Raw genomic sequence first — 144,179 nt, forward strand, 5'->3', positions numbered from 1 at the left:
AATCATTTCTATGTGTAAAACACTTCACTTAAGGACATTCATTTGGACATTGATTTCTGATATTTGTGCCTCCAAATCTTTTACTGTGGTGAAACTGCTTTTTGTTTATTTGTTTGTTTTTCCAATATCTTCTGCTCTCTCGTGGTCCTTCAACAATTTTCAGGTTGTTTCTAGTGAGATTTTTCAGTTGGAAAGCCACCACAATAAAGTAAGTCTGGGGAAACTGGGGACAGACAGTTTCACTTTTTTTCCCCATGCTTCCTAATGAGTATTATTTAATAAATAAGTACTGGCAATCTTTGACTGCCATTAAAATTACTCTGGTGCTCCTTGTCTGTGTTAGCAGTTATCAGAACCTACTTTTAGCTTCCCCCCCCCCTTCAGCACGTGGAAGAAAAGAAGGAAAACAGCCTTGGAAGTTCTCAACTGTCAACCTCCGGCGAGGACGTTTGCCTCCTGCCCTAGGAGAAACGTTCGCTCTGGAGGCTTGGGCTGCGGGAGCCCGTTGTGGCCACTGAGTCCTTCGACGCCCTCGCCGGGCTGGCCTTTGGGTTGGCCCAGACAGGACGGGCTGCCGAGAGCACTCGGGCCGCGTCGCCAGGGGGCGCCCAGAGTGAGCCATGTCCGAAGGCGTCGCCCGGCGCTCTGGGGACCAGTATGAAGCCCCAGGAGGAGTAGAGCCGCGGGAGGCCGCGCGGGCCCGGCCTGCTAAGGACTCGAGGGCCAGGGAAACCCCGAAGTCCTCGAAGTCCGGGAAAAAATACCGGTATCTGAGACTACTTCCAGAGGCCTTGGTAAGGTTCGGCGGTTTCCGAAAAAGGAAAAAAGCCAAGTCCTCAGTTTCCAAGAAGCCGGGAGAACTGGATGACAGTTTGGATCAGCCCTGTGGTTTGGGCTGTCTAGTCAGCCCCTGCTGTGAGTGTTGCAATAACATTCGCTGCTTCATGGTTTTCTACTGCATCCTGGTCTTATGTCAAGGTGAGCCTGAAGGACGCCGGGTGTTGTGGCGAGGGCAGCAGGGAGCCGCACCGGAGGAGGTGGGAGAGGGAGGATGGCAGAGGACGCCCTGGGGTGGCCCAGCCTGAGGCTGCTGTCTGACTTCTCAAGGCGTTGTCGGATCAAACTTTAGCCACCAATGGGTTTACCTTGCCGGCTGCCTAGACAGAGCAGATTTATCAAGAAAGGGAAATTGCCATGGAGAAAGAGTAAGGCACGCAGAACCGGCTGTGCGGGAGACCAGAGTTTTATTATTGCTCAAATCAGTCTCTCCAGCATTCTGGGATGGGATCAGAGTTTTTAAAGATAATTTGTCAGGCAGCTGCTCGAGAACTGGGGAGTGCCGATTGGTCAGGTTGGTCAGGAACCTGTCTAAGGTTCCTGGGGATGTCCTAGTGGGGTCGAAGTCAGGTTTTCTTGCCATCTTCTGTTCCTGGGTGGAATGGCAGAAGTAGCTGACCCGGATTGCCAGTCTGGGTGGTGTCAGTTCATCCATCCAGTGCAGGGTCTGCAAAATATCTCAAGCACCAATCTCAGGTCTTACAATAGTGATGTTTTCCCTGGGAGCAATTTGGGGAGGTTCCTACTCTTGGCGCCAGAGGCTACATGTCCCCTAACCTTAATTTCTAATCTTGTAGCTGATTTGTTAGTCCTGCAAAGGCAGATTAGTCCCCAAGCAAGAAGGGGATCTTTTCAGAAAAGGGTTATTATCAATTTTGTTTCAGAGTCAAACCATGAAATGAATTCCTTCCCAAAGTTAGTTCGACCTAAGCCCAGGAATGAACAAGGAGTTTAAATCCCAGGAATGAACAAGGAGTTTAAAGGATAGAAGCAAGGAGTGGATTAGGTCCAATCTCTTTCACTGTCATAATTTCTTCAGTTACAATTTTTGCAAAGGTGGTTTCAAAAACAGGTTAACCAGCTGGCAGGAGCTTTAGTGCCTCACCTCCTCCAGTACCTGATTTGGCACAGTCCATCCTGCACATTGTGGGTGATGAGGGCCAGGCTTCCAGATAGCCAGCTGCAGAGAGGTGTTGTTGAGTCATTTATCGTTTTTTGTCACCAACTCTGAGAAGTTCTCAGTTGAATCACCTGGAGTTTAAAATAAAGTTGAAAACGGTGTCTATGATCGTTAAATGGTTTCTGCTCCTGCTCATAAATTTGAGACATTCTGACTCAGCCACTGTCTATTGGATCATGTTTCCTCATCTACGAATTTATACCAGAGAACCTAAACTTGAGGGTGTTATTTTTGCTCACATATTTTGAAGAAGGTGCATTTGAACACCTTTAGACCTGGCATGCTTCTCTACTTGGCCACAGCTCCCACCTCCCCTATTACATCAAGATTCTTTACTAGCCTCTTTTCAATGATGGCATTGGAATTTGACAAACCTGTTCTCTTTTTTGCTCTAAGATGCTAGGTCTAAGTAAGTGAAATCAGAAGGCTGTACGTGGTAAGACCCATATTAGAAAACAAACACATAGTCATCGAGTGTGTCTTGAGATTATCAAAGAAGTTTCTTAGAAGAACAAGCATTTGAACTATGCCTTTATAGTTAGGTACAGTTTTGAAAGCCAGAATGAAGTTAAAGAGTATCTGTTGAACAGGGAAGCGAGTTAATGAATCAGTGTTTTGTTTTAGAAAGGCTTGTTTCACAATGGTGAATGACAAGTTTGGCCAGATAATGGTTTCATCTAGGCACCATAAGGGGGTAATTATATTTATATTATCCATCATGTCTCCTTAGTGACTGAGGTATAGAAGACACTCAATAAATACGTATTCAGTGCATAAATGAATTTTAAAAGGAAGGAAAAGATAGATTATGCCTAGATTATGAAGGCCTTTAAATATCAGACAGAATTCTGAAAGGATATAAAAGGTATTTACTTCCCACTATGTTGGGTCATGAGTAAGGTGCTTTGCAAGTATTATCTAATTTAGTATAATCCCCTTATTAGATGGGTAATGAGAAGCCATTGAAGGTTTCTGAACAAGTGATTGACAGTATATGGTTTTAGCTCTGTAACTTAACTGACTTCATATAGGTAGTTAGCTCAGTCTGGTATAATATTGAGTCTTCCATTCATAAAAATGGTATATCTCTTCGTTTTTCTATTTGTCAATTGATCTATTTTTAGTTACATTGTAAACAATTTTAAAGTCATTTCAAACATAAAAAAAGGGATGCAAAGGCAGTACAAACAATACCTGCTTCCCTGTGAGTGAACCAGATTTTTCATCTGTTAACATTTTACCACATTTGTTCCTTTACCTTCTCTTTCCCTATACATGCCCACTTTTTCAGACATGGTGCACCATTACTGCTAACTACTCCAGTGTGCAACTTCCCAAAGTGAAACACTCTCTTACATAACCATCATACAAGCCTCACAGGTAGGAATATCAGTACAATACTACCATTCAATTATGAACTGGTGGTCCCATCCAGATGTTGCCAGCTGTCTCAATATTGTCTTCATTTTGGGGCCAAAATTCTATACAGGGACATACGTTGCATTAAGTTGTCATATTTTAGAAGTCTTCTTTAATCTGTAACACTTCCTCATATTTTCTTCTTGTGTCTTATGTCCTTGGAAGTCTTACAGAGTATGGCTTTTTTTGTAGTGCAGGATGAACTTCAATCTGGGTCTATTTGATGTTTCCTTATGACCAGACTCAGACCTTTCTTCCCTCCTTTCCTCTCTTCTTCTCCCTCTCCCTCCATCCTTCCTTCTCCTTTATCTAGATATACTTTACATATAATAAAATTCACACTTTTCGAAGTATGTCATTCAATGAGTTTTAGTAAATATGTACAGACATGCAACCACCAATGCAATCAATTTTATTATTTATTTATTTAATTAATTTTGAGACTGAGTCTACTGAGTCTTGCTCTTATTGCCCAGGCTGTAGTGCAATGATGTGATCTTGGCTCACTGCAACCTCCGCCTCCCTGTAGTTGGGATTACAGGTGCCTGCCACAATGCCCGGCTAGTTTTTTTGTATTTTTAGTAGTGATGGGATTTCACTATGTTGGCCACGCTGGTCTCAAACTCCTGACTTCAGATGATCCACCCACCTTTGCCTCCCAAAGTGCTGAGATTACAGGCATAAGCCACCGTGCCTGGCCAATGCAATCAATTTTAGAACTTTTTCATCACACTAAAAGTTTTTTCATGCTCCTTTGCAGTCACTTCCTGCTCCTACCTCCTACCTTAGGTGACCTTAACCTGCTTTCTGTCATTAGAGTCTTGCATTTCCTAAAATTTAATATACATGGAATCATACAGTTTCTAGTTTTTTTTTTTTGTTTGTTTCTGGCTTCTTTTAATAGCTTGATGGTTTTGAGATTCATTCATGTTGTGTGTATTAACAGTTTGTTCTTTTTTATTGTGAATAGTATCATTGAATGGAATTTTATCCACTATATCCACTCAGTAGTTGATGGACATTTGGGTTGTTTCTGTATTTTTTTGACTACTATAAATAATGCTGTTAAGAGGAATTGCATATACATATTTGTGTGGACATATGTTTTTGTTTCTGTTGGATAGATAACTAGGAATAGAATTGCTGAGCTATATAAGTATTTAAGTGTACCTGCTAGAAACTGCCAAATTACAAAGTGGCTGTACCATTTGTGATCCTGCCAGTCAGCAATATATGAGTTCCAGTTCCACCTTCTTATTAATAGTTAGTATTGTCAGTTCTTAAAATTTTAGCTGTTCCAGTGATTGTATAATGGGATTTCACTGTGATTTTAATTTCATTTCCCCAATGACCAATTGTCTCAAACATCTGTTTATATGCTTTTTATCCATTTGCATGTCTTTGTTTGTGAAGTGCCCTTTAATAAATTGGGTTGTTTCTCTTATTACTGAGTGAAGTGTTCTTTATACAATCTGGATGCAAGCCTTTTGTTGAATAAATATTTACGAATATTTTCTCCCAATCCGTGGCTTGCTTTTGAATATTTTTCTGTGTCTTTTTGATGAAAAAAGGATTCAACTTTCAACTTTGATGAAGTATAATTTATTAATCTTTTAAATTATTCATTCTTTTTGACTTTTATCATGGAAACTATTGCCTAACTCAATGTCATGAAGGTTTTCTGCTTTGCTTTTTTCTAGAAGTTTTATGGTTTAGCTCTCATGTTTAGGTCTCTGATCCATTCTGAATGAATTGTGTTAGTGTATGAAAGGATCAAGTTTAAAATTTTTTTCACATAGAAAAAAAATGCTTTATTCCAGAGTAGTTTACTGAAAACAGTGCCCTTTAATCCATTAAATTATCTTGGTAGTTTTGTGGAAGCTCTGATCTCTTTCTGAGTCTATTTAGAGCCTTTCTATTCAGTTCTATTTTCCTAATACATCTATACTTATGCAAATATTATATTGCATTGGTTACTGTAGCTTTATTATATGCATTAAAATCAGGTATCCTTTTGACTTCATTCTTTTTAAAAGTTGTTTTGGCTATTCTAGATCTTTGCTTTTCCATGTAAATTTTAGAATAAACTTGTCAGTTTCTATAAAAAAGTTACTAAGATTTTGTTGAGTCTATAAATTTGGAGAAAATTGACCTCTTAACGATAGTAAGAGTTCTCATGACTGAACATGCTGGATAGATACTTCATTTACATCTTCTATCCTGCATCTTTGTTCAATTAGCCTATTAAGTTACAGAAGCCATTTTTTTGCAGACTCCTTAGGATTTTTTAATATACATGAATTCTGTGAATAAGGACAGTTTTACTTCTTCCTAATCTGGATACTTTTTGTTACAGTTAGTTATTTTATTCCATGGGCTAGGCTCCCTGGTACAATGGTCAATAGAAATTAGGAAAAGCAATGTTCATTGATATTTTTCTGATTTTTAGATAGAAAATATTCAGCCTTTCACAGTTAAATGTGTTAACTGTATGTTTTATTTTTTAAGATGCCTTTTGTCAATTTAAGGATATCTCTTCTTTTATTAGTTTGCTGAGAATTTTTTGTCATTAATTGGTGTTGAATTTTATCACATGCTTGTTCCTCCCTCTATTGAGATATTCATAGGAAAAATTTGTTCTATTAATATGATATATTGCATTTTTTGATATTTGTATATTTGACAACCCTTGCATTCCTAGGATAAGTCCTTTTTATTGGATTGTTGTCTTTTTCTGCATATTGCTGGATTTAATTTGCCAAAATTTTGTTAAAATTTTTTGTTTCTGTGAAAGTATTGTTCTGCAGTTTTCTTAGAGTATTTTTGTCTGTCTTCAGTAGCAGGTAATAGTAGCTTCACTAAATTAATTGGGATGTTTATCCCCTTCTTATCTTCCCTCCTCATTTTTTCTGAAAGAGTTTGTGCAGCATATGTACCCTTTGTGTAGTATTTTTTTTAAAATACACTTTAAGTTCTAGCATACATGTGCACAATGTGCAGGTTTGTTACATAGGTATACATATGCCACGTTGGTTTGCTGCACCCATCAACTCATCATTAACATTAAATATTTCTCTTAATGCTATCCCTCCCCCAGCCCCCCACCTCCCAACAGGCCCAGGTGTGTGATGTTCCCCACCCTGTGTCCAAGTGTTCTCATTGCTCAGTTCCCATCTATGAGTGCTTGGTTTTCTGTCCTTGTGATAGTTTGCTGAGAATGATGGTTTCCAGCTTCATCCTTGTCCTTGCAAAGGACATGAACTCATCCTTTTTTATGGCTGCATAGTATTCCATGGTGTATATGTACCACATTTTCTTAATCCAGTCTAGCACTGATGGACATTTGGGTTGGTTCCAAGTCTTTGCTATTGTAAATAGTGCCACAATAAACATACGTGTGCATGTGTCTTTATAGAAGTATGATTTATAATCCTTTGGGTATATACCCAGTAATGGGATGGCTGGGTCAAATGGTGTTTCTAGTTCTAGATCCTTGAGGAATCTTCCACAATGGTTGAACTAATTTACACTCCCACCAAAAATGGAATGCATTCCTATTTGTGCACATCCTCTCCAGCACCTGTTGTTTACCGACTTTTTAATGATTGCCATTCTAACTGGTGTGAGATGGTATTTCATTGTGGTTTTGATTTGCATTTCTCTGATTACCAGTGATAATGAGCATTTTTTCATGTGTCTGTTGGCTGCATAAATGTCTTCTTTTGAAAAGTGTCTGTTCATATATCCTTTGCCCACTTTTTGATGGGGTTGTTTGTGTTTTTTCTTATAAATTTGTTTAAGTTTCTTGTAGATTCTGAATATTAGCCCTTTGTCAGATAGGTAGATTGCAAAAATTTTCTCCCATTCTGTAGGTTGCCTGTTCACTCTGGTGGTAGTTTCTTTTGCTGTGCAGAAGCTTTTTAGTTTAATTAGATCCCATTTGTCAATATTGGCTTCTGTTGCCGTTGCTTTTGGTGTTTTAGTCATGAAGTCCTTGTCCATTGCCTATGTCCTGAATGGTATTACCTAGGTTTTCTTCTAGGGTTTTTATGGTTTTAGTTCTAACATTTAAGTCTTTGATCCATCTTGAATTAATTTTTGTATAAGGTGTAAGCAAGGGATCCAGTTTCAGCTTTCTACATATAGCTAGCCAGTTTTCCCAGCACCATTTATTAAATAGGGAATCCTTTCTTGTTTTTGTCAGGTTTGTCAAAGATCAGATGGTTGTAGATGTGTGGTGTTATTTCCGAGGGCTCTGTTCTGTTCCATTGGTCTTACATCTCAGAGATAGAGCTGACTTGACCATGGTGGATAAAGTTTTTGATGTCCTGGTGGATTTGCTTTGCCAGTATTTTATTGAGGATTTTCGCATCAATGTTCATCAGGGATAATGGTCTAAAATTATCTTTTTTGTTGTGCCTTTGCCAGGCTTTGGTATCAGGATGATGCTGGCATTATAAAATGAGTTGGGGAGGATTCCCTCTTTTTCTATTGATTGGAATACTTTCAGAAGGACTGGTACCGGCTCTTCTTTGTACCTCTAGTAGAATTCAGCTGTGACTCTGTCTGGTCTTGGACTTGTTTGTGTTGGTAGGCTATTAATTATTGCCTCAATTTAAGAGCCTGTTATTTGTCTAATCAGATATTCAAATTCTTCCTGGTTTAGTCTTGGGAGAATGTATGTGTCCAGGAATTTATCCATTTCTTCTAGATTTTCTAGTTTATTTGCACAGAGGTGTTTATAGTATTCTCTGATGGTAATTTGTATTTCTGTGGGATCAGTGGTAATAACCCCTTTATCATTTTTTATTGCATCTATTTGATTCTTCCTTCTTTTCTTCTTTATTAGTCTTGCTAGCAGTCTATCTATTTGGTTAATCTTTTTAAAAACCCTGCTCCTGGATTCACTGATTTTTTGAAGGTTTTTTTGTCTCTATCTCCTTCAGTTCTGCTCTGATCTTAGTTATTTCCTGTTTTTTTGCTAGCTTTTGAATTTGTTTGCTCTTGCTTCTCTAGTTCTTTTAATTGTGATGTTAGGGTGTCGATTTTAGATCTTTCTGGTTTCTCTTGTGGGTATTTAGTGCTATAAATTTCCCTCTACACACTGCTTTAAATGTGTCCCAGAGATTCTGGTACATTGTGTCTTTGTTCTCATTGGTTTCAAAAACATCTTTATTTCTGCCTTCATTTAGTTATTTACCCAGTAGTCATTCAGGAGCAGGTTGTTCAGTTTCCATGTAGTTATGCAGTTTTGAGTGAGTTTCTTAATCCTGAGTTTTAATTTGAGTGCACTGTGGTCTGAGAGACAGTTTTTTTGTGATTTCTGTTATTTTACATTTGTGGAGGAGTGCTTTACTTCCAATTATGTGTTCAATTTTAGAATAAGTGAAATGTGGTGCTGAGAATAATGTAAATTCTGTTGATTTGTTGGGGGGAGTTCTCTAGATGTCTATTAGGTCCGCTTGGTGCAGAGCTGAATTCAAGTCCTGGATCTCTTTCTTAACCTTCTGTCTCGTTGGTCTGTCTAATATTGACAGTGGGGTGTTAAAGTCTTTCATTATCATTGTGTGGGAGTCTAAGTTTCCTTGTAGGTATCTAGGGACTTCCTTTATGAATCTGGCTGTTCCTGTTTGGGCACATATATGTTTAGGATAGTTAGCTCTTCTTATTGAATTGATCCCTTTACCATTATATAATGGCCTTCTTTGTCTCTTTTGATCTTTGTTGGTTTAAAGCCTGTTTTATGAGAGACCAGGATTGCAACCCCTGCTTTTTTTTTTTTTTTTCTTTCCATTTGCTTGGTAGATCTTCCTCTATCCCTTTATTTTGAGCCTATGTGTGTCACTGCATGTGAGATGGGTCTCCTGAATACAGCACACTGATGGGTCTTGACTCTTTATCCAATTTGCCACTCTGTGTTTTTTAATTGGGACATTTAGCTCATTTACATTTAAGGTTAATATTGTTATGTGTGAATTTGATCCTGTCATTATGATGTTAGCTGGTTATTTTGCCCATTAATTGATGCAGTTTCTTCATAGCATCAATGGTCTTTACAACTTGGCATGTTTTTGCAGTGGCTGGTACTGGTTTTCCTTTTCATGTTTAGTGCTTCCTTCAGGAGTTCTTTCAAGGCAGGCCTGGTGGTGACACAAAATCTCTTAGCATTTACTTGTCTGTAAAGGATTTTATTTCTCCTTCACTTAGTTTAGCTAAGCTTAGTTTGGCTGGATATGAAATTCTGGGTTGAAAATTCTTTTCTTAAAGAATGCTAAATATTGGCCCCCACTCTCTTTTGACTTGTAGGGTTTCTGTCGAGAGATCTGCTGTTAGTCAGATGGGCTTCCCTTTGTGGGTAATCCGACCTTTCTCTCTGGCTGCCCTTAACATTATTTCCCTCATTTCAACCTTGGTGAATCTGACAATTATGTGTCTTGGGGTTGCTCTTCTCATGGAATATCTTTATGATGTTCTCTATATTTCCTGAATTTGAATGTTGGCCTGTCTCAATAAAATACTGGCAAACTGAATCCAGCAGCACATCAAAAAGCTTATCCACCACGATCAAGTTGGCTTCATCCCTGGGATGTAAGGCTGGTTCAACATATGCAAATCAATAAGTATAATCCATCATATAAACAGAATCAAAGACAAAAACCACATGATTATCTCAATAGTTGCAGAAAAGGCCTTTGACAAAATTCAACAGCCCTTCATGCTAAAAACTCTCAATAACTAGGTATTGATGCAACATATCTCAAAATAATAAGAGCAATTTATGACAAACCCACAGCCAATATCATACTGAATATGCAAAAATTGGAAGCATTCCCTTTGAAAACTGGCACAAGACAAGGATGCCCTCTCTCACCACTCCTATTCAATATAGTATTAGAAGTTCTGGCCAGGGCAATCAGGCAAGAGAAAGAATTAAAGGGTATTCAATTAGGAAAAGGGGAAGTCTAAGTGTCCCTGTTTGCAGATGACATGATTGTATATTTAGGAAACCCCATCATCTCAGCCCAAAATCTCCTTAAGCTGATAGGCAACTGCAGCAAAGTCTCAGGATACAAAATCAATGTGCAAAAATCACAAGCATTCCTATACACCAAGAACAGACAAACGGAGAGTCAAATTATGAGTGAAATCCCATTCACAATTGCTTCAAAGAGAAAAAAATACCTAGGAATCCAACTTACAAAGGAAGTGAAGGACCTCTTCAAGGAGAACTACAAACCACTGCTAAATGAAATAAAAGAGGACTCAAACAAATGGAAGAACATTCCATGCTCATGGATAGGAAGAATCAATATTGTGAAAATAGCCCTACTGCCCAAGGTAATTTATAGATTCAATGCCATCCCCATCAAGCTACCAGTGACTTTCTTCATGGAATTGGAAAAAACTACTTTAAAGCTCATATGAAACCGGAAAAGAGCCTGCATTGCCAAGACAATCCTAAGCCAAAAAAACAAAGCTGGAGCTATCACACTACCTGACTTCAAGCTATACTACAAGGATACGGTAACCAAGACAGCATTATACTGGTACCAAAACAGAGATATAGACCAACGGAACAGAATGGAGCTCTCAAAAATAATACTACACATCTATGACCATATGATCTTTGACAAACTTGACAAGAACAAGAAATGGGGAAAGGATTCCCTATTTAATAAATGGTGCTGGGAAAACTGGCTAGCCATATGTAGAAAACTGAAACTGGTTCCCTTGCTTACACCTTATACAAAAATTAATTCAAGATGGATCAAAGACTTAAATGTTAGAACTAAAACCATAAAAACCCTAGAAGAAAAGCTAGGATAATACCTATTCAGGGCATAGGCATGGAAAAGGACTTCACAACTAAAACACCAAAAGCAATGGCAACAGAAGCCAATATTGACAATTGGGATCTAATTAAACTAAACAGCTTCTGCACAGCAAAAGAAACTAGCATCAGAATGAACAGGCAACCTACAGAATGGAAGAAAATTTTTACAATCTACCATCTGACAAAGGGCTGATATCCAGAACCTACAAGAAACTTAAACAAATTTACAAGAAAAAACACAAACAACCCCATTAAAAAGTGGGGGAAGGATATGAACAGACGCTTCTCAAAAGAAGACATTTATGCAGCCAACAGACACATGAAAAAATGCTCATCATCACTCGCCATCAGAGAAATGCAAATCAAAACCACAATGAGATACTATCTCACACCAGTTAGAATGGCAATCATTAAAAAGTCGGTAAAGAACAGGTGCTGGAGAGGATGTGGAGAAACTGGAATGCTTTTACACTGTTGGTGGGACTGTAAACTACTTCAACCATTGTAGAAGACAGCGTGGTGATTCCTCAAGGATCTAGAACTGGAAACACCATTTGGCCCAGCCATCCCATTACTGGGCATATACCCAAAGGATTATAAATCACTGCTGCTATAAAGACACATGCATGTGTATGTTTATTGTGGCACTATTTACAATAGCAAAGACTTGGAACCAACCCAAATGTCCGTCAATGCTAGATTGGATTAAGAAAATGTGGCACATATACACCATGGAATACTATGCAGCCATATAAAAGGATGAGTTCATGTCCTTTATAGGGATATGGATGAAGCTGGAAACCGTCATTCTGAGCCAACTATTGCAAGGACAGAAAACCAAACACCGCATGTTCTCACTCATAGGTGGGAACTGAACAATGAGAACACTTGAACGCAGAGTGGGGAACATCACACACTGGGGCCTGTCATGGAATTGGGGGAGTGGGGAGGGAGAGCATTAGGAGATATACTTAATGTAAATGATGAGTTAATGGGTGCAGCACACCAACATGGTACATGTATACATATGTAACAAACCTGCACGCTGTGCACATGTACCCTAGGACTTCAAGTAAAATAATAAAAATAAATAAATACGTAAATAAAACAAACAAGAAAAAACAAAGTACCTCCTCCCAAAACACTTTTTAATTACAAGTGCATATGGGGAGAGTACAGTGGAGAAGCTTGGATGATACCATCTTAATTAAATGATCAAAGTTAACATTACCAGTAGTGGGCCAAATAAATAATGGGTACCACCTGATAGGATATAATGCAAACACAACATTAATTTTGTGATATTCTTGCCAAAGATGTACAATCTGAATCTAAGTATGAGGAAATATCAGAAAACCCCCAAATTGAGGGACTTTGTATAAAATAACTGGTATATAATCTTTAGGAGCATCAGTCATGACAGTTAAGGAAAGATTGAGATAATCTTCCAACCTGAAGGAGACTAGAGGGCATGACAACTAAAATGTAGTGCTTTATTCTGAACCAGTTCCTTTTGCTATAAGGGATGTTGCTGGGATATGTGATAAAATATGAATAGAATCTAAGCATTAGATGTTAGTAATGTATGAATGTTAATTTCCTGTTTTCTATAGCTATATTGTGGTTATGTAGAATAATGCCTTTAATTTTAGGAAATACACAATAAAGAATTTGGGAGGAAAAAATTACCAATTCAGTTACATGTATAGATATGCAGAAACTCAGATTTTAAAAGTTCCTCCTTGAGTCATTTTAGTAATTGTATCTTTCAAGAATCTATTTATTTCATCTAAGCTGTTAAATTTTTGGTATATAGTTGTTCATAATGGTCTTTATTATTATTTTAATGTCTGTAGGAGCTGTTGTGATGTCCACTCTATCATTCATTCTTGGTCTTCTCTTTTTTATTCTTGATCAATTTGGCTTAACCAATGATATGCTGTGGCTGTGTCCACACCCAAATCTCATCTTGAATGGTAGCTCCCATCATTCCTATGTGTTGTAGGAGGGACCCAGTGAGAGGTAATTGAATCATGGGGGTGGGTCTTTCCTGTGCTGTTCTCATGACAGTGAATATGTCTCACAAGATCTGTTGGTTTTATAATAGGGAGTTCCCCTGCTCACTCTCTCTTGCCTGATGCCATGTAAGATGTGATTTTGCTCCTCATTCACCTTTCACCATGATTGTGAGACATCCCCAGCCATGTGGAACTGTGAGTCAATTAAACCTGTTGCCTTTATAAATTACCCAGTATCGGGTATGTCTTTATTAGCAGTGTGAGAACAGACTAATACAATATATCCATGTCCCTGCAAAAGACATAAATTCGTCCTATTTTATGACTGTATAGTATTCCATGGTGTGTATGTGCCACATTTTTATGATTTTCTAAAGAACCAGTGTGCACAACAGTGTTAACATAGCAGACCTGAGAGAGGTCTATCTGCATGGTTGGCTCTTGACTACCATCTTGGCTGTTGGATTTTTGCAGTGTCCCCACAGTTCCCTAACTGGTTAGAATACACTTCACATAGGTTGTCACAGTTTAAAATTAAAAGAATTAAATGTGTACTGTTTGACTCCAGCGGCAGAGATTCTTGACTTGCACCTGGTTTCTTTCTGACCTTGCCCCATGTGCCTTTTCCCTTTACTGCTGTTGTTTTGTAAGTCATAGCTATGAATGAAACTATATCCTGAGACTTTTGAATCCTTCTAGTGAACTATTGAACCAGTGATGTCTTTGAGACCTCCTACAGAAAAAGAGTTGTTTTGTTTTTGTCATTGTGGGGTTAAAGTTGGCCTCTTTACATGCAACTTTTCTTTTATAAAATAAAACCAATATAATTTACATACCATAAAATTTTCCTTTTGCAGTGAACAATTTAGTGTACTTTTAATATATCCACCAAGTTGTGCAACTGCTATTACTGATTCCAAAACATTTTCCTCATGCAAATTAGAAAATCCACTCTAATTGACTCTATATGTATGAATTTAATTATGGACTCTCAGTTACACTCCATTGACTTATACATCTATCCTTATTCCAGTACCACACATAGCTTTGTAGTATATTTTAAATTTAGAAAGGAAGTATGAGTCTTTCATCTTTGTTTTTTTTTTCAAGATTGTTTGGGCTATTGTGGGTTCCTTGTATTTTCATCTGAATTTTAGAATAAGCTTGTCAGTTTCTGCACAATGCCAGCTGGGATTTTGTAGAGATTTTGAGGAATCTGTAGGTCAATTAGGAGATTATTGCCACTTAAGCAATGTTAAATCTCCCAATCCATGACATGCAATGTTTTACCATTTATTTTGGCCTTTGGTTGCTTTCAGTGATGTTTTGCCATTTCCATATTCAAGTCTTACAATTTCTTTTGCTTACTTCTGTTGGATTTTCTTTTATCTTAAGCATGTTTATGGCTAGTATATAGAAATACTTTAAATATTTGTATATCAATCTTGTATGCTGAATCTTGCTGAATTGTTTTATTAGCTCTAGTGTGTTGTTTTGTATGTGTGTGGATTCTTTACACTTTTATGTGTACCAGATCATGTCATTTGTGAATAGTTTTACTTCTTCATTTCCAATATGGATAACTTTTATTTCCTTTACTTGCCTGACTTCCCTGGCAAGCACTTCCAATACAATGTCGAATAGAAGTAGTACAACTGGACAACCTTGTCTAGTTCCTTATCTTGGGAAAGCTTTCAGTCTCTCAACATTAAGTATACTGAGGGTTTTTCATGTATAAAGTTATCAGTGTGAGGAAGTTGCTTTCTATTCCTAGTTCTCGGAGTGTTTTTATAATGAAAGTGTGCTGGATTTTGTCAAATGCTTGGCATTTTGATGATACTGTGGTTTTTATCCTTTATTAATATAGTGATTTACACTAATTTCATATATTGAACTAACTTTGCATTAATGGGATAAATCCCACTTTATCAGGTTTACCATCATTTTTCTAATATGCTGGATTCAGTTTGCTAGTGTTTTGTCAAAAACCTTTACATCTATAGTCAAAGTGATATTGTTTTGTAGTTTATGTTTTTTGGTCAGGATTTGTTGTCAAGGTGATACTGGTCTAATAGTATAAATAGGGAATTGGGGTAGGGTAGTTAAACAAAAAAAGAAAGAAAAAGAATGAGTAGGAAAGTATTCTGTCCTTCTATTTTCTGAGAAAATTTGGGAAATAACATTTGGTAAAATGTACCAGTGAAGCCATCTGGCCCTGAATTTTCTTCTGGGAAGTTTTATGATCAAGCTGTATATTTGTTGTAGATATATTCAATTTTTCTGTTTTTTTTTCCTGAGCCAGTTTCTACGGCTTGTGTCTTGCTAGGTAGGGATATTTCCTTTGCATCTAGATTTCTAACTGTTGCTCTACAATTGTTTAATAGTATAATCTTTCCAATTTCTGTAAAATCAGTAGTAATGTTCCTTATTTCATGCCTGTGTTTGTGAAGCTGGAGTCTTCTCTCTTTTCTCTTGACCAGTGTAGCTAAAGGTTTGTCAACTTTGTTGATCTTTACCAAGAATCAACCTTTTATTTCATTGATTTTTCTCTGTTGTTTCTATTTTATATTCTATTTATTCACGTTCTAATAATTCTTCTTCTTCTTCTTGATTTGGGTTTAGGTTTTGTTTTTTCTGTTTTTTGTTTGTTTGTTTGTTTGTTTGTTTGTTTTTCGTGTGGTGGAAGATTATGTTACTGATTTGAACTCTTCATTCTATTTTTCTTTAGTCAGGATCTTGCTCTGTCACCCAGGTTGGAGTGCAGTGGTGCAGTCATAGCTCACTGCAGCCTCGAAATCCTGGGCTTAAGTGATCCTCTTGCATCAGCCTCCCAAGTAGCAAGGACTACAGGTGTGTGCCACCATACTGGGTTTTTTCTTCTCTTTATATAGGCTTTCATTGCTATGCATTTTCTCTAAGTATTAACTTTGACTGCATCCCATTATATTTTGACATATTGCGTTTTTATTTTTGCTCATCTCAACATATTTTCTGATTTCACTTTTTCTTTTTCTTGTTGTTGTTGTTGTTTTTTTTTTTTTTTTTTCAGACAGAGTTTCGCTCCCATTGCCTGGAGTGGAGTACAATGGCGAGACCTCAACTCACTGCACCCTCTACCTCCTGCGCTCAAGTGATTCTCCTATCTCAGCTTCCTAAGTAGCTGGGACTACAAACACATACCACTGCACTCAGCTAGTTTTTGTATCTTTTGTAGATGGGGTTTCACCATGTTACCTGGGCTGGTCTTGAACTCCTGAGCTCAAGTGATCAGCCTGTCTCAGCCTCCCAAAGTTCTGGGATTACAGGCGTGAGCCACCGCACCCATCCCTAATTCATTTTTGATTTCTTGTTTGACCCATTGATTATGAATGTATTGTTTAATTTTCAAATATTTGTGGACTTTTCTAATTTGTGTTTGTTATTTTTGGTTTTATTTTGTTTTGGTCAGAGATGATACTTTTATGATTCCAATCTTTTTACATTTATTGAGACTGGCCAGGTGTGGTGGCTCACACCTGTAATCCTAGCACTTTGGGAGATTGAGACAATAAAAAAAGGCCCATTTTAGAATTAAGGACCTTGGCTTTTAAAAGGATTATTCTAGATCTCCACCTTCTTCCAAAATGAAAACCTAAAACAAAGCATTAACAGGACCAAGGAAAGTTACAAGTAAATTAACTGTCTTCAGAACACCATTCAGCACTTTTTAAAGGAAGAAAACATAAGGCAAACTCCTTTCAATATACTGTACACATGTCCGGCATACAATATCCAGCACGCAAGGAATAAATACAATTGTGACCCATAATTTAGAAATAATTTAACGTTTGTGGCAGCAAACATTACACACTGTCTAGAGGCAAGAGGATTGCTTGAGTCCAGGAGATTGAGACCAGTCTTCTCAACATAGTGAGACCCAGTCTCTACAAAAAATTTGTAAAAATTGGCTGCTTGTGGTGTGTGCCTGTAGTCCCTGGGAGGCTGAGGTGGAAAGATTCCTTGGGCCCAATAGTTTGAAGCTGCAGTGAGCTATGATCATGCTACTGTACTCCAGCCTGGGTGATAGAGTAAGAACACGTTTCAAAAAGAAAAAAATTATTAAGCCTTATTTTGTGGTCTAACATATGGTCTATCCTGCAGCAAGTGCCAAGTGTGCTTGAGAAAAATGTTTATTCTACTTTTGTTCGGTAGAATTGATGTCTGTTAGGTCTTGTTGATTTGTGGCATCTAAAAAGTCTTTTTGGCTGGGCGCGGTGGCTCACGCCTGTAACCCCAGCACTTTGGGAGGCCAAGGCAGGTGAATCACAAGGTCAGGAGATCGAGACCATCCTGGCTAACATGGTGAAACCCTATTTCTACTAAAAATACAAAAAAATTAGCTGGGCGTGGTGGCGGGCGCCTGTAGTCCCAGCTACTCGGGAGGCTGAGGCAGAAGAATGGTGTGAACCTGGGAGGTGGAGTTTGCAGTGAGCCGAGATCACGCCACTGCACTCCAGCCTGGGTGACCGAGCAAGACTCCGTCCAGAAAAATACATACATACATACATACATATATACATACATACATAAAAAGTCTTTTATTTTCTTACTAATCTTCTGTCTAGTTTTTCTATTCACTATAAAAAGCAGGATATTGAAGTCTCTAAATATTATTGTTGGCTTGTCTATTTGTTCTTAAAATTCTGTGTTTGTTTTACATCTTTTGGAGTGATTTTACATTTATAATTGCTATATCTTCTTGATGGATTGACCCTTTTTATTGACCTTTTTCTGTAGTAATAATCACATACTTTGAGTTCACTTTTTTCTTAAACTTCTAGCTTCTTCAGATGGCAGCTTAGATCACTGATTACATAATTTTCTGATATTCTATTTTTGACTCTTAACATTATAATTTTCTGTATAAGCACAGTTCAGCTGCATTATAAACTTTTAAAGATGTTGTGTTTTTATTTTTATTTAGTCATTCGTTTAACTTATCCATGAGCTATAATCACAATATATTGTTGCATTATTAGTGTGAACCAGCAGTTATATATTACATCAATTACGAATAAGAAAAATAAAGGATTTCATTATTTATTTATTATTCTTTATATAGAACTAATTTTGTAACATACAATTTTCTTTTTTTCTGAAGAAATCCTTTAAATATTTCTTGTGAGGCAGGTCTACTACTGACAAGATCCTCAATTTTTGCTTGTCTGAGAACATCTTTCTTCTCCGATTTGAAGAATAATGTCACTGGATAAAGAATACTAGATTAGTGGGTTTTTTTTTCCTCTTCTTTCAACACTTTAAATATTTCTTTCCACTTTTTTCTTGCTTGCATAGTTTGTGAAGAGAAGTCTAGTGTAATTCTTATTTTTGATTCTTCATAGGTAAGGTATTATTTTTTCCTCTGACTTTTTTCAATATTTTCTTTGTCTGATTTTCCACAGTTTGAATATGATATGTCTAGGTGTAGATTTTGTGGTGTTTGTCCTTCTTGGTCTTTTATGAGCTTCCTGAATTTTTGGTTTGTTATCTGTCTGTCATTAATTTTGGAAAATCATCAGCCATTTTACTTCAAATTATTTATTCTCTTTCTTTTTCTCCTTCCCATTCTGATATTCCCTTTTTGTATGTTACAGCTGTTGTAATTGTTGCACAGTTCTTAGATACTCTGTTCTTTTTCTTTCATTTTTCTCTTTGCTTCTAGTTTGGTAAGTTTCTACTAACACATTTTCAAGCTTGTGGATTATTTTCTTGACCCTATCCAGTCTACTGAGGAGGTCATCAAAGACATTTTTTTTTTTTTTCATTTCTGCTGCAGTGTTTCTGATTTCTCACATTTTATTTTGATTCTTTCTTAGAGTTTCCGTCTCTCTCCTTACATTACTTACCTGCTGTTGCATATTGTCCATTCTTTCCAATAGAGTTCTGATATGGTTTGGATTTGCGTCCCTGCCCAAATCTTATGTTGAATTGTCATCCCCAATGTTGGAGGACGGTCCTGGTGGGAAGTGATTGGATCATGGGGGCAGACTTCCCTTTTGCTGTTCTTGTGATAGTGAGTTCTCATGAGATCTGGTTGTTTAAAAGTGTATAGCATTTCACCCTTCACTCTATTCCTCCTTCTCTGGCCATGTAAGATGTGACTGCTTTCACTTCACTTTCCACAATGATTGCAAGCTTCCTGAGGCCTTCCCAGCCATGCTTTCTGTAGAGCCTGCAGAACTGTGAGTCAATTAAACCTCCTTTTCTTATAAATTATCCAGTTTCAGCTAGTTCTTTATAGCAATGTGAAAATGGACTAATACAAGTCCTTTGCATATTGATCATGGTTATTTTATTTTTTAATTGACACATAATAATTGTACCTACATATGGGATAAAATGTGGCATTTCAATATATGTTTATACTGTGTAATGATCAAATCAGTATAATTAGCAAATCCATCGCCTCACATATTTATCATTTCTTTGTGTTGAGAACATTCAAAATGCTCTCTTATAGCTATTTTGAAGTATACAATATATTATTGTTAATAGGGTGACTCTAGTTATCCTACTGTGCAACAGAGCACCAGAATTGATATTTTCTATCTAACTGTAACTTAGTATTCATTGACAAACCTCTGTGCATCCCTCCTTCCACCCTCTCCAGCCTCTGGTAACCATTATTCTACTCTTTACTTCTATAAAATCAACTTTTTTAGATTGTACATATGAGTGAGATCATGCAGTACTCATCTTTCCATGTCTGGCTTATTTCACTTAACATGATGTTCTTTATCCATGTTGTAGTAAATAACAGGATTTTATTCTTTTTTATGGATGAACAATATTCCATTATGTATATATACCACATTTTCTTCATCCATTCATCCATCAATGGACACTTAGGTTGGTCCATATTTTAGCTATTATGAATATTGCTTCAATAAACATGGGGGTGCAAATATTTCTTTGACATACTGATTTTATTTCATTTGAATATATATCCAGTAGCAGGATTGCTGGATCATCTGGTAGTTCTATTTTTAAGTTTTTGAGGAACCTCCATACTGTTTTTATAATGGCTATTCTAACATAAATTCCCACCAACATTGTATAAAGGCTTCCTTTTCTATACATCCTTGCTAATACATATCTTCTGTCTTTTTGTTAAAAGCCATTCTAACTGAATATCTTATTATTTTAATTTGCATTTCCCTGATGATTAGTGATGTTGAGCATTAAAAAAATAGATCTGATGATCATTTGTGTGTCTTCTTTTGAGAAATGCCTATTCAGGGCTTTTGCCCATTTCTAAATTGGATTATTATTATTTTTTTTTCTTTTGAATTGTTTGAGTTACTTATGTATTCTGGATAATAATTTAAATTTCTGGAAAGCCACCTTTTCCATATGATTCTCTTTTAGAGTTTTCCACTGAGGGTAACTTATGTGATATTTGGAAGGTTGAAGAGGAGAGGAGAGTCCTCCTTCTCCAGAGATGTTTGCAAGCAGATCCTTGCAGGTCTGAGGTTGCGTGTATCCTGCTGAACACTTAAAAACCACCCACTTTGCTCCTGTAGACTGATGCAGTTCTTGGGAACTATTGCAGAGACTCTTGAGCATTGCATCAGTTTCTTGGCGACTTTTTGAAGAAAATAAAGAGGAGAGATAGCAGTGGGGCATACCCCTAACAAATGGGACTCTAACTTTTATGCTTCTATGCTTCCTATGCTTCTGTCTCCTCAGGCCTACTGGCTGTAACTTTCTGACATTTTAAGTGACTTCCTCAATCTTCTGTCTCTCAATTCTCCCAATATTCAAATGTAAGCCCTAATTCTTAAATCCTTATTTTCTAGCATTTTTGGAGTGGGTCTTCTTTTATATTTAAAAGAAAAATGATCAATTTTTGATAGATGAAATTATTCCTTAAAAAATGGGAAATCTGGAATTTTTTCTCTGATGTGACTAGATTTTAAGACAGTAATGACCTTGTTTCCAGTGAAAATATGGAACACTGATATCTCTAGGATGCAGTAACAACATTATTGCTTAAATTAAATTGACTGAAGTGTCAAGTGTCTGTGTTAGGCAAGGATTACCTGTTTGGGTTTTCTTCTTCTCCTGAATCTTGTTCCCATAATTTCTCATCTCTTAGTTAGCTCTTGTATGTCTTCAGACAGATCTAAAAGTATCTTTTAACTTTCATATTCTCAGCAGAATGAGAGAGCTGAATATTAGTCTACTATTAATGGAAGTGTAATCAATAGGTCAGGGAACTATATCAAAGACAGTTGTTCAAGTGTATCTTAATATGTTACTTTTAAAATAGAATATTGGGAAACTCATGTGAAAAATATAACAAACATTAACATTTGAGAAATCTAGGAGAATTGTATATTTCTATTTTCTGTGATTTTACTGATTTTTGCTCACCTGATATGTAACAGTTTGAAAACATTGAGATTTGTTTTGATTTGTTTCTCTTTATGTTTTCTTTATTTTCTCATTTTATTTATTTAACCTTATGTCAGTTAATACTTAATATAATGATAGTTATTGTATTGAAATTATACTCTTTATCATTATAAAATTTTCCCTTGCTTTGTTTAATGAATTGCCTTATTGTAGGGGAACATATTTACTACTTAACTGGTTGACTGTATGCTTTAATTTACCTGAAACAGTTCCAGTTTATGCCTGCTGTCCCATTTTTCATTGCAGTTTTCTCCCTTTTTTGCTAAGTATTATTATTAATAGTTTATTTAAACAAGCTGGGATGGATTTAGTTGGCCCTAATTTTGTGCTTTTAGATTCTTCCTGGTCTTGTTTTACAGTGGTTAAAAAACTTGTGTGCTGAACACAATTCTTACTTTGACGTAGAGTTAGATCTAAAAGACAACACAGCAATAACCTTTCTTTCTTTCTAGACCTTGTCCACATGTAGTGTTAATGAAAATTCCTTTCAGGGACAGTGTGATGTGCATATCTTGAAAAATGAAGTAATCTTGTATCTAGTCTCCAAAATTAAATCCACTCAATTTTGAGTGGTTGGGCAAGTATCTGATGTGGCTGGTTCTGCCACCCACTTGGTATATTAGCCAGATTTGTGATGGTCCATGCTGCAACTTGCAAGATGCATGAAGTCACCAGCCTACCTGTTAGTAAGGTCAATGGGAAGCATTAGACGTAATAGATTAGCTTTGCTTGAAGTATCTGTAGGAAATAGTGGCCGAGGAGTAAAGTCATAGAGTGCATAATAGTCTAAGCACACTTTGTACATGGTATTTTCATTTATCATATAGTGCGTATCACCATCATTTTATGATTTTATTATTTGGTAAGGCTTTTTTACTTTTTAGTATACCTTTTTTGGCACAATGACACCAAAAATGCCATGTGCTATTCTTAAGCAAATTGATGAAGACTTGTACATTGTTTACATTTACTATTTATCAAAGGCCATAGTGATATTACTGACCACATAAAAACCTGAAGACATAAATCTGCTGAAGTTAATGGTGATTTTAGAAGACTATGGCTGAAAAAGATAACACATGCAGCTGCAAAAGGCTTATTTACAAAACATTTCATGAAAGTATGATTTATTCATCTAGATTTAACTGTTCTAGCTTAATCTTACTCATTTTCAATTCCAAATTTTTATATCCACATATGAAAATTAAAATAATAGCTGTAAATGATTTCACCCCATTAGCAGAAGGACAATTTTTCAAATTGTTAAATAATGCCAGCTTTGTATCAGTGCCATTGGGAACTTCAAATAGAAAATAAATAAATTCAAATAATAATTTGTTTTTTGTGAAATTAAATGAAAATTTTGGAAGTTCATTCTGTTGAAGATAAACACCTGATATTAATGTGAATACTGTATTTTTAAATTTTCATTTTTGAAGATAAAATTATTTATTTCTGTAACAATGATATTTACACAAATTTTTGTGTAGAGTATCATAGTAAAGACAATGTATTTATCGTACTAGGAAAGCAGTGAAGCAGAAATGTGCTTGGAATTGGTACACAAACAATTCGTAATTGTATCCTAACAAAATATAATATTTAACATCAACATTTACAAACATTCACGTTCAAGTTTTTATGTATTAATACTTCATCTTATTGGTGTACATTACCTTTCTTTGCCTCCTGGGAAACAATAGATTTTACAAATGTTGGACTTTTGTTTCATTATTTTGTAAAGTAACCTCAGTTAATTTATGATTTTGAACTGTTTTATAAATAAATTCTCTAATTTGCAGTTGTACTTTTATTTAAAAGTGGCTGAAAATCTTCCATTAAAGTATTCAATGAATGAATCTCCATACATCTAAAATATTAGAAGCTTTTGTTGAATTTTAATTATTGAAAACAAAGCTTAAAAATGGGAAGATACTAAAATGCATCCCTCCAAAACTAAGAGAGGAACTAAGCAAACTATGAGAGCTTGAGTAGCATACAAGATTTATTTTAGAAATCCTTTAATTGTGCTTTGTACAAATATTTATTTTGGGAAAGAATCTTTGGATAGTTCCTTTATCCTAATTAGGCAAATTTATACTTTGTAAATTGAATTGCATGAACTTAAGTAAACCTATAGTTTTACATAGCTAGATTTGGTGAAACAAAGTAATAATAAATAGAGACAACTTATTTGAAGAGTTTTGTCTTGTAAAATATTTTTCAAAGAAATATTCTCTGAATGAAATATTTTGGTTTAAATAGTTTAATATGAAAATATAATTGAAAATATCCTTCATTTAACAGTGCTTGTTTTGAGCTTACTAGACACTTACACACTTGTAGAGAGTTTTTATCAATTAAAATATCATTTTCTACAATGACATATCAATAGAAGTTGTAATAACTTCAAATTTATTAATTATGTATTGGAAGCCCCTAAGACCAGAGAGTCAGGCTAAATGTTTCCCTAGGACTTCACAGGACTTAGAATAAGCTCATGGTTGTGGTTTATTACAGTGAAAGAAAATAGATTAAAATCAGCTGAGGGAAAAGGCACATGGGATGAAGTCTGGAAAAAAACAGGCGCAAGTTTTCATGTATCCTCTCCCAGTGGAATCACATGGACATGCTTATTTCTCCCAACATATGTGATAGCACACCCAAAGTGTTACTAACCAGGGAAGCTTATGTGAGCCTTCATGTTCAGGGTTTTCTGTCAGTCATGTAGGCATGCAGCACCTCTGTGACTAACCTCAGCTACTCAGACTCCACACCCACACCCCATGACAAGAAAGATCTTCACCATAAATCACATCATTAGCATAAACTGTGTGATCAAACTGGTACAATATGGCCCAAGACCTCTGCCATATAAAAACATTGTTAATCGGACAGAATATTCCAAGGGCTTAGAGCTTTTCTCCTGGGAACCACCAGTCAGTCCTGAAGTCAGGCCTTTTATTTTATTTATTTATTTATTTATTTATTTATTTATTTATTTATTTATTTATTTTGAGATGGAGTTTCATTCTTGTTGCCCAGATTGGAATGCAATGGTGCAATCTCAGCTCACCACAACCTCCGCCTCCCGGGTTCAAGCGATTCTCCTGCCTCAGTCTCCCGAATAGCTGGGATTACAGGCAGACGCCACCAAGCCTGGCTAATTTTGTGTTTTTACTAGAGACGGATTTCTGCATGCTGATCAGGCTGGTCTCGAACTCGCAACCTCAGGTGATCCACCCACCTTGACCTCCCAAAGTTCTGGAATTATAAGCATGAGTCACCGCTCCCGGCCAGGTCTTTTTAAAACAACCCAGTCCTGTTCAGTTAACCCTTCACTACAAAACTGTAAAAAGCAACTTTAATATATTGCACCTAACTTTGTAAAAACTATTAAAACATATTTTTCAGAAAAGAAATGAATCACATTTTATTAAGGATAGTTTGGCTAAGAAACTGGTTAAAGTATGTGCGTGTTTATTAATATTCTTATTTTTAAAAAACATTCTGATATATAACATAAAAATGCTTGGAAATGTTTTAAGTGAAACTTTTTCAGCTTCACCAATATAATAAAAGTAATTTGTCTATAATTACAAAAATAATATGACCTTTTTATTTGATGGAGTCTCCTTCTGTCACCCAGGCTGGAGTGCAGTGGTGCAATCTTGGCTCACTGTAAACTTCTGCCTCCTGGATTCAAGCAATTCTCGTGCCTCAGACTCCCTGAGTAGCTGGGATTACAGGTGCCTGCCACCAGGCCTGGCTAATTTTTGTATTTTTAGTAGATATAGGGTTTCACCATGTTGGTCAGGCTGGTTTAGAACTCCTGACCTCAGGTATCCACCCACCTCGGCCTCCCAAAGTGCAGGGATTACAGGTGTGAGCCACTGCACCAGCCAATAATATGACTTTTGATGTAATATTCTGTACCAGTCATTGAACCAGGAGAAACAAAACAAAACAAACTAACAAACCCTCAAAGATGGAAATCTGGAATTGGTTCTCTGACATGATTGGGCTTGAAGCCAATGACAAAAGTGATATTTGTGCCTGTGAATTATGATTCACTAGAAATCCATGGCATGTAGCAACAAAAAGAGTCATTTAAATTATGCCTAGGATAAAGTTCTTATTGAAGGCAAGACATTGAAAGACAAAACAGCTGCTGCAATTGACTCCTGTGGTGGAATCTTTAACTGCATTGAAAAGTTTACAGAAGGAAAATGAAAAGTTTAGGGTATGGTTAGAAAACGTGTGAGCTTCTCTCATAGTTTCATAAGAAACTCTTACTATTTTTAGCCACATATTTTTGGTCAATACTAACTCTTATTCACAGGCGGCAGAATTACAACATAAGTTGAACTCAAACTCACCAGATCACTTCTGTGGGAGTTGGGGTATTGATTTCAGAAAAAAGAAACCCTGCGAATTAGAATAAAGGCATCTGGGTGAAATTTGGTGAACCTGAGAACCATGAAACCCCAAATCCTGTACCTTCTTTGCCAGTAGAAACAATTATTCCTCTTACATCTTAAGAGAAACAATTCCTTGCTTGAAGACATTGAATTGGCCTCACCTGAGTTAAAGGAATGCTAATTCCCCTTGCTGCCAGACTCATAACTCAAATCAGATTCAGCCTTCCCAGAATGATTAACATAAAATCTATCCTATGAGAAAATATTCTATATACTAAAATTTGCTTGCCACTTCAGTAGTGGTTCAAGAGACCAATTAGTTTAGAGTATATGGAACACTCTCTCTTCCGAAATGAAGGAAAATTTGTGCTATTGTACCACTCACTATTAAGAAAGAGGCACAAATTTTGGTGAGCCTCTGTGATTTTTCAATGGTAGAAGTATGCTATGGTAGCATTATATACTTGGTCAGGGGAGGCCTTGAAAAGTAGAGGAAAAAGGAAATCCTCCCTGTGGAAAGAACATTGAGCAGTACATCTGATTGTCCATATTGTCAAACATTGCCCAGTGGTTTGACCATTTGGTAATTAGGAAGGCTGTGTAAGTGGTATGTCTCTCCATATAAGTAGAATTATCCTATCTGAATGAATATTCACCAAAAGAAAGCCATTGCACAAGAGGCTCTCAATAATGAAGTACATAGACAGGTATGAATATTAGCCAACCTCTTTCTCTAGCCATTCTATCTCTTGTTCAATGGGGTCTTATTTATAGTCACAATTACATCAAGGATGGAGGTTATATGAGAGGTGAATACACGGCCTTACCTTCACCAGAGATCGTCTGGTTGTTGCACTGCTGAATGCCTGCCTCAATACCAGGAAGAGTCAATATAATCTAGGTACTGGCCCCATTCCTTAGTGAAACCAACCAGTTACCTGGAGGCAGGTATTATATAGTTCTGGTTCTGTTATGAAGTGGGCAATAATTTCCCTTCACTAAATTAGACATTTATTTTGAATATGGGTTCTTCTTTTGTCATCATGGTCCTGCTAACACTACCATAACTGGACTTAATGAATGCCATATAAAGCATTATAATCATATTTACCAACATGTTGCTTCTAATCAAGGAACTCATTTTACAGTAAAGAAGTATAGTAGAAGGTTCATGTTCATGTAATTCACTGATTTTACTTCATGTCTCAATAACCAGAAACTTTTGGTCTTATAGATAATTATGATGTCTTATTGAAGACTCGGATAAGACTCCTAGTAGTAGACAACATTCAACCACTCCCAGTAGTAGACAACAAGTTTGTAGTGCTGTCCTATGTGCTTTGAGAGAATAATCTATGTATATTATCTGGGATCAAGGGGTAGAAGAGGGAGTGAATAGTAGAAGAAGGAAGTTATAAGTATCAACTATAGTCTCATAACCATTTAGAGAAAATTTGTAGCAGCTCTGCATTTCCTCTTGCTTGTCTTGTGTATTCACACACAAATATGTCATATGTACATTTATGTGTGTATATGTTTATATATGTATGTGTTCTGGTTTTTTTTCTCTCTTCCTCTTCTTTCCTATTTTATTTTTCTATTAATATTTTATGGAAGGTATAGAACCATATAAATTAATCTCTAGGTTATAGAATATGCCTCAATTAGAAGGGGAATTAATAACCCCACCTTAGAGATAAACTCAATTACTGACAGGACTTATTTCCTACATTGGCTATTATCCTCCTTGGCCACATCTAATGTAAAAGTTAAAGAAAATTCTTATCCTGGGTGCAGCAAAGTTTTTATAGGTTGTTTCCTACTGGTATTGGTCTGCTAAAACTAGTTGTGGCTCCAAATCTGGCTCGTGGTTTCTTTGGCAATATATTTCCCCTCAAATATTTAGTTAGTGCTGTGATATATTTGCTTAACTATTGGTGGTAAACTTTGCAATTTGGTTTTCAGGTCAAAGAAAATCCATTCAGGTTTGTGATTAAACTGAAGGATTAGCATTACACTGAGATAGATATGGTGATTGATTAGACTATGTATCTCTCTTTTTGGGGGGAAAGTGTAACAGCATCTCTGTAAAATGATAATTGTGATACATTAGGCAGAAGCATGATGATATTGCTACTTATTTGATATTAAAATTTAAATATGGGAGGAAAGGTGAAAATGTATACCAAATAGTCTAAAAGATAAACTCTGTAAGTTATTTGTCTGTTGGCCATGAACTCCATTACTCACTCCTATTTGCAAGGGAATGGGAAGTCTGAAACTACACTTCCCAGAGTTGCTGGGGCCCAGCTGACTTTGACTTACATGTTGCCAATGAATCTGTGGCAGTAGATTTGAAAAAGGGCAAAGGGAAGACTTTCTTTTCCTTTCTGTTTCTGGTGGCGTTTTTGGCATCAGGAGCAATGCTGGGTGATTAAAGGCTCCTGGAGTTATGCTCAGGAATAAATGTGATGCTATCAGTACTATAGAGTCCATGAGCTCTGGCACCTGCAAGGGTACCAGAATCAGCAGTTGAGCTCCTTGTCATAGGAAGACTGTGGGCTCCCGGCTTCCTGCAAAAAAAAAAGGTAGTGATTACAGTTCTAACAGCAGCAGCAGCAGCAGCAATAGTAGCAGCAACCTATACACCAGTAACTTTGGTTGCATAGATAACATGAATTTTGATTAGTAACCATTTGGACTCTAACTAATGTACTACTTTTGTAATCAATCCCTACATCAATTAATTTTGTTTCAAATTCTTAGTGTGATTATAATTACTTTTTTCCTAGTTGGATGTTGAGTGATAGAAATATACATAATGTGGTACCATTTATTTCACATTCAAGAACACTGAAAAACAATACTTGATATTGTCTAAGGACATATGCATTGCCAAAAATGTTAAAAAGGCTAACAACTGGTAAACTTTAAATACAGGATACTGATTATGGAGGGAAGGGAGACAAATGAGTTTGGGAAGTATGCATTGGGCTTTAACTATTTCGATAATGTTTTATTTTCTATTCTAGATGGTAGATAAATATATTAGTAATAGTTTTTAATTTTTTATAATGTGAAAAGCAATACATTAAAATAAAGATCAGTACTAAGTGCAATGGCACAGCAATCACTATTCTTTAGGAAATTACTCATAGAAGTAGTTAAAAAATAGCTTCAAAAATTCAATTAGCGAGTATTTTGTAGAGGTTAAGGCGTATTTGTGTTTTAGAAAAGGAATTGTTACATGCTTATAGCTTTCAAACATTCAGAATAATGTAAAATAAACTTACATCATGTAATTTAAATTTTGCTTTGTAATAATCATAATAATGCCTTCTTAAAATGCATATCATTGCTTTCTCTTTTTCTTTTTACATTTTAGGTGTGGTGTTTGGTCTTACAGATGTCAGCATTGGCAATGTTCAGAGGGAATATTCTCTGAAAACCATTGAAAAGTTGGCATTGGAATTGAGTTATGATATTTCATCTGGCCTGGTAGCAATGTTTATAGCATTCTATGGAGACAGAAAAAAAGTAATATGGTTTGTAGCTTCCTCCTTTTTCATAGGACTTGGATCACTTTTATGTGCTCTTCCATTCATTAATGAAGAAAATAATAAAAGTAAGGTAGGAATTGAAGGTAAGGTTTTAAAATATACTGTCATATATCAAATCAACATTCATTCAAATCTTGGCTCAAGGAACTTAAAATAGACTGTGATAATTGTTTGTCTGTATATCTATCCAGTCATCCATACTGATTTATGTGACCAAGTTTGCTAATTAACTAACTGTAGCATCCTAGTGGACATACATGTCATCATAGAGGAAGTTAATGATTAGTTTTAGTCTATTGATAGAAAACATTTATTTTCAGATGTTGGTCAGTAGGAAGCTCAGTACTGTGATCCCTAGGAGAAGGGAAATAAACAACTTGAATTTTCTTTGAGAAGGCAAGAGTGAATCGATTAGGGGCATGTTTTATGATTATCAGGAGCATGAAGGACCTCCTTGAGTTTATTAATCATGAAATCGAAGTGGGATTTGCATGGTTGTGCAGCTATATCAAGCTTTAAAAGTACAGGTAGGGAGTGGGAAGCAGAGTTATTTTGAGTAGGGTTGCAGTTTGACCATGGGGTTGCATGATTTGAAAGAAAGCAAGGTAATTAAAAGTATTTAGATGATAGTGAAAGGAGTAAGGACATGAAGGGGACATTGGGATAGTGAAAAGGAGCAGAATCAATGGATTATACGCCCTGACAAATTTTTAAGGATTGTTGGAATTAGGTTGCTAGAAAGAGTGAGTGGAAAGATAGGGGTGGTTAGAATGTAGATGCTTGAAATTATCATTGGGAAAGGTTTGTAGTTATTATTTTTGACATTTTAAATGACTAGCTGTATTTTGTCTGTTCTCAGTGTGCTATAAAGAACTACCTGAGACTGGGTAATTTATAAAGAAAGAACATTTAATTGACTCACACTTCTTCAGCCTTTACAAGAGGGCTGGGGAGGCCTCAAGAAACTTACAATGATAGTGGAAGTTGAAGGGGAAGCAAGCATATTTTCACATTGTAGCAGGAGAGAGCAAGCAAAGTGGGGAGTGTTACACACTTTCAAACAACCTGATCATATGAGAACTCACTCACTATCACGAGAACAGCAAGGGGGAAATCTGCTCCCATGATCCAGTCACCTCCCACCAGGTCCCTCCTGCAACACTGGGAATTACAATTCGACATGAGATTAGGGTGGGGACACAGAGCCAAACCATATCACTAGCTAAGGTAGGTGGAATACAGTGCATAACAGGAAAAACGTTCAAGGAACTAAGAGGTCAGGGCGTTGGAAATATCACATTGACACTGATATCACAAGTTAATATGTCTGTACAAAATTGAACCTTCAGCATTTGAATGACAGTTCTAGAGACTACCTCCTACTTTATATGGAGTCAAAATCATTTCGCATGGATACTAAACCAGCTGAAAATTTCATTTGTATACTGTATTGCAATCTACACTTTAATAGTGTTTCCACAATTTTTTTTTTTTTTTTTTGAGACGGAGTCTCGCTCTATCGCCCAGGCTGGAGTGCAGCAGCCGGATCTCAGCTCACTGCAAGCTCAGCCTCTGGGGTTTATGTCATTCTCCTGCCTCAGCCTCCCGAGTAGCTGGGACTACAGGCGCCCTGCCACCTCGCCCGGCTAGTTTTTGTATTTTTTAGTAGAGACGGGGTTTCATGGTGTTAGCCAGGATGGTCTCGATCTCCTGACCTTGTGATCCACCCGTCTCGGCCTCCCAAAGTGCTGGGATTACAGGCTTGAGCCACCGCGCCCGGCCTCCACGATATTATTTTAAGAGCATTTTGTTAAATGTCAACCCGAATGACCATGGCCAATATAGTCTAATAGTATTGCCTGGATATACCAATCTACAAACAAATTTAATTACACAAGCATTTACTTAATATTGTTATATAACCGTGTAAATAAAAAAAAGTATAAGAAATACACTATGACCTGAAAGAAATTAAAATCTAGTGGATGACCACATAATGACTAACTCTAATGGAAAGAAATGTTCACTGTATAATGCCTTGTCCTTATGAACATATGTTCTAAAAGTTAGTGGGTCTAAAATGGGAAATTATTTAATCAGAGTGAGACAAAGTGAATATAAAGATTGTTAAAGAGGTGAACATAAAACTAAACTCAGAAGGTACTCTTTGATAACGCAGATAATCTAGAACATTAGAAATACTTTTAGCCTAGGGTCAAAAGTCAGGGGAACTAGATGTCAAATTTAAGAGGAATATGTGTATGTGTAAATGCATATATATAAATACACAAACATATCTGTGCACACATACATACAATCATGCATGCACATTTATGTTTTGGTTTATAATATATGCATCTTTTGCAGGATTCCCACACAATTTCTTCCTTTTTTTTTTTATCTTTTGTTTTGGAGACGGGGTCACAATATGTTGCCCAGGCTTGTCACAATCCTCTCACTTCACCTTTCCGAGTAGCTGGTACTACAGGTGTGTGCTGTGTCTGGTCCAAATTGTGTGATGGCATTTTTCTGAGAACGTGATGATTGATTGCAGTACTACTACATTCAATGTAAATGAAATGTTAACTAAAAGAAAAAAGCATAATTTTGGAAATAGCTTATAAAATATTTGATAAAGAATGCTGCACATTTGTTTTATGTTTGAGTTCAATTAACAAAAATGTAATCATTGTCTTTTCAAAAGATATTTGCACAGAAATAAAGGTTGTCAGTGGTTGCCAGAGCAGTGATGCATCGTTCCAATCAAAATACCTGTATTTCATCACCCTTGGGCAAACTATGCAGGGAATAGCTGGAATGCCTCTTTATATCCTTGGAACAACCTTTATTGATGAGAACGTTGCTACACACTCAGCTGGTATCTATGTAGGCAAGTTTTACCTCCTCTATTATGATTGACCCATTTTGATTTTCCTTGAATTTTGATATGCATATCTAAGCTGATAAAAAAGTATTATTGGCCCTTATGATAACATTGTAATAAATAACTAGTATACCAAACCTCCAAATCACATTGATTCACATAATTCTGAGGAGTTGTTTGAGATTTGGGATTCTAGACATGTCACCTGAATGTCACCAAAAATACATAGAGCAATTGAAAAAATACATACTTTTGGCCAGGCATGGTGGCTCGTGCCTGTAATCCTAGAACTTTGAGAGGCTGAGGCAGGCAGATCACTTGAGTTCAGGAGTTCAAAACCAGCCTGGTCAACATAGTGAAACCCTGTCTCTACTAAAAATACAAAAAAATTAGCCAGGTATGGTGGCGAGCACCTGTAATCTCAGCTACTCTGAAGGCTGAGTCAGGAGACTTGCTTAAACCTAGGAGGTTGAGATTGCAGTGAGCCAAGATCGCACCACTGCTGCCTGGGTGACAGAGAAAGACTCTCAAACAAAAAAACAAACAAACAAAGAATACCTTCTTAAGTAATAAAAATTATACTCTTTATGTATATGTGTATGCACATTTATAAATATGTATATTCATATATATATACACACTTAATAATAGCATACTATCCCTATTTACAATGTCTATGCTACTGTCTCCCATAAGAAGTAATCCTGGCTATATCTCAGAATAATCTATACTCTCTTATATTGCAATAGATTCTGGTCCTGGTAGATCATCTATTTGTACAGGGTTATCTAACTATCACTTTTGAAAATAAATTTAAAGTTGTTTTTATATACTTATTGTGAAGGTATATTGACACATCCTGGTAGCTAAGGTGAAGGGTGCAGAAGTAATGATAACTTTAAAGTATCACCTTGCTAGAGCACCCCAAATTAAATAAAATAAGATATTTTGAATTTCTAGTTATAGTAAATATATTTTATTTATATTACACTAAATATATATATTAAATAAGGTATAATGAATTATATACTGAGTTTCTCTGCTACATACATTGGATAATACGTATGATGTTTAGTTTTATGTGTTTGCTTGGTTAGGTTATGACACCTGGTTGTATGGACAAACACTAGATGTTTTGGCGATGGTTGTTTTTAGATGCGAATGAACATTTACAATCCTCAGAATTTGAGCAAAACTGATTTCATAATGTGGGTGGGCCTCATTCAATCAGTTGAAGGTTCTATGAGCAAACACTGAGGTTTTCTGAAGAAGCAATTCTACCTAAAGACTGTAACATCAACTGCAACATCCAGCCTGCTGGTCTGCCCTACGAATTTGGTACTTGCTAGGCCTCACAATTGTATTTTATATGAACCAATTCCTCAAAATGAATCTCTCTGTTTTCTCTCTCTTTGTTTTTTGAAGGTGATTTTTATTTTTGTGTTTAATTTTTTTTTTTTAATTTCAGTAGTTTCAGGGGGAACAGGTGGTATCTGGTTACATAGATAAGCTCTTTAATGGTGATTTATGAGATTCTGATGCACCTATCCCCCAAGCAGTGTACATTATACCCAATATGCAGTCTTTTATCCCTCACCCACCTCTCACCATTACCCCCGAGTCCCCAGAGTCCGTTATATCATTCTTATGCTTTTGCATTCTCATAGCATGGCTCCCACTTGTGAGAACATAATGATGTTTGGTTTTCCATTACTGTTTTTCTCTCTCTTTTACTGGTTTTGTTTCTCTGGAGAACTCTGACTAACACAGAATGCTATGAAAAGCTTTCAGAAATAATCAATTTCAGTCCATTTTTATCATAACAAAGCTGGCTTATGAAATTGCTTGTTATTCATTGTTTATTTTACAGGTATTGCAGAATGTACATCAATGATTGGATATGGTATGGGTTATGTGATAGGAGCACCACTAGTTAAAGTCCCTGAGAATAGTACTTCTGCAACAAAGTAAGGCATTATTTTTTCTTTCTTTTGTTTACATTGTATAAAATATTTACTAAATAGCTACCATAGCTTACAAATAAACACACATATTTAATTTGTAATAACCATAGTTTTAGAAGAAGTATATGCAAATGTGACTTATATGCACATATTTGTACACATAAATACATCTAAAGTATACATCTTAAACATTTTTAAGTGTATAGTACAGCACTGTTAACTATGTGCACATTGTTTTTCAATATATATCTAGAATTTCTGCATCTTGCAAAAAGGCAGTCATTGTTTTACTTTCTGTTTCTGAGAGTATGACTGTTTTAGACACCTTATAAAACTGGAATCATGCAGTATTTGTCTTTTTGTGATTGACTTATTTCACTTTAAATAATATTTTGAAGTTTCATGCATGTTGTAGCATATAACAGGATATCCTTAATTTAAGGCTGAATAATACTCCACAGTATTATTGTACATACCACATTGGCTTTATTCATTCATTTTTCAATGGACATTTAAGTTGCTTCCAGTTCTTTACTATTGTGAATAATGCTGCAATTAATACAGGTGTACAAATATCCCACAGATATCCTGTTGTCAATTCTTTTGTATATATACTCAGAAATTGGATTGCTAGATCATAAGGTAAGTCTATTTTTCCAATTTTATTTTTTGAAAAACTTTTATACTGTTTTTTATAAAAACTGCACCGTTTTACATTCCTGCAGTGCACAGGTTTCCAATTTCTCCACATCCTCACCAATACTTGTTTTTTCTGTTTGTTTGTTTTTCTGATAGTGACCATCCTAATGGATCCAAGGTGATACCTTATTATGGTTTTGATTTGCATTTCCCTGATTATTAGTGGTGTTGAGTATCTTTTCAATGCTTCTTGACCATTTGTATACCTTCTTTTATCAATCCAAGTCCTTTGGCCATTTTTAATTCAGCTTGCTTTTTTGTTGCTGTTGGGCTGAAGTTCTTTATATATTCTGCATATTAGCCTCTTTTCAATACATGGTTTGCAAATGTTTTCTGCCATTCTGCAGGTTGCCTTTTCACTTCACCAATTGTTTCCTTTACTGCAAAAAAGTTTTTAAGTTCTGTGTAGTGCATTCGTCTGTTTTTGGTTTGCTGCCTAGGCTTTTGGTGTAATATCCTAAAAATAATCGTCAAATCCAATGTCACGAAGCATTCTCCCTATGCTTTCCTCTAAGAATTTTATGGTTTCAGGCCTTGTGTTTAGATGTCTAATCCATTTTGAGTTAATTTTTGTATATGGTGTAAGGTAAGGGTCCAACTTCATTCTTCTGCATGTGGATATCCAGTTTTCCCAGCATTGTTTTTTGAAGATAATTCTTTGCACATTGCATAGCATTGGCACCCTTGTCAAAGATCATTTGACCATATATATGAGGGGTTATTTCTGGGTTCTCTGTTCTATTTCATTGGTCCATGTGTCAGTCTTTATACCAGTACCCTACTGTTTTGAGGACAGTAGCTTTGCAATATATTTGAAATCAGGAAGTGTTATGCCTCCAACTTTGTTTTTCTTTTTCAAGACTGATTTGGCTGTTCAGGGTCTTTTCTGATTCCACATGAATTTTTCCTATTTTTGTAAAAAATGCCATTGGAATTTTGATAGGGATTGCATTAAATCTGTGTTTCATTTTGGGCTGTATAAGCATTTTAACAATATTCTAATTCTAAGAACATTAATATTAACTCTCGTGTTTAATCCATAAACATGGGATAGCTTTACATCTATTTGTGTCTTTACTTTTTTTCAGCAATGTTTTATAGTTTGCAATGTGCAAGTCTTTCTCCTTGTACACTGTTCATTGTTAGTGTATGGAAATGCAACTGATATTTGTGTGTTGAGATTGCTTCCTGCAACTTTACTAAATTCATTTAGTAGTTCTAATAGTTAGGCATACGGTATGTGTATGCATGTATGTATGATCCTTAGGGTTTTCTATATATAAGATTATGTCATCTGAGAACAAAGATAATTTTACTTCTTCCTCTCCAATTTGGATGCCTTTTATTTCTTTTTCTTCTCCAATTTTTCTGGCTAGGACCTTCCAGTACTATGTTGAACAGGGGGAGAACAAACTATGGATTTGTTCCTGATCTTAGAAAACTTGCTGGTTTTCACCATTGAGCATGATGTTAACTGTAGGCTTTTAATATAAGACCTTTACTAGGTTGAGGTGTAATTTCCTTGTATTCCTAGTTTTCTCAGTGTTTTTGTCATAAAAGGGCATTGAATTTTGTCAAAAGCTTTTTCTGAATCAATTAATATGATCATGTGGTTTTTCTCTATTATGTTAATGTGGTGTATTATACTGATTTATTTTCATATGCTGAACCATCTTTATATTCCAGGAATAAATCCCACTTGACTATGATGTATAATCCATTTAATATGCTGTTACATTCAATTTGCTTGTGTTTTGATTAGAATTTTTTTCATCAGTATTCATCAGAGATATTAGTCTGTAGTTTTCTTGTAGTATCTTTGTCTAGGTTTAGTATTAGAGTAGGTTTGCCACATAGAAAGAATCTGAAGTGTTCCCTCCTCTTCAATTACTTGGAGGATTTTGAGAAGGATTATTGTTAATGCTTATTGAAATATTTGGTACGGTTCTCCAGTGAAGCTATATGGCCCTGGGCTTTCCTTTTTTGGGAGGTTTTTGACAGTTGATTCAATCACCTTACTAGTTACAGGTCTGTTCAGATATTTTATTTCTTTGTCATTTTGTTGGTAGGTTGAATGTTTCTAGAAATGTATCCATGTCTTCTAAGTTATCTAATTTGTTGGGATATAATTATTCATAGTAGTTTCTTGTGATTCTTCTTATTTCTGTGGCATTTAGTTGTAAAGTCTTCCACTCATTTCTGATTTTTGTTATTTGAGTCTTATCTCCTTTTTCTTAATTTCTCTGGCCAAGGTTTGTCAATTTTGTTAATCTCTTTTAAAAAACTATCTCTTTGCTTTGTTTATTTTCTCTATGGTTTTCCCAGGCTCTGTTTCATTTACAGTAATTCTGCTGTAATCTCTGCTATTTCCTTTCAACAGTTTTATAAATATATATTTTAAAACTGTATTTTAATTATATATTGGGAACTAGTACCATCAGTTACCTCCTCTTCAACTTTTCTTGTTCTCTTTTTGAGATGATGGAGTTAATTAAGGAGCTATACCTACCACTTTAAGAAAATAGAGAAGTGAACCTTCCATTTCTGAAATTCTGAGTTCATATGAAGGAAGAACTAGTAGAAACTGAGATACCAAAGAATGGTTCCATGGTTGTTTATTGTTACAGATACTACCTGGAAACTATCCTGCTAGGTCCCCTGGCAACTCACTTGGGTTCTTACCTAGCTAGTATAAATTTTTGGTAACTACCAGACAAATACCATAAAAGGGAACAGGTAAGTTTTCAGGGAATAAGCTGTGTGCTGAATATATTTTGTTTGCCTCTCTAAATTTACTCTTCGTCTTTCTAACATCTTCTCCATCCTCCTCTGCTCAGGGAGGCTGACCTGTATTGACAGCCTCAATGTATTCCTCTGTACTCTAGATTTCACTTAGGTTTTGCCACTGAGAGTCACTGGCAGATGAGAAGGCAGAGGAAGCTTAAGATTACGGCATTTATTCTTTCAGGTTCTTCCTGAAGGCTTGTACCTAGATTGGTTGTAATTCTCTTCTGAAGGTCATGGCTATCAGGAGGATACTCTCAACATTTATTAAGCACTGTTCCAATGACATTCAGGGCTGTGATAAGAGGTTGCTACTATTGCTAGCCCCAGAATGTTATACTATGCCTTGTTATTTTCCCTGAAGTCTGCCCACATTACTAAAAATATTTCCCTTATCCCTCTTCAAATGATCTAGTGTGAGTTAAGTATACATTTTCTACCAGGATTCTGAGTGATATTAGAAGTAGTATCAGAAGTAGCAATAGGGTTCCAGAACTATGTTAATGTTTGTGTGCACAGATATTCTTGCTAGTGATAAATTGGACACAGTTATTAAAATTATCACAGGTTGTGGATTGGGATTAAGGCTTTAGGAAATTAAGTGGGCATAGCATTTAATTCAAATGACAAAAGTAATTTTAAAAAATTCTGTGTTGTATGGGTTATTTTAAAAATGCTAGAGAATATTTCCAGAGAAAAGGAAATATTTAAGGGTGTGAATGTTCAGAAAGGAATGGCCGCTCCATTATGGCTTCACTAAACAGTGGCCTTAAGATACAGGAAATCCTTCTAGCAGTTAGAACTTCAGGCTGTCCTGTATTAAGGTTGTCCACTTAGTATAGGAGAGATGGCCTGAGGTATAAATATCTAATGATTTGTATTCAGCTTCTTTGGGTAGTTAGAGACTTAGAGCAAGACTGGAAAATACGTGATAAGAAGAATGTGATTGAACCTCTCTGAAGGGGCACATGAAGAAGGGATTTACTTTGGAAGGTTCTCAAGTCAGTTGAACAATATGACCAATCCTGTTAATGTCAGTGAGCCTCCATCTCTTTTTTAAAAACCAACCTAGGTCTTCATTAATGGGCTCATGTGAAAAATGACCATAGAGAAATCATTACAACTCATGAAAGAACAACCATGCCCCAAGAAAGGAGACAACAACAGCTAACTCCACTGCCTATAACATCCTGGCTAACAGAGGTCCTGAGTCTCTCCACATGACACCTTTATTACAAGCACAAACGACAATAGAGAAAACTGGTGCACTAAACAAAACTACAACCAAGGACCTTAACAGAGTCCACTGCATTCCCCTGCTACCTCCACCAGAACAGGTGCCAGATTCCATGGCTGAGAGGCCTTAAGAAAATCACATTATAGGACTCTTTAGAGACACTCCCCAGTACCAGCCTGAAGCCTGGTAGTTCCACTGGGTAGCTAGACCAGAAGAGAAATGATAATCGCTACAATACAGCTTTCAGGAAGCCCCATCGCTAGGGAAAGCAGGAGAGCACCACATCTCCTGCTCAAGGGAACACTCCATGAGACAAAAAAATCCTTCAAAAAATTAGTGAACCCAGGAGCTGGTTTTTTGAAAAGATTAACAAAATAGATAGACTACTAGTAAGACTAATGAAGAAAAGAGAGAAGAATCAAATACACACAATAAAAAATGATAAAGGGGATATCACCACTGATCCCACAGAAATATAAACTACCATCAGAGAATACTATAAACTCCTCGATGCAAATAAACTAGAAAATCTAGAAGAAATGGATAAATTCTGGGACACATAGACCTTCCCAAGACTAAACCAGGAAGAATTTGAATCTCGGAATAGATCAGTAACAGGCTCTGAAATTGAGGCAATATTTAATAGCCTGCCAACGAAAAAAAGTCCAGAACCAGACAGATTGACAACTGAATTCTACCAGAGGTACAAAGAAGAGCTGGTACCATTCCTTCTGAAACTATTCCAAACAATAGAAAGGGGGAGGGAATCCTCCCTAACTCATTTTATGAGGCAAGCATCATCCTGATACCAAAGCCTGGCAGAGACATAACAAAAAAAGAGAATTTTAGGCCAGTATCCCTGATGAACATCAATGCGAAAATCCTCAAGAAAATACTGGCAAACCAAATCCAGCAGTTCATCAAAAAGCTTATCCACCATGATCAAGTCAGCTTCATCCCTGGGATGCAAGGCTGGTTCAACATATGCAAATCAATAAACAAAATCCATCACATAAACAGAACCGATGACAAAAACCACGATTATCTCAATATATGCAGAAAAGACCTTCAACAAAATTCAACAGCCTTTCAATCTAAAAACTCTCAATAAACTAGGGATTGATGGAACGTATCTCAAAATAACTATTGATGACAAACCCACAGCCAATATCACACTGAATGGGCAAAACCTGGAAGCATTCCCTTTGAAAACTGGCACAAGACAAGGATGCCCTCTCTCACCACTCCTATTCAACATAGTATTGGAAGTTCTGGCCAGGGCAATCAGACAAGAGAAAGAAATAAAGGGTATCCAATTAGGAAAAGAGGAAGTCTAATTGTCCCTGTTTGCAGATGACATGATTGTATACTTAGAAAACCCCATCATTTCAGCCCCAAATCTCCTTAAGCTGATAAGCAACTTCAGCAAAGTCTCAGGATACAAAATCAATGTGCAAAAATCACAAGCATTCCTATACACCAAGAACAGACAGCAAAATCATGAGTGAACTCCCATTCACAATTACTACAAAGAGAATAAAATACCTAGGAATCCAACTTACAAGGGATGTGAAGGACCTCTTCAAGGAGAACTACGAACCACTGTTCAACAAAATAAAAAAGGACACAAACAAATGGAAGAATATTCCATGCTCATGGATACGAAGAATCAATATCATGAAAATGGCCATACTGCCCAAGGTAATTTATAGATTCAATGCCATCCCCATCAAGCTACCAATGACTTTCTTCACAGAATTGGAAAAAACTACTTTAAACTTCATGTGAAACCAAAAAAAAAAGCCTGCACAGGCAAGGCAATCCTAAGCCAAAAGAACAAAGCTGGAGGCATCGAGCTACCTGACTTCAAACTATACTACAAGGCTACAGTAACCAAAACAGCATGGTACTGGTACCAAGACAGACACATAGTACAATGGAACAGAACAGAGGCCTCAGAAATAACACCACACATCTACAACCATCTGATCTTTGACAAACCTGATAAAAACAAGCAATGGGGAAAGGATTTCCTATTTAATAAATGGTGCTGGAAAAAGTGGCTAGCCATATGTAGAAAGCTGAAACTGGATCTTTTCCTTACACCTTATACAAAAATTAACTCAAGATGGATTAAAGACTTAAACGTAAGACCTGAAACCATAAAATCCCTAGAAGCAAACCAAGTACCTGCTGTCTTCAAGAGACTCACATAATACATAAGGACTCACATAAACTTAAAGTGAAAGGGTAAAAAAAGATATTCCATGCAAATGGTAACTAAAAGTGAGCAGGAGTAGCTTATATCAGACAAAAGACAAAAAGACTTTAAAGCAACAACAGTTAAAAAAGAAAAAGAGGGATATTATAAAATGATTAAAAAGTCTAGTTCAACAGGAAAATGTCACAATCCTAAATATATACACACTTAATGCTGGAGCTCCTAAACTTTTAAAATAATTACTACTCGATGTAAGAAATGAGATAGATGACAACACAATAATAGTGGGGCTTCAATACTCCACTGACAGTGCTAGATAGGTCATCAAGACAGAAAGTCAACAAAGAAACAATGGACTTAAGATATACCCTAGAACAAATGAACTTAACAGATATTTACAGAACATTCTACCCAACAACTGCAGATATATTATTTTCATCAACACATGAAACATTCTCCAAGATAGACTGTATGATAGGCCATAAAATATGTCTCGGTAAATTTAAGACAATCGAAAGCATATCAAGTATCCTCTCATACCACAGTGGAATAAAATTGGAAATCTACTCCAAAAGGAAGCCTCAAAACCATGCAAATACATGGAAATTAAACAACCTGCTCCTGAATGATTACTGGATCAATAATGAAATCAATATGAAAATTAAACATTTCTTTGAAATGAACAATAATAGTGATACAAACCTATCAAAACCCCTGGGATACAGCAAAAGCAATGCTAAAAGGAAAGTTTATAGCATTAAATGCCTACATAAAAAACTCTGAAAGAGCATGATTAGACCATCTAAGGTCACACTTCAAGGAACTAGAGAAACAAGAATGAACCAAACACAAAATCAGCAGAAGTAAAGAAATAACAAAGATCAGAGCAGAACTAAATGAAATTGAAACAAAAAATACAAAAGATAAATGAAACACAAAGCTGGTTCTTTGAAAAGATAAACAAAATATATAGACCATTAGTGAGATTAACCAGGAAAGAAAGATGATTCAAATAACCTCAATTAGAAATGAAATGGAAGATATTACTACTGATACCACACAAATACAAAAGAACATTCAAGGACACTGATATGGTTTGGCTGTGTCCTTACCCAAATCTCACCTTCAATTGTAATAATCCCCACATGGTGAGGATGGGGCCAAGTGGAGATAATTGAATTGTAGGGGCAATTTTCCTCATACTGTACTCGTATGTAGTGAATAAGTCTCATGAGATTTGATGGTTTTATAAATGGAAGGTCCCCTGCAAAAGATCTCTTGCCTGCCACCAGTTTTGTTATTTTTTTAAAGAGATTCTCACCCAGGCTGGAGTGCAGTGGTGTAATCACAACTCACTAAAGCCTCGATTCCTGGACTCAGGTGATCTTCCCACCTCTAGAGTAGCTGGGACTACAGGCATGCATCATCATACCAGGATAATGTTTTTGTATTTTTGGTAAAGACGAGGTTTACAAAGGAATCAGAACTTCATATACACCATATGCAAAAAATCACAATATACAAAAATCAACTCAAGATAGATTAAAGACTTAAATGTAAAACCCAAAGCTATAAAAACCCTAGAAGAAAACCTAGGCTGTACCATTCAGGAATAGGCATGGGCAAAGATTTCATGATGAAGACACCAAAACAATTGCAATAAAAGCAAAAATTGATGATTGAGATCTAATTAAACTAAAGAACTACTGAACAGCCAAAGAAACTATCAACAGAGTAAACAGACAACCTACAGAATGGGAGAAAATTTTGACAAACTATGCATCTGACCAAAGTCTAATAATATCCAGCATTGATAAGGAATATAAATTTACAAGAAAAAAAAAAACTCCATTAAAAAGTGGGCAAAGGACATGAACAGACACTTCTCAAAAGAAGACTTACATGTGGCCCACAATCATATGAAAAAAGTCTCAACATCACTAATCATTAGAGAAACGCAAATCAAAACCACAATGAGATACTATCTCACATAAGTCACAATGGCTATTAAGAAGTCAAAAAATTACAGATGATGGTGAGGCTGTGGAGAAAAAGGAACTCTTTTACACTCTTGGTGGGAGTATAAATTAGTTCAACCATTGTGGAAGACAGTGCGGTAATTCCTCAAAGACCTAGAGACTGAAATACCATTCAACCTAGCAATCCTATTACTGGGTATATACCCAAAGATAAACATCATCCAATTAGAAAGACACATGCATATGTATGTTCATTGCAGCATTATTCACAATAGCAAATAAATAGAATTGATCTAAATGCCCATCAGTGATAGACTAGACAAAGAAAATGTGGTAAATACACACCATGGAATACTATGCAGCCATAAAAAGGAACGAGATTGTGTCCTTTGGAGGGATATGAATGGAGCTGGAGGCCATCATCCTTAGTAAACTAATGCAGGAATAGAAAACCAAATACCATATTTTCTCTCTTACAACTGGGAGCTAAATTACGAGAACACATAGATACATAGATGGGAAAAACAGCTGGGGCCCACTGGAGGGCAGAGGGTGGGGGGAGGAAGAGGATCAGAAAAAGTATCTAATTGATACTAGACTTAATAGCTGGTTGATGAAATAATATGTAAAACAACCCCCCCACACACACATTTACTTATTTAACAAACCTTCACATCCTGCACTTATACCCATGAACTTAAAATAAAAGTTAAAAAGAAAAAAGAGAATCACAGTACTAACTAATACGAATATTCTGAGTTACTGGTTGGGGAGGAATGGGTTTCTGCTATATAATAGCAGAGACAGGCGTAACTTTGTTTGAAATCCAGGGGATTTATTTGATTCTTAGTATTCACATTGTCCAGTAGTTCTTCTTAATGAATAACTGCCTCAAGTCATTAAAGAAAAAATACCACAAAGGCTCAGATCCTATAGGAATGATAGTTAGGGTCACCTCACCAGTTGAAGTATTCTTTCCAACCAAGGTACTAGCTGAGGGTAAGGTATTCATAAAATAGATGGTGAACAAAGGAAGATGTGATGGTAACCTCAGACCTTGTCACTACTAATGATGCAGGGACAGTAGCAACTAGGTTTTTTGGTAATTTTCTTCTAATTTTTATTCTTCTAGGTTATATGATGAGCCCTGGTAATGGTAACTATTTTAGACATAATACCTTTCTCTCAACATACTTGAGACAAATAATTTGAGATAAATACGTGAGGGCACACTATTAATTTGAGAAATGATACTAGGAAGCATGATAGGGTAGTGTGGAAATAAGCACAGGAAGTTAAAGAAGACAATAAAGTGTTCGTTATATTGAGCAATTTACTGTTTGGGGCAACTAGGACTCAATCCCACTGGAGAACTCTGGTGGACAGTGTAAGATAAGAGTTATCCCAGATATATATATATATATATATATATCTCCACTAACTCCTGGAAATTGTTGGTCAAGCGATGCTCCTGGAGTTAATATTCAGCCCTAGGATTTCTGACCTGCTCTCTGAGAACTGGGCCAAGCATAGAGTTCCTGCTATTCAAAGTTATTCATTTGCTATATATGGGAGTGGTGAATGCCTAGGTGACATAATACAAATGGGACACTAACAATGTCTTCTATAACAATGTTTTAGTTTTCAGTTGTAAATATATTTGAATTGTTATAATGCCATAATTGTATAATAGCTAACAGGATTTGGTGTAGTTATCTCAAGAATTTTCTCACCCAAGAATTTTATTTTTTCCAGCAAAGAGCACGAATAGATTCTGAGGTACAAAAGTGATACCATCAGTTTGCTGCTATAGTTGCACTCTCTACTTTTCTCCACTCTGCTCTGTACCTAAAGAGGCTGACCTATTATAGACGACATCATTGGTCTCCTTTACAATCTAGCTTAGTTTTAGGCTTGGCTTGTGAAGAGCACTGGCAAGAGATCTGAGAGCATGAGGAAACTTAAATCTGGATATTTATTCTTTCCTCTCCTTTCCTGATGAATCTCAATGGCTTGGTGGTGTCTCTTTAATAAAGGCTACATTTGTCTTATGACCCTCTGACACAATCACCTGTAGAGTTCACTTCACTCTGTCTCCTCTTGCCTCTTCAGGCACCTTTTCAGGTGGTAATGGCTGTCTTCTGTTGCGAGACCCAGGATACCATCTCTTCCTATTCAGATTTAAACTTTCCTTATGTCACTTAGTCTCTTTTATTAAATTACTCAAAGGAATGTATTATTAGAACTCAGTATGTATGCTAGCCTTCTGTATTTTTTTGAAATTACTGCTTATATCCTGTCTTATTTTTATATTGGTTCATTATTTCTTATAGATTTATAAAAATTCTTCACTTATTATGGATATTAATTGTTTGCTAGACCTATGACAAATAATTTCTCCCAATCTGTCCTTAAACTTTGTATATGGTATATTAAACAAACTTTAAAAGTTTTTATATCATCAAATATATCAATATTTTTCTTTCCATAAACTTTGAATGTTCTTTCTTTCTTAAGAAGTTCTGTTTTTTTTATTTCGATAGTTTTGGGGGAACAGGTGTTAGGTGAATAAGTTCTTTAGCGGTTATTTCTGAGATTTTGGTGCACCCACCACCTGAGAAGTGTGCACTGTACTCAATGTGTAGTCTATTATCCCTCACCCCCCATCCTACCCTTCCCTGCAAGTCCCTCAAGTCCATTACATTTCTTCTTATGCCTTTACATCCTCATAGCTTAGCTCCCACTAATGAGTGAGAACATGCCCAATTCCGTCCAGTTGCTGCAAATGCCATTATTTTGTTCCTTTTTTTTTTTTTTTTTTTTTTTTTTTTTTGAGACTGAATTTTACTCTTGTCGCCCAGGCGGTAGTGCAATGGCACGATCTCAACTCACTGTAACCTCCGCCTCCCGGGTTTACGCAATTCTCCTGCCTCAGCCTCTCGAGTAACTGCGATTACAGGCATGTGCCACCACGCCCGGATAATTTTGTATTTTTAGTAGAGATGGGGTTTCTCCACATTGGTCAGGCTGGTCTTGAACTCCCGAGCTCAGGTGATCCTCCTGCCTCGGCCTCCCAAAGTGCTGGGATTACAGGTGAGCCACCGTGCCCGGACTATTTTGTTCCTTTTTATGGTGGAGTAGTGTTCCATGATGTACATATACCACATTTTCTTTATCCACTCATTTGTTGATGGGCTTTTAGGCTGGTTCCATATTTTTGCAATTGCAAGTTGTGCTACTATAGACATGTATGTGCAAGCATCTTTTTCATATAATGACTTATTTTGTTCTGGGTGGATACCCAGCAGTGATATTGTTTGATCAAATGGTAGTTCTACTTTCAGTTCTTTAAGAAATCTCCATACTGTTTTCCACAGTGATCATACTAGTTTACATTTCCACCAGCAGTGTAAAAGTATTCCTTTCTCACCACATCCACACCAACATCTACTAATTTTTATTTTTTAATTATGGGCATTCTTGCAGGAGTAAGGTAGTATCTCATTGTGGTTTTAACTTGCCTTTCCTTGGTAATTAGTGATATTGAGCATTTTTTCATATGTTTGTTGGGCATTTATATATTGCCTTTAGAGAATTGTCTCTTGATGTCTTTTGCCCACTTTTTGATGGGATTTTTTTTTTTTTTTCTTGCTGATTTGTTTGAATTCCTAGTTGATTCTGGATATTAGTCCTCTGTCACATGCATAGTTTGCAAATATTTTCTCCCACAAGGTGGGTTGTCTGTTTTCTCTGCTGATTATTTCTTTTGCTCTGCAGAAGCTTTTCTGTTTAATTAGGTCTCATCTTTATTTTTGCTTTTGGGATTTGCTTTGGGATTCTTGTTCATTAACTCTTTGCCTAAGCCAATATCTAGAAGAGTTTCTATGATGTTATTTTCTAGAATTTTTATGATGTCAGGTCTTAAATTTGAGTCTTTGATCCATCTTGAGTTGATTTTTGTATAAGGTAAGACAATAAGGTAAGACTTGAGTCGATTTTTGTTTAAGTGGGCAATGAGGATCCAGTTTCATTCTTCTATATGTTGCTTGCCAATTATCCAAGTACCATTTGTTGAATAGGATGTCCTTTCCCCAATTAAAGTTTTTGTTTGCTTTGTCAAAGATCAGTTGGTTGCAAGTATTTGGCTTTATTTATAGGTTCTCTATTCTGTCCCATTGGTCTATATACCAGTAGCATGCTGTTTTGCTGACTATAGCCTTGTAGTATATTTTGAAGTCAGGTAGTGTGATGCCTCTAGATTTGTTATTTTTCCTTAGTCTTGCTTTGGCTATGCAGGCTCTTTTTCAGTTCCATGTGAATTTTAGGATTGTTTTTTCTAGTTCTGTGAAAAATGATGTTGGTACTTTGATGGAAATTGCATTGAATTAATAGATTGCTTTTGGCAGTATGGTCATTTTCACAATATTGATTCTATCCATTAATAAGCATGGAATGTGCTTCTATTCATTGATGTCACCTATGATTTCTTTCAGCAGTGCTTTGTAGTTTTCGTGGTAGTGGTCTTTCACCTCCTTGGTTGGGTATGTTCCTAAGTATTTTTTATTTTATTTATTTTATTTTATTTTATTTTATTTTATTTTATTTTATTTTATTGCAGCTGTTGTAAAAAAGATTGAGTTCCTGATTTGTTTATCAGGTTGGTCACTGTTGGTGTATAGCAGTGCTACTGATTTGTGTACATTGATACATTATCCTGAAACTTTACTGAATTCATCAGTTCTTGGAGCTTTTTGAATGGGTCTTTATGGTTTTCTAGGTATATGATCATATCATTGGTGAACAGTAACAGTTTGACTTCCTCTTTACTGATTTGGATGCACTTTATTTCTTTCTCTTGTTTAATTGCTTGAGCTAGGACAATAAGTTCTTATGCTCTATAAACTTATTAAAATATTTGACTATATTTTTTCCAGTACTTTTATAAATGTGTTTGTATGTTGATATTTAACATTCAATTTCAGTTTATTTTTGCATATAAGAGGCATGGGCCAAGCTTCTCTTTTTCCTTCAAGAGGATATCTAATTGTACTGATGACATTTATCTATCATTATGTGTTTTTTATTGATACTAAATACCATCTTCGTCATAAATTAAAGTTACCTGTATCCGTAAATTTCCTTCGTCTCATTTAATTTATTCCCTGATACACATTTCTATTCCCATGCCAATGTTACAATATTTTAGTTACTAAAGCTTTATTGTATAGTTTGCTATTCGGTAGGAGAAATATCCATTTATTACTGTTTTTTCATGCAACATTGGGGCTATGTTTGCAAAATGACTCTTCAATCTAAATTTTATAATCTCAGGTTTTAATCAAAGCATTTTGATTTGAATTACTTGAATTTATGGACCACATTAGGACTGTTATCTTTTCATGCATATGGTATGTTACTTTCTTTTCTCTGTTCTTTTATACCCTTCAATAAAGATTTATAATTTCCTTTATCGAACATATTCCATTAAACCTATTCCTAGGCATTTCATACATTTTTTAGTATTGTGAATGGAATATCTGTATTTTATATATAACCATTATATTGTTTATCGCAATTGATAGTTTTTTTAGTTGATTTCCCTACCTCTTTTGGGTACACAATTATATACACATATGTATTAATCACATGTAATATAATGTATATAGTTAGAATACATAGCTGGGTTCAAAAGTGAAAAAAACTCCTGACTATTATAACCAATGAGGAAACATACTCCCGTAGTGACAATCTGGAATTGAAACTCCCTGAGTGTAGCATATGTAGATATATATATATATGACAAGTGGGTAATGACAAGACTGCAACCCTAGGAAAATTAGAATTTCTACCCTTAATAATGAGTTGTCCCATCAGTGAATAAGACAGTGTACATTCTCTACATTCCTATGAAATACAAGGTCTGCAAGCAAGTTATTCAGCAGATCTTGGTTGGTAATAGAAACACCGATGAAAAACCAGCACTTCCAGAACTATGGTTCCCATGGATGTGAGCATTCTCCCACAGCAGTTGTTTGGAGGGGGTGTTAAATGTGTGTGGAGTAGAAGACAATGGTGTCTATGTATTAATCAACTCCCCCTAATCTCCTCCTTAAATGACAGAATAGCTTCACAACTATGAAAATTCTCCACAAATCCATGGCTTCAGCATTAATTGAAGACAAAGTATGCTTAAACTACAAAATAAATATGAGTAAATCTAGAATAATAACAAATCCCAGCATAGAATCCTTGACTTTCCCATATAACCTTCCCCACTGCAAGACTTTATGGTGAGCAAAGGCAGATGAAGAAAAACTGCACAGAAGACAGAAGACAGCAAAGGGTCCTAAGGGTGATTTGGAATAATAACTAGAAGGATACATTCACACTAAATCTGAAAGTTCACAGAAGGGACTAGAAGAAAGGGATTTCAAAATATTTGTGATTGAAAGGATTAAATGCCATAAAAAGCTTCACATGTGCAACATAAAGGGCCAGGTGTGTCATAAAGGTCTAAGTGCTTGACTTTTAAGAATGATTTTAAAGGAGAGGTGAGATTTTAAAAGATAGTGTTACAAATACATAGCTTCTGGTGGAGAAAAAAGTTAACTAGGAACAAACAAGTACCTTTTGCTACCTAAGTGGTGCCAAGAAAAAGAAGGAAAAGGGAAAAGATTAGGATCCTATAAGACAAAACAAGCACACAGTTGGGGACTCACAATTACTCCCTCTCAACAAAACAAACAATAGTGACAAATTAACAAAAAAAAATCCATTTCTGTCTCACTCTCCAACCCTCCCTCTCTCACTCTCTCCACTCTGTTTGATTATGGTTTTGTTGTAATCAAATACCTAAAGTTGATTATTCTTTTCATTTTTCTCTATTAAAGCACTACAGGCACAAATGGTAGTACAGAATGGCTATGGACTTGGTGGATTCGTTTTCTTTCTGCCACTCTCGTTGCATGGTTTACATTAATACCATTGTCATGCTTTCCACACAATATGCCAGGTGACTATAAAATGTAATTTATTAAATTGGAGGATAGTAGTTTCTTCCACCATGGTTCTTATTCTCATAGAATGACTATACTACATTTTTTATAAAATGGGTATGCCTCTCGCTGTAGTGGTTTGTCATAGAGATACAGTGTCAAGTGCTAGTGTTATTTAAGCAAATAAATTAGGATTACAGTCAAATATTATTGGATTTATGTACCAGAATGTCTTCTTCTTTTTATTTAGTTTTGAGACAGGGCCTTCCTCTGTCACTCAGGCTGAGTACAGTGGTATGATCACAGATCATTGCGGCCTCAAACTTCTGGGCTCAAGTCATCCTCCTGCCTCACCTCCAGAGTAGCTTGGACTACAGGTGCATGCCACCATGCTCAGCAAGTTTTTAAAATCTTTGCTTTTCTTTCTAGAGATAGAGTCTTGTTATGTTGCCCAGACTAGTCTTAAACTCCTGGCCTTAAGCTATCCTTCCACCTTAGCTTCACAACACATTGAGATTACAGATGTAAGCCACCACAACTGGCCCAGAATTTCATTATAATTAGTGCATATTTTTGTTTCTCATTATTTCCTTTTAATAATGCTTTATATGTATAGTTCATACAGTGTCTTGAAAACTGAAGCATATTTAAATCTACTTACCTAGCATTTAATGTATTGACTACCTTAGAATTGTTGTAAGATAAAATAATAAGTGTTAAAATTTTCTTGGAAACACTGAAAAATACATCTAAAGTCAAAGAAATCAAATACTATCCTGATTATAGTACATTTCATTGGCACAAAAGAGTTTTAGTTATATCCAAAGATTATTCCCTCATATTTTAGAGCAAATCAAGTGTGGCTAAATTTTAAAATAAATTAAAATTTTATTTACTCAGTCACAGGAGCTACATTTCAAGTATTTAATAACCTCGTGTAGACAGTGGCTACAGTATTGGACTGTGCAGATATGGAAAGTTTTCATTATTACAGAATGTTCTTCAGGACAACACTGTTTTAGAAGATTGTGTCTTTTGATTAATGAGATTGACTTTAGCTTGTTCAAAAATCACTCATTTGCCATTTCAGGATCAACTAAATGTATTAGGGTGTGTATGTATGTTTTATGTATGGGTTTTAGTTATTTGAATATGTCATAAGTTTTTTTTACTTGTTTATATATAGGTTCAACACGGATAAAAGCTGCGAAACGTAAACAGCTTCATTTGTTTGATAGCAAACTTAAAGATCTGCAAGTTGGAACTAGTATCAAGGATTTATGTGCTGTTTTATGGGTAAAGTAAAATATTTTGCTTGAATAAGCCAACTAAGTTGACCTGTGTAATTTTCTAATAGTGAACTTATGAAAATACCCATAAAGGGTTCAACCTAAATCTGGGTGAGACTTTTGAAGTCTTTTAGCTAACTTATTCACTTTACAGATAATAAAACATAGGGCTGGCTTTGCTAATAACTTGACTAGAGTCAGAGATTGGCACCAGGTATTTTCCTTCTATTTCTTTTAATTTTATATTATTTTGTGTTTATTTTTTCTCTGCAGAAATAAATAAGGCATTTAATGGGATGACATATATGTATCAACATTATCTTTTTTATTATGTTTAAGTGACTCAGAACTCTAGAAGTTGAAAAATAGTCCCACAAACATCATGTTTTGTGGAAAATATCTCAATATTAAATGAAGAAAATCTTTGTTTTTCTAAGTGAAACAAGGTCTACAATATAGACATTGTGGAGTTAAAAAACACCAACTTTTAAATAATAATTTGACTTTCCATTTGTTTTCTCTTCTGCTATTCATAACTTCATCCATTCTGTTGTTTGCAGAATTGTATTTCTCATATACAGATTTTATCAAGTCATTTCTCAGATTACTTGATAGATGAATTTCATACCTTTTAGTAGGACTTTGAAGATCCTTTGCAGTAGCATCCACTGAATTTTCCTATCCCATTTTCTTAGAATTTTATCCCTGTCTCCTCCACATTCCAGCCACTTGGTCTTTCCTGGAAACATTAGGTAATTTTATAGTCCTGTATTTTGGTAGATGCCAATCTCTGTATTTAAAATGTCGTTCTCTCTCTTCTCTATTATCAAAAAAACTCTTTGTCAAATCTTACCTTATATTCCCAGGCAAAATGAGTTTCTCCCTCCTTAATGCTTTCATAGATCTTTGTTATAACATAATAAGATATATTTATATGTGTGTGTGTGTGTGTGTGTATTCTTTTTGTTATACTGGTTTAATCCTAAAACAAATGTATATGTTGTATAAAATCAGAAATGTGTTTACTTGTTTCTATTCTGTGTTTATCTTTTAGTCAAATCAAAAGCCATCCCTCCTAATTGATTACATTTAATTCAGATTTTTATTTAGCTTTAATTTTTATCAAAATATTACATGTATATATATTTTAACAATACAGAAGCCAATTAGTTATAATCTCTTTCATATTGTTAAAAATTAACACACAATTATTAAAAACACTTCAAAAAATTTAAACATGAGTGTTTTAAGGTTTTTTTGTTTTAAGTTTACTGCCAGAAAAGGAAAAAAGAAAAACCAATCCCAATTCTTCTTACTTGGAAATGGAGGGTTTTATTATTATTATTGTTAGACAGGATATAAAATAATATAATGCCTGGTAACAATCTTAGACTTCTGAATAACATCTATCTGAGCAGATAACTAGACAATATCTGATTTCCTTTTAAAGTTTATCAGAAGGTGGAACTTTTAGAATTGCAGAGCGAGAAACGTGGAAAATCCTGACCTCCAAAATGTGGTGGTAAAAGTGGCAGAATTGTCACCAACTATTTTGAAACTCTGGAAATTAAGCAAAGGCATACAGTACATTGAAAGCACTTATTCAAGTGTTATTGAACATCGGTTAGAAGAGTAGGGTCTGTGGCATTTAAATTTGGGACTGCATCCATTGTCTTTTCTTCCTTCCCTACCCTCCATGTCTTGGTAACAGTGAAGGCTAATGGTCTTCCTGCCACTTGACGTGGTTGATCTAGTTTGGAGCTCCATGGAAAAGTCCTGGGACATTGTAGTTAGCAATTACAATATTGGTGGCAAATCTTTGGAAAAGGCTGGCATCATAGCCACCGAAGTCAGCAATACTGGTTAGGGTAAACAGTAAACCAGCCAAAAATGTAAAATATACATCTGGCCAATGATACTAGGCTTTGAAAGCTTTAATATATTCATGGGGATCTGAAAGGGTTCCCACACTCAGGAGAGGTCAGAGATGGCCTCAGTTACCTGCTGGTTCCTGGCTGAGCACAAGTCCCTACATAAACAAAGTGAAAGTCAAAGCAGCCTGTAAACTGCCTGAAACTTGAATATGTGATCCAATCCATGTACAGATCCCCTCAGCAAAAACTGGAAGCCCTTCTGGCTCAAGACATTTAAGTAAAACCCCTGCCCAATTATTGGGTGGCCATCAAGGTATGCTGACCCTGGGCGACTCCTGGGAAGCCAGGCTTAAAAGTGAAGAAAATAATTAAAAATAGAACGTAGGCTTCAGTGGCTGCACACTCCCAGGGAGATAGAATTTATTTAATTAGTCCTGAAAAGTAATAAACAAAAGACAGAAAATAGCAACAACACAACTCCTGCGGGTGGAAGTCAGAATCCAGAAAAGCTACAATGTATTATTTGAAGTGTCCAATTTTCAACAAAATCTCATGAAAAATGCAAAGAAAGAAGACAATGTGACTCATATAAAGAAAAAAGTCAGTACAAACAGTCTCTGAGGTCGCTCAGATATTGGATGTGGTAAACAAAGACTTCATGTAAACTATCATAAGAATGTTCAAAAGAATTTTTAAAATGTTTGATTATTTTCCTTTTTTTTTTTTTTTTTTTTTTTTTTTTTTTGAGACACGGTCTCACTCTGTCACCCAGGCTGGAATGTAGCAGCATGATCATGGCTCACTGCAACCTCAGTCTCCCTCAGTCTCCTGAGTAGCTGGGACTGTAGGTGCACCTCACCACACCCAGCTAATTTTTAAATTTTATGTAGAGAAGTCTCACTGTGTTGCCCAGGCTGATCTTGAACTGGGCTTATGTGAGATATCTCTGATTTTAGATTAGGGAAAGAATTGCACAAAAAATTAGGGGAAACTACATAACCAACGTTTCCTTTTATCTTAATAAAAGAGTGGAAAATTGACTGGAAAATAAGAAAACTAAAAAAGAGTAGTTTGAGGAACTTAATTTGCTAAAGGCCAATTGTCTTTCTCTATTAATTCTATAGTTCTATCCCTCCTGGTTCATGACATTTGGTTTGGATCATTTTCTTGAAATCCAATGGCTGCTTAGAAACTCTTGACACAAGGACTACTAGAAAATCCTTCCAACAAAGAAATCATGTATCACCATCATTATAAGACTTATTGACTAGGAGCTGGCTTAAACATACTTTTCCTGAGTGTCTAGGCATAGATTTTAAAAAATAGTCTTTTCTTGTAATGAATTTTTATTAAAGTGAGACAGAAAATTAGCTATTTTTTGAATGAATTATCTACTCTTACCATGTTTCTTGCAGGTCATTATATTTTTAAAAACATTTTTCCAAAAAGGAAACGAAAGAGTTTATGAGAAATAGGAACACGTTCACACTGTTGGTGGGACTGTAAACTAGTTCAACTGTTGTGGAAAACAGTGTGGCGATTCCTCAAGGATCTAGAGCTAGAAATACCATTTGATCCAGCCATCTTATTACTAAGTGTATACCCAAAGGATTATAAATCATACTGCTATAAAGACACATGCACACATATGTTTATTGCAGCACTATTCACAATAACAAAGACTTGGAATTAACCCAAATGTCCATAAGTGACAGACTGGATTAGGAAAATGTGGCGTATATACACCATGGAATACTATGCAGGCATAAAAAAGGATGAGTTCGTGTCTTTTGTAGGGACATGGATGCAGCTGGAAACCATCATTCTCAGCAAACTATCACAAGAACAGAAAACCAAACACCACAAGTTCTCACTCATAGGTGGGAACTGAACAGTGAGATCACTTGGACACAGGAAGGGGAACATCACACACAGGGGCCTATTGTGGGGTGGGGGGAGGGGGGAGAGGGAAGGGATAGCATTAGGAGATATACCTAATGTAAACTGGCGAGTTAATGGGTGCAGCACACCAACATGGCACATGTATACATATGTAACAAACCTGCACGTTGTGCACATGTACCCTAGAACATAAAGTATAATAAAAAAAGAAAATATCAGTAATTTTAATAGTTTTAAAGTAGATAAAATAGATGCAAGTAAAATAAAATATAAAAGCTAAAACAAATACAAAATATTTAATGTTTTTATGAAGCTGTAATATCCATGAGGTTAAAAGTTATAAATGTAAAAGTAGTTGGAATTACACTTTAAGAACAGAAAGTAGAACAGAGGATAAGAACAAAAGCTACCTCTCTATAGCTATAAGAATAAAATGGATTAGAAAAGTTTAAAAAAGAATAAAAACATAAAGTTCGGAGGTTAGGAAAGGTCACAGAAAAGCAAAAAGAAAAAAGAAAAAAGAAAAAAAAATCCTGTATGGAATTTGGTGGTAAGAAATAAGATTTTATAGAGGAAAGCCTCCCTCTAAATGTGTGGAACAGAGAGCTCAACCCTCTTATCCTTTTTCTTCATCTCACATGTAAGTTTCCTGCCTTATTAGAGGGACTATATATTTGCATAATAGGACTCAGATGAACAAGGAAGTGTCAATGAATATTATGATATTAAAAATCTTGTCAACTGTAAAAGACAAAATGAATGTGAGCTATTATTGCTATGTGACTGTTAATTGTTGACAAAATAAATCAAAAAAGCTGCTGTCTAAATTATTTAGTCATCTGCCTATTGCTATCATAGAAAGAAGAATCAATATAAATCCTATTTAAATAACATAATGTTCAAAACTCTATTAGAGAGTGCCAAGATGTCTGACTAGAAGCAGCTAGTGTATGCTGCTTTCACGGAGAGGAGATAGAGTGGCAAGTAAACACTAGCTTATCAACTGGCTTGTCCAGGAGGACACATTGGGATTCATCAAGGAAGCAACATGACCCATGGAGAAGAGGGAAGTCTGAGACAGGACAGTTGCCCACCTGGGATTGGTGTAGATCCATGGTAGGCTCCCCATGGAGGGGAAACAGCAAGTGAGTGAGAGCTCCCAGGTTCCCACACTTCTGCCACAGATCTTTGCAACCCTGGGCACAGGAGATTCCCCCAACCCACTCCATCCAGGGTCTCCAGACTGACATGAAGAGCTGCATGGAGCCTGTGAGAGCTGCTGTTCAGGCACATGCTAAATCCCGGGGCAGCGGACTCCTGAACACCCCTATGCTAGCCTCTGTGTTTCTGCCAGTAAAGGAGGCCAGGTTCTCTCATAAGCCCCCAGGATAGGGGCCATATCCACAGTGCTGATAAGCAGATGGACTGAGGGCCTAGCCTCCACTACACCTTGCCAGACAAAGCCCACTGGTGTGGGATGCTAGCACAGACAACCCACCCCTGCCTGAGCTCTCAGACTGGTAGCAGCTCTGTTTATCCCTGGGATGGGACTCCCAGAGGTAACAGACAGGCCTGCCATTTTTGACCTCTGCTGCCTTCAGGCTCGATAGGGAGCAGTGAGCTTAAGGACTATTGCAGGCCTCCTGTGCAGTGAAGCTTCCTTATATAAAAGCGACCAGATTGTTTTCCACATGGAATCCTGCCCCTGTGACTTCTCGCTGGGCAGGGTCTTTCCACCTGGGCCCCCATCACGGTCACCCTGCCCCAACCTGAGCCCTTCGGTTGATGATGGCTCTGCATTTCTCTGGGGAGGAAATTTCAGAGACAACTCACAGCTGCAGTGGTACCACGGTTACTATCCTTGGGCTAGGAAAGAGATAAAGGGTCTGAGTGCTTTACTCAAGGCATGCCATGGCTGCCCTGTGGAGAAAAGTCCTGTCTTTCTTGCCTGTGAGCCCCCTGCCTACTACTAGGCAGGGCACCTGATCTTGGGCCTGCAACATAGCTGCTACACCTTGGGCTAATCATACCAATTGGCTACTGCTCTGTGTTTCTCTGGAGTGGAGCCCCAAGAGATTAGTGAAGGGCCCTCTGCCATTGCCACTGGCAAGATCCTTGCCCCTGGTGCCTCCAAGCCAGGGAGGGAAGAAAAAGCATGAGCTTGCCCCAGGGCTATGGTGCACAGCCCAGAAATGCCAAGCTGAGATCTGCAGCCAGTGCTTGTGGGAAAGGAGCCCACACTCTCAGAGCACTGAGAGAGCATGGCTGCCAATACAAGGAAATACAGAGGAGCTGCATGGCTGAGCAAGAGCCCACTGCTGGCCACGATGTTTAAGTGCCATCTACTGGATTGCAGCCCAAACTTCAACACCAAAAATACTTGGCTAATATATCCTGCTGTGAAACCAAGCACAGGAATTCTGTCACAAATAAAGATGCTGCACAAAGCCTTGGCCCCTGAAAACATCCAGAAATGAAGTCAATTGACTCTAGTCAAATTACACCATGGTTAAAGGAACATAGCCCACACACTCTTTTTACTTCCAAACAACTTCACTAGCTCCCCAGCAATGCTTATTCACAAGGATGAAATGGCTGAAATGATAGAAGTCAGAATCTGCATGGAAATGAAGATTTTAGATATTCAGAAGAATGCTGAAACCCATCCCAAGGAATATAAGGAATTCAGTAAAATGATGGAAGTGATGAAAGATGAAGTATCAATTTTAAGAAAGAACCAAATCTAGATGATATAGCTGAAAAACTCACTACAAGAATTTCATAACATAATCTGGAGTATTATTGGTTGAGGAAAGAATCTCAGAGCTTGAAGACCAGTGGTTTGAATTAATTCAGACAAAAATGAAAAAGAATTTTACAAAATGAACAAAACCTCAAAGAAATATGAGGTTATGTTAATAGACCAAATCTATGACTCACTGGCATCCCTGAAAGACAGGGAGAAATAACAAGCAACTTGGAAAACATATTTGAGGATATTGTCCACAAACATTTCCCCAATCTCACTAGGGAGGTCAATATAAAAATCTGGAAATTCAGAGTACCCTTGTGAGATATTATACAAGATAACTATCCCCAAGAGACATAGTTATCAGATCCTCTAAGGTCAATGCAAAATAAAAAACACTAAAGGCAGCTAGAGTGAAGGGAAAGGTCACGTACAAAGGGAACCCCATCAGGCTAACAGTAGACCTGTCAGCAGAAACTCTACAACCAGAAGAGATTGGGAGTCTGTATTCAGGAATTTTAAAGAAAAGAAATTAGAACCAAGAATTTCATATCCAACCAAACTAAGCGTCATAAGCCAAGGAGAAATAAAATCCGTTTTAGACAAGCAAATGCTAAGGGAATTTGTTACCAGCAGGCCTGCCTTAGAAGAAGTTCCTAAGGGGATGCTAAACATGGAAACGAAACACCATTACTGACCACCACAAAAACACACTCAAGTACATAGACCATTGACACTATAAAGCAAATACACAATCAAGTCTACATAACAACCAGCTAACCACACAATGATAGGATCAAATCCACACATGCGAATATTAACCCTGAACAGAAATGGATTATAGCTCCCACTTAAAAGGCACAGACTGTCAAGTTGGATAATGAAGCAAGACCTAACTGTATGCTATCTTCAAGAGACCCATCTCACATGCAAGGACACCCATAGGCTCAAAGTAAAAGGATGGAGAAATATCTATCAAGCAAATGGAAGGCAAAAAAGAGCAGGGATTGCTGTTCTTATTTCAGACAAAACCAACTTTAAACCAACAATAATCAAAAAGGATAAAGGAGGGCGTTACATAATGATAAAGGGTACAATTCATCAAGAATATCTAACTCCCCTAAATATATATGCAAACAACACTGGAATGCCCACACTCATAAAAAAAAGTTCTTAGAGACTTATGAAGAGACTTAGATAACCACACAATAATAGTGGGAGACTTCAACACCCCACTGACAGTATTGGACAGATCACTGACGCAGAACACTAACAAAGATATTTGGGACCTAAACTTGACACTTGACCAAATGTACCTAACGGACATCTATGGAACACTCCATCTAACCAAAACAAAATATACATTCTTCTCATCTGCACATGGTACATCCTCTAAAATTGACCAATCAGCCATAAAGCAATTCTTAACAAATTCAAATAAAATGAAATCATACCAGCTGCACTGTCAAACAACAGTGCAATAAAAATAGAAATTGGTATCAAGAAGATCTCTCAAAACCATACAATTACATGGAAATTAAACAATCTGCTCCTGAATGACTTTTGGGTAAACAATAAAATTAAGGCAGAAATCAAGAAATTCTTTGAAAGTAATGAAAACAAAGATACAACATACCAGAATCTCTGGAACACAACTAAAGCATTGTTAAGAAGGAAGTTTATAGTGCTAAACACTCATATAAAAAAAGTTACAATATCTCAAATTAACAATCTAACATCACACCTAGGGAAACTTTAAAAACAAGAACAAACCAACTCCAAAAGTAGCAGAAGAAAAGAAGGAAACAAAATCAGAGCTGAATTGAACAAAACAAAGATGAGAAAAACCATAAAAAGATCAATGAAACAAAACGTTTGTTCTTAGAAAGAATAAATAAGATTGATAGACCATTAGCTAGACAAATAAAGAAGAAAAGGGACAAGATATAAATAAATACAATCAGAAATGACAAAGGGGAAATTACCACCAACCTCACAGTTACACAAAAACCCTCAGAAACTATTACAAACACCGCTATGCACACAGACTAGAAAATCTGGAAGAAACGGATAAATTTCAGGAAGTATACAACCTCCTAAGATTGAACCAGGAAGAAAATGAAACCCTGAACAAGTATTGAGTTCCAAAATTGAATCAATTATTAAAAAAAAAAAAAACAATGAACCAGAAAAGACTCTGCATGAGACAGATTCACAGCCAAATTCTACTAGACACAGAAAGAAGAGCTGATAACCAATTCTACTGAAACTAGTTTTTCATGAGTATTGCTTAAATTTTCTTTGTTTTGTGTTTTAGTTGAATAAAAAAGACTTGCTTAAAACAATAAGTAGACAAGAAAAAGTAAGGATAAATTCTAGATATATGGTTAATAATTTACCTATTTTTCTCTAATCTTTACAAAAAAAAATTCCAAGCCCATAAATAAAAATTAAAGTAGTATGAAGAGCAAATCAAAATTTAGATTGTCAAAAATAACCTTTCTTTTATAGAATTTGTATATTCATGAATCATAGATTGCTGTTTGGATCTATCTTATCTATCTATCTATCTATCTATCTATCTATCTATCTATCTATCTATCATCTATCATCTATCTATCAATTATCTTTTCAGTTTAGATTGGGAATGGTACATTTTTGTAGACAGATTATTAGCATTTCATTCTGTCTGTCTGTTTCATCTAACAAAATAAAATAATTGATATATAACTTATTTTTATTTCAGATTCTGATGAAGAATCCAGTGTTAATATGCCTAGCTCTGTCAAAAGCTGCAGAAGTTTTAGTTATTATTGGAGCTGCTGAATTTTTGCCTATATATTTAGAAAATCAGTTTATGTTAACACCCCCTGTGGCAACTATACTTGCAGGTAGAGTTACCTTCTTATTGTGTCGTTTCAAAATTTTTCATTGTCTTATTTATGTACTTATGAAATATGAAATACATGAAATAAATAAAAATATAAAGAATTATATACCTAGGTATGATTTGTGCAAATTTTACAAATATGAGCACTTTGCCATCATAATGTCAGTATTTTTGACATATAAATCCTAGTAAAACCTCTGTATTTCTCCTTTATCCCATTTATCTTCATTCCTTTTCACAGGTAATCACTCTTTTGAAGTCAGAGTGAATCATTCCCATGTATGTTTGTACATCTTTACTGCTTATGTGCTTGTCTGTATACATCTATTTCTAAAATTTATGTATCACTTTATACATACTCTTCTGCAGCTTATTTTTTCATCAGAAATTATGTTCTTTCGATTTGTGTTGATCTATATCTATTTAATGCATTTCAGTTTGCTATTTTATTTTATGATTCTATTTTATGAGTATACTATTGTTTATTTATTATCCAGTTAATGGATATGTTGTTGCTCTCACTTTTTCTCTCTTCCAACCAATGCAGTAATGAATAGGTTTGTTGATATCTCCTTCTGTACATTTATAAAAGTTGATCTAAGTTTAGACATTGAAGGGAAATTGCTATTGTGTACATTTACAATCTTATGAGATATTGAGAATTGGCTCTCCAAAATAGGTTGCAAATGGAATTAAATGTTTTAACGTTTTAGCATTAATGAGAAAGTTGTAAAGTAATGATTTATTTTAGGGTGTAAAAGGTAAAAGATGCATCCACTAATTTTTAGGATAACAAATAAAGTAGTAGTAAGAGACTATATTAATAGGAAAAATTTAATTAATTAAAAAAAGAAAGGAAAGACAGAAAACAAAAAGCATGTGGGCAAAATAGAAAACAAATAAGATGTGTAGAAATCCTGAGTATAAATCTAAACCTTTTATGGAGTACATTTTTTTATAAAAGGCTTGTCTGACTGCAAATTGTCCAAAAAGCCAAAATAGATCAGCTTTCAAGGGCCATAATGACATATTTTTTTGTGAGCACACCAGGTTTGGGGCACTCTGATTAATAGAATTGGTAGAACTTGAGGAGTAAATTCATTCCATGTATTTCTTATTGTATTAAATAAGGCTATTATTAATGGATTCCAAGCACCAGGTTAAGGCTACACGCTGTATTGACTTTAACCATCCCCTCAAGGTCCTGGATCTAGCCAGCTGAACAAATCCTTAAGCCATCAAGGTCTATCTTAAAAAATCAGGTGGCTTTCTCCTTAAGTTTCTCTACTGACCTTTCCACTTAGCCTTAGATATCAAAGTATAACAGAATACATTAGCAATTGCAAATTCTACCTTGGCAAGAATGAAATTTGGGGTAATTTTATCATCTATAATAATATTGATCAGTGAGTGAGGCTGACCAGAGTGCTTTCCAGGAATGAGGTGGTGTCATTGATTATTTTAAGTAAAGTCACAGATAAATTTTGCTCTATAGTTTCTAATTGCATTACCTATCATAAAGATGACTTCAGTAAGGCTGTGTATGAATAACATAACACTAATCTTGCCGGGAAGCTCCCCTGAGTAACTGAGCATAACTTCATTTTAGAGAAATTTCTAATCTTCGAAGAGCTATACGATCTGCTGGTGGTGATGTAAACACTTGATGATCTTTTATGACCACCCCTATGTTCTTGAATCTATCATTTCCATTTGACAAGTAAGGCTTGTCAAATAGTTATGAGCCTGATTTAGTTCATCCCAAAATGAGAATGTAAGTTCACAAAGTCAAAAGATTGCTGTAAGTTAGGACTTTGGTTTTGATAAGATGGCAGTAGTAAGCTAGTAGTTGCTTTTCAAATGGTAGCTGATTTAGGGAGTCAATGAGTGTTATACAACAACAGCTGTTTCTGAATGGAGCCTATATCTTTTATCTAGAGCCTCCAGTCCACGAAATTATCAGTCATGGAGATTTGTAGCTCATGGGGATCATTAAATTTCTAGCATCTCAAAGAAAAGAGTATGCCGCAGCTTGCTTACCAGCTTCAATGTAGATTTGTGAATTACACTCACTGTAAGTTAGCTGTTACAAAAGACAAGTAGAATGCCCAAGACCGACATCTCTGACACCGAGAGTCCAAAGTGACATTAAGTTCCCTTTTGGTTGGAGAGAAATGAGACATTTTTTTTTGCCTGACTTCCAGAGTAATTGAGGATTGTGAATCTGTTTGCATAGTTCCCCAGAAACTTGATGTGCAGTCTTTTGGATTTTGTTGGGATTTATCAGTTACCCTTGCAGGTGAAGGCATGATAATACCAAAGTTAGAGCCATTGAGTCTGAGGCTTGAGATCCTCTAGCCAGCTGCATATCATCTATCAGTGAAAAGTTTAGGCATCAGAAGGTAATGGGAATCACACTAAATTCTTATGCACCTTCTTGTAGCAAATGGCAGAGCTTTAGCTACTCCTGAGGAATAACTAAAGAATATTACAGTATTCTTACTGTAAAGGTATATTTGTGGTTTTTAAGCATGAATGAGAATTAGTCTTTGTCCTTGGGTGCCAATTAGATACAAAGGAATGTCTTGGCAAAGTCCAGTACAGTATATTAAATGTAATCAGTCTGTGTAGTAGATGTGGTTACATCACAATGTCTGAAACAGTCAAAGTTATAAGAGCAATAACTAAATTCAGCAGCAATTAATCCACTGTAAATCTCCAGCTCCAGCTCCTGATAACTTTTTTTTTTTTTTTTTTTTGAGATGGAGTTTCACTCTTGTTGCCCAGGCTGGAGTGCAATGAGGTAATTGAGGCTCACTGCAACCTCCACCTCCCAGGTTCAAGCGATTCTCTGGCCTCAGCCTTCCAAGTAGCAGGGATTACAGGCATGCACCACCTCGCCCAGCTAATTTTGTGTTTTTTCAGTAGAGGTGGGGTTTCTCCATGTTGCTCAGTCTGGTCGCAAACTCCCGACCTCAGGTGATCTACCCGCCTTGGCCTCCCAAAGTGCTGGGATTACAGGGGTGAGCCACCACATCTGGTCCTGATAACCTTTTACACTGGCCATGATGTGTGTTGAATGAAATTACTGCATCTCTTGCTACCCTTGCTACCTTATATTCTCAAAGCTAGGACTTTCCTTTCTCCTTCTGGGATTCTACATTGTTTCTGTTAGACCCCATGAGAGGAAACAGGGAGGCATGTTGGGTAGCAATTCATGTGTCCCATTATCACGTCTGAAGTTTAACAGCATTCATAGTATAATATTATAAAATATAAATACCAATTATACATTTAGAAATTGAAGCTACAGCATCAGTATATTAAGGCTACAACAAACATGCATTGAAATTGTCCACAGTATCACCCACAAGCTTACTTCACATTCTTTCAGGAAGGATGAGAGTTCAAAATGTATTCAATGCCTCATCTATGATTTCACACAGGAATTTTATTTGTCTTAGGAAAATCTTCCTAAGAGGGTCATAGCAAAGCTGCTTTATAGCAGTCAGGACACACTACAAAAAAATCTGAGGTCTTTTATTGTCTTAAAATGGATCCAAGATTGGCATGATAGACTGGAAGAGGAACTGGACCTCCAGTCAACTCAGCTATTGGCTGTTTTGTTTAAACAAGAAATTATGTACTGCACTTTATCATGTCCCAAGAAAATCAGCTAAAATGCTGATAATTCACCTGGTGTCTGCTCATAGTGGCTAGAATTTGTTTTTTCTTTTTACACTCAGGGTAATTGCACATTGCTGGAACTGTTATCTGTAACTTGAAAGCAGAAGGAATCTTCTAATAAGAAAAAAAATTAGAAGTAGTTTTTACAGTGAGGCAGTCCTGAAGCTGATGGCCAGATTGAAAAGGAAGTTTACTTGCCTAGAGAAGAGTTGATAAGACCTATGGCACTTTCCATGGAGCTGTCTTTAAACCTACTTCAGCCTGCAGCTACAGAAAGCCATGCCTCTGTTAGCATCCCATCATTGTTGCCAAGAGTGCTCAGATCTGTAATGGGTTTGAATTTCATCCTATCTGTAAGCTAACAAGTTAACCTAACTTAGTTTCATGTGTGCTGGAAGAAGACACCAAACTTCTTGGTCAGAGATGAAATAAAGTTTATGACTCACAGCAATAGCAGTAATGAGAGTTCCTGCTAGGTTTCTGAGTTCCAATTTCCAAAGGGTGATGTGAAAGGAGACCAGGTGACATCTGTACACACAATGAGTTGCATTACATGAAAGAAATCTTGAGGTTAGGGAACTCAAGTCTTTTACAGTAGGCAGTAATTATGCTTGTCTTTGGCTCCAGAGGGAGACATTATACTTGATAGAGATTGTCCAGAGGGGACACTCTCTCTGTCTTCCAACATTCTAAGCAAAGTTGTCCTCTGCTCTAAGTGAAAATACTACCCTTATTATCCAAGGCTACTCATCGTATAAATATCCTTGAAAATATAGTTCGGAACAAAGCAGTCAGTGCTTCTGCTTGCAGAATATACAGAAAGTTCTCACCCAATAAATATATTAGTAGTTATGTTAAATATAAATAGTCTAAAGAATGTCAGATTGGGAAAAAGTTTCAATATATGTTACTAACAAGAGGCACTCCTTAAATATGGGAACATGAAAAGGTTGAAAGTGAAAGAATAGACAAAAGATGCAAATGCTAACCAAAAGAGAAGCTTTTGCAACTATAATAATTTTAAATACTATATCCTTCAAAGAACACAAGAACTATGACAACTCAAAAAGCTGGAATGTCTTCTTTCCTCCAAACAACCTCACTAGCTCCCCCATGGAGGCCAGCACCCCAGTACTTGCTAGCACACTGCCACAGTCAAAAAGCATGCACTCTGCCATGCTGTCACTGCTGCTGTTGCTGGTATGTGCAAACAGGATGGATCCCATTGCCACTGCCCTACAAAGTGCTTTGGCTGCCACCATCCATTGGAGTACTGTGACCAGCAGTCCAGGAGCACCTTGACCCCTCCAGCACAGCATGTTTCTACCTTGAGGAGCCAGAGAACAAAACCAGTGCCCAATACTGGTCTCCTGGAGTTAGGCCACACAGTCCAGGAGTTCTGAGCTGAGCCTTTGCCTTCTAAAATCTTCCAGAAACAAAGCCAGTTGATTGAACCCACCTTCTACCACAAACAAACCCTCAAGGTCATCAAATAGAATAAAAGAAAAAAAAATCCAAAGGACAGGAACTTCAAGGATTAAAGGAGCATAAGCCCACAAAGATAAAAAAGAAACAGCACAAGAACTCTGACAACTCAAAAGGCCATAAGGTCTTCTTTCCTTCAAACAACCTCACTAGTTCTCCAGCAAGGGACCTTAACCAGCCTTAGATGGCTGAAATTACTGAAATAGAATTCAGAATATGGATAGGAACAAAAATCAAGATTCAGGGGAATGTTGAAACTCATTCTAAGGAAGCTAGGAATCACAAAGTATACAGGATCTGGAAGACAAAGTAACCAGTATAGAAAAGAACATAACTGACTTGATAGAGATAAAAACACACTATGAGAATTTCATAATGCAATCACAAGTATTAACAGGATAGATCAAGCTGAAGAAATAATCTCAGAGCTTGAAGATTGGGTTTCTGAAACAAGACAGAAAGAAAACATTAAAGAGAAAAGAATAAAAAGAAACAAACAAAAAGAACAAAAATATGCCATTATGTAAAGAGACCAAATCTACAATTCATGATCATCCCCGAAAGAGGTAGGGAGGATGGAAGCAACTTAGAAAACATATTTCAGGATATCATCTATGAGAACTTTTTCAACCTGTGTAGAGAGGCCAACAGTCAAATTTAAAAAATGCAGAGAACCCTCACAAAGTACTTCACAAAAAGATCATTCCTAAGACATAACCATCAGATTCTCCAAGGTCAAAATGAAAAAACAATGTTAAAGGCAGCTAGAGAGAAAGGGCAGGCCATCTACAAATGGAAGCTTATTAGCAGACCTATCAGCAGAAACCCTATAAGCTAGACCTCTTGGCAGAAACAGCAGACCTCTCAGCAGAAACCCTACAAGCCAGAAGAGACTGGGGGCATATGTTCAGCATTCTTAAAGAAAAGAAATTCCAGTCAAGAAATCCATACCCAACCAAACTAAGCTTCATAAGTGAAGTAGAAATAAAATCATTTTCAAGTAAGAAAATTATGAGGGCGTTTTTTACCACCAGACCTGCCTTACAAGTACTCCTAAAAAAAGCACTAAATATGGAAAGGAAAGACCATTACCAGTCACTACAAAAATGTACTTAAGTATGTAAACCATCGACACTATAAAGCAATCATGCAAACAAGTCAGCATAACAAACAGCTAACAACATGATGACAGGATCAAATCCACATATAGCAGTAGTAACCTTGAATGTAAATGGGCTAAATGCCCCAATGAAAAGAAAGAGTGGCAAGCTGAATAGAGAAGCAAGACCCAATGATATACTGTCTTCAAGAAATGTGTCTCACATACAATGGCACCACTAGACTCAAAAATAGATGAAGAAAAATCTTCTAAGTGAATGGAAACTGAAGGGGAAAATGAACAGAAAAAGAAGGGGTTGCAATTCTAATTTCAGATAAAACAAACTTTAAATAAATATTTTAAAAAACAAAGAGGGGCATTACATAATGGTGAAAGGTTCAATTCAATGAGAAGACCTAACTATCCTAAATATATATGCATTCAACACAGAAACAACCAGATTTATAAATTAAATTCTTAGAGACCTTCAAAGAGCCTTAGACTCCCACCAAATAATAGTGGAAGACTTCAACACCTCACTGACAGTGTTAGAAAGGTTATCAAGGCAGAAAATTAACAAAGATGTTGAAGACCTGAACTCAACACTACACCAAACAGACCTGAGAGGCATCAACAGACCTCTTCACCAAAAAACACAACAGAATATACATTCTTCTCATTGCCACATGGCACACACTCTAAAATCAACCACAAAATCAGATATAAAACAATCCTCAGCAAATGTAAAATGACTGAAATCATACTAACCACTCTCTTGGACCACAGCACAATGAAAATAGAAATCAAACTAAGTAAACTGCTCAGAACCATACAATTAAGTGGAAATTAAATGACCCACCCTGAATGACTTTTGGGTAAGTAATGAAATTAAGGCAGAATGAGAACAGAGATATAAAACACCAGAATCTCTGGGATATAGCTAAGGCAGTATGAAGAGGGAAATGTATAACACCATATGCTCACATCAAAAAGTTAGAAAACCCTCAATTTAAAAATTAACATCACAACAAAAAGGCTAGAGAAGTAACAGCAAACCAATTCTAAAGCTAGAAGAAGACAAGAAATAACCAAATCAGAGATGAACTGAAAGCGATGAAGACACACAAAAAAACATTCAAAAGAACAGTGAATCCAATAGTTGTTTTTTTGAAAAATTAATAAGATAGATTTTTACCTAGACAAAGAACAAAAGAGAGAAGATCCAAATAAACACAATCAGAAGTGATAGAGAGGATATTACCACTGACCCCACAGAAACACAAATAACAATCAGAGACTCCTATGAGCACCTTTACAAACATGAACTAGAAAATCTAGAAAAAATGAATAAATTCCTGGACACATAAAGCCTCTCAAGATGAACTAGGAAAATTAAATTCCTGAACAGACCAATAATGAGCTCCAAAACTGAAATAGCAATAAATAGCCTACAAACCAAAAAGTCCAGGATTAGGTGGATTCACAGTCAAACTCTACCAAATGTACAAAGAAGAGCTGGTATCATTACTACCAAAACTATTCCAACAAATTGAGGAGGGGAGACTCCTCCCCATCTCATTCTATGAGGCCAGAATAATCCTGATTCCAAAACCTGGAAGAGACTCAACAACAACAACAAAAAAAATTCAGGCCAATATCCTTGATGAACATATATGTAAAAATCTTCAATACATACTAGCGAATGAATCCAACTGTACATCAAAAGCTAATCCACCATGATCAAGTAGGATTTTTCCCTCTAATGCAAGGTTGGTTAAACATACTCAAGTTAATAAACATGATTTTTCACATAAATAGAACTAAAGTCAAAACCACATAATCATCTCAGTAGATGAAGAAATGTACTTTCAATAAAATTCAACATCCCTTCATGTTTAAAACTCTCAACAAACTAGGTATTGAAAGAACATACCTAAAAATAATAAGAGCCATCTATGACAAGCCCACAGCCAACATTATACTGAAGGGGGGAAAGCTGGAAGCATTCACCTTGAAAACCAGAACAAGGATGCCCCTCTCACCATTCCTATTCAACATAGTATTAGAAGTCCTGGCCAGAAGAATCAGGCAAAAGAAAGAAATGAAGGGCATCCACATAAAAAGAGAGGAAACCAAACTATCCCTGTTTGCAAACAACATGATTCTATATCGAGAAAACCCCATAGTCTTGGCCCAAAAGCTTCTTAAGCTGATAAACAACATCAGCAAAGTTTCAGATACAAAATCAACATACAAAAATCGATAATATTTCTATACGCCAACAACAGCCAGCTGAGAGTCAAATTAGAAATGCAATTCTGGCCGGGCGCGGTGGCTCAAGCCTGTAATCCCAGCACTTTGGGAGGCCGAGACGGGCGGATCACGAGGTCAGGAGTTCGAGACCATCCTGGCTAACACGGTGAAACCCCGTCTCTACTAAAAAATACAAAAAGCTAGCCGGGCGAGGTGGCTGGCATCTGTAGTCCCAGCTACTCGGGAGGCTGAGGCAGGAGAATGGCGTAAACCCGGGAGGCGGAGCTTGCAGTGAGCTGAGAGCCGGCCACTGCACTCCAGCCTGGGCAGCAGAGCGAGACTCCGTCTCAAAAAAAAAAAAAAAAAAAAAAAAAAAAAAAAAAAAAAAAAAAGAGAGATGCAATTCTATTCAGTTTCCACAAAAATGACTTAAATACCTAGGAATACAGCTAACCAGGACCAGGGAATTTACAGATCTTTACAATAAATTGAAAAACACTGCTCAAAGAAATAAGAGATTACACAAACAAATGGGAAAACATCCCATGCTTATGAATGGGAAGAATCAATTCCGTTAAAATGGCCACACTGCCCAAAGCAGTTTACAGATTCAAGATTCAATGCTATTCCTATTAAACCACCAATGCAATTCTTCACATAACTAAATAAAGACTATTTTAAAATTCATATGGATCCAAAAAGAGCTCAAATAGCCAAGACAATCCTAAGCAAAAAGAACAAAGCTGGAGACAACACACTACCCAACTTCAGACTATACTACAGTAACCAAAACAGCATCATACTGGTACAAAAACAGACACATAGACCAATGGAACAGAATAGAGAGCCCAGAAATAAGGTCATACACCTACAACCATCCGATCTTCAAGAAACTTGAGTAAAACAAGCAACGAAGAAAGGACTCCCTATTCAGTAAATTGTGCTGGTATAACTGGCAAGCCATATGCAGAAGGTTGAAACTGGACTCCCTCTTTATATGTATACAAAAATCAACTCGAGATGGATTAAAGACTTAAATGTAAAACCCAAAACTATAAAAACCCTAGAAGACAACCTCGGGAATACCATTCTGCACATAGGAACTGGCAAAAATTTTAGGACAAAAATGCCAAAAGCCATTGCAACAAAAGTAAAAATTTACAAATGGGATCTAATTAAACTTACGAGCTTCTGCACAGCAAAAATACTATCAACAGAGTAAACCAGACAATCTACAGAATGGGAGAAAATATTTCCAAGGTAAGCATCTGACAAAGGTCCAAAATCCAGCATCTATAAGGAGCTTAAAAAAACTTAGAAGGAAAAAGAAAGTCCCATAATAAAGGGGGCATAGGACATAAACAGCCACTTCTCAAAAGAAGACATACATGTGGCCAACAGTCATATGAAAAAAAACCTCAGTATTACTTATCATTAGAGAAATGCAAATCCAAACCACAACGAGATACCATCTCACACCATTCAGAATGGCTATTACTAAAAAGTCAAAAAGTAACAAGTGCTGGCGAGGTTGAAGAGAAAAGGGAATGCTATTACACTGTTGGTGGGAGTGTAAATTAATTCAACCATTGTGGAAAGCAATGTGGTGATTCCTCAAAGAGCTAAAGACAAAACTACCATTTGATGCAGCAATCTCATTACTGGATATATACACAAAGGAATATAAATTTTTCTATCAGAAAGACACATGCATGCATATGTTCATCACAGCACTGTTCACAATAGCAGAGACATGGAAGCTAAATAAGAACACAAAGAGAACAACAGACGCAGAAGCCTACCTGAGGGTGGGAGGTGGTAGGATGGAGAGGATCAGAAAAATAACTATTGGGTACTAAGCTTTGTACCTGGGTGATGAGATAATCTGTATAACAAACCCTCATGACGCATTTACCTATATAACAACCTGCATATGTATTCCTGAACCTAAAATGAAAGTAATATGTCCTTTAGCAGCTTATACAATATTTTCTTTATTCTTGATGTTATGAAGATTTCCTACCTTCTTATCTGTAAGGGTGACTTTTTTATTGCTTCTCAGTAGTTGGAGTGTACATTTATTTCCAGGGCTAAAATTTCATTAATTATGTAAATGTTTTATCCTCAGCTGTAATTTTTCAACCATTGTTTTTCTGGTATTACTTGTATTGTTTTTCTCACAACTGCTATAAGCCTTTTTGTGGAGCTTATTTATTTTTATTATCTTTTTTCAAGAACTATTTTTTGAACAATTTTAGATTTACAGAAATATCTTGAAGATAGAAGATAATATAAAGAATTTCTGGCCAGGCGTGGTGGTTCATGCTTGTCATCTTAGCACTTTGGGAGGCTGAGGTGGGTGAATCACTTGTCAGGAGTTCAAGAGCAGCCTGGCCAACAAGGCAAAACCCGGTCTCTACTAAAAATACAAAAATTAGTATGGTGGTACAGGGGGGCATGCCTGTAATCCCAGCTACTCGGGAGGCTAAGGCAGGAGAATAGCTTGAAACTGGGAGGCAGAGGTTGCAGTGAGCCAATACCGTGCCACTGCACTCCAACCTAGTGACAGAGCAAGACTCTGTCTCTCTCTCTCTCTCTCTAAATATATATATATATGGATATATATATTTATATATACACAGAGAGAGAGAGTTTCCATATGCTGTACACCCAGTTTCCCCTTTTATAAACATCTTATATTAGCATGGCAGATTTGTCATAATTAATGAACCAAAATTAATACAATATTACTAACTAAAGTCAATGGTTTGTGCAGATTTTTTTTCAATTTTTACCTAATGTCCTTTTTCTGTCCCAGGATCTCATTCAAGATACTACACTATATTTAGTTATCATGTCTCTTTGAAGTTCTCTTGGCTATGACAATATCTCAGTCTTTCCTTGTTTTTGATGACCTTACAGTTATTAGGAGTACTGGCCAGTTGTTCTGTAAGATGTCCCACTATAGAAAATTGCCTAATGTTTTTATCATGATTAGACTAGGGTTTTAGTTTTTTAAAGGAAGACCCAGAGGTAAAGTATCATTTTCAAAACATCATATCAAGGGAATATACTATCCATGTGAGTGACTGCTTTTGAATTTGACTTTGATCACCTGGCTGAGGTAACATTTGCCAGGTTTCTCCCCTGTACTCATTGTCTTTGGCTTGTTTTGGTTATTATTCTCTCACTCTTTTCTTTTTTTTTGAGATGGAGTCTGGCTCTGTCACCTGGGCTGGAGTGCAGTGGTGCGATCTCGGCTCACTGCAAGCTCCACCTCCCGGGTTCACGCCATTCTCCTGCCTCAGCCTCCCGAGTAACTGGGCCTACAGGCGCCCGCCACCATGCCTGGCTAATTTTTTTGTATTTTTAGTAGAAACAGTGTTTCACCACATTAGCCAGGATGGTCTCAATCTCCTGACTTCGTTATCCACCCACCTCAGCCTCCCAAAGTGCTGGGATTACCGGCGTGAGCCACCGCGCCCGGCCCTTCTCTTACTCTTTTATCTTTTTTTAATACACACTGTAATAACAGTGTTCTTTTCCAATTTATCAATTTGCTTATAATTATCTCTAGTCTGAAGGTTATCCTGAGATTTGAGTTTCTAAGAATTATATTTTTTAATATCCAGGTTTCTTATTTTTTATTCACTTTTTTATTATCTCCTCTTTTTATTTTTCTTCTTTATTTATATGAACACTTTCATTTTTATGTCATTGTTCAACTCCCACTCATGAGAAAGAATATGTGATGTTTGGTTTCCTGTTCCTGTGTTAGTTTGCTGAGAATGATGGTTTCCAGCTTCATCCAAGTCCCTGCAAAAGACATGAACTCAGTCTTCTTTATGGCTACATAGTAGTCCATGGTGTATATGTGCCACGTTTTCTTTATCCAGTCTATCATTGATAGGCATTTGGGTTGCTTCCAAGTCTTTGCTATTGTAAATAGTGCTGCAATAAACATACATGTATATGTGTCTCTATAGAATGATTTATAATCCTTTGGACATATATGCATTAATGGGATTGCTAACCAAATAGTATTTCTGGTTCTAGACCCTTGAGGAAGCACCACACTGTCTTCCACAATGGTTGAACTAATTTACACTCCCACCAACCGTGTAAAAGCGTTTCTATTTCTCCACAGCCTCGCCAGCATCTGTTGTTTCCTGACTTTTTAATGATTGCATTTCTAACTGGCGTGAGATGGTACCTCATTGTTTTGATTTGCATTGCTCTAATAACCAGTCATTACGGGCTTTTTTTCATATGTTCGTTGACCACATAAATGTCTTCTTTTGAGAAATGTCTGTTCTCATCCTTTGCCCAGTTTTTGATGGGGTTGTTTGTTTTTTTCTTGTAAATTTGTTTAAGTTCCTTCTAGAGTCTGGATATTAACCCTTTGTCAGATGGATAGATTGCAAAAATTTTCTCCCATTCTGTAGGTTGCCTGTTCACTCTGATGATAGTTTCTTTTGCTGTGCAGAAGTTCTTTAGTTTAATTAGATTCCATTTGTCAATTTTGGCTTTTATTGCCTTTGCTTTTGGTGTTTTAGTCATAAAGTCTTTGCCCATGCCTATGTGCTGAACGGTATTGCCTGGGTTTTCTTCTAGGGTTTTTATGGTTTTAGGTTTTATATTTAAGTCTTATATCAATCTTGAGTTAATTTTTGTATAATGTGTAAGGAAGGGATCCAGTTTCAATTTTATGCATATGGCTAGTCAATTTTCCCAGCACCATTTATAAAATAGGGAATCATTTCTCCATTGCTTGTTTTCATCAGATTTGTTGAAGACCAGATTGTTGTAGATGTTTGGTCTTATTTCTGAGTCCTTTGTTCTGTTCCATTGGCTTATATGTCTGTTTGGTACCAGTACCATGCTGTTTTGATTACTGTAGCCTTGTAGGATAGTTTGAAGTCATGTTCCGTGATGCTTCCAGCTTTGTTCATTTGGCTTAGGATTGTCTTGGCTATATGTGCTCTTTTTGTTTCCATATGAAGTTTAAAGTAGTTTTTTTCTAATTCTGTGAATGAAGTCATGGCAGTTTGATGGGAATAGCTTAAATCTATAAATTACTTTGACAGTATGTCCATTTTCACAATATTGATTCTTCCTATCTATGAGAATGGAATGTTTTTCCATTTGTTTCTGTCCTCTCTTATTTCCTTGAGCAGTGGTTTGTAGTTCTCCTTGAAGAAGATCTTCACATCCCTTGTAAGTTGTATTCCTAGGTATTTTATTCTCTTTGTAGCAATTGTGAATGGGAGTTCACTCATGATTTGGTACTTTGTTTGTCTATTAACGGTGTATAGGAATGCGTGTGTTTTTTGCACATTTATTTTGTATCCTGAGACTTTGCCGAAGTTCCTTATCCTCTTAAGGAGATTTTGGGCTGAGAGGATGGGGTTTTCTAAATATACAATCATGTCATCTGCAAACAGAAACAACGTGACTTCCCCTCTTCCTATTTGAATACACTTTATTTCTTTCTCTTGCCTGATCACCCTGGCCAGAACTTCCAATACTATGCTGCATGCTGCATAGGAGTGGTGCGAGAGGGCGTCCTTGTCTTGTGCCAGTTTTCAAAGGGAATGCTTCCTGCTTTTGCCCATTCAGTATGATATTGGCTGTGGGTTTATCATAAATAGCTCTTATTATTTTGAGATATGCTCCATCAATACCTAGTTTATTGAATGCTTTTCGCATGAAGGGGTGTTAAACTTTATTGAAGGGATTTTCTGCATCTATTGAGATAATCATGCGGTTTTTGTCATTGGTTCTGTTTTTGTGATGGATTACGTTTATTGATTTGTGTATGTTGAACCAGTCTTGCATCCCAGGGATGAAGGTGACTTGATTATGGTGGATAAGCTTTCTAGTGTGCTGCTTGATTCGATGTGCCAGGATTTTCGCAACACTGTTCATCAGGGATATTGGTCTGAAATTTCTTTGTTGTTGTGTCTATGCCAGGTTTTGGTATCAGGATGATGCTGGCCTCATAAACCGACTCGGGGAGGAGTCCCTATTTTTATATTGTTTGGAATAGTTTCAGAAGGAATGGAACCAGCTCTTGTTTGTACCTCTTGTAGAATTTGGCTATCAATCCATCTGATCCTGTGCTTTTTTTCATTGGTAGGCTACTAATTACTGCCTCATTTTCAGAACTTGTTACTGGCCTATTCAGGGATTCGACTTCTTCCTGGTTTAATCTTGGGAGGGTGTGTGTGTCCAGGAATTTATCCATTTATTCTCGATTTTCTACTTTATTTACATGGAAGTGTTTATGGTACTCTCTGACAGTAGTCTGCATTTTTGTTAGATCAGTAGTGACACCATTTTATCATTTTTTATTGTGTCTATTTGATTCTTCCCTCTTTTCTTTTTTACTAGTCTGGCTAGCAGTCTATCTAGTTTGTTAATCTCTTCAAAAAACTAGCTCCTTGATTCATTGATTTTTTGAAGGGCTTTTCATGTCTCTGTCTCCTTCAGTTCTGCTCTGATCTCAGTTATTTCTTGTCTTCTGCTAGCTTTTGAACTTGTTTGCTCTTGCTTCTCTAGTTCTTTTAATTGTGATGTTAGGGTGTCAATTTTAGATCTTTCCCACCTTCTCCTTTGGGCATTTAGTGCTATAAATTTTTCTCTAAACACTGCTTTAGCTGTGTCCCAGAGATTCTGGTACCCTGTCTTTGTTGTTATTGGTTTTAAAGAACTTACTTATTTCTGCCTTAATTTTATTATATACCCAGTAGTCAATAAGGTGCAGGTTGTTCAGTTTTGATGCAGTTATAGTTATGCAGTTTTGAGTGAGTTTCTTGACGGAATCTCATTCTGTCACCCACACTGGAGTGCAATGGCATGATCTCGGCTCACTGCAAGCTCCACCCCGTGGGTTCATGCCATTCTCCTGCCTCAGCCTCCCAAGTAGCTGGGACTACAGGCGCCCGCCACCACGCCCGGCTAAGTTTTTGTATTTTTAGTAGAGATGGGGTTTCACCGAGTTAGCCAGGATGCTCTCGATCTCCTGACCTTGTGATCCGCATACCTCAGCCTCCCAAAGTGCTGGGATTACAGGCGTGAGCCACTGCGCCGGGCCTAATTCTGAGTTCTAATTTGGTTGCACTTTGGTCTGAGAGACTGTTTGTTATGATTTCTGTTCTTTTGCATTGGCTGAGGAGTGCAGTGGCCGGATCTCAGCTCACTGCAAGCTCCGCCTCCCGGGTTCACGCCATTCTCCTGCCTCAGCCTCCGGAGTAGCTGGGACTACAGGCGCCGCCACCTCGCCCGGCTAGTTTTTTTTTGTATTTTTAGTAGAGACGGGGTTTCACCGTGTTAGCCAGGATGGTCTCGATCTCCTGACCTCGTGATCCGCCCGTCTCGGCCTCCCAAAGTGCTGGGATTACAGGCTTGAGCCACCGCGCCCTGCTGAGGAGTGTTTTACTTCTAGCTATGTGGTCAATTTTAGATACGTGCTATGTGGTGCTGAGAATAATGCATATTCTGTTGATTTAGGGTGAAGAGTTCTGTAGTTGTCTATTAGATCAGCTTGGTCCAGAGCTGAGTTCAATTCCTGAATATCCTTGTTAATTTTCTATCTGGTTGATCTGTCTAATATTGACAGTGGGGTGTTAAAGTGTCCCACTATTATTGTGTGGGAGTCTGAGTCTCTTTGTAGGTCTCTAAGAACTTGCTTTATGAATCTGTGTGCTCTTGTATTGGTGCATACATATTTAGGATAGTTAGTTCTTGTTGCATTGATCCCTTTACCAATATGTAATGCCTTTCTTTGTCTTTTTAAATCTTTATTGGTTTAAAGTCTGTTTATTCAGAGACTAGGATTGCAACCACTGCTTTTTTTTTTCTTTCCATTTGCTTGGTAAATATTCCTCTATCCCTTTATTTTGAACCTATGTATGTCTTTGCTCGTGAGATGGGTCTCCTGAATACATCACACTGATGGATCTTGACTCTTTATTGAATTTGCCATTCTATGTCTTTTAATTTGGGTGTTTAGCCCATTTAAATTTAAGGTTAATATTGTTATGTGTGAATTTGATCCTGTCATCATAATGCTAGCTGGTTATTTTGCATATTAGTTGATGGAGTTTATTCATAGTGTTGTTGGTCATTATATTTTGGTGTTTCTGAAGTGGCTGGTACTAGTTTTTCCTTCCCATATTTAGTGCTTCCTGCAGGAGCTCTTGGAAGGCAGGCCTGGTGGTGACAAAATCCTTCAGCATTTGCTTGTCTGTAAAGAATTTTATTTCTCCTTCACTTATGAAGCTTAGTTTGGCTGGATATGAAATTCTGGTTTGAAAATTATTTTCTTTAAGAATGTTGAATATTGGCCCCCACTCTCTTCTGGCTTGTAGGTTTCTGCAGAGAGATCTGCTCTTAGTCTAATGGGCTTCCCATGGTAGGTAATCTGACCTTTCTCTCTAGCTACCTTAACATTTTTTGCTTTGTTTCAACCTTGATGAATCTGGCGATTATGTGTCTCGGGGTTGCTCTTCTCATGGAGTATCTTAGTGGTGTTCTCTGTATTTCCTGAATTTGAATGTTGGCCTGTCTTGCTAGGTTGGGGAAGTTTTCCTGGATAATATCCTGAAGTGTGTTTTCCAACTTGGACTCATTCTCTCCATCACTTTCAGGTACACCAATCATAGGTTTGGTCTTTCCATATAGTCCCATATTTCTTTGAGGCATTCATTCCTTTTTATTCTTTTTTCTCTAATCTTGTCTTCATGCTTTATATCATTAAGTTGTTCTTCAACCTCTGATATCCTTTCTTCCACTTGATTCATTCAGCTATTGTTACTTGTGTATGCTTCACAAAGTTCTCATGCTGTGTTTTTCAGCTCCATCACATCATTTATGTTCTTCTCTAAACTAATTATTCAGTTAGCAGCTCCTATAACCATTTATCAAGGTTTTCAGCTTCCTTGCATTGGGTTAGAACATGCTTCTTTAGCTCAGAGGAGTTTGTTATTACCCACCTTCTGAAGCTTACTTCTGTCAATTCGTGAAACTCATTTTTTGTCCATTGGTGTTCCCTTGCTGGTGAGGAGTTGTGATCCTTTGGAGGAGAAGAGGCATTCTGGTTTGGGGAATTTGCAGACTTTTTGCACTGGTTTTTCCTCATCTTTGTGGGTTTATCTACCTTTGATCTTTGATGCTGATGACCTTTGGATGGGGTTTTTGTGTGGGCATCTTTTTTATTGATGTTGATGTTATTGCTTTCTGTTTGTTAGTTTTTCTTCTAACAGTAAGGCTCCTCTTGTACAGGTCTGCTGGAGTTTGCTGGAGGTCCACTCCAGAACCTGTTTGCTTGGGTATCACCAGCGGAGACTGCAGAGCAGCAGAGATTGCTGCCTGCTCCTTTTCTGGAAGTTTTGTCCCAGAGGGACACCTGCCAAATGCCAGCAGGAGCTCTCTTGTATGAAGTGTCTGCTGACCTCTGCTGGGAGGTATCTTCCAGTCAAGAGGCATGGGAGTCAGTGACCCACTTGAGGAAGCAGTCATTCCCTTAGTGGAGCTTGAGCACTGTGCTAGGAGATCTACTGCTCTCTTCCGAGACAGCAGAGAGGAATGTTTAAGTCTGCTGAAGCTGCACCCACAGCTGCCCCTTCCCCCAGGTGCTCTGTCCCAGGGAGCTGGGAGTTTTATCTGTAAGCCCCAAACTGGGGCTGCTGCCTTTCTTTCAAGGATGCCCTGCCCAGTGAGGAGGAATCAAGAGAGGCAGTCTGGCTACAGTGGCTTTGCCCCACTCTGGTGGGTTCCACCAGTCCAAATTTCCCATCGGCTCTGTTTACACTGTGAGGAGAAAACTGCATACTCAAGCCTCAGTAATGGCAGATGCCCCTCCCCCCACCAAGCTCAAGCATCTTAGGTTGACTTCAGACTGCTGTGCTTGCAGCAAGAATTTCAAGCTAGTGGATCTTAGCTTTCTGGGCTCCATGGGAGTGGGACCTACTGAGCAAGACCATTTGGCTCCCTGACTTTAGCTCTCTTTCCAGGGGAGTGAACAGTTCTGTCACACTGGGGTTCCAGGTGTCACTGGGGTATGAAAAAAAAAACTCCTGCAGCTAGCTCATTGTCTGCCCAAAGGGCAGCCCAGTTTTGTGCTTGAAACCCAGGGCTCTGGTGGTGTAGGCACCCGAGGGAATCTCCTTATCTGCGGGTTGCCAAAACCATGGGAAAAGCATAGTATCTGGGCCGGATAGCACCATCCCTCACAGCACAGTCCCTCATGGCATACTCCCTCACGACTTCACTTGGATAGGGGAAGGAGTTCCCCAGCCCCTTCTGCTTCTTGGGTGAGGTGATTCCCCATCCTGCTTCTGCTCAGCCTCCATGGGCTACACCCACTGTCTAATGAGTCCCAGTAAGATGAACCAGGTACCTCAGTTGGAAATGCCGAAATCACTCGCCTTCTGCGTTGGTCTCTCTGGGAGCTGCAGACTGGAGCTCTTTATGTCATTTATCTTTCTAAGCCTTCTAAAATTGTTTATTTTCAAGTCTTTGTCAGGCACTTTTATAAATTTAGTCTAGTGTTAATGGGATTTGTTTTGTTTTTAATCCTATATTTTTATTGTTAAATTCATATTTAGATCTAACATTACTATATATTTGGATTAGAGGGAATTGCATCAATATATGAATTTGCTGTGCTATCTCATCTGATTATTTTCTGACTATATTTCTCCCCCTCCTCCTTCTCCTCCCCCTCTTTTTTCTCTTTCTTTTGCTTACTTGTTTCTAATTCCTTACTCTTGAATAGAAAACAATGTCTTATAATGGTTCTTCTAGCATCCCACTTTGTTGTGAGATTATTAATATTGGACGTCCATTTGTAGAACTAGTGGGTGGCTTCGTTCAATTCTTGTTAACAAATCTCTGTGAACTTTTGTCAGTATAATCCTGTCTGTTGTGATAAGCTCTAAATCCAGGACGCTTGTTAATAATAGCTCTCAATAAGACAGCTCTCATCTTCCGTTTTGCATGGAACGGTTTGTCCTTGATAACATTACTATAAAGGACCAAAACTTCACCATCACTGCCCTAAAGTCAGTAGGCCTATGGCTTCAGTGCTACTGACAGGTTTTTGTTTCTATTAAGGTTCGGGTTTGCCAAGATACTTAGCATAACTGTACATTTTCTGTCTTTTAGTTTAAATACATATTTGCTATATGTTTAGAGCAAAGGAAATTGTGCCAATGTATGTATTATCTGTACATTATTGTATTATCTGTACATTGTCTGTATTATCAGCTGATTCTTTTTAATTGTGTTTTTCTCCTCCTTTTTTTTAGGACTTGTTTTAATTCCAGGAGGTGCACTTGGCCAGCTTCTGGGAGGTGTCATTGTTTCCACATTAGAAATGTCTTGTAAAGCCCTTATGAGATTTATAATGGCTACATCTGTGATATCACTTATACTGCTTGTGTTTATTACTTTTGTACGCTGTAATCCAGTGCAGTTTGCTGGGATCAATGAAGATTATGATGGGTAAATATAATCTTGTATATTAGACTTTTACATCAAAATCCTACAGAATATTCCACAGGCAATTAATAATTATCTATCTAGAAACCCTTACATGTTCATATAATTATTGGAATTATTGAACACATACAAGAAATATAAAGTACAGTTTAAACTTTCATAGTAAGGCACAAATATTATAATGGTATCTTTTTATATGGCTGTTTATGCATTCATAAAGTAATGAAGAAAAAACACAGTGAAGAGGTTCAGAACCTAGAAATAAAATTTTGTATTAGAGTGAGTAGCAACTAGGAGACAGTACTAACTGTCTGTACAAAGCCAGTCTTACCTTGTGTTTCTGAGTTGGTTTGTCTGCCTTCTTATAGATATCAAAGAATGGAACTAAAGTTCATCTGAAGATATATATGGGTAATATCTCCTTTAAGCTAAACGTGCCAAAATTCAAAGAACTAGGCAGAGTTTGATATTAAATACTAAAGAACAAAACTGGAATTGGAAACCAAAGCACTGAACAAGTAAAATAAGAGTTTAAGACTTCTACTTCCAGCAACAATGGATTAGCTTATGGCAGATCAATCTTCCCACTGAGAATAACTAGAAAAGCTGAATACAGTTTTAAAATATTTGGTAAAAGTAATCAAAGAGTTATTTAGGCAACTAGGAATTTAAAGGCCAAAATCCTGGGAAAAGGCAAACCATGGAGAGGAGGGGCAACTTTTTGCAGCCACTTTTTCCCTGAGGATGTTTGCTGATTCTGGATATTGGCAGGAAGCTGAGAATTTGGATGAAGAGTTTGGGCAAAATCATCTAGTAAGATTACAAGAATTTTAATAGCATATTAGTCTAAAGAGAAAAAAATTAGGACATAGAAAGGCCATGGTATCAGAGAGAAGAGAAAAGTAAACAAATGATGCAACACTCTGCCGGCTTATAACTCAAGAAATTTGCTATATTATGAAGCTAGGAGGCTAAAATCAAGCAGAACTCCCATGAAAATCAGGGAAGAATTCCAGTCATATTATGATGCTCTGTAGATAGGAGATAAAGTTTAGAGCGTGCTGGGTGAAAGAATCCTGGTAAATCCTGGTTCTCGATTAACATCTGTATGAGGCTAGGACCTAGGAACGGGGCCTTTCTAAAGTACTATGGCCTGGCCAGGAGTTAATTTGGTCTCTAATTGGGTTAGTGTGGTCAGCCAACAAGCTGTGTCATAGAGAGATAATATGATCCAAAGCTATAAAATATAAATGATAAGTGAACTTCATATCAGTAGCAATAATTATCCAACAGAAAATGGAGAGAAAATAGAATTAACAAAAATAAAACATCAATGAATTGAACAACTTCAGGTGGCCATTGTATGTGTAACTGAAGTCCCCAAAGGAGGGCATCTGGAGAAAGAAAAATATTTCAAGATATTATGGCCAAAATTTTTCAAATTTCATGTAAAAATAAACTATAAACATGTTAAAAACCCAGCAAAACTTTGGTACAAGAAACATGAAAAAAATTACACCATAGTTCTTTGTAGGTTCTGGATATTAGCCCTTTGTCAGATGAGTAGATGGCAAAAATTTTCTCCTATTCTGTAGGTTGCCTGTTCACTCTGATGGTAGTTTCTTTTGCTATGCAGAAGCTCTTTAGTTTAATTAGATCCCATTTGTCAATTTTCGCTTTTGTTGCAGTTGCTTTTGGTGTTTTAGACATGAAGTCCTTCCCATGCCTATGTCCTGAATGGTATTTCCTAGGTTTTCTTCTAGAGTTTTTATGGTATTAGGTCTAACATTTAAGTCTCTAATCTATCTTGCATTAATTTTCGTAAAAGGAGTAAGGAAAGGATCCAGTTTCAGCTTTCTACTTATGGCTAGCCAATTTTCCCAGCACCATTTATTAAATAGGGAATCCTTTCCCCATTTCTTGTTTTTCTCAGGTTTTTCAATAGTGATGTTGAGCATTTATCATACACCTGTTGGCTGTTTTTGTTTTCTTTTGAAAAATGTCTATTCATATCATTTGCCCCTTTTCAGTGAAATTATTTGTGGGGGTTTTTGTTTAGCTGTTTGAGTTCCTTATATATTCTGGATATTAGTCTCTGTTGGATGGATAGCTTGAAAATATTTTCTCCCAAACTGTAGGTTGTTTGTTCACTTTGTGGGTTATATCTTTTGCTGTGGAAAAGCTTTTTAGTTTAATTAAGTCCCATTTGTGTATTTTTGTTTGGTTGCTGGTGCTTTTGAGGTATCAATCATGAATTCTTTGCCTAGACCAATGTCTGGAGGAATTTTTCCTATGTTTTCTTCTGGTATTTCTAGAGTTTGGAGACTTCTATTTAAGTCTTTAACTCATGTTGAGTGCTTTTTGTATAGGGTGACAGACAGGGGTCCATTTTCATTCTCTTATACATAACAATCCAATTTTCCCAGCATGATATATTGAAAAGGGTGTCCTTTCCCCAAATGTATGTCCCAGTTAACTTTGTCAAAGATCAGTTGGCTGTAAATATGTGGCTTTTCTTCTGGGTTTTCTGTTCTATTTCGTTGATATATGGGTCTATTTTTATACCAGTACAATGCTGTTTTGGTTACTGTAGCCTTAAAGTGTAATTTGAAATTGGATAATGTGATACCTCCAATTTTGTTCCTTTTGCTTAGAATTACATTTGCTATTTGGGCTTCTAGTTTTGCTTGTATGTGCATTTTAGGATTTAAAAAATTCTATAAAAAATGCTGATATTTTGATAGGGATTTTATTGAATATGTAGATTGCTTTGGGCAGTAAAATCATTTTAACAAGATTAATTCTTCTGATCCATGAGCATGGAAAGTTTTTCCATTTGTTTGTGTCATCAGCAATTACTTTCTTGTAGTTTTCTTCTCTTATAGAAATCTTTCACCTTCTTAGTTTAATATATTCCTAGGCATTTTACTTTTTGGACCTATTGTAAACAGGCTTGCCTTTTTATTTTATTTATTTATTTATTTTGAGATGGAGTTTTACTCTTTTTGCCCAGGCTGCAGTGCAGTGGTACAATCTCAGCTCTCTGCAACCTCCACTTTCCTGGTTCAAGCAATTCTCCTGCCTCAGCCTCCCAAGTAGCTGGGACTACAGGTGTATGCTGCTATGCCTGGCTAATTTTTTGTATTTTAAGTAGAGACGGGGTTTCACTGTGTTGCCTAGGCTGGTCGGAAACTCCTGAGTTCAGGCAATCCGCCTGCCCCAACCTCCCAAAGTGCTAGCATCACAGGCACAAGTCATCGCGCCCGGCGTGGCTTGCCTTTTTAATTTTGTTCTCAGCTAGATTTTTATTGGTGTATAAAAATGTTACTAATTTTGTATGTTAATTTTCTACACTGAAACTTTACTGGATTCATTTATCAAATCTAAGAGATTTTTGATGGAGTCTTTAGGTTTTTCCAGATCTAAGATTGTATCATCAATGATCAGAGATAATTTGACTTTCTCTTTTCTAATTTGGAAGCCTTTTATTTCTTTTTCTTTCCTGGTTGCTCTGGCTAGGACTTCCAGTACTATTTTGAATAGGATTGCTAAAAGTGGACAATTTTGTCTTGTTCTAATAATTTTAATAAATTATGCTGGATAATTAGATGTCTATATGCAAATGAACTTTAATTCACATCTTGTACCACATAAAATTATTAGTTCAAAATGGATTATAGATGAAAATATAAAATATAAAACTCCAAAAATATAAGAGAATATATTTTTGATTTTGCATTTGGCAAGTATCTTTTAGATGTGACACCAAACACATAATCCAAAAAAAAAAAAACGAATTGATAAATTGAAACTTGTCAAAAATTTAAAAACTACTGTTTGAAAGAACTTGTTTATGGTATGAAAAAGCAAGCCATATAATGTGCAAAACTATTGGAAAATCATATATCTAACAAAAAAATTACTTCCAGAATATTAAAAAATAAGCAATCCAACAAAATGGGCAAATGATTGGAGCACATATTTAATAAAAAATACAGATTGAAAATAAATACATGGAAAGATTATCAACATCATTTCTCACTAGCAAAGTGCCTATTGAAACCCACAATATGAAACTACTACACCCCTGTTAAAATGTCTAACTTTTTTTAAAAAGAGACTATACCAAGTGTTGGTGAGGAGAACAAATGAAGCTCTTATACACTGCTGATGGAAATGTGAAATATCACAGCAGTTCTGAAAAACCGACAGTGTCTTAAAAAGTTAAGTTAACCTACCGCATGATGCAAACATTCTATTTCTTACTATTTATCCACGAGACATGGAAGCATATGACCATACAGAGACCAAATAAAGACCAGCTGCATGAAAGAAGCCAAAGAAACTTGATATATTGTATGATTCTATTTCATAAACTCTTAGGAAATTCAAACAAATGAATAGTAACAGAAAGTAGATCAGTGTATGCCAGGGAGTGGGGAAATTATAAAGGCGCACAAGGAAACTTTTGGGTTTTTTTTTATTATTATTATATTTGTTATAAATAAACTTTTGATTATTATTTTGTTGGCATGATTTTGGTGATGATTTCACAAGTGTATACATATATCAAAAATTTTCAAATTTTAATCTTAGTATGTGCAGTCTGTTGTACCTCAGACCTCAGTAAAGCTGTTAAAAAAAGAAATTATTTCAATAAGCATATTTTATGGATCTCACTGATATCTTGACATTTGCTTCAATAATTATAAAATAATGGTAATATGATTGCATTCAATCTTGTTTCTATAGAGAAGGGCAGTTGGGAAACCTCACGGCTCCTTGCAATGAAAAATGTAGATGCTCATCTTCAGTTTATTCTTCTATATGTGGAAGAGACGATATTGAATACTTTTCTCCCTGCTTTGCAGGGTGTATGTATTCTAAAGCACTAACCCGAAAAAAGGTAATTTTTTTTATAATTATTATGTTTCGTTATACATTTATATTTTCATTATATTATAATTATTATTTTTTATGCTTCTTCCTCTTTAGTGAAATGTTCAACTTGTAAATGCTATTAACATTTTTCTTCCAACTCTCTATAAAACCTATTTTTTCTTATTTTCCCCTTTTAAGTGTTAAAGACAAGAAAATAAAATTTGGGGTTTTTTTGGTGTGTGTTTATTTTTTGAGACAAGGTCTGACTCTGTCACCCCGGCTGGAGTGCAGTGGTGAGATCCCAGCTCACTGCAACCTCCACCTCTTGGGCTCAAGCTATCCTCCCACCTCAGCCTACAGGATAGTTGAAACTGCAGGTGCACACCACCACACCCAGCTAATTTTTGTAATTTTTTTAGAGATGGAGTTTTGCCACACTGCCCAAGCTGGTCTTGAATGCCTAAGTTCAAGTGATTCACCTGCCTTGGCCTCACCTCCAAAACTGCTGGGCTTACAGATGTGAATCACTGCACCTGGCCAAAAATTTGTTTTATATTGCTGCAATACAAAGAGCTTACGGAAACTGGGAATGAAAGAGACATTCCTACATTAAAATGTCAATGAAAAGAGTCAAATTCTGTATTTGAAGAGATTTATTCTGAGCCAAATATGAGTGACCATGGCCTGTGACACCTTGGGAGGTCCTGAGAAAGTGTGCCCAAGGTGGTCACAGTGAAGCTTGGTATTATACATTTTAGGGAGGCATGAGACATCAAATACCTTTGAGAAATACATTGGTTTGATCCAGAAAGGCGGAAAAATTTGAAGACAGGAGAGGGGAGGGTGGTAGTTGGGGTAAGGTTTTGGGGTGGACTTCCAGGCTATAGGTAAATTTAAACATTTTCTGGTTGACAGTTGGTTGAGTTTGTCTAAAGACTTGGGATCAATAGAAAGGAAATGTCCAGGTTAAGAAAAAAGATTGTGGAGACCAAGGTTCTTTTGAAGTCTCATAGTGGCTGCCCTTAGAGACAACAGATGACAAATGTTTCCTATTTAGACCTTTTAAAAGGTGATAGACTCTCAATTAACCTCTTCAGGATTGGAAAGGCCCGTAAGAAATGTTACGTTATTTGTTATGTTAATAGAGATTCTTTACAGATGCAAATTTCCCCCTACAAAGGACTGCTTTGCAGGACCTTTTCAAAATATGGCAAAGAAACATGTTTTGATGTAAAATATTTTGATTTTCTTCTTTGTCACCTAATGTTATGCCAGAGTCAGATTGGAAAGTTAGTCACGATATATGGGTTAAATAAAACCCATCTGATGAGAATTTATGGTTTGAAGGGCATGACTCCCTAGATCCCTTAGATAGGAATTTGGGAAAGATTAAAAAAGAAAAATCAGAGCTTAGTCCTCAATAACACATCTATGGGGCCAGGTGTAGTGGTTCATGCCTATAATTCCAGCACTTTGGGAGGCCTAAGAGGGTGGATCACTTGAGCCCAGGAGTTTGAGACCAGCCTGGGCAACATGGCGAAACCCTGTCTCTACAAAACATACAAAAATTAACTGTGCATGGTAGGTGCATGACTGTAGTCCAGGTACTCGGGAAGCTGAGGCGGGAGGATTGCCTGAGCCTGGGAGGTCAAGGCTGCAGTGAGTCATGATTGTGCCACTGCACTCCAGCCTGAGTGACAGAGTGAGAACACATCTCATAAAAACACAACAGCAACACACACACACACACACACACACACACACACACACACACACACACACACACACATTACATCATCCCAACTTTATTGTTTTAAAGCAATGGGGAACTCTTATCTACCTCTTGCCATAGTAAAGTTGAATGAAACAGCCTGAGAGAACCTTCCCCTATGTAGTTTGTCTTAGCTCTATGCTACTTTACAGCAGCACCCAATTCCCTCACAATCTTTTACACACCTAGAGATTGATGAATACTATCCTTTTGGTCACCTTTCACTGAGTTTTTTCTCCTACTGAAGAATTCAAATTGTTTACTCTACCGTTTTGCTGTTTCTCTCTTTCTGCTCCACATTAATTTAGATGAGGAAATTAGTCCTATGGTTTATCAGAAGTCACCCTAACTTGTATGTTTTTGTTAGTACATCCAGGAAAGTGAGTTAGTTAGAGTTCCACAGGGCAATAACATATGTGACTTGAATATATGTTATTTCTTTTTGTCCTTTGGCATTTATGTAAATTGAGACTATTTAAAAATTACCTTGTGTGCTCGTCTGTGGGGCCATTACCATCCCCATCCGTTATTTCTCTGGGCTTTCTGCCATCCCGCTAACACATTTTCTTCTTCTGTCATGGAGAACAGTTGACCACTCTACCACTTGTTGAGGTTAATTTTTTAATATCCCAAGTTGCATAAATAAGCTTTTAGCTAAATGATGGACTATCTACTCCAACTTTCACCTTTTAAATAGCATAGAAGTATGGATCCATTCTTTGAAAATTCTGTTTCTCTTACCTTGCTCTGACTAGTCTTCTAGAATGGGAGAGAGCAACAAGAGGTGTGGTGCCTTTTCTGGCCTGCCCATGGCCACCCATGGACAAATCAGCATGCACTACCTCCCCTCTGAGGTCCATAAAAGCCCGGGGATCAGCCAGAGCAGGCAGAGGATGGAGCAATGAAGGATGAACAGCTACAGAGAGGAGTTACCCTCTCTACTTAGAGCTGCAGACATGGGGATGACCAGTTGCAGAGAGGAGCAACCCTCTCGAGGGACTCCTCTCTGCTGAGAGCTGAACACTGGATAGGGTAACCTGTCTACAGAGAGGAGCTACCCACTGCAATTCTCCTCTGAGCTGTTGTAACACTCAGTAAAGCTCTTCTCCTTCTTATTAACCTTCTACTTGTCTGCCTACTTCATTCTTCCTGGACACCGGATAAGAACTTGGGCAAAGGCACATTAACCACAGAGATTTCTGGCCTCCAAAGTGACATCCCAAAGATCCCATAACACCACTTCCTCTCCTTCATTTTATTTTGCTATAAGTAAATTATTTTTAAATGCTCACTATGTCATCACAGTATACAGTAAAACTGTTTGACCTTGATGTTTTGATTCCATGGAATATTCAAGAGCTAAACATTCCGTCAAGGATATAGCTCCAACCCCTGCTTCCTTTTTTTCTAGGGAATCTCTTTTAGAGACTTTATTTATTTAATGAAACTCTTCATAGTTTTTTTTTTTTTATATTTCTCTAAGGAGTAATTAATTTATGAGAAATAATAGTGATAGAAATAATCCACAAAATTGTCACTCAAACTGTGTGATAACATTTGATACTTAAAACTGAAAGAAGAATAAAATCAATATGTCAGAAATTGCCTAATAAGACAATTAGCCTTGCTAGAAAAAAATGGCTTTGATAGAAAACCTACAAAGTAGAAGCTGTTAGTAAAATGTGATATGGATGGAACTGATTAATGGATAGAATAAGCATCAATTTCAAATGGGAAAAGATAGATACCAATAAAAATAATCTTAACAAAATAAAAATTAAAATAAGATACACTATACAAAAAATGATCAAGTACCTATATGCTGTTAATGGAATCCCCTTTGAAAAATATTTTCTCAATGAAAATATGACAAGTGTGAAAAAATTCTGATTAAATGCTCCTATTCAAAATACAATCAGGGCCAATATAAGTCAAAATTAGATGCTCTTCAATGAAGTTTATGCAAAAGTTTGTGAGAGGAGTAGTAGGAAATAACAATTTTTAGGTTTCTCTAGAAAATTACAGCTGTACTAAAACTGAAAATACATATCTGCTGTTGATATTGATAATATTCCTGGGGAGCTTTTCCTCAGTGAGAACCACATGTATTCTTCTTATCCGTGCTTCCAAAGATCTTCAAATTTCTTTAGATAGATATTAAAGAAATCATGGGCTTTTTTTTTGTGATCTCCGCAAGACTGATTCCTTTCAATAGCTGATATAGTTTTCATTATAAAATAGCAATATGGAATATTCTTTCAGAGGTTCAACAGAAACTTCATTCTATTTATCTCTGAAGAGGAAAGTAAATCACATCCAAAGGATTAAGGATTATAAGAAGCAAGGCTTCAGGTTCTCATTCAGCTTCAATATCATTGGAATATTTTAATTTTATTTACTGACCTCCTATCTTTGTGCTATTTTTAATATGTATTTTTATATGTTTTAAATGAAATATGTGATTATAATATGGCTTTTATACAGTCAATATTGACTTATATTTACCCTTTTCCTTGCATTTCCATTGTTTCATATGGAATTATTTTTCTTCTGCCTGAAGAACCTTATTTCACCTTCATTTTGAACACAGTTTTCACTGGGTATGGAATTTTAGATTGGCAGTGATTCCCCCACTCCTCATTCCCCCCATCACCAACATTTAAAAGACACCATATGTTGCCTTCTGTTTCTGGATGCTTTGGGATTTTCTCTTTGTTTTTGGTTATCAGAAGTTTTCCTTTGATGTATATAGATGTGGCTTTGATTATGTTTATTTTGTTTGGGTTTCACAGAGTATCTTGAGTCTGTGGATTCTTGTCTATCAGTTGAAAAATTCTTAGCTATTAACCTCTCTCTCTCTTTCCTGTATTTTTTATCCTTGCTCTTTGGTTTAATTTCTGCGATGCCAGTTGAGTAGTTGCCTCTTTACTCTATAGGTAATAGAGCACAGGTATACATTCTCTAGTGTTCTCCCACAAAACTTGGATTTTTTATGCCTCTATTAGTCTAACGTTTTATACAAACATTGTGTACAGAAATCCATTATAGTAACAACAGGTTTATGAAAATAATATTTAACTCTAAAATTAAAACATAAATAAAAGCAACACAGAGATACTCCCTTCTCTTTTTAAATGTGATAAATTTAAAAATGTTGATAGTTCAAATTAACACATAATCTTATATGTTTCTGGTGTTATAAACTTTTAAAATACATTCTTTTTTTTTTTTTTTTTTTTTTTTTTTTGGGATGGAGTCTCGCTCCATCACTCAGGCTGGAGGGCAATGGCACAGCAGTGGTGCAATCTTGGCTCACTGCAAGCTCTGCCTCCTGGGTTCATGGCATTCTCCTGCCTCAGCCTCCCAAATAGCTGTCACCAGGCCTGGTTAATTTTTTGTATTGTTAGTAGAGATGGGGTTTCACCATGTTAGCCAGGCTGGTCTCCATCTCCTGACCTCGTGATCCACCTGTCTCAGTGTCGTAAAGTGTTGGGATTACAGGCGTGAGCCACCGTGCCCAGCCTAAATTACATTCTTAAGCAATTTGGGGATACATATCAAACAACACTTAAAATGCTGATGTTCTTAGATGCAGTATTTTCCATAGTGAGTCTCAATTCCAAGAAAATAAAATAGATATTGGACATCTAAGTAATATTTTAAAACTCAGAAGGAAATAAATTGGCAAGTTGTAGGAATGAGTTTATGTAAATGGTGACATATGTACTTGAAAGAATAATATGAACCTTTCAGAGATGACTAGTCAAAAAATAAGAAAAATAAAAAGTAGAAAAATAATTAGAAAAAATAAGTAGCAAAATAGGAAAAAATGTATATGTGTAATATAAAATTCAATTAAAAGTCTTGATTATATACTGTACTTGTTAGGAAATTTGTCTCTTTGGTTCACTGTTATTTGCAGCATCTAGATTACTGCCTGTTTCTTTGCAGATGCTTAATAAATATTTGTCAGATGAATAATCATAAAATGCTACTTTAAATTTATATCTTTTTTGGGATAAAGTAGTAGTTTTTCATTGTAAATAATTCAAATAGTTTAGGCTGTGCTGTTAAATATGTCTCTTTTCTGTCACAGGCCATTGATACTTTGTGCTCATATTCAGAGGCAACAAATTTTACCGTCTCTTTTTATGCATCATTATAGAAATATACATGTTAAAGCATATAGAGCCTTTTCTATACAAATGGGAGCATATCATACATATTTTTATGCATTTTGTTCTTTTATTTAACATGATATCTTAGAAAATGAAAAAATACTTTAAGATAATATCCATCTTTGGGGACTTGACTATTTTTACTTTTTTCATTTTTCTTAAAAATGAAAATATCTTAAAAATATTTTCAGTGGTCTGAATTATTTTTATAATGAAAAGTAATGAAGCTTAAGTTAGCACTGTACTTTCATTACCATTACTATGCTCTTGTAAGCTGTGTAGAGACTAATCACGTCCTCTCAGCTGAGACAGTACATTTGGGTAAGAAAAATACTCCTGTTCAAGGCTCACAAGCTTTTATCCAAAATTATTACATTCAAATATCTCAATTGTTGGATTTTAAAAAGAAATATAGTACATAATCATTGTATATCATATTCCACACTCAGCAGAGCAGCAAATGTAATCAAACATTAATATTTCTATACCAACACTTGTGATATTCTCACTTAGAGAGAGAAATGAAAACATTAAATAGCTTTACATTATTCTGGGTCATATTTTTTCATCAAATAAGCTACAAAGAAAACTCTTTGTTTTCAGAGTGCTCTCGACTTGTAAATTGTGTGTAGAGGACTTTGGGCCTATATTGGAAACTAACATTATATAGTAATTAACAATGGCTTGCAAGCCATTTGCAAAGGTTGATATTTTGTAAGTTTTTTTCATGGGGTTCCAATTTAAATGAAGAAAAAAACATTGAAATGTAATTGTCAGTGTGATGGCATTAACAGGTGGGATCACTAAGAGGTGATTAGGCCATGAAGGCTTTGCCCTCATCAAGGGATTAATGTCATTATTGCAGGATCGGGTTTGTTATTGTGATTGTGAGTTGCTATAAAAACAGTTTGGCCCTCTCTTACGCTCCTGTTCTCTTATCCTTTTGCTTTCTGCCATGAGATGACGCAGCACAAAGGCCCTCACTAGATGCCACTACCTTCATATTAGACTTGCCAGCCTTCAGAATTATGAGAAATAAATTACCCAGTTTGTGGCATTCTGTTATAGCAACCCAAAGTGAGCTAAGACACTCATTAGTACTTTCAGACCATTTTCCCTTTACTTTTTCCCAATTCTCCATCATTGAAACTTACTTGAGCAGGCATTACGTGTACTATCCTTTTTGTTACAGTCATTCTCAGACTCAAGGATTCTTCCTCCCATTCCTTGAGGATTTTAGGCCCTGGTTCACTGGCATTCTTTCTAATCTGGAAATTCATCTTGAGGCTCTTTCTAATTCTCTAACCCTATAATTCCTTGACATATTCTTTCCTGGTAATCTTGTTTGCACCCTACCTCATGCAATGTCCTTCAACGGTCATACCCTAGGCCTTTACAACAACTTTACTCCTTTCATGATCTCAATTTCAATTATTCTACTATTGATCTACAACTTCCTTTCTTTCAGCTCACTTTATCTAGTACATGGACTCCTTAGTTGTTCAGCCCTTTTAGAGCCCAATATCTTCTGATTCCATAATCTGTTCATGAACCCTTCTTTGCATTTTTTTATTTCTCCTTTTAGCCATCTTGTATGGCTAAAAGATTGTATGGCCTACAACTATTTGTTATGCTAGATATCTTTCGTCTGTCCTCCAGATTCATTTTTTACGTTTTTCTACCCTCCCAGGAGATTGAATTATAGGATGAAAGTTCCTTTGCCTTCTGACTTTGGACTGGGCTAAGATGATAAGGAGTCCTAATAGGAAATTAGGGAGACAGGGGAAACAAGTGAAATCATGGTGTTTATTTTCTTGGTTCTTTCCCTGAGCTGTGGATGACTGACTGCCTCCCTTGACTAAAAGTCATAGTTTCTCTTAGGAAGTCCTTACCCATATGACCTTTTCTTTCTGGTGACCATTTTCACTCTAGAATCCTTCAGCAAATCCTTTCAAACCTATTTTCAAAGTAAACGCTGAAGTTGGCCATTTTCATTTTCTCTGATTACCACCCTGGCCTCCCAAGCACTATTGTCTTGTACTTTATTTTGTAGACTTTTAACTGTTTCATCTGCTTTTATCCTTGCCTACGTATTTCAAGAGTCTCAATATAGCAGTCACAATGATCTTTTAAAATATGTCATTTATATATCCATCGAATGACTTCACATCACTAAGAATAAAAACCAAAGTTCTTCACATTGCTCTTGCAATTGCCGCCCAATAGCTGTATAATCCTCCTTTTTCCTACCGGCCTGATTTTATTTTCTCTTAGTCTCCTTCATGTTCATTCTGATCCAGCCTGTTCTGTTCTTGCTTTTCTTTCAACTTTTCAAGCAAGCTCTACCACAAAGCTTTTCAATTACTGTTACTTTTTTTTTTTTTTTTTTTTTTTTACTTAAAACATATTTCTTTTAGATAACCATGTGGTCCATTCACTTACCTTTTTCGGATCTCAGCTCAAATATCATTTCATCATCGAAACATTCTCTGATCATGTTAAGTATTGTCCTATAGCCACCCCAATATTCCCTGTACTTGTCCTTGTTTTATTATTTTCTCTATAACACTTATCATTAAATACTCAAGTTCCTTTTTTTTTAAATGTCCTGTCTCCCCAAATAGAAACTTTCCTACATGGAACAGTGGTTTCTATAGTATTGTTTACTGTGTTTTCCCAAAACCTAGAATGATGTTTGGCATATAGGCACTCAAAAAAATAGTTGGTGGAATGAAAGAATTGATATTTGGGTATTTGGGTATTTATATTATTTAACATATTTATTAACCTCTCAGCAACTTCACCCACCAAACTGACATAAATTTGTCTGAATTATAATTTTCTGAATCACCCAGATTCAAGTTATGTTTAATTTCTCACATTTTTTCACTAGTAAAATCTAATTCAATATTTCTGCTAAATTTATTGTGCTGTTCTTTTCTTCTTATTATTTTGTGGTTTAGAATATTTCCAATAAATTAATAAATTGCGAACTAGTCTCTGTGTCTCTAAATTCTGTTTAATTCTCCTTAGAAAATGTCACCAATTCATCTGCCTTAAATTATCCACTCTACAACCACAACTCCAAATTCTCATTGGCTTTCCATTCAGGGCTACAGTATGAATTTCATTGGCTCTAGACACTTCTGCCTTTGTGCTGTCCTTTCTTCACTGAAAAATTAATAATGATAAAGAAATTGTTTTATCTACATCACATTGATATGAAAAAAATACAATCCAAGCTGGATTCATCATTATATATTCATTTTATATAATTTATTATTATACTCATTTTTTCTTTGATTTTAAAATGCTTTAAAATTAAAATATTTTATAAGGCCCTGAATATGTTACAGATTCTAGGCATTGTGTCTGTTGTCCCAAATGGATAGCAGCCCTGTCATTATTACATACAAAATAAAGTCTTTTTAGTATGGTTTCAAAGCCTTTCACAATTGGGTAACTGTCCATATTTTAAATCTCAGCTAAAATTCCATTTTTTTCATTACATTATTTTTAATTTCCCTCAATTGATATATCCAACAATTTCTTATGCATTTGAATATAAATATTTTGAGGAAAATTTCTTAAATTAACTGAACTTTTCCTAAGTAATTATAATTACACACACACACACACACACACCGCCTTCCACACACACACACACACAGATTCTTTGCCATGTAAAATACCTTGGATTTATCATTAATGTTTCATTTCTAAATAATACATAGCAGGCTTAATATAAAGACATTTTGAAATAAAACTAATGAGTCTCCCTGCAGTTATTGATTTAATTTTTATTTTATGATAAGAACTTTTGTTTATGACTACTTTTCTGAAAGATTGTTTCCTGTCTTCAATACTCACAGACATACTACAATTGTTCTTGCATTAAAGAAGGATTAATAACTGCAGATGAAGAAGGTGATTTTATTGATGCCAGACCTGGGAAATGTGATGCAAAGTGCTATAAATTACCTTTGTTCGTTGCTTTTATCTTTTCTACGCTTGTATTTTCTGGTTTTTCTGGTGTACCAATCGTCTTGGCCATCATGCGGTATGTATATATTATTCATTATTATTGTTTATTTAATATATAAGTAAAGTAATTTTGGAAAGATTTTAGAATATTGTAGCAAATAATTTCCTCTGTGTTTCATGGTAGCAAATGCAGAGGGAAAGTTGTTAAACTGTCACAATTCATGTGTATGATTATTTCTCTTTTAACTAGTTTATTTGCATAGAGTATGTAAAAATCACATTGTTTATCTTTAACTTAATGTATTTACCTAATTTAACACATATAGAAACATTATAAATGTAGGAAAAAATATTAATTTTAACACAGATTTGATTATAATGTTGACTCATTATAATTGGTTATAGGAATTTATTAACTATTTACATCCATATTGGTTAATTTGACTGTAAGAAAACATGAGTATCATCAACAAAGGAGCATAATAACTTTTAGAATTTCAGTGTGTAACTTTTATTATTATTCTAAACATAACCAACATTTATTATTTATGTGTTCTTCCTAAATATATGAAATCCATTTAATATTCATTTGTATCATAGTGCAGAATAATTTTTTGTTATTTTCAATTTTTTTTTTCAAGACACTAACAAAAAACTTTAAGGCATGAAGAGCCTGCAGAGGCTGACCAGGAAACAAAGAGAGGAAAATGGTAATTTCTATCTGAGTTGATTCGGAAGTACTGTAAGATCTATTCCAGAAAATGAATTATAAAGAAATGATTTCTCATAATACAAGCAGGCTGGAGGCAAGACCTTAGCAGGAAAAGTGAGCAGTGAAAGTGAAGCCAAAAAATGTGTGAAATATCCTGGCAAAAAGTTTGCTATGACAGGATAGCATGATGATGAATGAGACGAAGAGATTTGAGCTAGGTAAGGGCCCAATTCACATTAACATGACCTTCTTTGCCATGTTAACGTGAATGTTGTTACTCTATGTCCACACCTGGGAACCACTGAAAACTGCAAACCTCAGGAGCAAAAGTGATCAGATGGCATTTTAGATAGAATGCTTTGAAAAGAGTGTGAAAGATAGAGCTGAGGGGAAAACCTGGAGAAAAAGGAAAGCACTTAGAATTTAGTAGTGGTGGCCAGGCGCGGTGGCTCATGCCTATAATCCCAGAACTTTGGGAGACCGTTGAGGATGGATCACTTGAGGTCAGGAATTCGAGACCAGCCTGACCAACACGGTGAAACCCCTTCTCTACTAAAAATACAAAAATTAGCCAGGTGTTGTGACAAGGGCCTGTAATCCCAGTTACTCAGAAGGCTAAGGCAGGAAAATCACTTGAACCCGGGGCTGAGGCTGCAATGAGCCAAGATCCATGCCACTGCACTCCAGACTGTGTGCCAGAGTGAGATTCCAAAAAAATAAATAAATAAATAAGAGGGTAAGGTTTATTAATTTGATATGCCTGGAACAAAATATGGATAAATCTAGGATTATATCCAGACTTCTAGTTTGGAACTGAATGAATGATAATTCCATTAACTAAAATAGGAAATACAAGAAGAAAAGAAACCTCAGACTGAAGACGATCAGTACAATATTGAACATTTATGTGTTAATGTTCTTTGAAACATTCAATGTTTCCAGTAGTGAGATGAAAGAGATGATAGTAATATTCTAGAAGTTTAGTTCTGAATACTTCTCTCCATAACTAGACAGAGATAAACAGAATAAAGCACACACACATACACACACTATAGTTTCAGTACAATTATGACATAGACCAAAGAAATGACAAAGTTGAAATTGCATATAAGTGTTGCCAAAATTTAAGCAGGACTGGAAACCAGCTTGTAGATTCAGAAGATGTTATAAGGAACAGAAAATATAGAGAGGACCCAAGGACTGACAGATCACATGTATCTCTAACATATATTTCTGCTCAGAAGGAGAGTGTTTGGTCTTGCTATGGACCTTCTGGGAGCAGGACTTACGTAGATAAGTTGAGGAAGAATTTCTCGGGAAAGAATGAGAAGGAGGCTTGAAAATTTCCCAGGAGGTCCAGATATGGCAGACCTCAAAAATAGCCAAGAAATACCCCTTTGCAAATGAATGCATATAACCTCTGAAAGCAAGAAATGTGAAGAGATTTTAGAAACCCTGGGCTGACAGTAAAAGCTCTTTTGAGCTAGGACAGATTTGGAGAGGCAGAGAAGTGTTACTACACATAGGAGTCATATTTAAGTCTACTATATCAATAGAAGAGATAACATATAGATTCAAAGCTTGGCCCATGCTCCACCCCTGGAAACTTCCTCAAGTTTAAGAAAATGTATCTCATTCAAAAATGAGTAAGTAGAACAGAAAAAGATTCTGCCTATGTACAAAATTGCAAATAACTGCTACAAATGAAATGAAAATTATCAAACATTACTATAGATAATGAAAACTCACGGCGGGGGTTGGGGGAGGAGAAGTTTCCGTGAATCAGATAAAAATATAAATGTAACTACATATGAGTTTAAACTTTAAAAGTGAAATAATCATGGCCACAGAACAAAAGAAAATAACTAGATCCTCTCTGAAACTCATGTTGCAACTTAATCCACATTGTAACAGTATTAAGAGAGTAGGCAATCTGACTGTTGTATTTGAGAGGTGGAACTTTTGGGAGGCAATTAGGATTAGATGAGGTCATGAGGGTGAAGCATTCATGGCTCTGGAAGAGGAGAAAGAGAGACCTGAGCTAGCACACTCACACTCAGCCCCTTGGACATGGGATGCCCTGTACTGCCTCAGGGCCCTGCAGAGTACCCACCAGCCAGAAGGTATATATTGTGTTACATTTATATAAGATGTCACTATTGGAAGAAGGTGGGAGAAGATACACAGCATGGTTTGTACTATTTTTGCAATTTCCTGTGAGGCAATAACATTTTCAAAGTAAAAGGAAACAACAACCCCCCCTCAACCCCCCACCCCCATACACAGGCAAATATCACACAAAAGCAGTCTGACTTGAACAAAGAGCAAATATGTGTCTTGTGTGATTGAATAGGAAAGCCAACACCACAAGTATATCAATTCTCCTTAAGTTAATTTAAAATTTTAACATGATAATGAAAATACTAGTAGAATTGTGGAGCTACATAACCTGATTCTAAAGTTCTTATGGAAATATAATAAGCAAGAGTAAGCTTGGGAATTAAAACAGAGAAGCACAATAATTGATGCCTAGCCCCATAAGATAAAAGGCACCATAAAAGTCCCAATAATTAAAAAAAAAAGTAGTGACTTATAAGCAAATAGTAAACATAGAAATAAACCCCAACTCGTGTGGGAATTTAATATGTAATGAAAGTGAAATCTTAAACAAGTGCAGCAAAGATGGACTGTTGAAAAATGGTTCTGGTGTAACTTGATATATTTTTTTCCCCAAATTGTTTCCATTTCGACCCATCTCCTTAAGATTACAATTTAAATTACTGTCTTTCTTATACTTTCAGTGTTTCTTTATGCATATACAAATAACTATAAATGTATATCTCTATATTTTATCCTTTCATCACAGGAGGTAGCAAACTATGTTCACCATTCTCTATTTTGATTTTTAATGTAACAATATATTCTTAATATCTCTTTTCACATAAACATAGCGATCCTCTCTATGTATTTTTTACAGTTGCATAATATTGCGTTGCTCAGAAGTGCAATCATTTATTCAACCAGTCTGTTCCTTTACATTTAGTGTTTTCTCAGGTTTTTATTATCTGTTATCTATATGGTATTACATTATATACTATATATATGGTATTGTATGTAATATGATATAGATAACCTTACAGAAATAAATTTATCTATTTGCAGATAAACAGAGGATAGGAATATAAGCAAGCAAATTTCTCCAGTGTGTCTTCTTTACATTGTTTTGCTTTCCAAAGCATGTAACGATATTACAAATTCAACAAACAAAGTTTAATCTTTAAAAGTTCAATAAAAGTCAAAGCTAACCACATTAATTATTAAATTATTGTCAAATAAGTGATAATTAAAGCCACAGAAATGGGATAGCATTCAATGATTTGCAATAGGTCAATACTCATATAGAGGACAACTAGAAGGGTGGGTTAAATAATAAAAATCAAAAAGAGGCAAAGGACTAAAAGGATCAAAATTCCAGAGAGAGCAGAAGCTTGCAGAGGTGAACTGGGCATCTAAAACTGTCCCTGAGGTACTTGCCAAATTCTTGGTGCAAGCTAGATGCTTGCAATCTGCACTAGGCCCAGGTTGGGGGTTACAAGTGGAAGACAAGCAAACTGGCAGAATTTTCAGTGATCACATGGGGCTACGAATGACAAAATAATTTTTCTTCTTGAGAAATTTGCTGAAATCTGAAGCAGAGAAGGGCTTCAGTATAAACAGAAAAGAATCATGATTTATCTGTATCTTTCTATCAAGTGGCTCATTAAGAAAACTAGTTCTTCAACATTTTCCCTTCTGTCTTCATTATTTTAACATAGTTATGTCTCCTTAATTGTGGTAGTCACTGTGGATTCAGACAAGAGAGTGGAGGAGCACTAAGGAAAAAAGTGGAATAAAAGAGGAACACAAATGATCAGGTCTCTGCTCCTCTGATGGATGTTAGATGTAACAAGGTAGACAGAAAAAAAAATGTAGTTTTACTAATAAATATTTAATTGTAATATTAAAATATACTCCAAACAAAATGTGGAAAAGCACAATGAGAAAATTACATGATAGTCTAACTTATTCTGGGGATTCAGGGAGGGTGTTCCTGAAGAAATTGCATTTGAACCAAACCCTGAAGGATGGAAGATAAGTATTTCACACAGTGGGAGCAACAGATGCAAAAAGTCTGGAGGGAGAAGTAGCTTTGTAAGCGTGTCGTATCATAGAATGTAGTGAGCAAGGAGGGTGATGGGGGCAAAAGTTGAGAGGTGGCTTGAAATAACACTGATTAGATCAGGATGACCATTTTAAATTTTCTTTGCAATTCTAGATTTAATTATTAGAACAATGGGAAGCCATTGAAGGATCCTAATAGGAGGCATTAGAATAATCAGAATTTCATCTTTAAAAATCATTTTCGTTCTTATATGGAGAATGCACAGAAGGGATAAGGGTGGTTATTAGGAGAAAAATTGTTTCATTTATTTCATGAAGCTATGGGCTTGAAATTGGGCAGTGGTATTAGAGATTAAAAAAAGAGATATGAAAAAAATTTTTAATGGCAATATTGGATCTACTGATTAGGTGTGGTGAATGAGAAAAAAATGATCTTTTTGAAAATGGCTTTTTCCAAGATCTGGGCTTGAGAAGTGCGTAAACACAGGTTCCATTTTTTTTTTTTTTGAAACGGGGAGTTCTAGGGGAAGAACAAATTTTGTGCAAGACAGTGACTTACATTTAGAACTGATGTCTTATAAGAAAGATATGGACTAAAAATATAAATTTAGAGGCCGTATAAAAGACAGTGAAAGCTTCCTTTTACATGTTGGGAGAGTATTGGCAATTTTTTTGTTTGTTCATTTCATGAAATTCTTAACTATTCTATTATAGATTAGATTTAAAAATCTTAATACTTACTTTTTTGTTAAAGCACAATAGTTTTTCATTAAAATCTTAGTTTTGTGTACGTATCTCTTAGTTATTTTTGTGCTATTCACTGAACTAATTTTGGAAAATCCTGGAAATTATTAATCTTTTCATCTTGTTTTGTATGTTAGTTAAAAAAGCGCTTGCAATCAAACTGAAGATACATAAATACTGCTTAATGATTATACTTATGAATAATGGTCAGCTATATATGTGCTTCAGATAGCTCCAATATCACATGACATAAAAGAAAATTACTTATGCTAAATAAAGGAGAACACTGAATTATAGTTAGGCAATATTTCCACTTTATATCAAAAACTACACTAAAGTGTGATTCTAAAACATGACTTTTTTTTAACTCTCTTTAGTGAATCTGCTCATAATGAAAGTGTAAATTATTTTTTATTTAAAAATTTAGTTATCATTTGAGAATTGGTTAATTTGTTTTTATTTTTCTAATAGTAAATATATGAGGAAGAAATATATATTTTTACCAGGTTGATATGGGTAGAATTACCTCACTTTTTGCAAAATATTACAAAATACTGTGTATATGCTATATTTTTATAAATAGAATCATGTTGGATGAAATATTGGTCATAATATAGTCTATTGTTCAAGTTCGAAGGCAAATAAAGTGTTGAGTTTATTTAAAATGTCCATTAATAATATAGTTCCTATTTTTTAACTTTTGTAAATGTTCAAGGATTATTTTTAATTGTCTTTTTATTTATTTTCCAAACTCCTAATATGTACAGTTATACATTTTTTTTTCTTTTTTAAACAAACGTTTGCTTTGATCAGCAGAAAATACTGAGATCTTCCTTCTTTATATTTGGAAAAGTTATTTTTCATTTATTTTAGCTTTTAAATAGTGAGTGTAGTAGTCACAGGTCAAACACGAAAGGTACCCTCAAATTAGAACAATCTGAGTAAGGTTGAATGAAGTGACTATTTAAAATGTAGGTAATGTGTAAGGATCCCAAGTAATAGTGCACTATATCTGGTATCCTTCCACTTCAGGCCCGAAGAGAAACAAGGGCTGGGAAGGAAAAAGGAGTCCTGTAGAGAGGACTGCTTCACCCATGGAACAGCGTCAGCTTGGGTAACTGCTGAGAAGGAGTCTTTGAGTACAGATCTTGACCTCACTTTCCTCACTCATTCAGAAGTGTCCCAATCAGTAACCAGAAGACAAGAGAGCCCATTGATATAGTCCATTTACCTCAGACTCCCGGGGCGGAGAGCAAGGTAGAAAAATGTGGAGAGTGAATCTCACAGGGGCAAAAAGAACTCTAGAATAATGGGTGTACATGACAGAATGAAAACTGGTAAGTATAAAATCTAGTGCTAAGTCTTTCCAGCAAACGAATGGGAGCTGGGGAAGAGGATTTGGGCCATAAAAACCTTCTTTGGGAAGATCAAGGACCTTTGGAATTGGCTGGCCAGGGACAGGATATGGAGAATTGGGGAGTTGTAGCCATTTAACAGGCCTGTCAATTGGCTAAAGATTCTTAGTACAACTGATGCACCAGAAAAAAAAAAAAAAAAAAAAAAAAAAAAAGATTAGTCTTGAATCTAGCGTACATTATTAGTCCTAACAACAATGATGTGCTGATTATATCATTGCTATTTACTTTCAGGATTGTACCTGTCAAACTGCGTTCTCTGGCCTTGGGTGTATGCTATGTGGTTTTGAGAATATTTGGTATGGATTTTTGGCAACCTCTTATTACATCAAAATGGGTTTTTTTTTGATATGTGTATATGTCTGCATGTGTGTTTAGTATTACAAATAAATAATAATAAATAACACAAAGCGAGTGAAAGGGGGAACTGCTCTGCAGAATTTAGGAGACAATGTAAAGAGGGAATACCTAATGCAAACCTCATTCTAATTATCAAATTATCAAATAAAATATGCATATTATATTTGATCAGAAGAGACAACAAATTTGATTTGAAATATAGTAATTATATCATATGAGTGGTTTGGTAGGCTCATACAAAACATTTGTAATACTTTACATTGCTTATGTGCTTCAGAAGTCACTAACCTAGACTAACATTTTTAGATGTTTTCATCACCAAAGACACTGAATCTAATGTTTTCAAAGATTTATTTGTTTCTAAGAACAAATAAATGTTGGAGGGTAATGTACTATTTTCTTTGATTTTCTTAAATAGCAAAAACTAGATTTCACATGCACATTATGACCATTTTAGAGCATCTGATTTACTAAGTTCATGGATTAAAGACTGAATGGCATACAATCAAAAAATGTAGAAAAATCTAAGTGTGACTCTGATAGGGATCAGAGACATCATTCTATAGCTAGATCTAAATGAGTGATTAATATTAGCTTTTTTAGCTGGGAAAAATTAGATAATATTATTGTTTTGGACAATGATTCACTAGATAAGAGATTTGTAATGGAAGAGGTAGCATAGGAAACAGTCGGTATACAGGAAGTTTCCTGCATCGGACGGGGAGCCAGTGAAGTTGATGTGTTTTTGAATGGGAGAGGGAGAATAAGATGATATTAAATATTATAAATATAAACTGTCTATAGATATTTTAGGGTTTTTCTGCCAGGTAATTTTAAGCAGATGATAGATGTTATTTGACTTACATTTAAAAGATAACCCTGGCTAGGCATAGTGCTCACATTTGTAATCCCAGCACTTTGGGAGGCTGAGGAGGGAGGATGGCTTGAGGCCAGGAGCTGGAGACCAGCCTCGGAAATATAACAAGACTGTCTCTAAAAAAATAATAATAATAATTTTTAAAAATAAAAAGTAAAAGGTAACTCTGTTGATAGAAGAAAAAATACAGGAGATAAATGTGGAGGAAAAGAAAAGGGAGGCTTTTGCTGAAGGCTAACAGTTACATTAAAGTGGATTCTAGGGTTTGTAGTACAAATAGAGAAAACAGCATATCCAAAACATGTTTGGAGTTAATGTTACAAAGATGTATGATGGATTGAAAGAAGATGGTAAAAAATGGAAAAAATTAATAGTAGTCAATTTTTTTAACCTTGAACAATTGAAAAAAGAGTACTATCACTCACCAGGAAGAGTGAATCTAGATAATGCACGTTGGCAAGAATCAAGAGTCATTTAGGCAAGAAGGTCCCGATATTTGCTTAAGAAAGATGATCCACCATCAGAGTTTTTAGTTCTGAGAATCTGGGTCTGGTGTGTTTGGGGACAACTCCGTGTGTGTGTGTGTGTGTGTGTGTGTGTGTGTGCGCGCGCGCGCGCGCATGTGTGTGTGTGACTGTTCACTCACTTTTGGTTGAGAGTAACATTGTTGCTGTGAAGATTTTGTCTGAGACTATGTAGAGGTTTCCCTCAGGCAGCACAGCTGGTCCTCTGGATCTGAGGTCATCTGAATCTGGGGCTATAAACAGGCCAGTGTATTTGCATTTTCAGTTATTTTTCTCAAAGTCTTGGTAAATAACAGATATACATTTGCAAAGTCATTTTTCAGTCGTTGAAAATTTCACAATTAGAGATATTTGAAGACATACTAACTTCACAAAATCAGTATTTGGTATCTCTGTTTTAAGTACTTTCTCCTAAGTTTTTCACATAAAAGTCATTAAAAATATTGAGATGTCATTTAAATAGCAACATGTACAACATTCTAAACAGATGCAAAACTACTAATTGTATCATACCTACAGGGATAGTGATTGTTTTTGAAAACTCACATTGTTTCCAGTGATTAACAATCCTATCTATAAATAAATTATTAGATAATTTTAAGTGATACATTTTCAATGATGATTCATCATTCATATACATTATGTGTGTGTGCATTACATATTTAAGAGAAAATAATTTGGATCCTGACCTATAGTGTTTTCACAAAGAATTTACAATCATTGCATTTTTCATAGGGACTATTCCTGGACCATCAATCTTTAAAATGTCAGGAGAAAATTCTTGTATTTTCCGGGATGTTAATGAATGTGGACACACAGGACGTTGTTGGATATATAACAAGACAAAAATGGCTTACCTATTGGTAGGAATATGTAAGTGATACTTATTAAAGAAATATAGAGAAATAAACTTATTTTTAAAATTTATGGTTGTTAATAGTAATGTAGAATTATAATTATAAACCATGAATTAAATAAGTACTTTTATGAGTAAAGGAGGCTTAGCCTGCACAATAGAGACCACATCTCTACAAATGAAATTTTAAAAAATGAAAAAATAGCCGAGTATGGTGTCACATACTTGTAGTCCCAGCTATTCAGAAGACTGAGGTGGGAGGATCTCTTGAGCTGGAGGGGTTGAGGCTACAGTGAGTCATCATTGTGCCAGCCTGCATGACAGAGTGAGACTCTCTCAAAAATAAAAGAAAAAACCAAAAATAAAAAAAGGTTTACCTAGTTATATAGTAAATATTTTAGAAACTAAAATACCATAGAATTTATGTATTTGAGTCAGTGAGTTAAATACATAATAGTTTCCAAATAAAGAATGACAATTAGCAGAATTTTAGTTTGGGAAATAATTTTGCCCATGTACATATACAAAAAAAATTTCTTGACCTTGTAACCCTTTCTACATCCATAGTAAAAGATTGGATAAATTTGAAGAAAATTTTTGCACCATTATAGAACATCAAGCTACTCTTACTTCAGTTAAATCTTTACTTCATATTTTCTCTTTTGTTCAATGATATAACAGCGCCTAGAACACAGTAACCTTTCAGTATTTGTTGAATAAATAAGAGATATAGGGACTCGAGATGCCGTGGTGGTATGAGATGTGACCAAAGTGTTGGGAAAGTCTAGACATGTTTCTATTACTTTGGAAAACTTATCAAATCTTCCTGAATCATAATTTATTCATCTGTTAAATGAGGATATTTTACTGCCTAAAGATATTTTGCCTTCAGAAAAATTTCTGAAGTCTTAATCAGAGTAAACATTAAATGATTTTATTGTATATTATGTTTTGTGTGATATATACTTTAAAGTGTGTATATGTTTTGTGGTTTCACTGAGAAGATTCAGTAAATCAAAAAAACACATAATGATAGACTCTAATATTTAAAAGCAACTAATATCTGTTTGATAAAAGTATAGAGCAATGCCTTCTAATTCCGAAGTCAAGTATTCAGCAAGTTTGACCTATGTTGAAAACTGAGTAAAATTAAAAAAAAAAATCAAAAAGTAAAAATGACACTTGAGAAGTCAAAATTAACTTGCTAATGGCAATTCAATAAAAATAGGAAATGTTCTTAAGGAAGTCTTAAAACTTTGCTGAGACTTTAAATTTTTATTTTAGATATAATTGTAACATGGTTACCTGTTTTCAAACACAGTATATACTTGACAAAGTTGGTGAGCTAGAAGAGATTCCAGTAGGGAGCTACTGAAAGTTGAGACGAATAATGAAAAACATAAATAATCATAGTCAAATAGAAAAGGCAAAGATAGAAAACTGCAATATTATGCATGTGTGACAATTTAGTATAAGCCAGTGTATTTTTAAATGTATTTCATTGGTTATATGACTCGGAATCACGTGGTGTTCTTATTAAAAATATACATTCTGAGGCCCTGAATTAGAATTCCAGGGATTGGAAGACATCAGCAAGACAGAGTAATAGGAGTTTTCAGCACTTCCTCCCTCACAGAAACGTTTATTTGGCCATCCATGTGTGAAAATACCTTCAGAAGAGCTAGAGAAATCACGTTGAGAGAATACAGCACCTGGATGTAGCAGAGAAATAAGAAAAGACACATTGAAGAGGGTAGGCAGTATAATTTCACACGACCTGCATCACCCTTCTCCCAAGTCTGGCAGAACAGTGCAGAGAGATACCCTCCATGTGAAGGAATGAACTCTAAGCAAGAACCTGATTTTGCCTTTGACTCAAAACCAAGTCTATCTCAGTAAAATACAGCTCTATGCTGACCTTCTTAACACCAGGCTGTAGGCGGACACCTGTGGAGGAATTTCCAGGCCTGCTGCCACTGCAGGCTGAGTCCCATAGCCCTGCACTTCAGGCTGGCATCCACAGACTATGTCCCTAGTCCTGTGTTGCACAAGACTGGAACCCAAAAACCTTAGTTTCAGGCCAGCACCTGCAGCCCTAGGCACTGGGCTGGGTTCTTGCAGCCTGAGGCACCAGGCTGGTATTCACAGACCCAACTTCCAGGCCAGCCCTTGCAGTTACAGGTTTCAGACTTGTCCCCTGTGATCCCAGGCTCCAGAGTGGTCCCCATAGCCCTAGGTTCCAATGGATGTAGGGTCCAGGCTCACTCCACTAGACCCTGATGCTGTCCTGGTCCCTGCAGACCCATGCTTTAGAACCACCTCTGCAGATATTGAGGTTGGCCACCACAAACTCAGGGTCCAGGCCTGCTCTCATGGGCTCAGTCAAAAAGTCCATCTCAGTGGACCTTGGCACCAGGCTAGCCAAGGTGAACACAGGATCCAGGCCTATCACAGTGGATCTAGGCTTTAGGCCAGCTCCTATAGACCAATGAATCAGGCCAGCCCATCTGCTGACCCAGGCACTGGGCCAGTCAAGTATGTAAGGACTGGAATAAATGTCTACTTCTTCAACAGTGCAGATCCAAATGAATGCATGGGCACAAGGATTACAAATAATCAAGAAAACATGATGCCACCAAAGGAATGAAATAAAACACCAGTAACTGATTCTAAAGAAATGGAGACTCACCAGGTATGGTGTGTATTTGTAATTCCAGCTACTTGAGACGCTTGGCAGGCTGAGGAAGGAGGATCATTTGAGCCCAGGAATTCAAGGCCAGCCTACGCAACATAGTCAGATGCCATCTCAAAAAAAAAAAAAAAAAAAAAAAAGGGAAAAAGAAAAAGAAAGAAAAGAAAAACATGAGAAAAATGGAGACTTATGAACTGCCTGACACATGATTCAAATTAGTTGTCTTGAAGCTCGGTAAGCTACACGAGTACACAGACAGCTAAACAAAATCAGAAAAATAAGAAAAATAATACACAAAATGAGAATACAATAGAGATACAAGTCATAAAAAAGAAATAGCTAAATAACACAGTAGTTGAACTGAAGAATTTCGTAAAGAACTTCAACTGCAGAGTAGATCAAGCAGAAGAAAGAATCAATGAGCTTGAAGGCAGGGCATTCAAAATTACCCAGTCAGAGGAGTGAAAGAAGAATATAAAACAGTGGAGAAAGCCTATTGGAATTTTGGAACACCATGAAGCAAACCAATCTATGCATTATGAGAATCCTAGAAGGAACAGAGAAAGATAAAGGGGTGGAAAGCTTATTTAAGGAAATAATGATAGAAAGTTTCCCAAATCTGGAGAGAGAAATGAATATCCAGATCCATGAAGCACAAGGAACACCAAATAGTTAACATGTAAGGAAGTCTTCACTGAGACATTATAATCAAATTCACGAAAGTCAAAGACAAGAGAGAATTTTAAAAGGAGTAAGAGAAAAGCCATTCATCACATATAGGGGAACCTCTATAACACTAGGAGCAGAAATTTTGCAGGCCAAGAGACAGTAGAATGATATATTTACCGTACTGAAAGAAAGAAACTGCCAGCCAGGAATACTACACCTGAGAAGTCCATCCATCAGAAATAAAGAAAAAAGACTTTTCCAGAACAGTAAAAGCTGAGGAAATTCACCACAGCTATACCTGATTTACAAGAAATGCTAAAGGGAGAATCTTAAGCCATGATGCTTGGACCTACTCCCACACTGTGGAGTATACTTTCATTTTCAATAAATCTCTGCTTTTCTGCTTAAAAAGAGAGAGAAATGCTAAAGGGAGGTCTTAATGTTGAATTGAAAGGTTGCTAACTAACCACATGAAAACATGAAAGTATAAAACTCAGTTGTAAAAGTAAATACATGGTCAAATACATAGTCAGATTTAGAATATTACTGTAATGGTGCTGATTAAGTCATTTTTAACTGTATTATACAACTCAAACAACAAAAGTATGAAAAAATAACTACAGCTACAGTAATATGTTAAGTAAATGTGGGATGAAGAGAAGTTAAAATCTAGACTTTCCATATGCAATGGAAGTTAAGTGGTTATCAGCATAAAACAAATAGTTATACCTATAAAATATTTCATGTACACCCTATGGTACCCAGAAATTGTAACAAATAAGGAGTATCTGATCAAAATATAAAAAAGTTAAAAAGATTTTTAAAAGCATACCACCACTACAACAAAAATATTCAAACCACAAAGGAAGACAGCAAGGAAAAAAGAATGGAATGTAGGAAAACAAGTCAGAAAACAGTCAGAGAGCAATTTAAAAATGGCAGTTGTGAGTCCTTAACTATCAATAATTACTTTAAATGTAAATATGTTAAAATCTCTAATCAAACATTACTTACTGACTGAATGTAATGTTACATCTCAAGGAGCGAGGGAAATAAAAGAACAAACTAACACCAAAGTCAGCAGAAGAAAAGAAACAATAAAAATCAGAGCAAATGTCAATGAAATAGAGATTAGAAAAATAATAGAAAAAAAAAATTAAGAGTTGGATTTTTGCCAAAATAAATTAAACTGGCAAGCCCTTAGCTAGACTAAGAAAAACAGAGAGAAGACTCAAATAAATAAAATTATAAATGAACATTGCAAGTTATGCAACAGAAATAAAAAGGATCATGAGACTGTTATGAAAAATTATACATCAAATTGGATGACCTAGATAATATGAACGAATTCCTATAAACATAAAACTTCACAAAGACGTAATCATGAATAAGTAGAAAATCTGACCAGACTAATAATGAACTAGGAGTTGAATTAGCAATCAAAATCAAGAAAAGCCCGGGAGTTGACTTCACTGGTGAATTCTGCTAAACATTTAAAGAAGAAATAATACTAACCTTTCTCAAACTTAAAAAAAAAAAAAAAAAAAAAAAAAAAAAAAAAAAAGAGAAAGGAAAGGAACACTCCTAAACTCATTTTATGAGACCAGAATTACCCTGATACCAAAGTTAAATGAAAACATTCCAAAGAAAATAAAATTAAGGGCCAATATCCCTGATGAACACAGATGTTGAAATCCTCAAGAAAATACTAGCAAACTGAATTCAACAGTACATTTAAAAGAATCGTATATTATGATCATGAGGGATTTATCCCTAAGGTACAAGAATGGCTCAACATACACAAATCAGTTAATGTGATATGCCATAATAAAATAAAGGATAAAAATAATATGATAATTTCAATAGGTGAAGAAAAAGTATTTGACAAAACTTAGCATCATTTTGTAATAAAAATCCTTAAAAAATTAGATATAGAGGAATGTATCAACACAATAAAGCAAATATATTAGTTGCTCAGAACTAATATCATGGTTGTGAAAAGCTGAAAGCTTTCTCTTTATGATCAAGAAAAAGACACAGATGTCTATCGGCTCTATTCACCTTGTGCATGAAATCACAAAAGACTTTTAATGGCCAATACAATCTTTGGCAAAATCAACAAAGCTGGAAGCATAACCCTATCTAATTTCAACGTATACTACAAAGCTATAGTAATCAAAACAGCATGGTCCTGGCATAAAACAGACATAGGCCATTGAAACAGAATAGAGAACAAAGAAATAAGTTGCGCATTTATAGACAACTGATCTTTAATACATGTGCCAAGAACACACAATGGTACAGTCTTTTCAATAAACGGCACAGGGAAAACAGGATAGCCACATGCAGAAGAATAAAATTGAACACATGCTGTATGCAAAAATCAATTCAAAATGAATTAAAGCTTTAAGCATAATATATGTAACTATAAAACTACTAAAAGAAAACATAGTGAAAAGACAATTTTTTTTATATGAACCCAAAAGCATAGGCAACAAAAGCAAAAATAGACAATAGGATTATATTAAACAAACAAAAAAGCTGCTTTTTGCACAGCAATGGAAACAATCAACAGAGTAAAGAGATAACCTATGGAATAAGATAAATATTTGCAACCCATATATCTGATAAGGATATATAAGGAACTCAAACATCATTAGTAAGTAAAGAAATAACCTGATTAAAAATATGAACAAAAGACCTGAAAGGATAGTTCTTAAAGATGACCTAAAAATGACCAACAAATATGTTTTTGAATGCTTAAATCACTAATCATCAGGAAAATGAAAGTGAAAATTACAATGAGATATCACCTCACATCTGTTAGAATGTGTATTACCAAAAAAAAACCCCAAAAAGATAAACATTGCTGAGGATGTGGAAAAAAGGGAACCCTGTACACTGTTGATGGGAATGCAAAATAGTACAGCCATTACTGAAAACAGGTTCTCAAAAAATTAGAAATAGAACTACCACATGATCCAGCAATTTCACTACTGGGTGTATATCCAAAGGTAATGAAATCAATATGTTTAAGAGATATCTGTACTCCTATGTTTATTGCAGCATAACTCACAATAGTCAAGGTGTGGAAATAACCTAGATGCTCATTGACAGATAAATAGATAATGGAAATATGAGATACATACGCAGAATGGAATACTATTCGTCCTTAAAAAGAAAGAAAATTCTGTCTTTTGCAACAATATGGGTGAAACTACAGGACATCATGTTAAGCAAAACAAGCTAGGCATAGAAAAACAAATATAGCATGCTCTCACTTATACATGGAACCTAAAAAAAATCGAACAGAGGCAGAGAATAGAATAATTGTTGACAGGGGCTGGTGATGGGAATGGGAAATGAGAGATGTTGGTCAAAGGGTATAAAATTTCAGTTAGACAGAAGTAACAAATTCTTGACATCTATTGTTCAATGTGGTGACTTGGGTTAATGTACTGTATACTTGAAAATTGCCAAGGGAATAGAACTTAAATGTTCTCACCAAAAAAAAAAAAAAAAAAAAAAATAAGCAAATAATGTGACAAATATATTAACTATATTGATTTAATCATATTACAGTGTATAGTCATCAAAAACTAATGTTTTATACTATAAATATGTACCCTATTTATTTATTTGTCAATTAAACCATGATAAAGCTTAGGGAAAAAAGAATTCCATGGATTGGTGGTTGGCATGCTTACTCTAAATAAAGTATTCATGTGATTTCAACCATAGTAAACTGCTGAAGATAGCTCTTAATATGTTAGAGGAGCTAGAGTTGTACTGTCCAAATGGAAGCCATTTGCCACATGTGGCTATTTAAATTTACATTTACATTAATTGAAATTCAATTCAATTAAAAATTTAGTTCGTTAGTCACAGTAGGCAAATTTAACATCTTTAATGATCACATTTGGCTAGTGGCTACTCTATTGAATAGTGCAGACGTAGAAGACTGCCTTTATTGCTGAAGGTTCTGTGCCTAGCACTACTCTAGAGCATGGGTTACTCAACAGTGATCTGTGAAATTTTAAGCACTAAGAATGAACTCCAGTATATTTGAAATGGAAAATTTGGGACACATATTTGTATGTTCAATGTTTTCCTCCTGGGGAAAAGGCTGTGACATTCATCAGATTCTCAAAATATTAGTAAAAAATTTGTTGCATTAATTTATGAGTTCTTTTTGTTGGCACGGAAGTCTATCTGCTCTTTCTTTTTTAAACCGAAAGTTTTAATTAGGATGACTCATCCAATGCCTTTACCTCAAATGAAGGATTTCACTAGCTCTAGTTCATTTGCAGTAGAGTAGATATGCCTTTTGCAAACATTTTTCTTAGTTTACCATTTTTACCCCTTCACATGGTTTGTCTCTTTGTTAGAATTTTTATTGAAATATAAAATATACATATATAAGAAAGAGCATATATAAATGTATGGCTCAACACATTTTTTTATAAATTGAACACACCTGTAATTAGCACCCATATCAGGGAACACAATGTATTAGAATTAATAAATGAATTCAGCAAAGTTGCTAAATATATAATCATTGTACCAAATCAATTTTGTTTCCAAATACCAGATGCAACCAAATTAAAATACAATACAATAAATACAATAACACCAAAAAATCAAATACCAATAAAAAATTTATTTAAGTTGTACAAAACGTCTACACTGACAACTACAAAATCAATTTGAGAAAAATTAAATAAAACCTAAATAAATGGAAAAAAGTTAACAGATAAGAACATTAATAAATACCATTTGTCCTAAAATAATCTACAGTATGTGATCACAAATTAATCCCGAGATATTTTTGAAATTGACAAAATAAAATTCATGTGGGAAGTTAAAGGGTAAGTATTGTTATTAGAATATTGAAGTTGAAACAAAATTGAGGAATATGTGCTAACAGATATAAGAACCTATTATAGAACTATGATAATTAATACAATATGGTAATGGTGCAAGCATCAACACATTCATTAATGGAACAGAATAGAAAATTCAGAAACAAACCCACACATGCGCACTCAACTAATCTATGATGAAGGGGACACTGCAATGGTTAAACAAACAAAAAATGTTATTAGCCATTTTATTTATGCATATCTAATAAAATGTGTTTTGATCCTTATCTCACATCTTATAAAAACATCAGTTCCGGACACACTGCATATCTAAATATGAAAGATAAAACAATAAAGCCTTTTGAGAAAAATGGGAGAATATTTTCATGCCCTTGGAGTAGGAAGAACATAAACAGGACACCTGAAGTAGTACCTAGAAAATAAATCAGACTGTAGTAAAATTAATAAATTATTACCAAAAAAAAAAAAAAAGATAAAAGATAACAATGTGGAATACAGGGAACCAAAGTGAAAAAGATTGACCAGAATAAATAAAGCACTCCCAAAAATCAATAAATAAAGGATAACCTTACAAAAAACTGGATAAAAAGCTTGAAAAAATTCTTCACAAAAGTAGATACCAAATACCCCAAAACAATAGAATGGTCCAGGCACGGTTGCTCATGCCTGTAATCTCAGCACTTTGGGAGGCCAAGGTGGGCAGATTCCTTGAGGTCATGCATTTGAGACCATCCTGGCTAACATGGTGAAACCCCATCTCTACTAAAAACACAAAAATTAGCTAGGCGTGGTGGCGGGCACCTGTAACCCCAGCTACTTGGGAGGCTGAGACAGGAGGATCACTTGAACACGGAGGCAGAGGTTGCAGTGAGCCAAGGTCATGCCACTGCACTCTGGCCTGGGTGACAAGCACAAAACTCCGTCCCAAAAAAACTACAAACAAACAAACGACAAAAACAAGAATAGAATGGATAATATATTGTGGTATATTCAACAATGGCATTCTATACAACAATGAAAATGAAAAGCGCTCAACTACATAAAATATGGATGAATCACACAAACATTATGCTGAATGAAAGAAAGCAGACACAAATGAGTATGTAGGCACTGTATAATTCCACTTACATAATTTTGGCTTGCTATATAAATATATTCAAGAGCAAACAAAACTAACTTTTATCAGTTAGTGACCTTGAGGAATCATGAGTAGGGTTGCTAGGGTGCTAACAATATTTCATTCATGATTCAGGTGATGGTCACACTGTTTGGTTTGTAAAAAATATATCAAATAACTAGGCAAGGTGGCTCATGCCTGTAATCCCAGCACTTTGGGAAGCCCGAGATGGGCAGATAACTTGAGCTCATGAGTTTAAGACCAGCCTGGGCAATATGGCAAAACCCTGTCTGTACAAAAAATATGCAAAAATTAGCTGGATGTGGTGGCTCATGCCTATAGTCCCAGCTACTCAGAAAGCTGAGGTAAGAGACTCACTTGAGCCTGGGAGGTGGAGGTTGCAGTGAGCTGACATTATGCCCCTGCACTCCAGCCTGGGTGACAGAGTGAGATTGTTTCTATATCTATCTATATCTATATCTATATCTATATCTATATCTATATCTATATCTATATCTATATCTATAGATATGTATATCAAACAATACTCTTTTTGTTTAAAAAATCTGAGGTGTAATTAATACAATTAACATAGATTTTAGAAGTTCAACTTGATGGCTTTTGATAATTGAGTACCCTTGTGGAAACAACACCCAAAACAAAATATGGAAATTTTTCCCATGACCTTTTCCAGTCATTTTCCCTCCTTTACAGATAGACTCCTTTCAGATTTTTAAAAAATATTTTAGTTATATTTGATCTAGAAATTTACATAAGTAGAAGACTGTACTCTTTTTCGTGTCTATCTTGCTTAATTTTATGCTCTTGGAAGATTCGTTAATGTTCTTTCTACAGCATTAGCTTGTGCTTTGTAGAAATTGCTGAGTACTCAGTACTATTTCAATTTGTGAATATGGTATAGTTTATCCTTTCTCTTATTAATTAATACTTGGATTGTTTACAGTGTTTGGTTATTATAAATGAGGCTTCTGTGTATATATTTTTTTTGAGACAATGTCTTGCTCTGTCACCCAGGCTGGAGTGCAGTGTCGTGGGTCATTGTAACCTCGAACTAATGTGCTCAAGAAATCCTCCCACCTCAGTCTCCAGAGCAGCTAGAATTACAGGTCCATGCCGCCATGCCTGGCTAATTTATTTACTTTTAATACAGAGGAAGTCTCACTGTGTTGCCCAGGCTGATCTTGAACTCCTGGTCTCAAGTGATCCTCCTGCCTTGCCTCCCAATGTTTTGGAATTACAGGTGCTAGCCACTGTGCCCAGCTCACATTTTTATACAAATGTTTTCATAGTCATATGCTTTTGTTTTTATTGGGTAAAAATCCCCAAAAGTGGAATTGGTGGGTCACAGAAGTTGAAATTTATTGAAACGTCTCTTATGACCTATCAGATGCTCTGGCTCATGAATTATTCATATACACCTAGAAATGCATATTTGGCAGTTATTTGGTATTGTCTTTTGATAATATCAATTAGCTCACGTATTATTCAGATCATGTTCAGATTGTGTCTTTGTATTTGTGTTCTATAACTGACTTGAGGGATGCTAAAATTTGCAACTTGGTTAATACATCCATTTCTATTTGTAATTTTTCCATTTTTTTCTTTAGATATTTTGAAGCCCTATTGTTTGGCATACACACATAGGATTTTTATGTCTGTTTGATGAATTGTTATTTTTATTATTACTTAATGCCCATTTCTCCCCCTCCATTAGTGATATTTTTCTTAAAATCTACCTTGTCTTTAATATTAATATGGTGTGTGTGTATGTGTATGTGTATGTGTACATGTATTCTTTCAGGTTCATCTAAATATGTGCCGTTTCTGCAGATCTGCAATATTCTATCTAGTATAGGTACCTGAAGAACATCTTTTTTAGCATTTCTTTTATACAGGAGATGAATTATTTTACCTTTTTGTTTATTGAGACTGTATTTTGGCTATGTTTACTTTTTGAAAGATATTTTTGCTTAATATGAAATCCTGTAACTCTCAGAACTTTAAAGGTATTACATCACTTTCTGGTCTCCATTGTTTCTGGTGAGAAGTTAGCTATCATTTGTGATGTTGCTTTCCAACTTGTAACATGTCTTTTTATTTGGATTTTATTCAAGATTTTCTCTTTGATTATGTTTGACTCTTGTTAAATTGACTACAATGGGCCTAAGTATGGTTCTCTGTGTATCGCTGCTTTTTTTCCCCTCTTTTGTGTATGCTGAGCTCCTTGGATTCATGGGTTGATGTCTTCTACATTTTTGGAAAGTATTTGGACATCACTATTCAAAATATTTGTTTTATCTCATTTTTCCTGCTCTCTCCTTCTGGGGCTCCATTTAATATATGTCCGATCACTTGATATTATTTCATATATCTTGGATGCTCTGTTATCTTTCCTTTTTTATTTCTAGTTATTTTACAAAGTTCATTTTGTAGTTTCTATTTCTATACTGAACATTTCTCATTCCTTCATGCACCCTATCAGCCTTTTCCAGTAGATAAACAGAAATATGTTTCACCATAATTATTATTATTTTAAAGTTTCCACCTGTTGATTCCAAGTGCTAGAACCTCTCTGAGTATGCTTTTATTGACTGCTTCCAATTTTAATGGGAAATAGTATTTCCTTGCTTTTTCATGTGTTTTGTAACATATGATTGCATTTCAGGCCTTTTGTGTAATAGAATGATACAGACTGAAATAAATATTTACCTTCAGAAAGGGACATTTTCCTTCTGTTATTCTACCTAAGTGGAGGGTAAGTTACTAAATTTCTGACTCAACTGGTGACTCGTTTGCAGCTTTAGTTTGATTTGGTTCCCCACTGGCTTCAAAATTTTGAGGGGTAAGTGATTAGAACTTTGTCTTATAGTAGTGCTTTAGATGTGAACAATGGCAAAATTGTGTAGACCTGCCTGTGCTTCACAACTAGGCTACATATCTTTGACTGTTCTGACCTTCTTGGCTTTTGATATCCAGCATATGTCTTGCTATTTGTTTGAAACCTTTGCTGTCTTCAACTTTGCCGCTTCAGCCCTGTTAGGCCAAATGAATCTTTGTTCTCCAGCAGCATTTTTTGCCAGAGCAAAGGTTTGTATCTTAGCCCCTTGCCCCCATCCAATATAGAAAATAACCACAGAGAAAAAGCTGTTGCAAAAGTCGGATCACCTCCAGTTAAGTTCTGCCCTGCCTTGGATATTAATCTATCTCTTTCTCATTTCTTCATCAGCTCTATCAAGTCTTTAAAAGGAGGATTTTAATCTAGCTTTTCCTATCATTTTCAGATAATTTGCCTGCTGCAACAATTCCCTTTTTCTTGGAAGCATTACTGGTTTGTTGTTCAAAATTGCTCAATTTTTCTTCACAAGCTATACCCTCAAGAGAATAATTTACTATAATTATTTACTGTGTCATTTACTATGTTACAATTGTTTAATGTTACAACTATGTCAGATATAACTACCATTTAAAAAACGGTATTTTTCCCCTTAAAATGTGTAAAATGTTATTGTTTCATTAAAAATGGCATAGAATCATTAATGTTTCCTTTTTATCTTGAAACCATTATGTCAGATAATTGATATTGTGGCTGTAAAATATTTTACACTTAAGGAGGCCAAAGCGAGATGATCACTTGAGGCCAAGAGTTCAAGATCAGCCTGGGCAACCTAGCAAGATCCCATTTCTACAAAATAAAAAATTAGCCAGGTGTGGTATCACCACCTGTAGTCTCAGCTACTCAGAAGGCTGAGGCCAGAGAATCCCTTGAGGCCAGCAGTTCAGGTTGCAGTAACCTATGATAGTGGCACCCCTGCCTCAACAATAGAGGGAGGTCCTGTTTCAGGAAAAAGAAAAAAAGGCCAAGCGTGGTGGTGGTTCATGTCTGTAATCCCAGAACTTTGGGGCTCGAAGGCAGGCAGATTGCCTGAGCTCAGGAGTTTGAGAGAGCACCCAGGGCAACATGGCAAAATCTACAAAACTCTACAAAAACTATAAAAATTAGAAAGGTGTGGTGGCACAATCTGAAGTGGGAGGATCGCTTGAGCTGGGAAGGTCAAGGCTGCTGTAAGCCGAGATCGCAGCACTGCACTCCAGCCTGGGTGACAGAGTGAGACCCTATCTCAAAAGAAAAAAAAAAAAAAAAAAGGAATTAATTTAAAAATAAATTGAAAAAATTAAATATTGCATCCAATATTCAAGTATGTTTATATAATGCTTGGAATGTTGTAATGTATTAACTTTCTGCAACTTGAAACATGAAAATGATTTAAAAACCTACATAATTAACTTTTCTGTAATATTTGTTGTATTTGAAAAATGATGAATATTTCAAAAAGAGCAAAGCTGCATGAAGTGACTTAGCTTTAGTTCCTATTGATAGTTAAGTTTTGAAAGTCAGAATTTATATTTTATGTTTCAGAATTAACACGTTCTATGTGGTAATAGCGCACCTTGCATTTGGGAAGGGGGTCTAAGAAATATGTCTAAGAAATCTAAAATATGTTATAAACATTTAAAAATCCCCTTTAAGTAACAATATAATTTTATGGCATTAATTACATCTACAATTTGGGGATTTATACCTTTATAGGTGAAATATATTTAACCTTTCTTTGGTAAATAGCATTTTTGCATACATTTTTGTTCTAAATACATGGACATATCTGATCATTGCATTTTTTTAATTTAGCTTTTCTTTGCAAACTATGCACTATCATCTTCACTACTACTGCATTTTTCATATACAAACGTCATGTAAATGAGAGCACTGACATTCCAAATATAACTGTGAGGAATCCAAAAGTTAAGAAAAAAAGAAGAAACTGACTTGTAACTGGATCATCATTGTGTAAGAATTACACATTGTCAATCTATCAATGAAATATTTTTTAATATTAATAAAATGTAAAATAATAGTAATGTAATTACATGTTTAACAAATAAATGTACTTCATATAATTCTATATATTTTATTATATTTTGAGTGCAAATATAATAATATAGCCTTTGTGTTTAAAATTTTTAAAAATATACAATACAAATTTAATACTTTCAGTCAAAAATAATACTTTGATTGAAAGAGATTGAGGGAAAATAGGAAAATACACCTAAGTTAATTTTGACTGAAGTGTTATCCCATTAGTTGTTGACTTTTGCTATTTAGAATTAATTAGGTTCCCTTTTTATTCTTATACTTTTGATTTGGGCTGTAGATATTTATTTCTCCATTTTTCTAAATAAAAGTATATTTGCCACTTAAGTTTATATGATTATAGTTGAAGTTAAAGTTGTATTTATTTTCCAAAAAGGACTATTTTAAACCTTTTGAAAATTAACATTTTATTTATCTATGATTTGACATATAGAGGTTTCCTCAGAAAATTTCTTTGGTTAATTGACTAGTTTACAATAAATATTTTCATGCTTCTTTAATCTTAGTAAACATAAAATTCAATATAATCATACACTTCTACTTAATTTGTTTTTACCTTTTTACATTTGCTTTTTTACCTTCACTTGAATTTTATTGATAAAGACTAACTGATAATCTGAGTTGAAATCCACTTTTGTGCTTGCTTTTACACTTTGTTTTATAATTAATCATAATTATTTAATGTGAAGAAATATTTAAATGTAGAAAATGTGTCAGCTATTTATAGATTTTTTAAGCTAAAATGCGTTTGTATAGAGATTTTTAAATAATTTTTATACATTATTGTACATCAATTGAAATTATATTTTCCAAATATTGTATACAAATCAGATTGTTGTGAAACAAAGTTCTCTACAATGTTTCTTTGTTCTCTTGGGAGAAGTGATAATAGCTGACAAAATTTCTCCTGTTATTAACATTAGTCAGTGTCCCTATGTAGATGGGTGGGCAATTCAGGGTCGTGGCGGAAGAAAATGTGAAGCAGGGAATATTCATATCCTACTCTACATTTTTATTTCCTGCTATACATTTTATTTCAACATGCATTTTAAAAATCTATAAACTAGTCTTCATGTAAAACCCTACTTGATTGCTTGACTCTTCTCTGTTTGAACCAGCAGGATGTGGATCGTTTGAGGATCAGAGTGTGAAAATGAGTTTCTCTTTTAAAAATTCTCCAACATTTGCTTCTGTGCCCAACTTTCAGAAGAGGAAAATCACACATGATGTTGACATAAGTAGCAAAAATGTATTTATGGTGATCTGCATTTTCATAATAAAGTGCCCTGTTATGAAACATTTCTGATAGTGTTTTTAATGTATGTAGAATTTTTAGGATTTACTGGGAGAATTAAAGTTTAATAATTTTAGATTATTTACATCTCTTCTTAATATTCTGCTGTCTAGAAATATTGTGTTAAAAATTATACAACTAGGAAATAAAGTAAAATAATAACATTCAAAGCCACTTTGAACATGCTTGTAAGGTATGTTTGTAGGAAGGGGAGGTGTGTATAGATACATATTACCTGTTTATGTTTCTCTTGCTTTCTTTTTTTTTCAGAAAATAGATCAGTGAAGGTATAATAAAAATTCTAGGTTGAGAAATACTGTTAAAACTTTAAATTTAAATGTAGATTTTTGCTATAACAGGATATGTGTTTCTGTATCACAAAGTAATTCATGGAGGATTGATAAACAGGGAAGTAATGTAAATATAATTCAGAAGTTCTATTGGTTAATTCCAATTTAATACCTCTTTAAATAATCAGGGGAAGTTTTTCACTATTCTAGAGAAGATCTTAGCAATAAATTAAATCTTAAAAAATGCGAAAAATCACACAGAAGTGCCTTCCTTTGGAGTCAGTTTTGAATGAGGTAATGCCATCAAGGATCATTATACTTTGGAGAGTATTAATGTACCTGAGGATACTGCAAGTGCAGGTGGAGAAGCTAGAAAGATACTTCTAAATGTTGGAATTGTAACTTTGATTAAACTGACCTCTTTTTGGAGTTCATATCCTCAAGGATCTACATTTTAAAGGAGGAAGGTGAGCCCAAGCGTTTAATCCTACAAAGGACTGAGTATGATAGTGGGTAGAAAAGGTAGTGGAGGTTTAACTGTGCTAAGATGTGTTAAGATTCTGATTGTTTTTGTTAGAGCTCTGGTTACAAAGTTGAGTATTTTTGAGTGGTTTAACCTTACAATATTTTCTCCATAAGCCTACTCAGTCCAGGTGCTTAGTTTTGCCTAAAGGGACACTGTAAAGGAATGCATACAAGATATTATAGTGGAAATGCTCATATTTTAAAATTGATGATAATTTATTTGTGCTCCTCAAGTTGCACTTGTTCTGAGTTCTTAAAATGATTGTTATGAAAATCTCAGGTTCTTACTCTTTTTCTTTTCTGGATTCTTTTTTTATATCAGATTGAAATTTTACTGCTTGTAACATCTAGCAGTTAATCTAACGTTAAATGTAGTCTAGAAATGCAATATGTAGCTAGGAAAGTGTCAATTTGGCATACTTGTCAGTTTTCAGCATTATAAAGAGTTTACTCCCATTTTTATATTTATTTTGTTATTTCAGTCTGGCAGACACAGAGAAGTAAAGGTGTGTTCAATTTAATATTTTTTAAAAGCACACTTCATATTTTTAACATTGTATAATACAATATTTTATTTGGGTATCACATATAGCACAATATGGGTTTTCAAACTCTAATGTGAGACTACTTTGTGAATATCTGCTATTGAAAGTGCTGGTGATGAATTTATTAATCTGTTGTTGACTCTTGATACAGGAGGTTTCTACTAGCTATAAACATTAATCATTAATTGTAGTCCTTCCCTGTTGATTTTATACACACACACACACACACAAACACACACACATATATATATATACCTTTTATTTTAAGTTCAGGGTACATGTACAGGTTTGTTATATAGGTAAACTGCATGTCATGAGAGTTTGCTGTACAGATTATTTTGTCACCCAGGTAATAAGCATAGTAATGAATAGGTAGTTTTTCCATCCTCATTCTGCTCTCCCGCTCCAACTTCAAGTATGCCCTGATGACTGTTGCTCCCCTCTTTGTGCCCATGTGTTCTCACAATTTAGCTTCCAGTTGTGAGAATGTGTGTTTGGTTTTCTGTTCTTGTGTTTGTTAGTTAGCTTAGGATAATGGCCTCCAGATCCGTCCATGTTGCTGCAAAGGAGATGATCTCATTCTTTTTATGGCTGTGTATCATTTTATGGTGTATATGTACCATATTTTCTTCCTCCAGTCTACTATTGATGGGCATTTAGGTTGATTTCATATCTTTGTTATTGTGAATGGGGCTGCAATGCACATCTCTGTCCATGTGTTGTTATGGCAGGCTGAATTGCATTCGTTTGGATATATACCCAATAATGACATCACTGGGTAAAATGGTAATTCTGTTTGAAGTTCTTTGGGAAATTGCCACATTGCTTTCCACAATGGCAGAACTAATTTACATTCCTACCAGCAGTGTATAAGCATTCCTTTTTCTTCACAACTTTATCAGCATCTATTATTTTTGGCCTTTTTATAATTGCCATTCTTACTGGTATGAGATGGTATCTCATTGTGGTTTTTATTTGCATTTCTCTAATGACGATGGTGTTGAAATTTTAATACTTGCAAGCTATGCATCTGACAAGAGGCTAATATCCAGAATATATAACGAACTTAAACAAATTTATAAGCAAGAAACAAATAATTCCACTAAAAACTGGGCAAAGGACATGATAACATATTTTAATCAACCCTAACCTCTAATTCAGTCACTTATTTTCCAACTTGAAAATCCTAGATAAGAAAATAATAGAAAACATAAACTTGTTTCTGTCTAAATGCAAGACATAACACAAAGAAATTGAATTTTGCAATAATTATTTGAAAAGAAGTCTCTAGTATTTTGTATTAACAGTCATTGGCTGCATAATGATGTTTCAGTTAATGACAGATTGCATATACAAAGGTGGTTTATCCTTATACAATCCATAAAACTATAATAGGCCAATGATAGAATGTCATAATACAACACATTACTCATGTGTTTGTGGTGATGCTGCTGTTAATAAATCCACTGTGCTGCCAGTCATATAAAAGTATAGCACATACAATTATTATACATACAGTACATAGTATTTGATAATAATGATAAATGACTATGTTACTGGTTTATGTATTTACAATACCATACTATAATTTTTATTGTTATTTTATAGTATACTCCTTCTATTCATAAAAAAGTTTCCTTTAAAACAATATGCCCTATCACATCATGATGCAGGAGCAGCAGCTTCCTGATTGCATTATTTTCTCTTGTGCTTTATTGAATCTTGTATTGTTTTGTTCAAGATGGCCTCTAAGCACACAAAATCCACAGCTTATATGGTCAGTAAGGGGCTACAAGTGATTGGATAGCATGCACAATGACAATATACTCTAGTTTGTGTAAGTACTCTATGATATTTGCACACCAACAAAATCGCTAACAATGCATTTATCACGATGAACATATACCCATTGTTAAGTGACACATGACTATTTTTTCATATGAAAATTCAGCTTATGTTTTCAATTATGTGTTAGCACAGCATACATTTTTCTAATAGGTACTGTTCTGTTATTCATCCAGAGTAGAATATTGGATTTATAAAAAGGTAAAGTTTTGGTGTACCTCCTTATATACTCATATGTCAACTCAAACCGGGGACACATTTTAAGAAGTGTTGTGCGGGCATCATAGAGTGTACTTATATAAACCTAGATGGCATAGCTTAGGTATACCAACCTAGGCTATATGGTATAGTCTATTATTCCTAGGCTGCAAGCTTGTTCAGCTTATTACTGTACTGAATACTGGAGGCAATTGTATTATAACACAATGGCAGGTGTTGATGTATGTAAACATATCTAAATATAGAAAAGGAATAGTAAGAATATGGCATATAAAATTTAAAAAATCATACACCTGTATAGAATAATTACCATGAATACAGTTTACAGAACTGGAAATTGCTTTGGATAAGTCAGTGAGTGACTGCTGAGTGAATGTAAAGGCCTAGGACATTACATTACTATAGACTTTGTTAGCACTGTATATTTAGGCTACCCTGAATTTATAAAAGATATTTTTCTCCAATAGTAAATTAATCTTAGCTCAATGTACCTTTTTTACTTTATAAAATTGAAATTTTAAATTTTAAAAAATGTATTAACTTTTATATAAGTTTCAAACAAAATGAATATTCTTAGGGAATTAAGAACAACAACAAAATTTATTTCTTTATAACCTTATTGTATAAGCTTTTTCCTGTTTTTAATTTTTTAATTTTTATTTTTTTACTTTGGAAACTTTTATGTTAAAAAGTAAGACACAAAAATTCACATTAATCTAGTCCTTCACAGGTTCAGGATCATTGATATTACTGTCTTCCACCATTACAACTTGTCCCACTGGAAGGTCTTCAGGGGCAATGACAGGCATGGAGTTGTCATCTTTATTTATTTATTTATTTATTTTTTTTATTATGTTTTAAGTTCTAGGGTACATGTGCATAACGTGCAGGTTTGTTACATATGTAAACTTATGCCATGTTGGTGTGCTGCACCCATCAACTCGTCAGCACCCATCAATTCATCATTTATATCATGTATAACTCCCCAATGCACTCCCTCCCTCCTCCCCCCTCCCCATAATAGGCCCCAGTGCGTGATGTTCCCCTTCCCGAGTCCAAGTGATCTCATTGTTCAGTTCCCACCTATGAGTGAGAACATGCGGTGTTTGGTTTTCTCTTCTTGTGATAGTTTGCTAAGAATGATGGTTTCCAGCTGCATCCATGTCCCTACAAAGGACGCAAACTCATCCTTTTTTATGGCTGCATAGTATTCCATGGTGTATATGTGCCACATTTTCTTAATCCAGTCTGTCACATCTTTTATGATAATAATGCCTTTTTCTGGAATAACTTCTGAAGGACCTGCCTGAGGCTTTTCTTGAGAAAGTGGCACTTTTTTCAGAAATATGTCCATGATGGTTTGCTTAGTTAATTTTTTAAAATAAAAATTTTCTCCCATTCTGTAGGTTGCCTTCTCACTCCGACGGTGTTGTCCTTTGCTGTGCAGAAGCTGTTTAGTTTAATTAGATCCCATTTGTCAATTTTGGCTTTTGTTGCCATTGCTTTTGGTGTTTTAGTCATGAAGTCCTTGCTCATGCCTATGTCCTGAATGGTATTGTCTAAGTTTTCTTCTAGGGTTTTTATGGTCTTAGGTCTAACATTTAAGTCTTTATTCCATCTTGATTTAATTTTTGTATAAGGTGTAAGGAAGGGATCCAATTTCAGCTCTCTACATATCTAGCTAGTTTTCCCAGAATCATTTATTAAAGAGGGAACCATTTCCCCATTTCTTGTTTTTGTCAGGTTTGTCAAAGATCAGATGGTTGTAGATGTGTGGTATTATTTCTGAGGGCTCTATTCTGTTCCACTGGTCTATCTTTCTGTTTCAGTGCCAGTGTCGTGCTGTTTTGGTTACTGTAGCCTTGTAGTATAGTTTGAAGTCAGATAGCATTATGCCTCCAGCTTTCTTCTTTTTGCTTAGGATTGCCTTGGCAATGCGGGCTCTTTTTTGGTTCCATATGAACTCTAAAGTAGTTTTATCCAATTCTGTGAAGAAAGTCATTGGTAGCTTGATGGGGATGGCATTGAATCTATAAATTACCTTGCACAGTATGGCTATTTTCATGATATTGATTCTTCCTATCCATGAACATGGAATGTTATTCCATTTGTTTGTGTCCTCCTTTATTTTGTTGAGCAGTGATTTGTAGTGCTCCTTGAAGAGGTCCTTCACATCCCTTGTAAGTTGGATTCCTAGATATTTTATTCTCTTAGTAGTAATTGTGAATGGGAATTCACTCCTGATTTATCTCTCTGTTTGTCTATTACTGGTGCATAAGAATGCTTGTGATTTTTGCACATTGATTTTGTATCCTGAGACTTTGCTGAAGTTGCTTATCAGCTTAAGGAGATTTGTGGCTGAGATGATGGAGTTTTCTAAATACTCACTCATGTCATCTGCAAACAGGGACAATTTGACTTCGTCTTTTCCTAATTGAATACCTTTTATTTCTTTTTCTTACCTGATTACCTTAGCCAGAACTTCCAACACTATGTTGAACAGGAGTGGTGAGAGCGGGCATCCCTGTCTTGTGCCAGTTTTCAAAAGGAATACTTCCAGTTTTTTCCCATTCAATATGATATTGGCTGTAGTTTGTCATAAATAGCTCTTATTATTTTGAGATACGTTCCATCAATACCTAGTTTATTGAGCATTTCTAGCATGAAGGGCTGTTGAATTTTGTCAAAGGGCTTTTCTGCTTCTATTGAGATAATCATATGATTTTGTCATTGATTCTGTTTATGTGATGGATTACGTTTATTGATTTGCATATGTTGAACCAGCCTTTCATTGCAGGGATGAAGCCAGCTTGATCATTGGCTTGATCATAGTGGATAAGGTTTTTAATGTGCTGCTGGATTTGGTTTTCCAGTATTATATCGAGGATTTTCGCATCGATGTTCATCAGGGATATTGGTCTAAAATTCTCTTTTTTTTGTTGTGTCTCTGCCAGGCTTTGGTATCAGGATGATGCTGGCCTCATAAAATGAGTTAGGGAGGATTCTCTCTTTTTCTATTGATTGGAATAGTTTCAGAAGGAATGGTACCAGCTCCTCTTTGTACCTCTGGTAGAATTTGGCTGTGAATCCATCTGGTCCTGGACATTTTTTGGTTTGTAGACCATTAATTATGGCCTCAATTTCAGAGCCTGTTATTGGTCTATTAAGAGATTCAACTTCTTCCTGGTTTAGTGTTGGGAGGGTGTATGTGTCCAGGAATTCATCCATTTCTTCTAGATTTTCTAGTTTATTTGAATAGAGGTGTTTATAGTATTCTCTGATGGTAGTTGGTATTTCTGTGGGATTGTTGGTGATATCCCCTTTATCATTTTTTATTGCATCTATTTGATTCTTCTCTCTTTTCTTCTTTATTAGTCTTGCTATGGTCTATCAATTTTGTTGATCTTTTCAAAAAACCAGTTCCTGGATTCACTGATTTTTTGAAGGTTTTTTTGTCTCTATCTCCTTCAGTTCTGCTCTGATCTTAGTTATTTCTTGCCTTCTGTAAGCTTTTGAATACGTTTGCTCTTGCTTCTCTAGTTCTTTTAATTGTGATGTTAGGGTGTTAATTTAATTTAATTTAATTTATTTATTTATTTATTTTTGTTTTGTTTTGTTTTGAGACGGAGTCTCGCTCTGCCACCCAGGCTGGAGTGCAGTGGCCAGATCTCAGCTCACTGCAAGCTCCGCCTCCCGGGTTCAGGCCATTCTCCTGCCTCAGCCTCCCAAGTAGCTGGGACTACAGGCGCCCGCCACGTCGCCCGGCTAGTTTTTTGTATTTTTAGTAGAGACGGGGTTTCACCATGTTAGCCAGGATGGTCTCGATCTCCTGACCTCGTGATCCGCCCGTCTCGGCCTCCCAAAGTGCTGGGATTACAGGCTTGAGCCACCGCGCCCGGCAGGGTGTTAATTTTAGATCTTTTCTGCTTTCTCTTGTAGGCTTTTAGTGCTTTGAATTTCTCTTGTAGGCTTTTTTGGTGCTTTGAACTTCTCTTGTAGGCTTTTTTAGTGCTTTGAATTTCTCTTGTAGGCTTTTTTAGTGCTTTGAATTTCTCTTGTAGGCTTTTAGTGCTATGAATTTCCCTCTACACACTGCTGTAAATGTGTCCCAGAGATTCTGGTACACTGTGTCTTTGATCTTATTGGTTTCACAGAATGTCTTTATTTCTGCCTTTATTTTGTTATTTACCTAGTAGTCATTCAGGAACAGGTTGTTCAGTTTCCACATAGTTGTGTGGTTTTGAGTGAGTTTCTTAATCCTGAGTTTTAATTTGATTGCACTGTGGTCTAAAAGATGGTTTGTTGTGATTTCTGTTTTCTTACATTTGCTGAGGAGTGCTTTACTTCCAACTATGTGGTCAATTTTGGAATAAATGCCATGTGGTGCTGAGAAGAATGTATATTCTGTTGGTTTGGGCTGGAGAGTTCTGTAGATGTCTATTAGGTGCAGAACTGAGTTCAAGTCCTGGATATCCTTGTTAACCTTCTGTATCATTGATCTGTCTAATATTGACAGTGTGGGATGTTAAAGTCTCCCATTATTATTGTTTGGGAGTCTAAGTGTCTTATTAGGTCTTTCAGGGCTTGCTTTATGAATCTAGATGCTCCTGTATTGGGTGAATATATATTTAGCATAGTTCTTCTTTTTTAATTGATCCCTTTACCATTATGTAATGGCCTTGTTTGTCTCTTTTGATCCTTGCTGGTTTAAAGTTTGTTTTATCAAAGACTAGGATCGCAATTGCTGCATTTTTTTTTTTTTTTTTTTTTTTTTTTTTTTTTTTGGCTTTCCATTTGCTTGGTAGATCTTCCTCTATACCTTTATTTTGAGCCTATGTGTGTCTCTGCAGTGAGATGGGTCTCCTGAATATAGCACACTGATGACTCTTTACTCTTCATCCAATTTGCCAGTCTATGTCTTTTAATTGGGGCATTTAGGCCATTTACATTTAAGGTTAATATTGTTATGTGTGAATTTGATCCTGTTATTATGATGTTAGCTGGTTATTTTGCCCGTTAGTTGAGGCAGTTTCTTTCTAGCATCGATGGTCTTTACAATTTGGCATGTTTTTGCAGTGGCTGGTACTGGTTGTTCCTTTCCATGTTTAGTTCTTCCTTTAGGAGCTCTTGTAAGGGAGGTGTGGTGGTGACAAAATCTCTCACAATCTGCTCATCTGTAAAAGATTTTATTTCTCCTTCACTTACGAAGCTCAGTTTGGCTGGATATAAAATCCTGGGTTGAAAATTCTTTTCTTTAAGAATGTTGAGTATTGTCTGCCACTGTCTTCTGGCTTGTAGAGTTTCTGCCGGGAGAGCTGCTGTTAGTGTAATGGGATTGCCTTTGTGGGTAACTGGAACTTTCTCTCTGGCCTTAACATTTTTTCCTTCATTTCAACCTTGGTGAATCTGACAATTATGTGTCTTGGAGTTGCTCTTCTTGAGGGGTATCTTTGCAGTGTTCTCTGTCTTTCCTGAATTTGATGTTGGCCTGCCTTGCTAGGTTGGGGAAGTTCTTCTGGATAATATCCAGAAGAGTGTTTTCCAATTTGGTTCTATTCCCCCTGTCACTTTCAGGCACACCAATCAAATGTAGATTTGGTCTTTTCCCATAGTCCCATATTTCTTGGAGGCTTTGTTTGTTTCTTTTTACTCTTTTTTCTCTAATCTTCTCCTATCACTTTATTTCATTAATTTCATCTTCAGTCATTGATACTCTTTCTTCCACATGATTAAATCAGCTACTGAAGCTTGTGTATGTGTGAAGTAGTTCTCCTGCCATGGTTTTCAGCTCCATCAGGTCATTTAAAGTCTTCTCTACACTTTTTATGCTAGTTAGCCATTCATCTAATCTTTTTTCAAGGTTTTTAGCCTTGCAATGGGTTCGAACATCCTTCTTTAGCTCGGAGAAGTTTGTTATCACTGACCTTCTGAAGCCTACTTCTGTCAACTTGTCAAAGTCATTCTCCATCCAGCTTTGTTCTGTTGCTGGTGAGGAACTGAGATCCTTTGGAGGAAAAGAAACGCTCTGGTTTTTAGAATTTTCAGCTTTTCTTCTCTGCTTTCTCCCCATCTTTGTGGTTTTATCTACCTTTGGTCTTTGATGTGGTGACCTACACATGGGGTTTTGGTGTGGATGTCCTTTTTGTTGATGTTGATGCCATTCCTTTCTGTTTGTTAGTTTTCCTTCTAATAAACAGGTCCCTCAGCTGCAGGTCTGTTGGAGTTTGCTGGAGGTCCACTCCAGACCCTGTTTGCCTGGGTATTACCAGCAGAGGCTGCAGAACAGCAAATATTCCTGCCTGATCCCTCCTATGGAAGCTTCCCAGAGAGGCACCCGCCTGTATGAGGTGTCAGTTGGCCCCTACTGGGAGATGTCTCTCAGTTAGGCTACACGGGTGTCAGGGACCCACTTGAGGAGGCAGTCTGTTTGTTCTCAGAGCTCAGTGTGCTGGGAGAGCCACTGCTCTCTTCAGAGCTGTCAGACAGGGAAGTTTAAGTCTGCAGAAGTTTCTACTGCCTTTTGTTCACCTATGCCCTGCCCCCAGAGGTGGTGTCAACAGAGGCAGTAGACCTTGCTGAGCTGTGTTGGGCTCCGCCCAATTAGAGCTTCTAGGCTGCTTTGTTTACCCACTCAAACCTCAGCAATGGCGGACACCCCTCCCCCTGCCAGGCTGCTGCCTCACAGCTCATCTCAGTCGGCTGCGCTAGCAGTGAGCAAGGCTCCGTGGGCATGGGACCAGTCTAGCCAGGTGCAGGATATAATCTCCTGGTGTGCTGTTTGCTAAGACCATTGGAAAAGTGCGGTGTTTAGGTGGGACTGTCTCATTTTTCCAGGTACAGTGTGTCACGGCTTCCCTTGGCTAGGAAAGGGAAATCCCCTGACCCCTTGTGCTTCCCGGGTGAGGTGATGCTCCGCCCTGCTTTGGCTCCCCTTCCATGGGCTGCACCCACTGTCCAACCAGTCCCAATGAGATGAACTAGGTACCTCCTTTGGAAATGCAGAAATCACCTGTCTTCTGCGTTGATCATGCTGGGAGTTGCAGACTGGAGTTGTTCCTATTCAGCCATCCTGGAACAGACCTACCCCGTTGTATCATTCTTATGTCTTTGCATCCTCATAGCTTAGCTCCCACTTATAAGTGAGAATAAACGATATTTGGTTTCCAATCCTAAGTTACTTCACTTAGAATAATGGTCTCCAACTCCATCCAGATTACTGCAAATGCCATTATTTCATTTCTTTTTATGGTTTAGTAGTATTCCATGGTATATACGTAGCACCTTTTCATTATCCACATGTTGGTTGACACGAATGTAGGCTGGTTCTGTATTTTCACAATTGCGAATTGTGGTGCTATAAACATACATGTGCAAATATCTTTTTTATATAATAATTTATTTTCCTTTGAGCGGATACCCAGTAGTGAGACTACTAGATCAAATGGTAGTTCTACTTTTAGTTCTTTAAGGAATCTCCTTTCTGTTTTCCACAGGGGTTGTGCTAGGTTACATTCCCACCAGCAGTGTAAAAGTGTTCACTTTTCAAAATCCATGCCAACATCTGTTATGTTTTTACTTTTTAATTATGGTCATTCTTGCAGGAGTGAGGTAGTATCTCACTGTAGTTTCAATTTGCATTTCCCTGATGATTAATAATGTTGAATTTTTTTTCATATGCTTGTTGGCTATTTTATATATTTTTTTGAGAATTGTCTATTCATGTCCTCAGATCACTTTATGGTGGTATTATTATTATTGCTTTTTTCTTGCTGATTTGAGTTCTTTGTAGATCTGCAAATTAGTCCCTTGTTAGACGCATAATTTGTGAATGTTTTCTCTCACTCTGTGAGTTGTCTGTTTACTCTGCTAGTTATTTCTTTTGCTGTACAGAAGCTGTTTAGTTTAATTGGGTCTCATCTACTTATTTTTCTTTTTGTTGCATTTGCTTTTGTGTTCTTGGTCAAGAAGTCTTTGCCTAAGCTAACATCTAGAAGAGTTTTTCCAATGTCATTTCTGGAATTTTGATGGTTTCAGATCTTAGATTTAAGCCTTTTATCCATCTTGAGTTGATTTTTGTATAAGGTGAAAGATGAGCATCCAGTTTAATTTGCCTATGTGTGGCTTGCCAATTATCCCAGCACTATTTGTTGAATAGGGTGTTTTTTCCCCAATTTATGTTTTTGTTTGCTTTGTTGAATATCAGTTGGTTGTAAGTAACTGGCCTTATTTCTGGGTTCTTTATTCTGTTCCATTGGTCTCTGTGCCTATTTTTATATTAGTACCATGCTATTTGATAACTATAGCCTTGCAGTATAGTTTGAAGTTGGGTAATGTAATGTCTCCTGAATTGTTCTTTTTGCTTAGTCTTGGTTTGGTTATGCAGGCTCTTTTTGTTTCATATGAATTTTAGGATTTTTTTTTCTAGTTCTGTGAAGAAAAATGATGGTATTTTGAAGGGAATTGCATTGAATCTGTAGATTTCTTTTGGCAGTATAGTCATTTTCACAATGTTGATTCTACCCATCCATGAGCATGAGATGTGTTTCCATTTGTGTCATCTGTGATTTCTTTCAGCAGTGTTTTATAGTGTTCTTTATAGAGATCTTTCACCTCTTTGGTTAAGTATATTCCTAAGTGTTTTTTGGTTTTGAAGCTGTTGTAAAAGGGATTAAGTTCTTGCTTTGTTTCTCAGCTTTGTCATTGTTGGTGTATAGCAGTACTACTGATTTGTGTATATTGATTTTGCATCCTGAAATTATACTGAATTTATCTGTCAGATCTAGGAGCTTTTTGCATAAGTCTTCAGGGTTTCCTAGATATATAATTATATCATTGGCAAACAGCAACAGTTTGACTTCTGTTTTACTGATTTGGATGCCCTTTACTTCTTTCTCTTGTCTGATTGCTCTGGCTATTACTTCTAATACTAGATTGAACAGAGTGGTGAAAGTGGGGATCTCTGTCTTGTTGCCATTCTCAGGCGGAATGCTTTCAACTTTTGCCTGTTCAGGATGATGTTGGCTATGGATTTGTCATAGATACCTTTTATTACCTTGCAGTTTGCCCCTTATGTGTCAATTTTGTTGAGAGTTTTTATTATAAATTGATGCTGGATTTTGTCAAATGTATTTTCTGCATCTATTGAGGTTATTATATAATTTTTGTTTTTAGTTCTGTTTATGTGATGCATCACATTATTGACTTGAGTATGTTAAACCATCCCTGCATCCTTGGTATGAAACCCACTTGATGATGATGTGTTATCTTTTTGATATGCTGTTGGATTCGGTTAGCCAGTGTTTTTTTTTTTTTTTGAGGATTTCTGTATCTATGTTCATCAAGGATATTGGTCTGTAGTTTTCTTTTTTGTTATGTCTTTTCCTGGTTTTAGTATTATGGTGACACTGGCTTTACAGAATGATTTAGGGAGAATTCCCTCTTTCTCTCTCTTTTGGAGTAATTTCAGTAGAATTGGTATCAATTCTTCCTTAAATGTCTGACAGAATTTAGCTGTGAATTTATCTGGTCCTAGACTTTTTTTGTGGGCAATTTTTCTATCACTGTTTCAATCTCACTACTTGTTGTTGGTCTGTTCAGAGTTTTTATTTCTTCCTTATTTAATCTAGGAGGGCTGTATATTTCTAGGAATTTATTCATCTCCTCTAGATTTTCTAGTTTGGGTACATAAAAGTGTTCATAGTAACCTTAAATTATCTTTTGTATTTCTGCAGTATTGGTAGTGATATCTTCCCCTTTCATTTGTAATGGAGTTTATTTGTATCTTCTCTCTTCTTTTCTTGGTTAATCTCGCTAATTATCTATCAATTTTTTGTCTTCAAAACACCAGCTTTTTGTTATTTACCTTTTGTATTTTTTTTGTTTGTTTCGATTTCATTTAGTTCTGCTCTGATCTTTGCTATTTCTCTTCTTCTGCTGGTTTCGGGTTTGGTTTGTTCTTGTTTCTCTGGTTCCTTAAGGTGTGACCTTAGATTGTCTATTTGTATTCTTTCAGACTTTTTGATGTAGGCATTTAATCCTATACACTTTTCTCTTAGCACCGCTTTTGCTGTATCCCAAAGGTTTTGATAAGTTGTGTCACTATTATCATTCAGTTTAAAGAATGTATTAATCGTCATCTTGATTTTATTGTTGACCCAAAGATCATTCAAGAGCAGATTAATTTCCATGTGTTTGTATTGTTTTGAGGGTTCCTTTTGGAATGAATTTCCAGTTTTATTCCACTGTGGTCTGAGAGGATACTTGACATGACTTTGATTGTCTTAAATTTATTGGGACTTGTTTTGTGGCCTATTATATGGTCTGTCTTGGAGAGTGTTTCATGTGCTGATGAAAAGAATGTATATGCTGCAGTTGTTGGGTAGAATGTTCTGTAAATATCTCTTAAGATCATTTGTTCTAGGGTATAGTTTAAGTCCATTTTTTCTTTGTTGACTTTCTGTCTTGATGATCTATCTAGTGCTGTCAATGGAGTATTGAAATCCCCCACTATTATTGTGTTGTTGTCGATCTCATTTCCTAGGTCTAGTTGTAATTGTTTTATGGACTTGGGCCCTCCAGTGTTAGGTGCATATATTTAAAATTATGATATTTTCTTTTTTGATGAATTCTTTTTATCATTGTATAATGTCCTTCTCTGTCTTTTTTTTTTTTTTTTTTAACCATTGTTGCTTTAAAGTGTGTTTTATCTGATATAAGAATAGCTACTCTTACTTGCTTTTGGTTTCCATTTGCATGGAATATCTTTCGACACTTTTTTACCTTAAGTTTATGTGAGTCCTCATGTGTCAGGTCAGTCTCTTGAAGACAGAAGACATTTGGTTGGTGAATTTTTACCCATTCTGCCAGTCTGTATCTTTTTCACTGGAGCATTTAGGCCACTCACTTTCAACATTAGCATTGAGATGTGAGATACTGTTCTATTCATCATGTTAGCTGTTGCCTAAATAGTATGCTTTTTAAAAATTGCTTTATTGTTTTATTGGCCTTGTGAGATTTACGTCCTAAGAAGATTCTATTTTGCTGTATTTCCAGATTTTGTTTCAAGATTTCAGACTTCTTTTAGCATTTCTTGTAGTGCTGGCCTGGTTGTGATTAATTCTCTCAGCATTTGTTTGAAAAAAGACTATATTTCCTTCATTTATGATGCTTAGTTTCAATGGATACAAAATTCTTGTCTAACAATTATTTTGTTTCGGGAGACTAAAGATAGGACCACAATCCCTTCTGGCTTGATAGGTTTCTGCTGAGATATCAGCTGTAAATCTCAAAGGTTTTCCTTCGTAGGTTACCTGATGTTTTTGTCTCACAGCTTTTAAGATTTTTTTCTTCACCTTAATTTTAGATAACATCATGACTATCTGTCTGGGTGATAATCTTTTCATGAAAAATTTTCAGGAATTCTTTGAGCTTCTTGTATTTGGATATCTAGATCTCTAGCAAGGCTGGGGAAGTTTTCTTCAATTTTTCCCTCAACTAAGTTTTCCAAACATTTAGATTTATCTTCTTCCCCAGCCCAGAGCCTGGTAGCCCTGCTGGGTGGCTAGACCCAGAAGAGTAATAACAATCACTGCAATCTGGCTCTTAGGAAGCTTAATCCCTAGGGAAGGTGGAGAGTACCACATCAAGGGATCACACTATGGGATAAAATAATCTGAATAGCAGGCCATGCGTTTCAGACCTTTCCAATTTTGAGTAGTTTTTCACAGCATAGACACAATTGCAGTGCTGGGTGCAGTAGGGAAAGTCCACACTTATGCCACAACAGGCAGGTAGCATCTCTGATCATGAAGGATCTTGGAGAAGGGGTTCTTGTTTCCCCTGGCACTCCACAGCAGACACAACTGGGGCTTCCCCCATAGGAATTTAGGGTGGAAGCACCTGTAGACAGCATTTCTGGAACAATCTAGGGTGAGTGCAGCCCCACAGAAGGGCACACTCCAGATTCTAACCCCTTTCTGGCCATATCTTTCTGGTGAACTTTGGAAGGGATGATACTAAAGAAACCCCTCTGACTCAAAGGAAATAGACTGCAACACTGATTTGCTGACTTTGGATAAGTGTTAGGGTACCCAAGTAAAGGATGGGATTGGGTTAGAGACTCAACTTAGAGGAGTTAGAGTCTCTCCTAAGACAGAAAGGGTTAACGACTCTTCTCATTTAAGGCAAGGACACTGGACTGACCTTGGGTTCAAGGCCCAACTTAGGAAGGTTAGAGTACTTACTAAGATTTAGTGGGTTAGATGCCCCTCCCAGTAAAGTCCCTCTCACCTAAGAATGGGTTTGGCACCATAGGATGTTAACTGTTATGCTCTTTGTATTAATCTGCCTTGTCCTCTTTGTTGCATGAGTCAATGAGTCAATTCCTAGCTGCTGTTTCAGTTTCACTGTCATTTTCAGAAAAATTCATTTAGCTGGTCTTATGAATTTTAAATTACTATTTCCCTGTGTGCCTACTAATTTCTGTCCATTTGGTTGTGAAACATTGGGAACAAAAAGCATTGAAGTCTCTGTCTCTAAAATTGCTGACTGAGATTAGATATTTAACAGCTATGAGCAATAAGATTAGATAGATGTGGTTATGTTTTGTTGCAGCTATGCCCACTATGTGTGATCTAGAGGCATTAGGATGGAAATCATGGAACTCTTCTCTTTGCTGTTTCATTAAATTTACATGCTATAAATAAATAAATAAATAAATATATAAATAAGCAAATAAATATTTTTTAAAGCGCTTCTTTCCTGTCTTTGATTCAGGCAAATCAGCTTTGCTTATCCAGTCCATGCTGTCACTATTGCTCAGAACCTACTTGCTCTGGTCATTCCCATCTAAATCCTCTTCATTTCCTTTGCTTTATTCAACATTTATTTATTGGATTCCATGTTGTGGTTTATCTAAAATTCATGTCTCAGCTCATTTATATTACTCAGATAGTGTGAATAAGAGAATTCAATTTTTGGCAGGGATCCCCTCATTAATGTAGCTGGCCTTTAAAACCTCTTTTATCCTTTTTAGTGGAACTTGGCCAGTGGCAATACAACCTTACAGGTTTGGAACTATTTTTTTAACATCAACTGCCTCCTTCATGGGAACCACAGCATTGATCCCAAAGGACTCACAGCTAGGACGTTTTCTAGAATATTTGGAACAGTTTAAACTAAATAGACTTAAGAAGAGAAAGCTGGTGTTTTTATGTAATACTGTTTAGTCTCAGTATTATTTGGAAAAACAAGAGAAATGACCTCCTACTGTAACTACAGCCTTTAATGCTATTCTTAAACTTGATTTGTTTTGTAAGTGGGTGGGAAAATGGGATAAAATATCATATGTTCAAGCGTTTTTTTTTTTTTTTTTGCTCAGTCAGGATAAAACCTGGCAGCAAACATGTGCATCTTTGATGAAAGGAAAAGAAGAAAAAAAAACTAGACATACTAGATGATCCTTTGGTGCAAGCACCCCCAGTTCGATACACATTTTTCGATGGAACAGAACCTCCTTCTGTCAGCTTTGAAGGTTCAGATGTGTCCTAGTCCACCTGAAAGTTCTATTGGGAACATTTTATCCCCTCCTCCTTACCTGTCTAATTCCACTCTATACCCATCACTCCCTGAGAAACCTAGCCTTGTGAGTATACTTATAGTGGAGCCTCTTATCAACCTCCAGAGGGAAATCTTTGTCCACTTAGAGAGGTGGCAAATGAGGAAAAAGGCACTGTAAGAATACATATCGCCTTTTCTATGTCTGATGTTGTTACATGTAAAGAGAAGTTTGGTCATTTCTCTGAAAATCCAGGAAAATTCGTAGATGAATTTGAGGAATTAACTCTGACATATAGTTTAACTTGGCAGGATCTTCATGTTTTGTTGCCTCTGTGTTGTACAGTGGAAGAGAAGCAACACATTTTGGGGACAGCTAAGACCCATGTAGATGAGGTATTGACTCACAACACTAATCATAGTATATATTAGGCAGGAGGTATAGCAGTTCCAAATCAAGATCTAGAATGAAACTATCAAAGGTACAGGGGACTTGGGGAGGAGAGATCATATCATTGCTTGCTTGTTGGAAGGGATGAAGAAATGTATGAAAAAAACCTGTTAACTATGAAGAGGTTAAGGAAGTTTCTCAGGGTAAAGATGAGAATCCAGCATTGTTTCAAGAGTGTTTAGTTGAGGCAATTAGGAAATATACTAACACGATCCTGCCTCAAGGGAAGGAAAGACCCTTTTGGGAGTACTTCTTATAAGCCAGTCTGCCCCTTGTATCAGTAGGAAACTACAAAAAGCAATGATCAGTCCCCAGACTCCTGTGGAACAGCTTTTGGATATGATGTTTTTAGTTTTTAATAACAGGGACAGAGCAGAAAGAGTCGGAAGGACCTCCAATGAGGTGCAGTTCTTGGCTTCAGCCTTAAGCTCACCTCCCACATGGAGTTGCCCTCCTGAGTCTTGGCCTAAATAAAGGATGCAGAAAGGTGGAAAGCCCAAAGCTGGGCATCCAAGTCACCGTGCCTTGGGCATAAATCAATGTGCATACTGCAAATAAACTGGCCATTGGAAGAGGGACTGCCTAGCACTCCTAAGGGAGCCATCAGCACCCGAATCAATAATGGCTGAAATAGCCAATCAAGCCCAAGAGGGAGAGGGCCTGGGACCTTCTGCCACAGCTCCCACTGGACAATTAGTCATATCTTGGGAGGAGCCTTGGGTAACCCTCAACATGGCAGGTAAGAATATTAACTTCCTTCTGGATATAGAAGCTGTTTACTCTGTTTTGACTCATTATAATGGGACTCTGTCACCCAAAAACTGAATGGTCACAGGAATAGATAGACAAGCTCATGGAAGCCATTTTACCTGTTCTTTAAGCTGGTCTTCAGGGACCTCAGTTTACTCATATGCCTTCCTTATTATGCCTGAATGCACAACCCCCTTGTTGGAAAGGGATTTGTTGACTCAGCTGCAAACAGTGGTATATTTTGAAAATCATAAAGCAGATGAGGGATTGCTCTTTTTCCTTTTCTGTGATAAGGGAGGTAAGTCAATATGGGACTTATCTCGTTTACCTAACGTCCCAAGTAAATCCTATAGTTTGAGACACTGAGATTCTAGGCAAAGTGTTAAACATTCCCCCAGTTTGCATCTAACTTAGGCCTAGTGTCCCATACGCCTGGTAAGAGACACTACCCCTTAAAGCCAGAGGCACAAAGAGGGATCAAACTATTAATAGCTAAGTTTTTGCAGTTTGGGTTGTTAAGGCCCTATGAATCTCCTCATAATATGCCAATCTTGCTAGTTAAAAAGCCAAATGGAGACTTTAGATTTGTTCAAGATCTTCAAGCTGTCAAAGAGGCTGTTGCTTCCGTACATTTTATAGTCCCCAATCCCTACATGCTGTTAGTCCAGGTCCTTGGGGATGCCAATTGGTTTATGGTCTTAGATCTTAAGGATGCCAGGGTTTTTTTGTTTGTTTCTTTGGTTGGTTTTGTTTTTGTTATAGTTGTTTAAGACAGAGTCTCACTCTGTCACCCAGACTGGAGTGCAGTGGTGCGATCTCAGCTCACTGCAAGCTCTGTCTCCCGGGATCACGCCATTCTCCTGCTTCAGCCTCCCGAGTAGCTGGGACTACAGGTGCCCGCCACCATGCCTGGCTAAATTTTTGTATTTTTAGTAGAGTTTCACCTCTACTAAAGGTAATTTCACCCTGTTAGACAGGATGGTCTCGATCTCCTGACCTCATGATCTGCCCACCTCGGCCTCCCAAAGTGCTGGGATTACAGGTGTGAAACACCACGCCTGGCCAAGGATGCCGTTTTTTTGCCTTCCAGTACACCCTGATTCACAATTCATCTTTGCTTTTGAATAGACTGATTCTGATAGTCATTCACTTGGACAGTTCTTCCCCAGGAGTTTAGAGATTGCCCTCATTTGCTTGGAAATGCATTGGCTAAAGAGTTAAGAATGTTACAATTAAATAATGCACTACTATCCAACACTTGGATGACTTATTGGTAACTAGCTCCACCAAAAGAGATTCAGATGAAAATACCATTAAGATGCTAAATTTTCTGGGAACTAATGAGTATAGGGTCTTGCTGCATAAGGTTCAGATTTCAACTCAAAGGGTTAAATACTTAGAATATGTCCTAACCCTTGGCACCTAGACAATAGCACCAGAAAGGAAAGCTATCTTGGGTATTCCAGAATACTAAACTAGAAAGCAGCTGTGGGTTTTCCTAGGGATGGCAAGCTTTTGCAATTTGAGTGCCTGGATTTGGGCTTATAGCCAAGCCTTTATAGGAGGCCCTGAAAGGAGCAGATGTAGATTCTGTTGAATCAGATAGTAATTGTAACATTATTTTAATGATGTTTAAATAATAATAAAACATTATTTTAATGATGTGAGAGTAATTTAATGCTCTCAAAAGATAATTAGAATCAGCTCCTGCCCTAGGAATTCCTAATCTTGATAAGTCATTTTTACTTTATGCAGCTGAAAAACAAGGAACAGCCCTAGGTGTCCTTGTTCAAAAGCTGGGAGATATCCCCCAAGCAGTGGTATATTTCTCTAAACAATTAGACCATGTCATTTCAGAATGGCCTGGATGCCTTAAGGTAGTTGCAGCAACTGCTCTTTTAGTAAATGAAGCTAATAAACTGGCTTTAGGACAACATCTGGAAGTTTTAACCCCACACAAAGTACAAGGGTCCAAGGTTAAGTCATCCACACATTGGATAAGAGTGCCTTATTTAATTATAGCATTCTTAATTCTCTAGCCAATGCTTTTCCAAACAGAAGCTAAAGGACACCAGTGGATGACAGGGGCATGCTTACTGAAATATCAGGCTTTACTGCTAGACACTCCTGATGTAACTCTTAAAGTATGCCAGACTTTGAATCCAGCTACCTTTTAGCCTGAAAACACAGGTACCCTAGATCATTCTTGTATACAAGTCATGGAACAAGTTTACTGTAGCCAGCCAGATTTACAGGATGAACCTCTAGATAATCCTGAGGTAGAATGGTTTACGATAGAAGTAGCTTTGTTCACCAGGGAAACGGGAAAGCTGGGCATGCTGTTGTCAGTTAACAGAAGGTATTTGAATCTCAGGCCTTAGCTTCAACCTTGGTTTAAAAGGCTGAATTAATAGCTCTTAGTGGAGCCCTGGAATAGGGAAAGGACTTGAGAATCAACATTTACACTGATTCTAAGTATGCCTTTCTGATACTTCATGTTCATGTGCTATCTGGAAAGAACGGGAACTCCTAACTGCTAAGGGTTCCCCTGTAAAACATTACTGGGAAATTCTGAATCTATTGGATGCTGTTTTGCTGTCCAAGGAAGTAGCTGTAATTCATTGCAGAGGGCATCAAAAAGGAGACTGTAGTGTGGCAAAGGGAAACTTCTTTGCAGATGTGTCAGCTAAGGCAGCTGCATTAAAGGAGCCAGTTGGACTTGTAGGCATATTAGTGTCCTATGCCCCAGTGACGAAGAACCAGGATATACTAAAGAGGAACAAGAATGGGATAAAGGTCAGGGTTTAATTCAAGATTCTTCTGAATGGCTTATCAATGACAACAAACTGTTGATACCAGTTGCTAATCAGTGGGAAATAGTTATGCATTTGCACGACTCCACTCATTTGGGAAGAGATTTCCTGTTAACAGTTGATGTCTTGGCTTTTTATAGGAAAAGGCTTAGAACAGTAAAGCAGGTAACTCAGGCCTGTGAATTCTGTGCCTAGAATAACCCAAATAACCAGTCTTTACCTCTTCCTTTAGTAGGTCCTGTTCAGCATAGGGGGCTGTTTCCTGGTGAAGATTGGCAAGTAGATTATACTCAGACCCCCCAATGTAAAGAGTTTGTTTATTAGTATTCTCAACACCTTTACCTGTTGGATCTAGGCTTTTCCTACCAGGTTTGAAAAGGAAATTGAGGTTTCTAACCTATTAAAAGAACTAATTACTAGATTTGGGCTGCCTAAGAGCTTGAAGAGTAATAATGGCGCATCTTTCACAGCAACAATTACCCAAAACATATCTTCACCCTAGGAATTCAGTGCTGCCTTCACTTGGCATGGAGGCCACAGTCTTCAGGGAAAGTAGAAAGAGCCCATGAAACACTAAAAAGGACTCGTGCTAAACTATGCCAGGAGTCATCAGAAACCTGGCTGTTTTCACTGCTTGTAGCCTTGTTGCATGCTTGAGTAGCTTCCAGAGCAATCTCCAGCCCAGCCCTTTTGAAATAATGTATGGAAGGCCTTTCTTAACCACAAACTTCCTAATAGACATAGATACTTTAAAGCTACAAAATTCTGTAATCAATGTAGGACAATTGCAAAAGGCACTCCTTGAATATGGAAATCAAAGACTCCCTTCCTCTAATAAGGAAGAGAATCTTTTTACAACCCAGCAGGGAAAATGGCTCTTATTAAAAACTTGGAAAGTTCCCCAGCAGGTCAACTTACCCCTAAATGGAAGGTACCCTATCAAGTTTTCCATGGTACTCCAACTGCAGTTAAACTTCTGGGAATAAAAAACTGGGTCCACTTATCTCGAGTTAAACCTGTCTCTGATGAGGTCCCACAAGCCGACAGAACAAAAGAGACTGATCCCACGTATTGCTGTGAGCCAGGCAGGGACCTCCAGCTCCTGTTCAGAAGAAATGAAAGGGACAGGTAACAGAGAGATGTAGATTGGCATTCAACTTTTGGGTATAAGTTGAAATCACACAGCAACTTATTTGCTGAGTGAGCAGACTTTAGCCTCTCTACATAATCAGACAAACTGTTGAGTATGTGGAGAATAGTCACTTTCCTCCACTTCCGAGTTGCCCTGGCATATTCAACTGGCCAACCTAAGTTTGTGGGAATTTTATTATGATTGAGAAACTGCACATTGTAAAAATAGCCCCTCTTTTTCTTTGTATCATAGCTGCATATGCCTTAGCCTATTCCTTTCCTACTGTGAGACAAGAAGGCACCTTTTCATCCAATTAGGAAACAGCTAAACTTCATCCCAAATTTTTCTACTGTTCACGATGGACTTGGGCAGATGACAGCTGTTCAAGTACAGGTACCAGGCAAAGAGTCTCTGTTTACAAAGTCACAATAATAGTCACCACCAGACTAGAACTCATGATATGGGATGGTTATCACCTCAACAATGTAATTATATCCTCCTTTCAACAGGGCAGATGTGGATGGGATGGCAACATAATTTGCCAAAAATGGGTGTCTACCATTCTCCTTGGGAGTGGTTATGGGCTTGTGGAACTCATGGCTGGCCATACTTACCTTATAACTGGACTGGAAGGTGTACTTGGGGTTGTCCTTATCTCCTGGGATGTAACTTCAACCTTACTAAATAGGACTCTCTCGCATCTAACTGGGAAATTGTAAAGGCTCCCCATAGGTGACAAAAACAGGAATTTTGGTGGTTCTACT

The 144,179-nt window shown here is 36.1% G+C and overlaps 1 protein-coding gene across 2 annotated transcripts; it reads left to right on the forward strand.

Moving 5' to 3' along the window:
* The first annotated feature begins 444 nt into the window (after nt 1-444).
* On the forward strand, nt 445-121,296 carry SLCO6A1 (solute carrier organic anion transporter family member 6A1). 2 transcript variants are annotated; one of them, XM_010379075.2, is made up of 14 exons: nt 445-978; nt 29,552-29,809; nt 32,431-32,616; nt 34,481-34,577; nt 50,385-50,506; nt 51,676-51,785; nt 61,050-61,194; nt 81,030-81,225; nt 85,975-86,128; nt 95,925-96,112; nt 103,303-103,367; nt 105,565-105,702; nt 119,755-119,913; nt 121,119-121,294. In XM_010379075.2, exons 1-13 carry the CDS (start codon nt 621-623, stop codon nt 119,889-119,891), a joined length of 2,154 nt encoding a protein of 717 aa, XP_010377377.1. In that variant the 5' UTR covers nt 445-620; the 3' UTR covers nt 119,892-119,913; nt 121,119-121,294. The 2 variants fall into 2 exon arrangements, with proteins under 2 accessions (XP_010377377.1, XP_010377379.1); XM_010379077.2 differs by lacking the exon at nt 32,431-32,616 and having other exon boundaries at nt 121,119-121,296.
* Nucleotides 121,297-144,179: the final 22,883 nt, after the last annotated feature.

This window comes from Rhinopithecus roxellana, chromosome 3 (assembly GCF_007565055.1).
Source record: "Rhinopithecus roxellana isolate Shanxi Qingling chromosome 3, ASM756505v1, whole genome shotgun sequence".
NCBI classification, from domain to species: domain Eukaryota; kingdom Metazoa; phylum Chordata; class Mammalia; order Primates; family Cercopithecidae; genus Rhinopithecus; species Rhinopithecus roxellana.

Coding starts and splice junctions, on each gene's coding strand:
- SLCO6A1 (XM_010379075.2), top strand. CDS start 621: ATGTCCGAAGGCGTCGCCCGGCGCTCTGGGGACCAGTATGAAGCCCCA. Junction 32,617..34,480: donor CTCAGCTGGTATCTATGTAG/GCAAGTTTTACC, acceptor TTTATTTTACAG/GTATTGCAGAATGTACATCA. Junction 34,578..50,384: donor AATAGTACTTCTGCAACAAA/GTAAGGCATTAT, acceptor TCTCTATTAAAG/CACTACAGGCACAAATGGTA.